At 55.6% G+C, this 124,025-nt stretch overlaps 5 protein-coding genes and 1 long non-coding RNA gene across 36 annotated transcripts in view; 2 read left to right on the top strand and 4 right to left on the bottom strand.

Annotated features, from left to right (window-relative positions):
• The first annotated feature begins 4,600 nt into the window (after window positions 1-4,600).
• Window positions 4,601-28,021, top strand: TOP1MT (DNA topoisomerase I mitochondrial). Its single transcript, XM_031669805.1, is given in 15 exon segments — window positions 4,601-4,752; window positions 8,459-8,574; window positions 10,317-10,438; window positions 13,677-13,799; window positions 14,488-14,675; window positions 15,392-15,533; window positions 15,876-16,043; window positions 16,045-16,130; window positions 16,595-16,694; window positions 20,220-20,288; window positions 20,487-20,601; window positions 22,001-22,128; window positions 22,307-22,401; window positions 27,153-27,302; window positions 27,828-28,021. Coding segments are annotated over 15 exon segments (1,827 nt in total). The 5' UTR covers window positions 4,601-4,630; the 3' UTR covers window positions 27,931-28,021.
• Window positions 28,022-45,044: 17,023 nt separating this feature from the next.
• ZNF696 (zinc finger protein 696) lies at window positions 45,045-58,192 on the bottom strand. Of its 19 annotated transcripts, none has more exons than XR_002524060.2 (4): window positions 52,408-53,001; window positions 50,206-50,302; window positions 45,844-47,255; window positions 45,045-45,732 (listed from the first exon to the last, which is right to left on the bottom strand). XR_002524060.2 is itself a non-coding variant. In XM_009213724.4 (4 exons), exons 2-4 carry the CDS (start codon window positions 52,423-52,425, stop codon window positions 46,195-46,197), a joined length of 1,176 nt encoding a protein of 391 aa, XP_009211988.1. In that variant the 5' UTR covers window positions 52,426-52,606; window positions 57,407-58,192; the 3' UTR covers window positions 45,045-46,194. The 19 variants fall into 19 exon arrangements, 14 of the variants coding, with proteins under 14 accessions (XP_009211988.1, XP_009211985.1, XP_009211986.1 ...); XM_009213724.4 differs by adding an exon at window positions 57,407-58,192 and having other exon boundaries at window positions 45,045-47,255; window positions 52,408-52,606; XM_009213721.4 differs by adding an exon at window positions 53,589-54,065 and having other exon boundaries at window positions 45,045-47,255; window positions 52,408-52,606.
• A 707-nt stretch (window positions 58,193-58,899) lies between these two features.
• On the top strand, window positions 58,900-61,904 carry LOC108587408. Its single transcript, XR_001905991.2, has 2 exons — window positions 58,900-58,950; window positions 60,338-61,904. It is a non-coding gene; the product is annotated as an uncharacterized LOC108587408 (long non-coding RNA).
• A 649-nt stretch (window positions 61,905-62,553) lies between these two features.
• GLI4 (GLI family zinc finger 4) lies at window positions 62,554-87,074 on the bottom strand. Of its 3 annotated transcripts, none has more exons than XM_009213719.4 (4): window positions 74,190-74,776; window positions 72,790-72,950; window positions 67,512-67,610; window positions 62,554-66,432 (listed from the first exon to the last, which is right to left on the bottom strand). In XM_009213719.4, exons 2-4 carry the CDS (start codon window positions 72,911-72,913, stop codon window positions 65,525-65,527), a joined length of 1,131 nt encoding a protein of 376 aa, XP_009211983.1. In that variant the 5' UTR covers window positions 72,914-72,950; window positions 74,190-74,776; the 3' UTR covers window positions 62,554-65,524. The 3 variants fall into 3 exon arrangements, with proteins under 3 accessions (XP_009211983.1, XP_017817897.1, XP_003903286.1); XM_017962408.3 differs by lacking the exon at window positions 74,190-74,776 and adding an exon at window positions 86,962-87,074 and having other exon boundaries at window positions 62,712-66,432; XM_003903237.5 differs by lacking the exon at window positions 74,190-74,776 and adding an exon at window positions 74,815-76,089 and having other exon boundaries at window positions 62,712-66,432.
• On the bottom strand, window positions 79,949-96,000 carry ZFP41 (ZFP41 zinc finger protein). Of its 7 annotated transcripts, XM_021942717.2 has the most exons (5): window positions 95,208-95,422; window positions 94,606-94,747; window positions 91,096-92,708; window positions 86,962-87,090; window positions 79,949-82,295 (listed from the first exon to the last, which is right to left on the bottom strand). In XM_021942717.2, the coding sequence occupies exon 3, from the start codon at window positions 92,549-92,551 to the stop codon at window positions 91,955-91,957; it is 597 nt and encodes a 198-aa protein (XP_021798409.1). In that variant the 5' UTR covers window positions 92,552-92,708; window positions 94,606-94,747; window positions 95,208-95,422; the 3' UTR covers window positions 79,949-82,295; window positions 86,962-87,090; window positions 91,096-91,954. The 7 variants fall into 7 exon arrangements, with proteins under 7 accessions (XP_021798409.1, XP_021798410.1, XP_021798407.1 ...); XM_021942718.2 differs by lacking the exons at window positions 94,606-94,747; window positions 95,208-95,422 and adding an exon at window positions 95,981-96,000; XM_021942715.2 differs by lacking the exon at window positions 94,606-94,747 and having other exon boundaries at window positions 95,208-95,438.
• A 27,773-nt stretch (window positions 96,001-123,773) lies between these two features.
• Window positions 123,774-124,025, bottom strand: part of GPIHBP1 (glycosylphosphatidylinositol anchored high density lipoprotein binding protein 1) — a 6,442-nt gene continuing 6,190 nt past the window's right edge. For all 5 annotated transcript variants that reach the window (XR_001905990.3, XM_017962406.3, XM_021942713.2 and 2 more), the window contains one exon: window positions 123,774-124,025. This exon is cut by the window's right edge. Coding sequence is in view for 1 of the 5 variants with exons in the window: in XM_021942713.2 (XP_021798405.1) it covers window positions 124,013-124,025 (13 nt within the window). In the remaining 4 variants the exon portion in view is untranslated.

Raw genomic sequence — 124,025 nt, 5'->3', positions numbered from 1 at the left:
GATAATCTACAGAATTCCACAGATTCTAGATACTATGGACCTATTCCATATGGACTAATAAGAGGACGAATCTTCTTTAAGATTTGGCCTCTGAGTGATTTTGGATTTTTACGTGCCAGCCCTAATGGCCACAGATTTTCTGATGATTAGTAAGCATTTATTCTTTTGACTTGATTATTGTCTCCTTTATATGTGAATTTATTACTCCCGTTGAAACCATATACTAATAAACTATTTGCTATTCAAAAAAAAAAAAAAAGGTTAAGTAACCGGCCCAAGGTCACACAGCCACAAGTGGGCCACACTGCGTTGTAGCCGTCACCCCTGCTCTGTCCTGTACGCAGCCACGAGCCGGGCAGCTCTCCCAGTGGAGACGTGCTGGGGATGTGACACACACACCTGCTATGAGAAGAGCGATGCGTACTCTCTCATTAGCATATTATGTTGACAGTATTTTGGGTGAAATAGTTGGAATTAAGTATATCATTAAGGTCAAAGTCACTTTCTTTTGCAGTGTGGCTTCGGGATGGGGTAAACCCCGCTGCTGCTTGCAGCTGTGTCTGCTGGGCGGCGCTGCCTCCCACCTGGGCAGTCCCTGCATAGCCTTGGAGCTCCGGCTTCGGGCTTCCAGGTGGGAAAGGTCTTTGTGGGTATCCGGCTCCTGCATTTAGCACCTGTTCGATTCTGGGAAAATTCTTTAAATTTTCTAAGCCTAGTTTCTCTCATGCAAAACAGGGGTCCTCCTACTTGCTGTGAGGAAGAGTGGTGAAGCCCCGCCTCTGCTCCCTTGGGCAGCCCCTGAGTGGCTTGGGGAGGAAGAGGGCACAAGGGGAGGGGGCCACCAACCCCAGGAATATTGGCAGACAGTTCATAGAAACCCTTCCTGGTCTGCAGGCCTAGACTCCCCAACTGTGTCTCTGGCCTTGTGCAGTGGGTGCCACTTTTCCACGCCCTCCCCAGCGTGTTGACTGCAGCCACCCAGGTGTGAGGTGACCTCATTGTGGATTGGATTTTCATTTCTCCCATGGCTGATGATTTTGAGCATCTTTTTACAGGATTGTTGGCCTTTTGTATCTCATCTTTGGAGAAATGTTTATTTAGATTATCCCCCTTTTAAAAAATAATATATATATTACATATTATTTTTTATATATATATATAGAGAGAGAGACGGAGTCTCACTCTGTTGCCCAGGCTGGAGTGCAATGGTGCGATCTCAGCTCACCACAACTTCCGCCTCCCGGGTTCAAGTGATTCTCCTGCTTCAGCCTCCCAAGTAGCTGGGATTACAGGCATGTGCCACCATGCCTGGCTAATTTTGAATTTTTAGTAGAGACAGGGTTTCTCCATGTTGGTCAGGCTGGTCCTGAACTCCAGACCTCAGGTGATCCGCCCGCCTTGGCCTCCCAAAGTGCTGAGATTACAGGCATGAGCCACCAAGCCCGGCCAAAAAACATTTGTTTTAAGAGATGGTTCAGGCTGGAGTGCAGTAGCCTGATCATAGCTCACGGCAGTCTTGAACGCTTGGGTCCAAGCAGTCTTCTCGCTCAGCCCCCCGAGTAGCTGGGACTACTATAGCAGGACAGGTCGCAGACAAAACCTCTCGGACACCAGTTTTAGGAAGGAAGAAGCTTTAATCAGCTGGGAACATCGGTAGAATCGTGTCCCAAGATCCGAGCTCCCCAAAGTCAAGATTCCTGTGCCTTTTAGGGACTTACAACTGTAAGGTGTCCACATGAAAGGGCCGTGATACGTTGTGCGCGCAGGGGCTGCGTGACTGGGGCTGCATGCACTGGTGATCAAAACAGAACCAAACAGGGAGTTACACAATGCTTCCTCATACAGTGTCTGGAATCGATAGAAAACTTAAGTGATTAGGTCAGGGGTCGATCTTTAACTACCAGGCCTGGGGTGTGGCGCTGGGCTGACTATTGAATTTCACTTCTGCCTTTTCTTTAACTCCTACTTTTTCTTTTCTTTGAGGCAAAAATTAGGCAGAAGACAATATGAGAGATGGTCTCCTCCCTTTCTACAGGCACACACCATCATGCCTGGCTAATTTAACAATCTTTAGTACAGATGGGGTCTTGCTGTGTTGCCCAGGCCAGTTTTGAAGTTTTGAGATCAGCAACTTTGTTATTCTTTTTCAAATATTGTTTTGGCTATTCTGGGTCCCTTGTATTTCCCTGTGAATTTTAGGATCAGGTTGTCCATTTCTGCAAAAACGCCAGCTGGAATTTTGATGGGGATTACATTGAGTTTTCAGGAATTTTGATGGGGATTGTATTGAGTTTTTGGATCTGTTTGGCGAGTATTGCTGTCTTAACCTTATGAAATCATCTGGTCCATGAACACGGGATGGCTGCTTATTTATTTAGGCTGTCTTTAATTTCTTTGGCCAATGTTTTACAGTTTTCAGAGTATAAGCTTGATACTTCCTTTGTTAAATTTATTGTGCAATATTTTATTTTTTGATGCTATTGTAAATTATTTTCTTAATTTCATTTTCGGTTTGCGCATGGCTCCTGGTTAGAAATACAACTGATGTTTGCATATTGATCTTGTACCCTACAATTGTGCTGAATTTGTCTATTAGCTCTAATAGTTTTTGTGGATTCTTTTTTAAAATTTTATTTTCTATAGAGATAGGGTCTCACTATGTTGCCCAGGCTGGTCTTGAACTCCTGGACTCAAGTGATCCACGTGCTTTGACCTCCCAAAGTGCTTGGATTACAGGCATGAGCTACGGTGCTCAGCCAATTTTTGTGGATTCTGTGGGATTTTCTATATACAAGATTATGACACCTGCAAAAAGAGATGATTTACTTCTCTCTTTCTGATCTGGGTGTCTTATTTCATCTGCTTGCCTGTTTGCTCGGTGAGAGCCTCTGGTACCGTGTTGAGTGGCAGTGGTGAGAGTGGACATCCTCGTCTTATTCTTGATTTCAGGGGGAGCGTCCAGTCTTTCTTCTTGCATATGAGGTTAGCTGCGGGGTTTTGTAGATGCCGCTTTTCAGGTTAGGTTTCCTTCTGTTCTGTTATTGAGTGGGTTTTCCATTCTGTTTATCATGAAATGGTGCTGGATTTGTCTGGTGCTTTTTCTGCATCTATTGAGAAATCTTAGGGTTTTTGTCCTGCCACACTCCCTCTTACAAAACCTGAGGAATCAACTGGGCATGGTGGCTCACACCTGAAATCCCAGCGCTTTGGGAGGCCAAGGTACTTGAGCCCAAGAGTTCAAGACCAGCCGGGGCAACATAGGGAGACCCCATCTCCACAAAAAGTAAAAAACAATAAACCAAAAACCCTTAGAAACCTGAATTGGAAAACACATTGACTTCAGGATTTTGTTGAAGGAATAGTGGGCCTGGGCTAAGGCCCTGTTCTGGGTTGTAGAAAGGGTTGTCTGAAAAAATAATGCGTCGCTGTTCCGCAGCCCCTGGGAGGAGGTGGCCCGCCCGGAGAGTCAGCTGCTGTGTCCTGGTGTGTGTGTACCTTCAGCTGCCGAGCTGCTCATTCTGAAATGATGGGACACCTACCAGGTCTGCCTGGGCCCTGAGAGCCAGCGAGTGCAGCCCTCGGCCTCTGCCCGTGGTTTCCAGCAGCTAGATGACATGGACACTGAGTCAGCTGGTGGCAGGGGAGGGTCGCTGAGGGCGTGCGGTGGCAGCCCAGGCTCCCTTCCTGCCTGTGTCCACTGCATTCCCAACGGTCACAGCGAAAGTGCGGGATGCATGTGAATTCATCTGCTTCCCACGGTCCTGGTGTCTGGGTTTTACGGGGAAGAACAAGGCTGTAGTGCTGCCGGAGGTGAGCGGTGTGGCCTGTTGTGGCTCAGGGCCCACTACCAAGTGCTGGTCTAGAGGTTTTGCCCTTGGCCATGCTCCCCAGTGAAGACACTGGGGTTAAACCCTGGCCAGGGTCAGGGGTCATGCTGAGGACTGAGTGCAGGAGGGAGGCTCCAGCTGTGCCCGGTCTCTGGTCTCCTTGGGAGTGAGAGGCTGGTTGGCAGTGATGATTTCGCAGGACTTGCAATGACCTTTGTCCAGAGGCACCACCTCTGAGGGGCTGCTGTGGGCTGGATAGCAGGCGCTTCTGCCGGTTTCTGCATCCTGGAAGTGCTGCTGTTTGTAGGGGATGAGGTAGGGGCCATCTGAGCCTGTGAGGTCCCTTCTCCCCAGCAGCGGAGCATGTGCTTAGGAAGGACCTGCCAGGTGCCCCTGCCCTCGGAGGCTCTGGGAGAGAGCTGTGTGCCAGCCCTGGGCAGGAGCTCACTGGCCTGTGTGACCTGTGGGGCACCCTGACAGCCAGCCCTGTGCTGCAGAGGTCAGTGGGACTGGGTTTGGATCTAGGGCCCCGCCCCAGCGTGAAAGGGCGCTGGACCACGAAGGCAGGGAGACCAGGGGGAGGCCGGCAGGACAGTCGGTGGCCCCGCTGCCGCAGCCCGGTGCAGGCTTAGACCGCACAGCCTCGGAATGAGCGCCGCTGGGGGCGGAGGCTGCGCCCGGAGGCGGGGCGGGGCGGGGCTGGCCGCTGGGGGCGGGGCGGGGCGGGGCTGGCCGCTGGGGGCGGAGCGGGGCGGGCCGCTGGGGCGGGGCCCAGCTTGTCGCCCTTTCCCGGAGGCCGGCAGATGCGCGTGGTGCGGCTGCTGCGGCTCCGGGCGGCTCTGACGCTGCTCGGGGAGGTCCCCCGCCGCCCGGCCTCCCGGGGCGTCCCGGGCTCGCGCAGGACGCAGAAGGGCAGTGGAACCAGGTAAGGCGGCCCATTGAGCAGGCGGCGAGGGCCCTGAGCACCGGGCTGGGTTAGGTCCAGAAAGGGGAGTGACGGGCCTCGTGGGACGGCCTTGCCCTGCTTCCGGTTTTCCCAAAAGTCGGGCCGGGAGAGCATGCCTGCCGCGGTGTGAGCGGCCCGCCTCCTGCCCGGGGTGTGCAGGCCCCCCGTGACGTCACCCCTCCTTCCCCAGGCACCAGCCCACCAACCCTGTTTGGGGAAATCTCCCCCTTTTTTTGGCTTGCGGTTTCATCATTTGTGTAGCTGTGCCTGGGCCTCAGCACTGTAGGGTTTGGTCAGGTACTTTATAAAAACCTTCTGTTGCTGTGCCTGGTCTTTTGAGACCCGCCCTTTCCTGGAGTCGGTTCCCGGGTTGTCTCCAGGACGATTCTGCATGACCGCGGACACTCACTGTCGTATCTACATCACCAGGCACACGCCGCATGGATCCAGTGGCCCTGGTGGCCGTTCGTGGTCCCAGGCGCTTTCCTGGGGGACATGTGAGAAGCCCTGCCGGCGCATACTGGGCCTGGGGTAGCCGCATGGGGTTGGGTCACTGCGCACGAAATGCTGGAGGTTTCGGAAGAGCTGGAGAGTTGACAGCCTCACTGGTGCGTGGAGATCCTGCAGGAGTTTCCGCCAGTGGGTTCACCGTCATTCACTTGGTGCTTCCAGCGTGGTGTGTCTCTGTGGCCTGGTGGTGCGCTGTCACCATAGCCGTTCACAGCTGAGGGCCTGCACAGCTGCCCAAGGCCATGCCGCAGAAATGTCCTGTCTGCCTCCAGGATCTTGGGACCCAAGAGAGCCCAGATGGGGGAGGGCGTCTTGGGAGGAGGGAGTTCTGGCCTGCCCTGGAGCTGGGCTGGCTGTGGGCCCTGCACTGAGGCGCATCTCTCCGAGGGTGCACAGGCAGGTAGGTGCTTTCCAAAAAGTGCTGCTGGGCTGCAGTCACCCAGGTGGAAAGGTGGGTTTGGAGCAAGGTCTCCCTTTGAAAGCCAGCTTGCGTCTGATGGTGGTGCTGGGTACGCGGGTCTCTGCAGGGGTGAAAGAATGTCACTACAACGTGCACAACGTGCGACGCTCAGTTGGGCTTGAGCACACCCGGCACTGCAGCCCTGCCTGGCTGCTGGCCTGCAAGTTGTTTCAACTCAGTGTCTTCATCTGTGAAATGAGACTGATGGTGTGATTACCCTAGAGGCTTTGTGTTACTGTCAGTCAGTTCTTTATTTTTATTTTTTATTTTATTTTATTTTATTTTTTTTTGAGACGGAGTCTCGCTCTGTCGCCCGGGCTGGAGTGCAGTGGCCGGATCTCAGCTCACTGCAAGCTCCGCCTCCCGGGTTTACGCCATTCTCCTGCCTCAGCCTCCCAAGTAACTGGGACTACAGGCGCCCGCCATCTCGCCCGGCTAGTTTTTTGTATTTTTTAGTAGAGACGGGGTTTCACCGTGTTTGCCAGGATGGTCTCGATCTTCTGACCTCGTGATCCACCCGTCTCGGCCTCCCAAAGTGCTGGGATTACAGGCTTGAGCCACCGCGCCCGGCCCTATTTTTTTTATTATTATTATTTCCTGAGACTTGCCCTGTCACCCAGGCTGGAGTGCAGTGGTGCAATTTCAGCTCACTGCAACCTCTACCTCCTGGGTTCAAGTGATTCTCCTGCCTCAGCCTCCTGAGTAGCTAGGATTACAGGCGCCAGCCACCACACCTAGCTAATTTTTGTATTTTTAGTAGAGATGGGGTTTCGCCATGTTAGCCATGCAGATCTCGAACTCCTAGCCTCAAGTGATCCACCGACCTCAACCTCCCAAAGTGCTGGGATCACAGGCTTGAGCCACCACGCCTGGCTCCTATCAGTCAGTTCTGAGATACCTGTGGTTTCACATTTTCTCACACCCTGATTCTCTAAGAAGGCGTTGTCTAGGTTAAGAGGGCGAGGTCTAGGTTTCATTCTTCAGGGTACTTAGCGATGCCGCCTCCTATCAGCCCCACCCTAGACATGCTGTATTAGGGCTGCTGGGCTCTCTTGAACTCCTAAAACCTGTAAGAAGGGTGAGGCTGGTCTCACCTGACATGGAAAAGCTCTGCAGAGTCAGCAGAACCCCCCTTCCCCCGACTCTTCCCCCAGACTCCAGCTGCCTGCAGTATCTGCCAGCTAGCTTTTTGTACTTTCACCATGTTGGCCAGGCTGGCCTTGAGCTCCTGAGCCTGCCTCAGCCTCCCAAAGTGCTGGGATTACAGGCGTGAGCTACCGTGCTGGGCTCCACCCTGGAAGGTTCTTGAGCCGGTTAACTTCTCCCTACTTTATCACCTCTGCCTCTGGCTCTTCTAACCCTGCCCATTCCCTCCTCTGCAGAGACAGCCAGAAAGGCCCTTTCAGAAATGTCAGTGGCACATGCTTTCCTCTCTCAGACCCTTCAGAGACTTCCTGTTGCTCTGAGGACACTCATCCCAGCCGAACAGGCCCACCAGGCCCCTGACAGCACCACCTGGCTGGGGTCACGTGCGGGTCTCCTGGCTCTGGCAGGTGGGGGTGTGATCTGGAACCTTCTGTCCTTGTGCGTCTGGGGGAGGCTCAGAAGGTGTGTCCATCTCACTCTCCCCCATCCTGATGGCGCTCCCACCCTCCCACCAAAGCCTCTCCCACTGAGGCCTTTGCACTGGCCATCCTAGATGCTGGGCTTGCTCTTTCCTCAGCCCTGCTGACTGAGCCTGCCCACTGCCTGCCAGCCATGCCCCGTCTCGCTCCTCTCCTCCCAGGCCCCTCTCAGTGTCTGGGTTCAGTTGAGCCCTTTCTACGAGGCAGTGCTGGCTCAGGGCTGGCTCAGGGCGGGCTTGGGCTTGGGCTTGGCTGGAGCCTCAATGGATAGACAATGACTGGCCTGGAGAGTTAGGATGGGCTGTAGCCACCATGCTGGCTGTGTCCCCGTCCTCCGCCCCCAACCTCCAGAGCTGAGCTTGCCAGGCCGGGATGCCCTGGGAAGGGGGACCTTGGCAGGGAGCCCTGTGGAGCCTCATTGTGTTAGTGCATTGCAAGCCCTCCCCCACGCCCAACAGGAACCCTTCCCTGAAAACCCCTGAGGCTTCTGGCTTCAGGGCCTCCCCTCCCTGCCCGGCCTCCTCCACCCTGCCCGATCCTCTGTGGGTGGCGGTCCTGCGCCCTGCTGTGGTGCCTCTCCACTGGCTGCACTGCTGGCCCCCTCCATCCAGCTCCTGGGAGGCAGGGCTGTCTCATAAGCAGCCAGGTCCTTTATTTAGCTAATGAAACGGTCCCATGGAGAGGTTCCGGAGGATTCTAGAGCGGCTCTGAAGGGACCCATCTGGGGAGAGGCCCTAGAGCCTGGGAGAGGCACGTTGCCTTGCCCTTCCCCGCTTAGCCGGGCTTGGTGGGATCCGTGACTCAGCAGCGCACGAGCCGCTATGGGTGGGGCACGGGCGGGTGCACAGGCAGGGGGCTGAGGTCAGCAGCCCACGGGCCACTGTGGGTGGGGCACGGGCGGGTGCACAGGCACGGGGCTCAGGTCAGGGGGGGTTGCCTCCCTCTGCAGGCCTTGTTTTCCTCCCCCCGTGAGGTGGAGGCCGCACGGCCCCCCTGCTGGGAGCCACAGGGAGGAGCCACCATGGGAGGGGGGAAGAGGCTCACACTGGGCCTGGCCCAGGAGAGTGACACGTGCTGTCTCCATCTTTAGGTGGGAGGAGGAGAAGCGCGAAGACAGGGTGAAGTGGAGACAGCTGGAGCACAAGGGCCCGTACTTCGCACCCCCATACGAGCCCCTTCCCAATGGAGTGTGTTTCTTCTATGACGGTGAGGACGCAGGGAGCGGCTCCTCCCCGGCCTGTGCTTGGCTCCCTGGGCGTGGGCTCCCAGTGGGCATCTGGCTTACTCCCTCAGCCCCGCTGCAGGCTTCTGGCTATGAGCGCTCCGTGCCCTCTTCTTGCAAGTGATGCGTGGGGGCTGCTGACCAAGACTGACCCGTGCTTGGAGGGCAGCAGCTCAGGGGCTCCTGTCCCTGCCTTTCCTGCTGAGCCTGCACTGGCTGTGCCTGTTGTGTCCAGGACCCGCTGGGCAAGGCCCACCCTCCCTCCCTCCCCTGCACCACTGTGTTCCCTGTGTGTTCTGAGTATACACAGTATGTGCACTGCGTGTACGCCTGTGGATCACAGAATGGTCACTTGATCCCAGCTTGTGATTCTCAGCAAGAAGCGGAGCTCGTGATCCACATGAGCGCTGAGCCACCCTCAGAGGCGGGACCCCGGGGGCTCTGGGTCAGCAGGGCCCAGTGCAGGACCCACCCCTCCTGCCCTTGAGCCCTGCTGTCTGCCCCAGGGCCGAGGAGCTTCGGCTTGGCTCTTGTGCTGCTGATTTTAGCTGCTTCAGCCCATTTTCTTCATCTCTGCTAGAAGGCATCCTTCTAAGAAAAGCAAACCTCTTCTCCCCCAGGGCGGGCCCCCACGCCGTGCTGTGCCCCTCCCGCCAGCCCTCCTGTGGGCCCCCTGCCGGGTCACAGGCACACCTAAGTTCGCTGAGCTGCTTTGATGCCATTTTTTGTTCATAGCCTGTTTCTCCGAAGCTGAACTGGAGATTCCACAGGGACAGAGGTTCTAGCTGTGTCTGTGGGGGCTGCCCACAGGAGGCCACGGGGCCTTACTGAGCGTCTCACGCTGTGCCCCTGGCCCAGTGTAGCGGCCGCCTTGCCCGCCCCAGAGCGGCCCTGCAGGACCTCCCTGGCCAGGAGGGATGTGGCGGGCGAGGACTACCCGTGCAGGACCATGGCAGGCAGTCCGGGGAGCAGTGGTGTCACGTGGGGCCCAGTGGGGCCGAGCCTCCACAGAGGGGCAGCGGGAACTGAGCCCCTCGGGCCTGTGCTGCTGGCCTCTGGGCCTCTCGTCCTCTGTCCTGAGAGGCTAGTTATCAGGAATACCTTCTTCCTTGTTACCAAATGATTATGCCTTTATTTCTCTAAAATTTTCTTATGAAAACTTTTCAGACACGCAATTGGAAGAATTCCTGGTGAACACCCTCATTCCTACCAGGAGCCTCTCGCTCTGCTCACCTGGCCCCAGCTCACCCCCTGCATCTCTAAACCATACCGATCTTAGAAGAAAACGCAGGGACTGGTGGGACAGAGGCTGGCAGAGTTTTACAAGGTTACACTTACAGTTATTCCGTTTTCTGCTTTGAAGCATTAACTTTTATTTTGCTTCCGTAATTTTGTAGAGATTGGTGTGTTTTAAAATTGTACATGTTCCATTTTCATGTAATATAAATGTAGTAGCAAAGTAAAGTGCTAAAGGAGAAGAAATCAGTAGCACCTGAAATCTGCAGCGTTTTCACCACCCACTCCAAGATCACTGTGGTGGTCACCTCCACGCAGGGTGATTGTCGTTTGTCATGTAGAACATGCTGCTGAACTTACGGAATAAGGCCTAGCTTCTTGCTCTTGGCATAGTACGCACGAAAGCGTAGTTTAAAGCAATGAAGTCATGTCAGCTGGAGGCCAAGCCTGTGGCCGCTCTCTCATGTGATGTGTCTTTTGATGCCTACAGGAAAGCCCATGAGATTGAGCGTGAAAGCGGAGGAGGTGGCCACTTTTTATGGGAGGATGTTGGATCATGAATACACAACAAAGGAGGTTTTCCGGAAGAACTTCTTTAATGACTGGCGAAAGGTAGGTACCCTGGGCGGCCGCCACAGCTGTCCTGGACCTGGCTGGCCAGGCCCCTGAGGTTCTGCAGTGCCGCCTCTGGACGCCCCTTGCAAGTTCCCGGTGCCGCTGCGTGGCCACTCGCTTCGAGCTCCTGGGCTCAAGCCATCCTCCTGTCTCGGCCTCCTGAGTAGCTGGGACCATAGGCGGTGCCAGCGTGCCCGACCTAGTGCACCTCAGACCTTTCCCTTCTCAGGCAGGCCGTGGGTGTGGAGCCGGATTGGTGGTAGCCTGACTCCATGGACCGCTGAAAGGACAGGGGTCTGGCATGTAAGAGGGAGAGTGGAGGAGGCCACTGCCATTTCCCAGCCCCCGGGAAGACAGGTTTGGTGAGAAGCTCTTTGGAGGGGAGGGTGCTCCCTCAAGGTTTTTTCCTTGCTCATTTTCAAGGTGACTGCCCTTCGCCCGTGGCCCGACTGGTTTCATGTGTGTGCCGTGGGCTTTGTGCCCTGCGGGGTTTCTGTCGGCACCACACCTGCAAGACTCGCCCCGACTTGCTGTCCCACGGCTTCTGCCTGGCTCTGGCTAGGTCCCGTTTCCTGCGTCGTGTGACTCGTGCTAGTCCATTTCCCTGTTCGTGGGTGTTTGATTAATTCCTGTTTTTGGCCTTTGCGTGTGTAAAGCTGCCACGAACATTCCCACAGGACTTAGGGGTGAAGTTGTTGGGTCACGGGCTACATGTGTGTCCAGCTTACTGGAAACGCCAGGCTGAACTGTCCACAGCCTGCCACGGGTGTGAGGCGCCTCTCTAGTGGGCACGAGGTGACACCTCACCGTGGGTATGGTTTGCGTTTCCCTAATGAGAAGTGATATTTAAGCATCTTTTGGTGTACCCATGTGTCATTTCAGTATTTTCGTTTGTGAACTTCTGTCTGTTTAAAAAATTGAGTTGCTTGCATATTCCTCGCTAATTTATCGGAGTTCTGAAAATGCATTCTGGATACAGCTTCTTTGCCAGTTGCACGTGCTGTGATATCATCTCCCAGACTTTGCCTTTTCGTTTCTCAGTGAGGTCTCCAAGCAGAAAATGTTAACTTAGTTATTGAGTTTATCAGCCTCTTTTATGGTGAGTACTTTTGTGTCCTGTTTTAAGTCCATTATCAGAAATAGGATTTGTAAAACTTTTTTTTTTTTTTTTTTTTTGAGACGGAGTCTCGCTGTGTCGCCCAGGCTGGAGTGCAGTGGCGCGATCTCGGCTCACTGCAAGCTCCGCCTCCCGGGTTCACGCCATTCTCCCGCCTCAGCCTCCGAGTAGCTGGGACTACAGGCGCCCGCCACCACGCCCGGCTAGTTTTTTGTATTTTTAGTAGAGACGGGGTTTCACCATGTTAGCCAGGATGGTCTCGATCTCCTGACCTCGTGATCCACCCGTCTCGGCCTCCCAAAGTGCTGGGATTACAGGCTTGAGCCACCGCGCCCGGCCTGTAAAACTTTTTCATGGTGTTTGTAGTTTATATTTGCATTCTCTTAACAATGTCTTTGGAAGGTCAGGAGTTTGGAATACTGACTAGGTCCCGTGTATCATGTTTTGTCACAGGTTGTGCTTTTGTTGTTTTGTCTAAGAAATATGCTTAATTCAGCAGCACAAAGATTTCCTCCTATGTTTTTCCCAGAAGTCTTGGTTTTAGGTTTCCATTGAGGTGGGCTTAGTTTAGGTGGAACTCTGAGTTAATTTTGGTTACTGTGTGGGGTAGAGGCCGAGGCTCGTGCTTTGCATGTGGGTGTCTGACTGCCCTGAGCCAGCTGCTGGAGCCTGTGCTTCCTTGTGCCCTGTGTGGGCCCTGCTTGTGGACCCTCTTCCTCTGTCCTGATGCCACCCCTCTGCCTGTCACCACAGCTTGGTCGATCCGAGTGGTGCCAGCTGACACACGGACTGTCCTCAGCTCCGCGCTCCCGGTCAGCACTTCTAGTCACTAGCAGAGCTAGGAAGGGAGGCAGCGTCGCAAGGCAGCAGAACTGGAATGGGCGGTAGATGGCCGAGCAGGGCTCCGTCCGGCACAGATGGTCGATCCGAGGGCCCCGGGAGACACAGGGACAGACCTGAGCCCGCGGTTGTGGCCGAGCAGGGCTCTGTCCGGCACAGATGGTGTCGCACCTGAGCTCCTCGGCAGAGGCGGGTCGTCCCCATCCCACAGTGAGACACGGTTTAGCAGCAGCTCCTGAGGTCTCCCACGCCTGAGTGGCCGAGCCTGGACTGGGACCGTGAGCTGGTGCCCGCAAGCCTGGGCTTTTGGCCATGGGCTGTACAGAGTTTTTGTTGTGTAGGAAATGAGAGGAGAAACACTTGCCTGTGACCTGCGGCTCTCCCTCAGGTCAGCGTCTCCTGTTCCCGTGTCCTGGCTTCTCCTGGGCACTAGTTTTCGTGTGAGTGTGATCAGTGTGCATGTAATGTTTTCCCCACTCGGTATTTTATCCTGTTTAGTCTCCACACGGGTAGATCATCATCAAACTGTTTTCTTCTGTGGTTTCCAAAATTCACCTTGAAACTGAATCCCCAGCGCCACAGGACAGAGGTAGGGCCTTCAGGAGCTGATTGGGCTGTGAGGACACTGCCTTGCTGCAGCCCTTAGGATTAATTTAGGGCCTTAGGGCAGGGCTGGGTGGAATTAGCTGGGCCCCTTCTGTCCTTCTGTCCCCGCTCCACTGCGTGAGGACAGCCTTCAGGGCACCCTCTCAGAAGCAGGGACTGGGTCCTCCACAGACATCAAATGCCGGGGCCCTGATCCCAGCCTTCCAGCCCCCAGAGCTGTGACTGTGGTTTATCACTGACCCGTCCCCGGGATTTCGTTGCAGCAGCACGTATGGACTGAGACTTTGGCCTCCTGAATCCCATCACGTTCACCAAATGAGCTCCCCATCGTTTATCCCGCTCTGTCCGGTCATGGCGTTTCTGCTGTTGCCCTTAGTGCCATCGTCATGCTCGTTTTCATACTGGAGAGTTTACTTAGGATGGATCTCAAAGTGGAATTACTGAGTCAAAGGTTTTAGCCAGTTTTACTCCTGACTTGTTGTGAAGTTGCTTTTGGAGAACTGTGCCCTCGGCTGCTCCACCCCACTCCACCCCTGCAACAACAGACCCAGCTCTAACTGTGGGGTCTGCGGGGAGAGGCCCTGTTCACGGGACCGCAGGCCTGCACAGGTTCTGCCCGTCGCACGCACGCCTCCGTCAGACATGGTGAGTGCGTGTCTGTGGTTTGTGCAGGAAATGACAGTGGAAGAGAGAGAAGTCATCAAGAGCCTGGACAAGTGTGACTTCACGGAGATCCACAGATACTTTGTGGACAAGGCCGCAGCCCGGAAAGTGCTGACCAGGGAGGAGAAGCAGGTTGGGCTGACTCGAGCGTTGTGTGACCCAAAGTGGCCCCTGGGAATGAGAGGCCAGCCTGGCCCAAAGGCTGAGAAAGGCCTGTGGCCTTAGAGAAGCCCCTTCTCACAAAGCTGCTCTTGGCTTGGCAGCCTTAGTGCCCCTGCGTGTGCTGAAGTGTCGTTCCGCTTCCCCAGAGCACATTTGAGAGTAAAGCCAGTTTGAAATGGATGAGTGATTTACCATCATTGATAAAGGGTGGGTTCCCAGACGGGTTGTGGGCTGAGGGCGGGGCTTGTGCAGGCCAGTCGGCTTCTCGCTGTTCTGTGCCATGCGTCTCCCTACATCTAACAGGAACCTGCCGTGCTGTGATCTCCATGTGGCCTTCTCAGGGATTCCCTTAGCCCTCCTCCTCCATGGCGGGCAGCCACGCTCCCTCCCCCTGGCTTTGCTGCTCAGGCCTAAAACAGCCGAAGCCTGCGCAGGGGCCGGGGAGTCCAGACCATGGGGTGGTTGGGCCGTGGCTCCTGGTGCCCCCTGTGTGCCCACCTGCACTGTCCCTTGCCCCTGCGACCTCCATGGATTGTGAAGGGCTTTGAGGGCCCAGCTGAGTTAGCCAGAGCAGGGTGGTCCCAGGTGAGCAACAAGGGACTGAGGCCTGTCCTCTTCTCTTCACTGGTAACATCTACTGACTGTTTTATTAACTCAGAAGCTAAAAGAAGAGGCCGAAAAACTTCAGCAAGAGTTCGGCTACTGTATTTTAGATGGTCACCGAGAAAAAATAGGCAATTTCAAGACTGAGCCGCCCGGCTTGTTCCGTGGCCGTGGCAACCATCCCAAGATGGGGATGTTGAAGAGGAGGGTCATGCCGGAGGATGTGGTCATCAACTGCAGCAGGTACGTGGCCGGGCGGGCAGCAGGCAGGTGCTGGATCCCTGCCACCTGGGTGAGTCTGGCTTTTCTTCACCTCCTGGGAGAGGGAGGCACACTGAGAAACGTGTGGCTGGTGACCCCCACACCATTCCTGTGGAGCTCAGCCTGCGGGTGTGGCCGGGTAAGGGCGGCCCTCCCAGGGTGCTTACCACGGGGTCAGAAGTCCTCGCCTTGCTGTGGCTGAGACTTTCTCCTGCCAAGGACACCCCCGTGTGGTTTTCATATCCCACACCATCTGGATGGCCCAGTAGCATTAGGTGTTTTGAACTTGTTGGAGGGACATTCCAAGTGGTGGAGAGGGGACTGCTGGGCCGCCTGTTGTACCGTGTGACCACAGTGTGGAGTAGGGACCCTGCCTGCAGGACCTCCAGTGGCCAGGCTGTGTGGAGCAGGGCACTCTTCATCCCAGTTGGTGCTGAGAGGTTTGAACAGAGCGATCCCTTGCTTGGGTGGCCGCCCAGCCTCCTGGTGCACCGTGGCCTTCCTGTGTGTGCAGAGCACAGATTGAGCGGCTGCTTTTGTCTGAGCTGCCAGGCAGGCCACCTCTGATGCCAGACTCGGTCAGGAGCCATGCCACTACCATGGCCACCAAGTGGGATGGTTGAGCAGAGCAGCTCCTTTTGCTTGCATTCCAGAGAATAAGGTCTCCAAGTTACGTTTGTGTCATTGTTCTGCTGCAGGGACTCGATCCCCAAGCCACCGGCGGGGCACCAGTGGAAGGAGGTGCGCTCTGATAACACTGTCATGTGGCTGGCAGCGTGGACCGAGAGCATTCAGAACTCCATCAAGTACGTCATGCTGAACCCTTGCTCGAAGCTGAAGGTGAGCGCGGGGCTCAGCAGGGCGTTTCCTCCCCGGGAGGTCTCCCTGAGGACGCTGGCAGGGAGGTATGTAAGCCGGGCACCGGCAGAGGCTTCTGAGATGGGCTGGGAGTCGGCCAGCCCGCGCTGAGGTCATGCTGTGCCAGCAGCCACAAGCCCCAAAGCCAGGAGTGGACGTGGGTGCTCACTGCCAGCATCACCCAGCTGGATTTGCTGCCCCAGCCCCTGACCACTCCACCATCGAGTGGAGAAGCAGGAGGTTTGGGGCAGGGAGAGTTGACAGCCTCCTCCATTATTTAACAGGAATACGAATGTTTTCTTTCCTGTTATTTTTTTCATTTAGGGGGAGAAAGCTTGGCAGAAGTTTGAAACAGCTCGACGCCTGCGGGGATTTGTGGACGAGATCCGCTCCCAGTACCGGGCTGATTGGAAGTCTCAGGAAATGAAGACGAGACAGCGGGCGGTGGCCCTGTATTTCATCGATAAGGTACGCGGCCTTCTCGCCTCCTGGGGCTCCTCATCCTGGCTCTCCTGGCGAGGACACCCAGTTGGATGGCACAGTGTGGCGATGTGGGCCTGTGTGTGGGGTGGAACTGCAGTCTGATGGGGGTGTGTGTGCGTGTGCACGTGTGTGGGTGTGAATGTGTGTAGGGTGTGCATGTGCATTGTGTGGTGTATGTGCATGTGTGTGTGGCGTGTCTGTGTGTGTGGTGTGCATGTGTGTGGTGTGCATGCGTATGGCGTGCCTGTGTGTGGCGTGCACGCGTGTGGCATGCATGCGTGTGGCGTGCACGCGTGTGGCGTGCACGTGTGTGGCGTGCCTGTGTGGCGTGCATGCGTGTGGCGTGCCTGTGTGTGGCGTGCCTGTGTGTGGCGTGCATGTGTGTGGCGTGCATGTGTGTGGCGTGCATGTGTGTGGCGTGCATGTGCATGTGGCGTGCACTGTGTGTGGCGTGCATGTAGTAGCTGGCGCTGCATGTGTGGCGTGCATGTGTGTGGCGTGAATGTGTGTGGCGTGCCTGCGTGTGGCGTGAATGTGTGTGGCGTGAATGCGTGTGGCAGCTGAATGCGTGTGGCCGACGGCTGCCAGCACGTGGTGGAATTTGACTTCCTGGGGAAGGACTCCATCCGCTACAACAACAGAGTCCCGGTGGAGAAGCCTGTAAGTGCCCTCGCGGCCGGCTGCTCCTCCCTACGTGACACGTGTTTGCTCTGGATGTTTTTGGGGTCGTGCCAGAGCTGCTGTGGGGTCTGTGGCCCATTTGCCACGTCCTGTCTGCTGGGTGAGGCCCGCTGTGCTGGGGCTGATGAGGGTGAGGGTGAAGGAGAGGCTATGCCCCATGGTAGACCCAAGGGGTCACAAGGGAGCTGGTCGGGGGCTGAGCAGGGTGCCTCTGTCACACCAGCTTTGGCTCCTGCCCCCCGGCTGGAGCATCTCCCAGGGCTGCTGGAGGAAGACAGTGCAGACCCAGTGGTTTAACAACAGACATTTATTGTCGCTCAGTCCTGGGGGCCAGAGTCCGAGTCAAGGTGCTGGCAGAGCCGCACTCTACCCACACTCGGGGAGGATCCTCCTGCCTTCCCAGCATCCGGTGGGACCGCGGATCCTGGGTGTCCTTGGTCTGAGGCTGCCTCTCGCTGCGTCTCTGCCTCTGTGTCTTCTCACAAGGACGCTGTCGTATTGGAGTTAGGGCCCACCCCACTCTTTCTATGTGTTCGTCGTAACAGTCTCTAAAGACTCTATTTTTAAATAAGGTCACGTTCTGGCCTGGCATGGTGGTGCACTCCTGTAATTCCAGTGCTGTGGGAGGCTGAGGGGGGAGGATCACTTGAGCCCAGGAGTTTGAGACCACCTGGGCAACATAATGAGACCCTGTCTCTAAAATAATAATTAAAAAAACAGCCGGGCACGGTGGCTCATGCTGGTAATCCCAGCACTTTGGGAGGCCGAGGTGGGCGGATCACAAGGTCAGGAGATCGAGACCCTCCTGGTCAACATGGTGAAACCCTGTCTCTACTAAAAATACAATAAATTAGCTGGGCGTGGTGTCAGGAGCCTGTAGTCCCAACTGCTCGGGAGGCTGAGGCAGGAGAATAGCGTGAACCCGGGAGGCAGAGCTTGCAGTGAACTGAGATCGTGCCATTGCACTCCAGCCTGGGCGACAGCAAGACTCTGTCTCAAAATAAATAAATAAAAATTAGCTGCACGTGATGGTGCATGCTTGTGGTCCCAGTTACTCCAGAGGCTGAGGTGGGGGAGGATTGCTTGAGCCTGGGAGGTTGAGGCTGTGGTGAGCCTTGATCACTCCACTGCACTCCTGCCTGGGTGACAAAATGAGACCCTTTTTTTTTTTTTTTTTTTTTTTTTTGAGACAGAGTCTCGTGCTGTTGCCCAGGCTAGAGTGCAGTGGTGTGATCTCAGCTCACTGCAACCTCCACCTCCTGGGTTAAAGCGATTCTCCTGCCCGAGTAGCTGGGACTACAGGCGCCGCCACCATGCTCGGCTAATTTTTGTATTCTTAGTAGAGACAGGATTTCACCATGTTGGCCAGGCTGGTGTTGAACTCTTGACCTTGTGATCCACCCGCCTTAACCTCCCAAAGTGCTGGGATTACAGGCGTGAGCCACTGTGGCTGGCCGAGACTCTGTCTTAAAAAAATAAAAAAAGGTACATTCTGAGGTTCTGGTGAGGACACGAATTTGGGGGACACTTTCACGCCAGTGCACCTGGGAGGGGCTGCCACCATGCCCGCTTTCCTCTGCTGCAGGGGCTATGGGCGGGACTTAAGCCTGTGGCTGCCCACCACCCCCACAGCCCCTCGCTCCACTAGCATCGATGCCCAGAGGTATGAGTGCGGTCGGGAAGGGCTGGGTAAATCTCTGGTCTCCAGACTGGCTTGAAGCAAGATTGGAATTTGGGGAGCATCCTCACCTTTGAATGGCTGTCCTGAAGAGTGATGGTATCCCCTCTCTGGGTGGGCACCACATCGCAGTGACGTTGGACAGATCCACGCACGACCTCCCTGCACCTCAAAAGCACAAATGTGACTCAGGCCGGGCGCAAGGCCCATGCCTGTAGTCCAGACACCTTGGGAGGGCTAGGTGAGAGGATTGCTGGAGCCCAGGAGTTGGAGACTGCAGTGAGCTATGATCGTGCCACTGCACGCCAGCCCAGGTGACAGAGCCAGACCTAGTCTCCAAAAATTAAACAACAAAAAAGTAATGTGACCCCACTATGGGATGGGGTGGAGCCGTTCAAAAACAGAAATGGCAGCAGAGAAACAGGAGTCCCTGGCAGGGCCAGGCCTCAGGCAGTCTGGTCGGGAAGTCAGTCCTAAGGGATGAGTTAATTGGAGGTAGGAGACAAAAGCCAACACACAAAAGGAAGAGGCGAGGGGGCGCTCACTGCAGTGCCCCTGCCACGGTGAAGCGTCGGCCGCGGTGCAGGCCGGGACGGGGAGTCGCACTCTGTCCAGACAGGACTAGCCAGCCATTTACAGTGCTGTTGAGGGGAGCACTCGGTAATGGAATGCGTGTGGCCTAAAGAAAAGGCAGGGCCGGGCGCGGTGGCTCAAGCCTGTAATCCCAGCACTTTGGGAGGCCGAGACGGGCGGATCACGAGGTCAGGAGATCGAGACCATCCTGGCTAACAGGGTGAAACCCTGTCTCTATTAAGAAATACAAAAAACTAGCCGGGCGAGGTGGCGGGCGCCTGTAGTCCCAGCTACTCGGGAGGCTGAGGCAGGAGAATGGCGTGAACCCGGGAGGCGGAGCTTGCAGTGAGCTGAGATCCGGCCACTGCACTCCAGCCTGGGCGACAGAGCGAGACTCCGTCTCAAAAAAAAAAAAAAAAAAAAAAAGAAAAGGCGGGACGTAAAGCCTCGTCAGGATCAGCGGTATGAAACCAAACGTGTGGAGGAGGATGAGGGAAGAAGCCGGAGGTCGGGAGCTGTGGGCCGGGGCTTCCCGCCGTGTCCCGGTGCCTGTGGGTTTGTCGAATGGGGTTCATCAGCTGTGGTACAAGGATGGTAAGGGGGTCGGCTGGGGGTGTGAGGCCTCCTGCCTGTGTCTGGTGAGGGAGGGCTGCCATGCCGGTGCTGGAGAGAGCAGTGCACACGCCACAGCAACCTCCGCGCTGGAGCCGATGCCCAGCGCTCAGGGAGGACCAGCAGGTGAAACCAAGGGGAGGGCAGGCAGGTGCAGGCGCAGGCTGGTGTTTCCTCGGAGCAGAGTTGGTCTCGTCAGAAAGGATTGAGTGTCCTCTCCCCAAAGGGACTGGTGGAGGGAGGTTGGACACGGGCACCCCAAAGGTCCTGAGGTCCTGTGATGTCAGATGAGTGTCCCACATTACAAGGGTGTGGGGTCACCTGGTGGAAATCCGGCATGGATGGAAGAAGGAGCTGGGGACTCCGGGCCACCTGCCGCGGTCACCCAGGGGAACTAACTGCAGGGCAGGAGTTGCACCCACCTCCTGAGCACGCCGCCCGTACGTGTGTTAGCGGTGACGGCCGCATTGGAGGGCAGGGGCCGTGTCGGGGGAGGGTGCCGACAGGTGACAGCGATGCTGCTCGGGCCACCTTCCTCAGGGAAGCCTCCCGTGGGCTTCCAGGCTCTGCATAGATGCCCTTCATGCCCTCCCTTGATTCGGGTTTCTTCTGTCCTCTGAAATTCCTTCTTTCTCCTTCAGGTGTACAAGAACTTAGAGCTCTTTATGAAGAACAAGGACCCCCAGGACGACCTCTTCGACAGGCTCACCGTAAGCCGGCTCGTGTTTCCTCAGCAGTGGGCGGCGGCAGGACCCGGCGAGAGGGTGTGGCTGCTGAGTCTGGCTCCATCTCTCATAGCAAGGCCCAGGGTTTGGCCTGACCCGACGGCTGAAATGCCCTTTCCTTTCCGTGGGAGGCTGGGACGGCCCCACAAAACCACGTAATTATAGAGACCATTTCCTCCCCAGACGACCAGCCTGAACAAACACCTCCACGAGCTGATGGACGGGCTGACGGCCAAGGTGTTCCGGACCTACAACGCCTCCGTCACTCTGCAGGAGCAGCTGCGGGCCCTGACACGTGGTGAGCAGGCCCCACACCCACACTCACGCCGGGGAGCGTGGCCCCTGCCCCAGGCAGGGCTCCCCTGCTGGCCCTTGTTGAGTGAGCCTCGGGGTGGGGCCGCTTCTTTGGGAAATGGGCTGAGGCTGTGGGCTGGCTGCTTGGCGGCCTGGGTGGCCGGAGTCCTGGGGAGGAGGAGGGAAGTGCTGGCCCTCGGGACCCCAGGCATCCCAGCCATGTGCTCCCTGCGGGGAGCCCCTGTTGCTGAGGCGGTTGTTCCTCAGCTCCTCCTCAGGGTTCTTTCTTGAAGGCCCAGGAGGCCTCTGCACTTTCCGGTGGTTCTGCCCCTCCTGCCCTCAGCTGTCTGAGCACCCTGACCTCTGGGCCTCTGTCCGCAGCCCCTGCCTCAGCTTCTGCTCTTAGAGCTTAGAGCTTCTGCTCTTAGTCCCCTGCCATCAACCTGGGGAGGCCGTCCAAGCTCGGCGAGGGCCTCTCCTCCCTCTGCCCTTGGTGCTGCCCCTGCTCCGTGATGTCCGGGCTGCTCCGTGGTGATGTCCGGGCTGCTCCGTGATGTCCGGGCAGATCAGACGCACAGACTCGTCCAGAGGGTGCCTCCCACCCCGGTGCCCTCCGCATTCCCCAAGCAGGGCTTCCTGGAGGAGGCACCGAGTCCGGGCACTCGGGCACTGACGCTCGGCCTGTGTTTTGTGTGCACCCATGGGCCTCAGAGGCTGGTGCTGTGCTGCCCTGGGGACACCCTTGCGAGCTGGGGCAGCGTTGGGCTGTGGGATGTGAAGGAGCTAGCTGGCATCCAGGTGAGAGCCCCAGCAGAGATGCTCCCTCCACCGAGGGAGGCAGGAGATTCTGGGTGAGGACATAGGGGTCGAGGCTGGGCCTGGGAGAGGAAACGAAGGTGCTGGGCCCCCTGCGGACGCACTTCCAGAGCTGGGTGGGCTGTGCAGGAGGGGCGTGAAGGAGTGGCCGCTCCAGCAGGTGTCTGGGGCCAGTGCTTACGTTCTCTGAATCTCGTTCCTGACTGGAAAATGGAGACAACATGGTACCTTGAGGGGGTGTTGCCAGGGAAACCAGGTGCTGGGGACTTGTGACAGGCAGGGCCCCGCAGACTCACCTGTCCAGGTGGCTGGGCCTCCTTCTTGCTACAGGGCTTTGGAAGGCCTGGGTGGTGCTACCTGTGCTGTGGCCACACCCGAGGCCTTGCTGTGGTTAAAGACGCTGGGCCCTGCTCTCGGGGCCACCTCGGAGGGTCACTGACCCTCGGCCCTCGCTCTCCCCATCCCAGCGGGTGCCTGTGTGAGTGGAAGGGGCTGTGCTGTGTGGCGCGTTGAGTAAGTCCGACTCAGGGCAGACAGGGAGGGCGGCTGCCCCATGGGTGCTGCTTCTGACAGCCCGTGCCTCTCAGCCGAGGACAGCATAGCAGCCAAGATCTTATCCTACAACCGAGCCAACCGAGCCGTGGCCATTCTCTGCAACCATCAGCGAGCGACCTCCAGCACGTTTGAGAAGTCGATGCAGAATCTCCAGACCAAGGTAGCAGCTCCCAGGAGAGCCCCCAGCCCAGCCCTCAAGGGACCCCTCCCCACTTCCCAGAGCCTCGGCACAGGCCGGGGAGCCAGCCGCGGTGGGCATGGAGGGTGTGGGAGGGTGTGGGCGCAGCGGCTGGTGTGGGACAGGGAGGGGCAGCCCTGTCTGGACCCTTTCCCTGCAGATCCAGGTGAAGAAGGAGCAGGTGGCTGAGGCCAGGGCACAGCTGAGGAAGGCCAGGGCCGAGCACAAAGCCCAAGGGGATGACAAGTCCAGGAGGTGAGTACCCGTGACCTCAGACGCCTTCTCCCGGGGCCCTGTCCCAACCGAGATGTGGCAGCTTTGGACCTGCCTTCCCAAGGCCAGTTTTGTTTTCCTCTTCAATTGTTATTTTGTGATTTTTTATTTTTATAAAAACCTCCCAGGTTCAAGCGACTCCTACCTCAGCCTCCCAAGTAGCTGGGATTACAGGCATGCACCACCATGCCCGGTTAATTCATTTATTTAGTAGAAACGGGTTTTCTCCATGTTGGCCAGGCTGGTCAAACTCCTGGCCTCAAGTGATCTTCCTGACTCGGCATCTCAAATGCTGGGATTACAGGCCTGAGCCACCGCACCTGGCCAACTTTGTGATTTTTCAAAATACAAACTCTATGCCTTGTGGACAAGAGTGGGACATACGGAGCCATGGGAGGAGGAGACCCTGGCTGCTGAGGTTTGTGATTGTCTTTGTGGGGTCAGGAAATGAGAAGAAGGTGCCAGACTCTTCTCCAGGGCGGCGGCACCATCCCCTCCTCACCAGCAGCACGTGAGGGCCCCGACTCCTCTGTCCCGGCGCCACTGTAGGGTCAGTTTTCCGTGTGTCGGAAAGAGCCCAGTGGGTGTGAAGTGGGTCGGATCGTGGGTGCTCTTGGCAGGTGCTTGTTGCCCATTTCTGTATTGTCTCTGGAGAATGACTGCTCAGATCCTCTGTCCATGTTTTGGTCGGGTGGTCACTTTATTACTGACCTGGCAGAGCACGTCGATGTTTCTCCCACTCTTGGGTTGTCTTTGTTCTTTCTTTCTTTTTTTTCTTTTCCTTTGGAGACACAGTGTTGCTCTGTCGCCCAGGCTGGAGTGCAATGGTGTGATCTCGGCTCGCTGCAATCTCTGCCTCCCGGGTTCAAGCAATTCTCCTGCCTCAGGCTCCTGAGTAGCTGGGATTATAGGCGCCACTACCATGCCCAGCTAATTATTTGTATTTTAGTAGAGACGGGCTTTCACCGTGTTGCCCAGGCTGGTCTTGAACTCCTGAGCTCAGGCAGTCTGCCCACCTCAGCCTCCCAAAGTGCAAAGTGCTGGGATTACAGGCGTGAGTCACCATGCCCAGCACCCCCCCCCCCCGGTTTTTTTTTTGAGATGGAGTCTTGCTCTGTCGCCGAGGCTAGAGTGCAGTGGCGCGATCTTGCCTCACTGCAACCTCTGCCTCCTGGGTTCAAGCAATTCTCCTGCCTCAGCCTCCTGAGTAGCTGGGACTACAGACACACACCACTACACCTGGCTAATGTTTGTAATTCAGTAGAGATGGGGTTTCACCATATCGGTCAGGCTGGTCTTGAACTCCTGACCTCAGGTGATCCACCCACCTCGACCTCCCAAAGTGCTGGGATTACAGGCATGAGCCACCATGCCCGGCAATGTCTTTGTTCTTTCTTGTTGGTGTCCTGTGACACATTTTAAGATTTGAATGAGTCCAGTTCATCTGTTTTTTTTCTTTTGTAGCTTATTTTTGTGTCACGTCCGAGAAGGCTTTACCTAACCCAAGGCCATGAAGATAGATTTCTCTGTTTTCTCCTAAGAGGTTTATAGGTTTACTCTTACATTTGGGTCATTGGTTCTGAGTTAATTTTTGTGTGTGATCTGAGGGAAGGGCCCAGGGTCATCCTCTTGTATGTGGACAGCCAAATGTCTCAGCCTCCTGAATAGCTGGGACCACAGGTGTGAACCGCCACACCTGGCTAACTTTTACACTAAGAAAATTTTTGTATGTTGCCCAAGCTACTCTTGAACTCCTGGCTTTAAGCAATCCTGCCTTGGCCTCCCAGAGCTCTGAGATTACAAGTATGAGCCACCGTGCCTGGCCCTTAGGACTGTATCTATAAAGGCCATATTGTATGCAAACAGAGATAGTTTTACTTCTTTTCCAATCATATGCCTTTTATTTCATATTTTTGCATTATGGACCTAGCAGGAATCTCCAGTACACTGGACATGAGTGGGACATCCTTGCCTTGTTCCTGATACTGGGGACAAAATTCTCATGCTTTTATCACGGAATATGATGTTAACTGTAGGTTTTTCACAGAAGCTGTTTGTCAGGTTAACAAAATTTACTTCTATTCCTAGTTTGTTGAGGTCTTTTTTAATCATGAAGAGCATTGGATTTTGTCAAATGGTTTTTCTGCACCTGTTGAGATCTTGTTTTTGTCCCTTCCTTATATTGATAGGATGTATTATACTAATTGATGATCAGATGTGAAACCATCCTTGCATTCCTGGGATAAATCCTACTTGATCCTATTGTGTAATCATTTTTGTCCATTGCTGGATTCAGTTTGCTGATATTTTGTTGAGGTTTTTGCTTCTGTATTCATGAGCATGTTAGTCTATAGTTTTCTTATGATGTCATTGATTTTGGTATCAGGTAATGCTGGTAATGAGTTGAATAATATTTAATATAATATCTAATATTTCATGAAAGTTTATGAAAAATTGGTACCTTTTTAAAGAGAGAGAGTCTTGCTGTGTTGCTCAGGCTGGTCTTGAACTCCTGGGCTCAAGCAATCCTTCCACCTCAGCTTCCCAAATAGCTGAGACTATAGGCTTGCACTGCTGTGTGTGGCTAGGGTCAGTTTGTTAAATGAATTCACTGGTGAAACCATCTAGGCCTGGGCTTTTCTTTGAGAGAAGTTTAAAGTTACTGATACAATCACTTGTTCTAGTTCTACTCATATTTTCTATACTTCGTGAGTCAGTTCTGGTAGTTTGTATCTTTCTGGGAATTTGTTTAGTCTAGGGTGTCTAACTGGCTGGTGCCCAGTTATTCACAGTATTCCCATATTATCTTTTTTCTTTCTTTGTGATGTTCCCTCTTTCATTCATTCCTCATTATTGTGGCTGTGGTTCTTTTTTTTGAGATGGAGTCTCGCTCTGTTACCCAGGCTGGAGTGCAATGGTGCCATCTCGGCTCACCACAACCTCCGCCTCCTGGGTTCAAGCAATTCTTCTGCCTCAGCCTCCTGAGTAGCTGGGATTATAGGTGCACGCCACCACGCCTGGCTAATTTTTGTATTTTTAGTAGGGACAGAGTTTCACCATGTTAGCCAGGATGGTCTCAATCTCCTGACCTCGTGATCCGCCCGCCTCGACCTCCCAAAGTGCTGGGATTACAGGTGTGAGCCACTGCTCCTGGCATGGCTGTGGTTCTTAAAGGGTAAAACTTTTCAGGACGAGCATCGTGAGATGCAGGGGTCTGTTTTTAATAGTGGCATGTGTGAAGGAAATGTCCATTGGACTAAAGGGTATTCAGTGAAAAATAAGGCTGTGACCCACCCCTGACCTGTCCCCAGAGGCAGCTGCTGTGAAATTTTTTTTTTTTTTTTGAGACGGAGTCTCGCTCTGTCGCCCAGGCTGGAGTGCAGTGGCCGGATCTCAGCTCACTGCAAGCTCCGCCTCCCAGGTTTACGCCATTCTCCTGCCTCAGCCTCCTGAGTAGCTGGGACTACAGGCACCCGCCACCTCGGCCGGCTAGTTTTTTGTATTTTTTTTAGTAGAGAGGGGGTTTCACCGTGTTAGCCAGGATGGTCTTGATCTCCTGACCTCGTGATCCGCCCGTCTCAGCCTCCCAAAGTGCTGGGATTACAGGCTTGAGCCACCGCGCCCGGCCGTGAAATTTCTTTAGCATTTCCTGGCCAGGCACGGTGGCTCACGCCTGTAATCCCAACACTCTGGGAGGCCGAGGCAGGCAGATCACTTGAGGTTGGGAGTTTGAGACCATCATGGCCAACATGGTGAAACCCCCTCTCTACTAAAAATACAAAAACAAAACAAAACAAAACAAAAACTTAGCCGGGCGTGGTGGCACATGCCTGTAGTCCCAGCTACTCAGGAGGCAGGAGAATCACTTGAACCTGGGAGACAGACGTTCCAGTGAGCCGAGATTGTGCCACTGCACTCCGGCCTGGGTGACAAAGTGAGACTCTGTCTCAAGAAAAAAAAAAAAAAGACAAAAGAAATTTCTTAAGCATTTCCAGAAGGACTGTGTGTGCATGCTGGCTCTCCCTCTGTTTTCCCTCCTTTTTTCCACATAAACAGCAGCCCCTCATGTGCCCCTCTGCCCTTGGGGATGTGGCTCATGCTGGGAAGGCACTTCCCAGGGCCTATGCTTCCGGCTCGGCGGGCTGCCCCCTTCTCGGCCGTATTTCTGCAGGTGCAAGTGTCTTTCCGCGCATGTTTGAGTGTGTTTGTGGCCAAAATTCCTAGAAGAGTTGGGGTCAAAGGTTGCGTGCATGGGTGATGTTGTGGCATTGGAGGGTACGAGTAATGTGGAAGGGGCGTCTCTGTTGAAATGTGCTTTCCCTAAGGGGTTGGGAAGGAGGGCTGAGCGGCTTCCCGGAAGTGAAAGGGCATTTGTGTTTGCTTTCTCGGGCCTAGTCCCGCTGCCCTCATCCTGTTTGGGCCGGCCTCGGTCTGTTGTGTCGAGCATCTCACCCTCCTTTGAGTCAGGTGCTGACGGGCTGCTCACCCTCCCGTGAGTCAGGTCCTGATGAGCTGCTCACCCTCTGCCCAGGGTGCTCCTCCGTATCTGACTTGGCAGCTGGGGTGGGGCTGGGCTTCAGCCTTTGATCCTGGCTGGTCTTTTGCTGTGATGACTGACGACAGTGCTAAGGACGGGGCTGCACCGGGAGGGAAGGCGGCAGGGCTGGAGAAGTGCAGGTCTCCTCAGGTGGCACTAGTCCAGCGCGGGGCCTCGCAGCCTCTTCTCTTGCCAGTGTCCTGGAGAAGAAGAGGCGGCTCCTGGAGAAGCTGCAGGAGCAGCTGGCGTGGCTGAGTGTGCAGGCCACGGACAAGGAGGAGAACAAGCAGGTGGCTCTCAGCACGTCCAAGCTCAACTACCTGGACCCCAGGATCAGCATTGCCTGGTACGTGTGCCTGGGGTCTCAGTTCCCACCTGTGGCCTCCGGGGGGCCTGGGTTTTCCAGAGGCCTCTGTTCAGTCCCAGCATTGCTCCTGTCCCCTGTGTCCCCTGGGGTCAGCGCAGGCCCTCCCTGTGACAGGGACCCCTGATGCTGCGTCCTGTGTCATCAGTTCTCCCTGCCCTGAACGTTGGGATGGACAGGGTGAGGTGGGGGTGCTGACAGTGGCCTGGGACTCGGCGTCATCAGCAGGGCCTGTGGAGCTCAGCCTGCCCACTGGGAGTGGAAGGTGGCTGGGCGCCCTGCTCAGTGGACACCTGGGCCACAGCAGGTTGTCTTTGACACCTCGCTGATGCTCCAGCGTGGTGGCATGCGTGGGGTGGAGCAGGCCTAGAGGAGCAGGCCCCAGCTACCCCAGCCGGCTCTGGTGTCCCTGCCGCACGGAGGACGCTCGCCCTTCCCCAGTGCCCTGACCTGGCCTTCAAGGTGGGTGAATTGCCCGCTTGCCCGGGCTGACACTGCCTCCCACAGGTGCAAGCGATTCAGGGTGCCAGTGGAGAAGATCTACAGCAAAACACAGCGGGAGAGGTTCGCCTGGGCTCTCGCCATGGCAGGAGAAGACTTTGAATTCTAATGACGAGCTGTGTCTGTGTTGAAACTTCTTTTGTGGTTTTTTTTTTTTTTTTCACTATTAAAGCAGTATTGGGGAATTTTGTACAATAAAATGTTGTGTGAGGTGTTTGTGTGTCACTACAGAAAAAGTCCCCAGGCCATGTTGTGTGAAGTGTTTGTGTGTCACTACAGAAAAAGTCCCCAGGCCAGGCACAGTGGCTCACACCTGGGATCTTGGCATTTTAGAGGCCTGAGGCCGAAGGATCACTTGAGCGGAGGCTGAGGCTGCAGTGAGCTGTGATTGTGCCCCTGCACTCCAGCCTGGGCAACAGAGCAAGACCCCATCTCAAAGAGAAAGAAAAGTCCCTGACGCCTGCCCTGTCCTTTGAAGCACTGCCTCCACCCCCGAGCACGGAGTCCGCTGGGCTGTCACATCCAATCAGCGTCCGAGCCTGGACCCCGGGTTCCTGCTCGATGGGGGAAGAGAGACACCTTCGTGTGCTCTGAGGCTGAGCACCTTCGGCAAGGATCCCACGTTTGCACACGCGCCACCCTCTCAGCAGGGGCCTGGACTCTTCACCAAGTTCTTCGGTGCCTGGAACTCAGGAAGGGCACAGTTACTGCCTGGTCACAGAGCCCAATGGCCCCTGTTTAGTTTTCATCACATCCACACTCTTTGTACGTAGCTCTTATGATGGCCTCCTGCCTCAGTTTCCTAACCCTGTATCCTCCCAGAGCTGCCTGTTGGCTGCCCTCTCCTCTGCCACGCAGGACCCTCTGTGGCCCCCTCCTCTGCCACGTGGGACCTTTTGCGGCCCCCTCCTCTGCCACGTGGGACCTTTTGCGGCCCCCTCCTCTGCCACGCAGCACCCTCTGCCACCCTCTCCTCTGCCACGCGGGAGCCTCTACCGCTCTCTCCTCTGCCAGGCGGGAGCCTCTGCCGCTCTCTCCTCTGCCAGGCGGTGTAGGGACCAGCCCTACAAGGTCTGTGTGTTTTTCTCCCTGTGTGCAGAGACAAGAGATCGTAGAAATAAATACACAAGACAAAGAGATACAAGACAGCTGGGCCCGGGGGACCACTCCCACCAAGACGCGGAGACCGGTAGTGGCCCCGAATGCCTGGCTGCGCTGTGATTTATTGGATACAAGGCAAAAGGGCAGTGTCAGGAGTGTGAGTCGTCTCCAGTGATAGGTAAGGTCATGCAAGTCACGTGTCCACCAGACAGGGGGCCCTTCCCTACCTGGCAGCTGAGGCAGAGAGGACAGCTTATGCCATTATTTCTTCTATGCGTTTCAAAGATTTTTAGTACGTTCACTAATTCTGCTACTGCTATCTAGAAGGCAGACCAGGTGTACAGGGCGGAACATGAAAGCGAAACAGGAGCGTGACCGCTGAAGCACAGCATCACAGGGAGACGGTTAGGCCTCCGGAGGCTGCGGCTTCCACAAGAGGTGGAGGAGTAGAGTCTTCTCTAACTCCCCCGGGAAAGGGAGACTCCCTTTCTCGGTCTGCTAAGTAACGGGCGCCTTCCCAGGCACTGGTGCTGCCGCTAGACCATGGTCTGCTAAGTAACGGGCGCCTTCCCAGGCACTGGCATTACCGCTAGACCAAGGAGCCCTCTAGTGGCCATGTCCGGGCATGACAGAGGCTCACACTTCTGGTCACTGCTCACTGTGCCCCTTCAGCTCCTATCTCTGTATGGCCTGGTTTTTCCTAGGTTATAATTGTAGAGCAAGGATTATTATTATATTGGAATAAAGAGTAATGCTACAAATTGATGATTAATAATATTCATATATCTATATTTCTAGCATAACTTCTTATTCAATTTTTTTTTTTTTTTTTTTTTTTTTTTTGAGACGGAGTCTCGCTCTGTCGCCCAGGCTAGAGTGCAGTGGCCGGATCTCAGCTCACTGCAAGCTCCGCCTCCTGGGTTCATGCCATTCTCCGGCCTCAGCCTCCCGAGTAGCTGGGACTACAGGCGCCCGCCACCTCGCCCGGCTACTTTTTTGTATTTCTTAGTAGAGACGGGGTTTCACCGTGTTAGCCAGGATGGTCTTATTCTATTTTTTAAATTTTTTAAAATTATACTTTAAGTTCTAGGGTACATGTGCACAACGTGCAGGTTTGTTACATATGTATACATGTGCCATGTTGGTGTGCTGCACCCATTAACTCGTCATTTACATTAGGTATATCTTCTAATGCTATCCCTCCCCCATTCCCCAACCCCATGACAGACCCCGGTGTGTGATGTTCCCCTTCCTGTGTCCAAGTGTTCTCATTGTTCCCACCCATGAGTGAGAACATGTGGTGTTTGGTTTTTTGTCCTTGCCATAGTTTGCTGAGAATGATGGTTTCCAGCTTCATCCATGTCCCTACAAAGGACATGAACTCATCCTTTTTTATGGCTGCATAGTATTCCATGGTGTATATGTGCCACATTTTCTTAATCCAGTCTATCATTGACGGACATTTGGGTTGGTTCCAAGTCTTTGCTATCGTGAAGAGTGCCACAATAAACATACATGTGCATGTGTCTTTATAGCAGCATGATTTATAATACTTTGGGTATATACCCAGTAATGGGATGGCTGGGTCAAATGGTATTTCTAGTTCTAGATCCTTGAGGAATCGCCACACTGTCTTCCACAATGGTTGAACTAGTTTACAGTCCCACCAACAATGTAAAGTGTTCCTGTTTCTCCACATCCCCTCCAGCACCTGTTGTTTCCTGACTTTTTAATGATCGCCATTCTAACTGGTGTGAGATGGTATCTCATTGTGGTTTTCATTTGCATTTCTCTGATAGCCAGTGATGATGAACATGTTTTCATGTGTCTGTTGGCTGCATAAATGTCTTCTTCTGAGAAGTGTCTGTTCATATTCTTCGCCCACTTTTTGATAGGGTTTTTTTTTCTTGTAAATTTGTTTGAGTTCTTTGTAGATTCTGGATATTAGCCCTTTGTCAGATGAATAGATTGCAAAAATGTTCTCCCATTCTGTAGGTTGCCTGTTCACTCTGATGGTAGTTTCTTTTGCTGTGCAGAAGCTCGTTAGTTTAATTAGATCCCATTTGTCAATTTTGGCTTTTGTTGCCTTTGCTTTTGGTGTTTTAGACATGAGGTCCTTGCCTATGCCTATGTCCTGAATGGTATTGCCTAGGTTTTCTTCTAGGGTTTTCATGGTTTTAGGTCTAACATTTAAGTCTTTAATCCATCTTGAATTAATTTTTGTATAAGGTGTACGGAAGGGATCCAGTTTCAATTTCCTACATATGGCTAGCCAGTTTTCCCAGCACCACTTATTACATAGAGAATCCTTTCCCCATTTCTTGTTTTTGTCAGGTTTGTCAAAGATTAGATGGTTGTAGATGTGTGGTATTATTTCTGAGGGCTCTGTTCTGTTCCATTGGTCTGTATCTCTGTTTTGGTACCAGTACCATGTTTTTTGGTTACTGTAGCCTTGTAGTATAGTTTGAAGTCAGGTAGCGTGATGCCTCCAGCTTCGTTCTTTTGGCTTATGATGGACTTGGCAATGCGGGCTCTTTTTTGGTTCCATATAAACTTTAGTGTTTTTCCAATTCTGTGAAGAAAGTCATTGGTAGCTTGATGGGGATGGCACTGAATCTATAAATTACCTTGGGCAGTATGGCCATTTTCACAATATTGATTCTTCCTATCTGTGAGCACGGAATGTTTTTCCATTTGTTTGTGCCCTCTTTTATTTCATTGAGCAGTAGTTTGTAGTTCTCCTTGAAGAGGTCCTTTACATCCCTTTAAGTTGGATTCCTAGGTATTTTATTCTCTTTGAAGCAATTGTGAATGGGAGTTCACTCATGATTTGGCTCTCTGTTTGTCTGTTATCTGTGTATAAGAATGCTTGTGATTTTTGCGCATTGATTTTTGTATCCTGAGACTTTGCTGAAGTTGTTTATCAGCTTAAGGAGATTTTGGGCTGAGACAATGTAGATATACATGATTGTATATCTAGAAAGATATACAATCATGTCATCTGTAAACAGGGAAAATTTGACTTCCTCTTTTCCAAATTGAATACCCTTTATTTCTTTCTCTTGCCTGATTGCCCTAGCCAGAACTTCCAATACTATGTTGAATAGGAGTGGTGAGAGAGGGCATCCCTGTCTTGTGCCAGTTTTCAAAGGTAATGCTTCCAGTTTTTGTCCATTCAGTATGATATTGGCTGTGGGTTTGTCATAATAGCTCTTATTTTGAGATACGTCACATCAATACCTAACATATTGAGAGTTTTTAGCATGAAGGGCTGTTGAATTTTGTCAAAGGCCTTTTCTGCATCTATTGAGATAATCATGTGGTTTTTGTCTTTGGTTCTGTTTATATGAGGGATTATGTTTATTGATTTGCGTATGTTGAACCAGCCTTGCATCCCAGGAATGAAGCCCACTTGATCATGGTGGATAAGCTTTTTGATGTGCTGCTGGATTCGGTTTGCCAGTATTTTATTGAGGATTTTTGCATCAATGCTCCTCAGGGATATTGGTCTAAAATTCTTTTTTTGTTGTGTCTCTGCCAGGCTTTGTTATCAGGATGATGCTGGCCTCACAAAATGACCTAGGGAGGATTCCCTCTTTTTCTATTGATTGGAATAGTTTCAGAAGGAATGGTACCAGCTCCTCCTTGTACCTCTGGTAGAATTCGGCTGTGAATCCGTCTGGTCCTGGATTTTTTTTGGTTGGTAAGCTATTAATTATTGCCTCAGTTTCAGAGCCTGTTATTGGTCTATTCAGAGATTCAACTTCTTCCTGGTTTAGTCTTGGGAGGGTGTATATGTGTCCAGGAATTTATCCATTTCTTCTAGATTTTCTAGTTTATTTGCATAGAGGTGTTTATAGTATTCTCTGATGGTAGTTTGTATTTCTGTGGGATTGGTGGTGATATCCCCTTTATCATTTTTTATTGCGTCCATTTGATTCTTCTCTCTTCTCTTCTTTATTAGTCTTGCTAGTGGTCTGTCAATTTTGTTGATCTTTTCAAAAAACCAGCACCTGGATTCACTGATTTTTTTGAAGGTTTTTTTTTGTGTCTCTATCTCCTTCAGTTCTGCTCTGATCTTAGTTATTTCTTGCCTTCTGCTAGCTCTTGCTTCTCTAGTTCTTTTAATTGTGATGTTAGGGTGTCAATTTTAGATCATTCCTGCTTTCTCTTGTGGGCATTTAGTGCTATAAATTTCCCTCTACACACTGCTTTAAATGTGTCCCAGAGATTCTGGTATGTTGTGTCTTGGTTCTCACTGCTTTCAAAGAACATCTTTATTTCTGCCTTCATTTCGTTATGTACCCAGTAGTCATTCAGGAGCAGGTTGTTCAGTTTCCATGTAGTTGAGCGGTTCTGATTGAGTTTCTTAGTCCTGAGTTCTAGTTTGATTGCACTGTGGTCTGAGAGACAGTTTGTTGTGATTTCTGTTCTTGTACATTTGCTGAGGAGTGCTTTACTTCCAACTATGTGGTCAATTTTGGAGTAAGTGCGATGTGGTGCTGAGAAGAATGTATATTCTGTTGATTTGGGGTGGAGAGTTCTGTAGATGACTATTAGGTCTGCTTGGTGCAGAGCTGAGTTCAATTCCTGGATATCCTTGTTAACTTTCTGTCTTGTTGATCTGTCTAATGTTGACAGTGGGGTGTTAAAGTCTCCCATTATTATTGTGTGGGAGTCTGAGTCTCTTTGTAAGTCTCTAAGGACTTGCTTTATGAATCTGGGTGCTCCTGTATTGGGTGCATATATATTTAGGATAGTTAGCTCTTCCTGTTGAATTGATCCCTTTACCATTATGTAGTGGCCTTCATTGTCTCTCTTGATCTTTGATGGTTTAAAGTCTGTTTTGTCAGAGACTAGGATTGCAACCCCTGCTTTTTTTTTGTTTTCCATTTGCTTGGTTGATCTTCCTCCATCCCTTTACTTTGAGCCTACGTATGTCTCTGCACGTGAGATGGGTCTCCTGAATACAGCACACTGATGGGTCTTGACTCTTTATCTAATTTGCCAGTCTGTGTCTTTTAATTGGAGCATTTAGCCCACTTAACATTTAAGGTTAATATTGTTATGTGTGAATTTGATCCTGTCATTATGATGTTAGCTGGTTATTTTGCTCGTTAGTTGATTCAGTTTCTTCCTAGCATTGATGGTCTTTACAATTTGGCATGATTTTGCAGTCGCTGGTACCAGTTGTTCCTTTCCATGTTTAGTGCTTCCTTCAGGAGCTCTTGTAGGGCAGGCCTGGTGGTGACAAAATCTCTCAGCATTTGCTTGTCTGTAAAGGATTTTATTTCTCCTTCACTTATGAAGCTTAGTTTGGCTGGATATGAAATTCTGGGTTGAAAATTCTTTTAAGAATGTTGAATATTGGCCCCCACTCTGTTCTGGCTTGTAGATTTTCTGCCGAGAGATCCGCTATTAGTCTGATGGGCTTCCCTTTGTGGGTAACCCGACCTTTCTCTCTGGCTGCCCTTAACATTTTTTCCTTCATTTCAACTTTGGTGAATCTGATAATTATGTGTCTTGGAGTTGCTATTCTCGAGAAGTATCTTTGTGGCCTTCTCTGTATTTCCTGAATTTGAATGTTGACCTGCCTTGCTAGGTTGGGGAGGTTCTCCTGGATAATATCCTGCAGAGTGTCCTCCAACTTGGTTCCATTCTCCTCATCACTTTCAGGTACACCAGTCAGACGTAGATTTGATCTTTTCACATGGTCCCATATTTCTTGGAGGCTTTGTTCATTTCTTTTCACTCTTTTTTTCTCTAAACTTCTCGCTTCATTTCATTCATCTGATCTTCAATCACTGATGCCCTTTCTTCCAGTTGATCAAATCGGCTACTGAAGCTTGTGCATTCGTCACATAGTTCTTGTGCCATGGTTTTCAGCTCCATCAGGTCATATAAGGACTTCTCTACACTGGTTATTCTAGTTAGACATTCGTCTAATCTTTTTTCAAGGATTTTAGCTTCTTTGCAATGGGTTCGAACTTCCTCCTTTAGCTCGGAGAAGTTTGATCATCTGAAGTCTTCTCTCAACTTGTCAAAGTCATTCTCTGTCCAGCTTTGTTCCGTTGCTGGCGAGGAGCTGCATTCCTTTGGAGGGGGAGAGGCACTCTGATTTTTAGAATTTTCAGCTTTTCTGCTCTGTTTTTTCCCCATTTTTGTGGTTTTATTTACCTTTGATCTTTGATGATGGGGATGTACAGATGGGGTTTTGGTGTGGATATCCTTTCTGTTTGTTAGTTTTCCTTCTAACAGTCAGGACCCTCAGCTGCAGGTCTGTTGGAGTTTGCTGGAGGTCCACTCCAGACCCTGTTGGCCTGGGTATCAGCAGTGGAGGCTGCAGAACAGCAAATATTGCTGAACAGCAAATGCTGCTGCCTGATCGTTCCTCTCGACGTTTCATCTCAGAGGGGTACCCGGCCGTGTGAGGTGTCAGTCTGCCCCTACTGGGGGGGCCTCCAGGGGGTCAGGGACCCACTTGAGGAGGCAGTCTGTCCGTTCTCAGATCTCAAACTCTGTGCTGGGAGAACCACTGCTCTCTTCAAAGCTGTCGGACAGGGACATTTAAGTCTGCAGAAGTTTCTGCTGCCTTTTGTTTGGCTATGCTCTGTCCCCAGAGGTGGAGTCTACAGAGGCAGGCAGCCCTCCTTGAGCTGCGGTGGGCTCTGCCCACCTCGAGCTTCCCTATATTTTCTTTATTATACTGGAACAGCTTGTGCCCTCGGTCTCTTGCCTCAGCACCTGGGCAGCTTGCCACCCACAACGCGGGACCCTCTGCTGCCCTCTCCTCTGCCAAGCGGGACCCTCTGCCATCTGCTCCACGCTTTGCTTTCAGGGCTGCCTCTGCAGCTGTCTCCCTCACACCGGGGCTCCCACCCACCCCATGAGGCAGCTGGCAGCCAACTGTGTGAGGCCCCTAGTCAGCCGAGAGGACCCCAACGCCCTGGAGGCTGCACCCCCACCCCTCCTGCTGTGGGGCCCTCGGTGCTCCAGGCCCGAGCCTCTTGTGCTGCGGCTTACTGGCTGGGAGGCTGCTGCCCCAAGGGGCTCAGGCAGCCGGTCCAGCTCCTCCCGGGACCTATGACAGAACAACTCCAGGGGCCCTGAGGCTCTCATGTCCCCAGCTGTGCTCCCAGAGAGGCGCTTCTGTGCCTGGACATTGAACAGCTCCACAGAAAATAAGGCCACTGGCCGTGGAGGCCCAGACTCCAGAAAGGAAGCCACGGAAGGTGCAGGCCCGACCCACGTCACCTCAGAGTCTGTCCTCGCAGGAGACGGTGGAGATGGGCCCTCCCCTCACTGTACAGATGAGGACACACGAGGAGCTGACTTCATGCCTGGACGTTAAGCCCAGCAATTCCGAGCCCAGAGCTGGCTCTCCAGGTTGCGGGGTCTGGTCCCGTCCAGAAACATCTCCCAACCCACAGCTCAGGGCAGAGCAGGGTGAGGGGCGAGGGGGCGATTGGGAACTCCAGGGAGATGCCCCTAAGGCGGTCCCCGTCGTTAGAACTTGCAGGCCAGTGGCCTCTAAAGGTACTCATTAGAGGGCTGTGGACCTCACTTGCCCAAAACCCTGGGCCTGCTCAGCGCATCCTTCTGAGACGTGAGACTGCGACCACCCACTGCCTCACTGTCCCCTTCTCACCCTGAACAACCTGCCTTTAACCCAGCTCTCTTCAGACTGACACGATCTCTGCAGACTGTCAGAGCCTCATTTGGATAGTCACAGACTACCTGGATAAAAGATAAAACATGGCCAGGTGTGGTGGCTCACGCCTGTAATTCCAGCACTCTGGGAGGCTGAGGCAAGTGGATCACTTAAGGTCAGGGGTTCAAGACCAGCCTGGCCAACGTGGTGAATTCCTGTCTCTACTCAAAATACAGAAATAAGCCAGGCGTGGTGGCGTGTGCCTGTAATCCCAGCTGCTCAGGAGGCTGAGGCAGGGGAGTAATTTGAACCCGGGAGGCGGAGGTTGCAGTGAGCTGAGATTATGGCATTATCCTCCAGCCTGGGCAATGAGTGAAACTCCATCTCAAGGAAAAGAAAAGACGAAACATGCAGAGTAGAAACCCCAGGTGGACAGATACCACCCTCAGGCAGAGAAAAGCTGGGTGGTGCCATCGACGGGCAATAGTATTGGGAAAGCCAGCTGTGTGTGCTGGTGCAAGACGCGTTTCTGTGACGGAGGATGCCGCACACTCAGCCTCTCCTGTTACCCTGTGGCCTGGTGAGCCCGCTCTGAAGTGCACCAAGAGCAGGGAGGGACTTAGAGCAACTTCATTCACTGCTGCCCAGACGGAAAAGGGCGCACAGGCCCTGCAGCCGGAGCTGGCTAACGGGCCGGGTGGAGACTCACACTGTGGATGCCACTCAGCCATGATCACAAGAACAGAGTGGCTGCTGCTTGGGCCTCGCGGGCGACTGACAGTAACCAGGAGCCCCAACGCCTTCCCGATACCCCCTGGTCCATTCATGGATGGGCACACCCGCCACTGTTTGAGTTTTTACATGTCTGCGAGTAACGCTCCATCTCACCAGCCTGGGCAACATAGTGAGACCCTGTCTCTACCAAAACAAGGAAGAAAAAAAAAAAAAAACAGCCGGGCATGGTGGTGCACACCGGTAGTCCCCCAGGGGCTAAGGCTGCAGGATGAGCCCGGTAGGCTGAGGCTGCAGTGAGCTGTGATTGTACCACTAACCTCCAGCAGGGGTGACCCTGGCTTAGAAAAATTTGTAATAATAACATCCCATCTCTAAGTTTACATGTAGAAATCTTACACATCTTTCCTAAATATCACCTAAGTGAGCACCTCAGGTGCAGTCCCAGGTATGTTATGTCCTTTGAGTCTATTCTAAATGGTTTCTTTTGGATTTTTTTTCCTTTTCTGTCAGATGCTTCAGGTACTGATTTTCTCCTCTCTGCCTGCATCACAAGGGCTTCCTTCTGCAACCGTGACCTCAGAAGGGCTCTCCTGGGGGATGCAGGACTGCAGCAGCCCCGAGCAACCGAGCACAGCTAAGGAACAGGTCCCAGGGAGGCCAGGACTCGGGCCCTCGCACCTGCAGCCACAGGAGCACCGTGTCCCTGCGGTTCTGAGCCACCAGGTGTTTGGGTGGGCCATTACCCAGCAAGTTCTAATAGAGACACTGGGTCCCAAAGTGGGGGCTGCTATGGACTGAATATTTGCCCCCCACCTCCAGTTCACATGTGAAAGTCCTAACCCCCAGTAAGACGGTGTTGGAGGTGGGGCCTTTGGGAGGGGAGCAGGTTAGAGAAGATCCTGGGGGATCGTCACGATGAGATGAGCATCCTCATGGGAGGAGACACCGGAGCCTCCTCTCCACGAGCAGGCATGGGGACGGCCACGTCTGTAAGCCAGGGGTGGTCCCTCCCCAGGAACTGGGTCTGTGGCACCTGGAGGCTGGACTCCCAGCCTGCAGAGCTGGGAGAAATAAATGTCTGCTATGAAGCCAGTTGGTCTGTGGAATTTTGACACAGCAGCCTCATCTAAGACAGGTGCTGGCAGAACCAACACCTAAGACGCAGTGCGCTGATAGTGCAGTCTGGGGCTGGAGGCCGGAAACACAGGAGGAGACTGTTAGCAGAGCCTGGGGGAAACCATGATTAGGTAGTAGTGAAAAAATTGGGTGAAAAAAAACTGCCTTTGGGCGGGCACTGTGGCCCGTGCCTCTAATCCCAGCACTTTGAAAGGCCAAGGTGGGTGGTTCACCTGAGGTCAGGAGTTCAAGACCAGTCTGGCCAACACGGCAAAACCCTGTCTCTACTAAAAATACAAAAATTAGCTGGGCATGGTGGTGCACGCCTGTAATCTCAGCTGCTTAGGAGGCTGAGGCAGGAGAATCACTTGAACCCGGGAGGTGGAGGCTGCAGTGAGCCGAGATCGCACCACTGCACTCCAGCCTGGGAAACAGAACCAGACTCTGTCTCAAAAAAAAAAAAAAAAAAAAGCCGGTGGTGAAACAAGCCTGTAATCCCAACTTTGGGAGGCCGAGGCGGGTGGATCCCTGAGGTCAGGAGATCGAGACCATCCCTGTGGCTAAGATGGTAAAACTCCATCTCTACTAAAAAGAAACAAAAGCCTTGTAGGCGTGGCCTGTAGTCCCAGCTACTGGGAGGCTGAGGCAGGAGATGAGTGAACCGGGAGACTTGCAGTGGCTTGAGATAATACACTCCAGCCTGGGCAACAGAGTGAGACTTTGTCTCGAAAAAAAAAAAAAAAATTGCCTTCAGTAACTTGGAAATTAGAAAACGGATCCGGCTAAGCAGAGCTCCAGATAGAGTGGCAAAAATTTCAGCGAATGCTCCTCGTGGCACTGGTGAGGCCTATGAGGGTGAAATGAGCGAAAGGAGGGATCGTCTAGTCTGCAGGTGGAATCTGGAGGAAACAGAGCCGGGACCTGACCTGGTTTGGGAAACAAAACCATCTCACGTGTTGTCTCTGCAGTCAGCAAAGCATTGTCTTTTAAAAATTGTTTTAAATTTGCTTTTTGTTTTTTAGAGACAAGGTTCTCCCTACATTGCTCAAGGGATCCTCCTGCCTCAGCATCCTGACCAGCTGGGACTACAGGGTGCATCACCACTGCCCAAAAATATTCAAGTCATAAGTGGCCTCAGGATAAAGATAAAATCAAGGTTGTGGCCATATCCATTGTTAAGGCCCCAGAAAGGTTTACTATCTTGGGGCTGGGTGTGGTGGCTCACACCTGTCATCCCTGCCCTTTGGGAGGCCGAGGTGGGAGGCCAGGAGTTCAAGGCTGCTGTGAACTGGCTGCACCACTGCACTCTAGCCTAAGTAACAGAGCAAGACCTTGTCTCTTAAAAAAATAATAATAAAAAGATAGAAGATAGTATATACTACAAACCCTCTCAGCTAGACAAAAGCGTTTCTAAGATGCTAAAGGATGTTTTCCCACAACATACTAACACATCATACAAAACAGATAAAACACTGACAGATGTTTAAGTCAATTTTTTGTCTAGTGGAGAACATAATCTAAGACTCCCACAAGATTTATTTTTTTTTTTTGAGATGGAATCTCGCTCTTTCGCCACGCTAGAGGGCAATGGCACAATCTTGGCTCACTGCAGACTCTGCCTCCTGGGTTCAAGCAATTCTCCTGCCTCAGCCTCCTGAGTAGCTGGGACTACAGGTGCCCACCACCACACCCAGCTAAATTTTGTAATTTTAATAGAGACGGGGTTTCACCATGTTGGCCAGGATGGTCTCAATCTCTTGACCTCGTGATCCGCCCGCCTCGGCCTCACAAAGTGCTGGGATACGGGCGTGAGCCACCGTGCCTGGCCAGAAACCCACAAGATTTTTAAGGGCACTGTATCAGTTTAAATGAAAAGAGACGGAGACAGTTGAAAATGAAGCCTTTGGGTTCCCTCCTTCTACAGGCAGTGAGCAACTGAGACAGCTGTTTAGCCTCAAATACAGGCTGTCGGACACCTCAAAACACAGAGGAGAGACACCAAGGGCAGAGCCAAAATCTGAGGGGGAAAAAATGGGTAATAATGTCACTCCCAGGGAAAATGGGGCCCTAAAAGAGACACAGACTCTGCCCCCTAAACGAGGTCCCTTGGCAACATGCCGTTGACTGAGTCACAGAAGTGCTACAGACTGGGGTCTGCAATAAATGAGCCCCCACTCTCTTTCAAACGGGAGCATTACTGTGCTTATCCTGGCCCTGTCTCAAAATCCTATGCTGGGGTAGAGGCAGGTGATGTTTTTCTTTAGTTTACAGCCTCAAGAGGCATCTCATATATCCGGACCAGAGGAGAATCATGAGCTGACAGCCTCTGAGCTGAGACAGCAGCAGGAACAGACCTCTGGGTGGCTTGACTTGGGGGGTGGCGAGCATATTTTACTGGTGGAAGGAAAGTAAGTCACTGTGGCTCCAGAGTGGACCGTGGGAAATTTCAGACGGTCCCAGGACACGCGGCTTTCTCTGCCCAGCCCTGGGGCTCCGCTGTCACGTGGGGATGCCTCACCACTAACCCCGTTTACAAGATTCCACTTCTTCCTTTTTTTTTTTTTTTTTTTTCCCAGACGGATTCTTGCTGTTGCCAGGCTGGAGTGCAGTGGTGCAATCTTGGCTCACTGCAACTTCCACCTCCCAGGTTCCAGCGATTCTCCTGCCTCAGCCTCCTGAGTAGCTGGGACTACAGGCACGCACCATCACGCCCAACTAATTTTTGTATTTTTAGTAGAGACAGGGTTTCACCATATTGGCCAGGCTGGTCTTGAACTCCTGATCTAGTGATCCGCCCGCCTCAGCCTCCCAAAGTGCTAGGATTACAGCACAGTGGTCGGCCCCACTTCTTCCTCTTTCTTGGTTTACTCCCTTGATTTGGAGCTCCTCCTTTAGTAGGCTCCTGAAAACATGTATTATGAAAATGAATTTTTTTTTTTTTTTTTTTTTTTTTGAGACGGAGTCTTGCTCTGTCGGCCAGGCTGGAGTGCAGTGGCGCAATCTCGGCTCACTGCAAGCTCCGCCTCCCGGGTTCACGCCATTCTCCTGCCTCAGCCTCCCGAGTAGCTGGGACTACAGGCGCCCGCCGCTGCGCCCGGCTAATTTTTTCTATTTTTAGTAGAGACGGAGTTTCACCATGGTCTCGATCTCCTGACCTTGTGATCCGCCCGCCTCGGCCTCCCAAAGTGCTGGGATTACAGGCGTGAGCCACCGCGCCCGGCATTGAAAATGAATTTTTAAAACTTAGAGTTTGCATATCTGAAAATGCTGTCATACCGTCACACTTGACTGACCACTTGCGTAGGTATAAAATCCTAGGTTGCAAATTATTTTCACTCGTAATTTTCGAAGCATTGTTTCGATGTTTTCTAACTTCCAATTTGCCCTTGGGAAGGGATTTCTCAGCCTCTGTGTGATCTGCGCTCTCGGATCGTCTGTATGTCCCGGACTGTCCGATGTTTCACGTCATGCCTGGATATAGGTAATTTCTTCCATCTTTGTGCGGGATATCGGTAAGTGCTTTTACTCTGGAGATTCATGTTTCTCGGTTCTGGGGGGAAATTATTTCTCTAAACTTCATTCCCACCATCTTCTGTTTTTGCTTTCCCCCCCCTTGGAATTCCTGTTAGTCTTAATTTATCCTGTCACCCACCTTATCTTTTCATTCTTTCAAACAGATTTTCTCCACTTTCCACCTTCTTGCTAATTTAATTTTGCCTATCACATTTCCATTCTAAGATACCATTTTAATTTTTTTTAAATTTTTTTTGAGGTGGAGTCTCACTGAGTCTGAGTGATACCCAGGCTGGAGTCAGTGGCGGGATCTCGGCTCACTGCAGCCTCCGCCTCCCAGGTTCAAGCGATTCTTGTGCCTCAACCTCCCAAGTAGTTGGGATTACAGGTGCACACCACCACACTTGCCCAATTTTTGTATTATTAACAGAGATGGAGTTTTGTCATGTTAGCCAGGCTGGTCTCGAATTCCTGATTTCAAGTGATAGCCCGCCTGGGCCTCCCAAAGTGTTGGGATTACAGGCGTGAGCCACTGCACCTGGCCCATCGTTATTTTTGAGTTTCCTTTTTAAAACAATGTTCTGGGCTTCACATGGCACATGACTGCCTCTCACCTCTGAGGCACCTGAGCTTGCCTTTCCTCCCCTTGGTTGACTCACGCCTCCCTCCTGTGTGTCTTCATGTGTGTGACTCTGGGTCATGGATTTTCCTCCTAGCCTTTACCTGTGTCTGTGAGACAGAGTCTCACTCTGTCACCCAGGCTGGAGTGCAGTGGCGCGATCTTGGCTCACTGCAACCTCCGCCTCCCAGGTTCAAGCCATTCTCCTGTCTCAGCCTCCCGAGTAGCTGGGATTATAGACATGCACCACCACAACTGGCTAATTTTTGTATTTTTAGTAGAGATGGGGTTTCACTATGTTGGCCAGGCTGGTCTCGAACCTCTGACCTCAGGTGTTCCACCCACCTCAGCCTCCCAAAGTGCTGGAATCACAGGCATGAGCCACTGCGCCCGGCCCTAACCTTTACCTGTTAACCGGCAATTCCATACAGCTTACTGTGGTTAGGGACATATTTAGTTTTGTTTCCATCATCTTAATTTGCCCAGTTTGTTTCTGATTATTATTATTTTTTTTTTTTGAGAGAGGGTCTCACTCTGTTGCCCAGGCTGGAGTGTAGTGGCGTGACTACGACTCACTGCAGTCTTGAGCTCCCAGGCTCAGGTGATCCTCCCACCTCAGCCTCCTGGGTGGTTGGAACTACAGGCATACATCACCATGCCCAGCTTACTTTTTGTATTTTTTTGTAGAGACAGGTTCTCCCTATGTTGCCCAGGCTGGTTTCGAACTCCTAGGCTTAAGCAATCCACCCACCTCGGCCTCCAAAGTGCTGGGATTACAGGTGTGAGCCACAGCGCTCAGGCCCAGCCTGATTTTTCTTATTTTTTAATTGACAGAAGTTTGTGTTCGTTTCATTTATTTATTTTATGGGATCTCACTGTGTTGTCCAGTCTGGAGTACAGCAGCACAATCATAGCTCACTGCTGCCTCAAACTCCTGGTCTGAGGATCCAAACTGAGATCCTCCTGCCTCAGTCTCCCAAGCAGCTGGGACTACATTTTAAATTACATTTTAAATTATTCTTTTTATTGGATTAGAGATGTACAGACTGGTTACACTCTTTTAGTAATTAACATTAAATTACACTATGCACATTTAACTTATCAAAGTCAAATTAAACACTGTCTTACACCCGCTTCCCAACAACAGGAGGGTCTTAGAACATTTCTATCCCTTCCAATTTACATGCTATTGTTGTCCAGAATTTTAGTTGACATTATTCTTTTATACAAACATATATATTCATAATTTTGCTTGCCATTCCATCTTATATTTAAGACCATCACTCAGATCATTTTCCTTTTTTTTTTTTTTAAAGATGGAGTTTTGCTCTTTTTACCCAGGCTGGGGTGCAATGGCGTGATCTCGGCTCACTGCAGCCTCTGCCTCCCAGGTTCAAGGGATTCTCCTGCCTTAGCCTCCTGAGTAGCTGGGATTACAGGTATGGGCCACCAGGCCCAGCTAATTTTGTACTTTTAGTAGAAATGGGGTTTTGCCATGTTGGCTAGGATAGTCTCAAACTCCTGACCTCAGGTGATCCACTGCCTCAGCCTGCCAAAGTGCTGGGCTTACAGGCGTGAGCCACCGTGCCCAGCACTACGTTGCCTAGGCTGGTCTTGAACTCCTGGGCTCAAGTGATCCTCCCTCCTAGGCCGCCCAAAGTGTTGGGATATAGGCATGAGCCACTGCGTCTAGCCTATTTTTCATTTCCAAAAGTTCTTTAAGAAGTCCTGCCTATTCACAGGTGACAATATGTATCCTACAGTTTTCTCATCACCGTCACTGCGCCTCACACGTAACTGTCCTCTCACCTGTATGATGACAGTTTCAGGATCTGCCTTTCTTTGTGGCTGACAGCAGCTGCCTGCTGTTTCTGTTGGCCCTCAGTCAGCTGACTCTCCTTGTGTGCTTGGGGATCTTTGACTGCAAGCTGATGGCTGACTTACGAGCAGGGATGAGGCTAAGCTGGGTAAACTTCCTTCAGAGAGCAGGTGCTTTGACCTCTACTGGTACCTGGAAGGTCACCTTCAGCTGGCCTGAGGGTCTTGGCTCAGCACGGGAGACACAGGCTCATCTTCCCACCTCACCACTGGCCCAGGAGTCAGGAGCTTAATGAACTGTGGGGCCACCAAATCCATTCTGAGAGCACCCCTGCCCCTACAGGCTGCACAACCCTAAGCTCATGCATTTTAACGAAATGGGTGCCAACAAGAGCCCTCAAAGCGACTGTCTTGGAAGTGGCAGCCAGCTCAGGACCCAGAATTATTCCCAATCAGTCCTTACCTGGGGCAGAGAACTGCAGGAGGTGGTCCCAAGCCACAGCCAGACCAGGATGGGTGAATCCTGCAACCACGCCCCAGGGCTCACGGCCAGCGGGCGGCTCACATTTCCCTCAGTCATCCCAAGAAACTCAAAGCCCACCTGGCTTAATTCATGGTGACAGAGCTTTACTATACGCACCCAAAACGTTCCCCAAAGAGACACCTCCACTTTTCTATCTCGGAAATAACATTTTAAAAAATGAAAATATTTTACAGGAAATAACATTTGTACATACTCATAACAGTCTCAAAGACAAAACGATTCCTCTACCCACAGAATGCTTCTGACATCACGTGGCTGTGAGCCTTTCCCTCCATACCAACCAGCTCTCCAACTCTCAGACACCAACGAGATGTCCTTCGATTTAACTCGATTCTGACACCAACTGCCTGGAGTTAGTGCAGAACCCACAGGGTAAGGGGTCAGTCCCACAAGACCACCCCCACTTCAGATGCCAAGTGCAGACAGTGGGTCCTAGGGTCCCCACGACCCCCTTCTCAGGTTCCATAATTTTTTGTTTGTTTTTTGAGATGGAGTCTCGCTCTGTTGCCCAGGCTGGAGTGCAGTGGCGAAATCTCAGCTCACTGCAGCATCCGCCACCCGGGTTCAAGCGATTCTTCTGCCCCAGGCTCCCGAGCAGCTGGGATTACAGGCGCGCGCCACCACGCCCGGCTAATTTTTGTATTTTTAGTAGAGACAGGGTTTCACCATGTTGGTCAGGATGGTCTCGATCTCTTGACTGCGTGATCCGCCTGCCTCGGCCTCCCGAAGTGCTGGGATTACAAGCAGGAGCCACCGCGCCCGGCCAAGTTCCATAATTTTCTAAGCACACAGAACTCGGGACCATAGCAACCAGCTGTGAAAAGGCGTTGAAAGACATGGATGAACTGCTCGCCGGCAAGGTACGGGGGGAGGGCGTGAGGCCCCCTTCCTAACTGCACCCCCGCCCCACCCCGCCTTGACCAACCTGGCTGCGTAGGAATGACCCATTCAATCACCGGCCACTACACCCCAGCAGATGAGACCTTCGCTGCAGCTGACCGTGGGAGGGGGGGCGTCTCAGCAGCGGGCGGCCGGCCTGAGACCTCCCCGCCTCTGGGAATCGCCTCCCATGGGCAGCGCTCACCTTCGCCGAGCCCTGTCTCTCCTGACTGCTCCCGAGCCAAGGCAGATGCAGGCTGGGCGAGGTTTCTGCAGCCCGAGAACCAGGCGAGCAGCCGGTTGTTACTTCCTCACCGTGCATGGTGCGGACAGGACTCACCCGGCCTCGGCCTTACGCCCACCAGGCCGCTGGCATCTCTTCAGCGGCAGCCCCGGCTCACTCGGCGCCGTGCACCCGCTGGTGCTGGATGAGGTGGAAGCTCAGGCGAAAGGCGCGGCCGCACTCGGTGCAGCGGAACGGCTTCTCGCCCGTGTGGAGCCGCTGGTGCCGGAAGAAGCCCGACAGCGCCCGGAACGCGCGCCCGCAGTGGCCGCACTCGTGGGGCTTCTCCCCGGTGTGGATGCGGCGGTGCTCGCGGAGGAAGGAGCTGCGGCTGAAGGCGCGGCCGCAGTCCTGGCAGGCGAAGGGCCGCTCCCCCGTGTGCACGCGCTGGTGCTGGAGGAGGTTGGAGCTCTGGCTGAAGGCCTGGCCGCACTCCCGGCACTCGTACGGGTTCTCCCCGTGGTGGGTCCGCCGGTGCCGGACCACGTTCGAGCTGTGCAGGAAGCGCTTCCCGCACTCGCCGCACGCGTAGAGCCTCTCCCCGGTGTGGGTGCGGCGGTGCTTGGCGGCGTCCGACCTCTGGCCGAAAGCCTTGCCACAGTCGGCGCACGCGTAGGGCTTCTCGCCCGTGTGCACGCGCTGGTGCCGGAGGAGGTTGAAGCTCTGGCTGAAGGCCTTGCCGCACTCGGCGCACGCATAGGGCCTCTCCCCGCTGTGCGCCCGCTGGTGTCGGACCACGTGCGAGCTGTGGATGAAGGCCTTCCCGCAGTCGCTGCACTCGTACGGCTTCTCCCCGGAGTGGATGCTCCGGTGCTTCGCGGCGTCCGAGGAGCACTTGAAGCTGCGGCCACAGGCGCTGCACGGGAAAGGCCGCCCCTTCCAGCCGCCCCTGCCCTCTGCTCCCGGGCCTACGTTCGGAGGGACGTCTGACTCGCGGCCACTCTGTCCTCCAGTTTTCTCAGAAATGACCGGACCTCGAGGGGAACCTCTGGGCCTCTCTCTGGCTTCCTCGTTTTCACAAAGGCCAAGAGACCCCAGCGCCCGGGGAGGCCCCCCTCTGTGGCCCTCTCCCTCGGGAGCGCCTGGCTCTGGTGCAGGCTCCGTACTCCGAGCTGCCTGCACCTCAGCTGATCGGCTGCCACTTGGGGCCTGCGCCAGGAAAGCAGCCTTCACAACTGAAAAAGAGGCCGGACAGCAACGATTTTAGATGCAAGAGAATGTGAGTCGAGGGTGGCTCTGGCAATCGTGGTGACGACAGGACAATGACGGTGATGGTGACATCAGTGTTCCAAAGACACCTTTGATTTTGCCCGCCTAGTTTTTTCTCCTCCCCACCTTCTTAACCCCTGTGGTTATGAGGTGGATGAGAGTCCTGCACTGCCACTCTAGAAACCGGGCTGTGGGGCTGGGCGTGGTGACTCACACCTGTAATCCCTGCACTTTGGGAGGCTGAGGCAGGAGGACCACTTGAGACTTGGAATTTGAGACCAGTCTGGCCAACACAGTGAGATCCTGTCTCTTAAAAAAAATAGAATTTTAAAAATATACAAACAGAAGCCCGGGTGCAGTGGCTCACGCCTGTCATCCCAGCACTTTGGGAGGCCAAGGCAGGCAGATCACAAGGTCAGGAGATCGAGATCATCCTGGCTAACACGGTGAAACCCCGTCTCTACTAAACACATAAAAAAATTGCTGGGCATGGTGGCGGGTGCCTGTAGTCCCAGCTACTCACTCATGAGGCTGACGCAGGAGAATGGCGTGAACCCGGGAGGCGGAGCTTGCAGTGAGCTGAGATCGCGCCACTGCACTCCAGCCTGGGCGACAGAGCGAGACTCCATCTCTAAATAAATAAATAAATAAATACACACACATACAGAAACGAGGCTAAATGGGGCTAGAAGTGGGGCTAAACCTCCAGTCTCAGCCCACCCAGTCCTGGGGACAGAAACGCAGGCTCTGGGCACTGCCTTACTCTGCAGGGCAGCTGGGAAAGCAAAAGAGGCTGGAGACTGCTGGCAGCAAGCCAGGACAGGAGCGAGGCAGACGCCGCAGGAGGCGTGGGGATGGTGGCATCCAACAGAGCCCACGGCCCAGCTCTGCCTTCTGTCTGTCCCTCCTCCCTTTTTTGTGAGCCAGGGTCTTGCTCTATCACCCAGGCTGGAGAGCAGTGGTGCCATCGTGGCTCACTGCAGCCTCACGGCTCACGTGATCTTCCCTCTGCCTCCCAAGTAGGTGGGACTCCAGGTGAGCACCACCACACCAGGCTAGTTTTAAAATTTTTTGTAGAGACAGTGTGTCAATGTGTTGCCCAGGCTGCTCTTGAACTCCTGGGTTCAACCCTCCTCCCACCTCGGTCTCCTGAAGTGCTGGGATTACAGGTGTGAGCCACCACACCCAGCCATGGCCCCAGCTCATTCCTTTCACCTTGGACTCCCTGAGACAACGTGGCCTCCTTAACAACTCCCCCCAAACACCAAACTCTAGGAGCTTCTGTTACGTGCAAACAGGAGTGTCCTCACTCAGAATCCGGACCAAGAGGCCGGTCATGGTGGCTCATGCCTGTCATCCCAGCACTTTGGGAGGCCAAGGCGGGCAGATCACGACATCAAGAGATGAAGACCATCCTGGCTAACATGGTGAAACCCCGTCTCTACTAAAAATACAAAAATTATCCGGGCGTGGTGGCACACACCTGTAGTCCCAGCTACTTGAGAGGCTGAGGCAGAAGAATCGCTTGAACCCAGGAGGTGGAGGCTGCAGTGAGCTTGTGTCACTGCACTCCAGCCTGGTGACAGAGCAAGACTTTGTCTAAAAAAAAAAAAAGGAATCCGGACTAAGAGCTGGAAGCAGCAACCCATGTGGCTGGGCAGTGGCGCTGACCAGGCTGAGCAGCCCCGACCAGGCTGCATTATCAGTGGTCCTTGTCTCACAGTGAAGCCACTGGTTAGATTTGGTTCCTCCGGCTCACAGGGACAGACCATGTAGCCATTTAGAAAAAAGGCTTAAGGGGTAGGGATGAAACCCTGGGACGTGAGAAAGCTGGCTACTGACCTCGGCCTGCATAGGAGGCAGGAGGGCTCAGCCAGGAGTGGCAGTGGGAGGATGGGAGCCCCCGAGGCCAGCGCAGCAACTGAGCGGGACTTCTCTGCCTGCAGGCAGTCTGCTGTGGCAACGGAAGAGAAGCGGCTGAGTCCCGGCTGCACCTTTCAAGAATGTGGAGGGTGCAGATGTGATGGAAACTCCTGTGGAGGTGGGGGTGGGGCAGGGATGTTCCAGGGCAGATGAGAGCAGGCTGCTGTCAACAGTCCCCACCTCTCTCTGCCCTTGCAGACCCATGACACTGAACAGCCAGAGCGTGGGAGAGGCTCAGGGTGGTGCGCAGAACAGAAGCCCCTTGGCAGAGGCCAGCCCTGGTCTTGTGTGGTTTGCAGACTTGGAAGTTCAAGAACTGACTCAAAGGTATTGCTTATGAGGAAAAAGAACCAAAACTACAATGAGAAGGGGCCACATACACGGTGGAGCTCTACTGGATCCAGCTTGCAGGCCCTGAGGATGCCTTTCCAATGGAGGCAATGCCAGACCCCATAGCAGGGCCTGCACTACCCACCCCACCTCCCGCCCGTCGCTGTGACACACTCTCAGGGTGGCCCCAAAACATAAAACAGTGTTCTCTTGTGGGTGATTCTGTCCCAAGGGCACATTTGACAACGTGTGGAGATGTTTATGGTTGTCACAACTGGGAGGGGGCGCTACTGACAGCAAGTGGGCAGAGGCGAGGGTGCTGCTGAACCTCCCACAATGCACATGATGGCCCCTCAACAAAGACTCATCCATTCCAAAACAACCACAGTGCCAAGGCTGAGAAGCACTGAGCCAGACCTTCCCAGAGGCAGAGCCTGGGGCTGCCAGACTTTCTAACCAAAAGCTCTCAGTTCACTGGCAAAGACAGTCACCAAACAGATGCCCAGGAGATCTGATGGGCCTGCGTTTACCTCCCTCCCTCATCCTGCGCCCGAGGACACAGTATATGCTCTGCGCCAGTGACCGAGACATGGTGTTTTTCCTGTATTCCTGTTCAATTCCTGTCCTGGAACTCTGGGCCCGACTGTAGACGTGTCCCCTCACCTGCAAGGGCCTCCATCAGGGTACTGCTCTCCTTGGCACCTGGGGGCTCTCCTCCTGGCTCCACCTTGCAGAACGCCAGCAGTTCGAACAATTTCTGCTGAGGTAAAAGAAAAGGAAAATAAATCGCAGCCAGGGCTAGGTACAGGGGCCGGGGCAGTGAGGTCAGAATGCCTTCAGAGGAGACGGTCAGAATAGGCCCTGCGGGAGCTGCAACACCCAGGTGGGCCCACCCCTGTCACTGGCAATCAAGGTCCTGGCTCAACAGTCACTCCCAGAAGCGGTGTTCTGCGGGATGCCGGGGAACTCTGGTCCAGGCTCTGTCGGTTCCCCTCGACCCAGGGCTGACACAGAGCACAGGTGGGCATGGCCACAGCTTCCTAGCTCCATGCTGAGCAAGCTCACGCCCTCCAGCAGTCTTCAAATAGCTAGAGAAATTCCCATGGATTTTAAAATTTTCTTGGTAGTTGTAAGGATTTGAATACAAAAATGTTAAACCAGAAAAAAAGAACAAATCATTTGAATGATAAAGTTTTGGACTGAGGAATGATTTTTCTAAGCCTGACATCAGATGTCTGACAAATTTAACTACATAAAAAAATTTAATGTAAAAAAACAAAAAAGGGGAAATACGTGCAATGCAAAGATTCATCCCTATCTGATAAAGACCTCTATATATTAATAAGAAACGAAGGAGAATTGGCAAAGATCATGAATATGTAATTCACCAAGAAGAAAAACCAGTAAGCAATACATTTTTTGGGGGGGTCTCACCTCAAGTGCAATTAAGAAGTGTAATTTGGCTGGGTGCTGTGGCTCACACTTGCAATCCTAGCACTTCAAGAGGCTCGGGATGGAGGACTGAGTACAGGAGTTCCTGACCAGCCTGGGCAACATAGTGAGACCCCGTCTCTACAAAAAATTAAAAAATTAGCCAGGTGTGATGGTAGGCGTCTGTAGTCCCAGCTACTAGGGAGGCTGAGGTGGGAGGACTGCCTGAGCCCAGGTCTAGGCTGGGGTGAACTGAGATTTCGCCACTGCACTCCAGGTGGGCGATAGAAGGAGACCCTGTCTTAAAAAAATAAGTAAATAAAAAGTAATTAATTAGTAAATTTAATTTAAGCCGCCTGTAATCCCGCCTGCCAGAGAGGCTGAGCGGGAGGATCGCTTGAGCCCAGGAGTAGGCGGCCAGCCTGGGAAACAAAGCGAGACCCCGCCTATTTTGCAAAAAGGTATTTAAAGTGCAATTTTTTAGTCTGGAAGCAGATTTTTGAAAGTACCTTACCGGCAAGAATTAGGTAACAGGCTCTCCTGTTCACAGCTGGGAGGAGGCTCGATTAGCTGGGCCGGTGGGAAATTTGACAACTTACAAAGGCCTGAAAACGCGCGGGGGGAACTCAGCTCACAGGAAGCCCTGCATGCGTCGGCACCCCGGGAATGCACCTGCAGGGCCGCCTCCTCCACGCCGCGCCGGAGAGCGGCTGGGGCCTGCGCTGCAAGGGGAGTGCAGGACGCGCCGGCCAGGACGGCGGTGCCAGCCCCGTTCCCTCCGCCGCTCCTTGACCCTCCCGAATCGACGCCAGAGCAAGAATAGCCGTCGCCGCGGCACCCAGGACAGCTGGACTGCACCCGCTACGGTCCCTGCCCCGCCGCGCGCCGGAAGCGCCGCAGTCCCCACTTCTGGCCCGCCCCCCAGGCACTTCCGGTGACGCTCTGGGCCGCGGGAGGACAGTGCGCTCGGCGGCCCCGGAGAGCGGGACGGCCCAGCCGCGGCGCCTTCAGCTCTACGGTTGCCCGCAGGCGCCAGCCGAGTCCTTCCTGCCGGGCAGGAAGCCCCGCCTCGTGGCGGGCAAGGTCGAGCCGTTGGCGCGCCGGGATTCGGCTCGAACCAACTGAGGACCGGACCCGGGCGCCCGCAGTACGTGTCAGGAGGCGTCGAAGGCCCGCGGTGGGAAGACCACGCGCGTTCCCTTCCGTTCCCCGCAGCGCCCCGCGCTTGTCCCGGGTCCTCCGCTCGGCGCACGGGCCCCTCCAGGCCCCCGGGGCTGTGGCAGCACGCGGGTCCCGAGCGTGGGCTTCCTTGGGGTCGAGAGCTTGGAGCGCCCCAGGCGCTGCCCCCGCCTCCCTGCAGGTCGCCGCCCTCGCGTCTCCGCTGCAGAGAAGCCTTTGCTGCCCGCCTCTCGCATGCTCTGGGCTCTTTCTCACCAGGGACCGAGCTCTCATTCGTTCAGCCTTCCCCGGGCAAGATGCACCTCCTGTCCAAGCCTCTCGCCCTGCCGCCCGCCGCAGACTGAAGGTCACGCATCTCCAGCTGGAATGCTGCAAAAGTGACGCTTTTCATCATGTGTGCAAAAGTGTACTGCTGCGGTGTGGACTCTTCCCTCTTACAACAAGTAGACCCTCTCTGGGGAGAAAAGAAAGAATTAAGAACCGACCCCCATGAAAGAACCCTAATAAGACAGCAACAAAGGGCCAGACGCGCCCCTGGAACTGGACCTGGGGCGGGGGGGGGGGGGCACAGCCCTGGGAGCCCAGGTCCCCGCCTGCTCCTCCGACAGTCCCCTGCGCGCCTGCGCGCGCTGCCGCCACGGGGCTTCTGCCTCTGGGCCTCCACATCTCGCGCCTGGAACCGCGTTCCCTGCGCGCTGCACCCGTAAACACCTGAACACTCCCACCACATGCTGCACATTTATTTGTAACAAATTAGAAGCTGTTGTAAAACATAAAAAGTAAAACACTTGACCCGGCGCGGTGGCTCACTCCTGTAATCCCAGCACTTTGGGAGGCCGAGGCGGGCAGATCACGAGGTCAGGAGATCGAGACCATCCTGGCTAACACGGTGAAACCCCGTCTGTACTAAAAATACAAAAAAAAATTAGCCGGGCGTGGTGGCGGGTGCCTGTAGTCTCAGCTACTCGGGAGGCTGAGGCAGGAGAATGGCGTGAACCCGGGAGGCGGAGCTTGCAGTGAGCTGAGATTGCGCCACTGCACTCCCGCCTGGGCGACAGAACAAGATTCTGTCTCAAAAAAATAAATAAATATAAATAAATAAATAAAACACTTAGACCGGGTGGGCGCAGTGGCTCATGAATGTAATCCCAGCACTTTGGGAGGCCGAGGCGGCAGGATGGTTTGAGTCCAGGAGTTTCAGACCAGCCTGAGCAACACAGACCGCTGTGTCGACTAAAAAAAAATTTTTTTTTAATTAGCCGGGCGTGGTGGCAGGCGCCTGTGGTCCCAGGTACTCGGGAGGCTGAGGCGGGGGGATCACTTGAGCCCAGGAGGCAGAGGCTGCAGTGAGCCGAGATCAGCACTGCACTCCAGCCTGGGTGACAGAGATTCTGTCGCAAAACAACAACAACACACACCCCCCCCCCCCCACATACACCCCCAAAAGAGATGATGTAGAAGTACAAATAACCGTTCCCCTCCGCATCCCGGTGGAACGTCGTGGGTCTTCTGAAGACCCTCTCTTGCTCTGCAGTCTCCGGTACTCCAAGCACGCGAGCCTGGGCGGGAGGCGCTTGGCTTTCCGGAGCCTCCACTGCCTCCTAGACAGTCCCGGCTCCTTACGCCGGGCGGAGGCTCTTCGCGACGGGGCCCGACTGCCTCTCCAGGCCCACTGCCGCCGTGCCGGAGGCCACTGTCCTCTCCTCGCCCCTTTCCAAATGCGCCCTGCCCCGGGCCCGTGTCATGCTATTTCCTGTGCCGCTTTTGTCCTTCCCCTCACTCCCCATCCACCAGAACCGGGAAGGCGGTGCCCCCTTTCCAGGCCCAACTTCGGGCTCGCGCACTGAGCCTCTAGGAGTCGTCAGCTTCCTCCGCCGGGAGCCCGGCTCAGACCTCAGAGCCGGCAGCCCCGCCCATCCAGAAGCCCCGCCCATCAGACAGACCCCCCCCCCCCGCCCCTCCTTCCCCGCCCCCCACCTCGGCCCCGCCCTCGCCTCGGCCCCGCCTCCTCGCTGGCAGCTGCCCGGCACAGTCAGGGTCCTGGGACCCAGGCGGAGCCTCCAGCAGGTGCCTTAGCGAAGATGCTGGACTGTGTCACAGCCCAGGGTGGCCGTCCCGTGGCCCGGCCTTGGAGCTTCCCACGGACACCTGGGGCTCTGCCTCCTCCGGAATCGCCCCTCACCGCTTCCCTCCTGCTCTCCCACAGAGAAGCCCCACGCTAGGGCCTCTGACAAACAGAATCGAAAACACAAGGCAGCACTCAGGCAGGGACACGAGGGTGGGGGAGTGAACCCAAGCAACTCAGGACGCCGGCGAATAGCTCAGATCCCGCGAAGAGCCAGCACCCTGGAATTCTGTTTGGTAAGGGGGTCCTCACAGTGTGGGGCGAGACAGAGAACCCCTGGGAAGTTGCAGGTGGTGAATGTCCATGGTAAAGAGCAAGTTCACAGTCTAGAAACTTCTGGATTTCTTGATCCAAAAGTAGCCGAGTCTAGGCTGGCGAGGGAGCTTACGCGTGTAATCACAGAACTCCGGGAGGTCGAGGCAAGAGGATCACTCCAGGTCAGGAGTTCGAGACCAGCCTGGCAAACATAGTGAAACCCAGTCTCCGCAAAAAAAAAAAAAAAAAAAAAAAAAAAAAAATTAGCCAGGCGTAGTGGTGATTGCGTTAGTCCCAGCTACACGGGAGGCTGGGGCAGGAGAATCGGTTGAACCCAGGAGGTGGAGGATGCAGTAAGATTTCACCACTGCACTCCAGAGCGAGACTCCGTCTCAAAAAAATAAATAAATAAAATAAAGTAGCCGCGTCTTAGAATATCAGGCCTTCAAGGACTGTCTCCATGAGCCTATCCACTGAGTCCCTTACCTGCTACCCTGAAAAAAAAAGTATGATGAAGAAATTACCAAGGCACCCCTTAAAAACAAAGAGAGCTGGGCCAGGCACAGTGGCTCACGCCTGTAATCCCAGCACTTTGGGAGGCCGAGGCAGGTGGATCACTTGAGGTCAGGGGTTTGAGACCAGCCTGGCCAACATGGTGAAATCCCGTCTCTACTAAAAATACAAAAATTAGCCGGGTGTGGTGGTGTCCACCTGTAATCCCAGGTACTTGGGAGGCTGAGGCAGGAGAATCACTTGACCCCGGGAGGTGGAGATTGCGGTGAGCCGAGATCACGCCATTGCACTCCAGCTTAGGTGACAGAGTGAGACCCTGTCTCAAAACAAACCAACCAAACCAAACCAAACAAAATAAAAAGAACTCAGAGAAAGAGAACCATTGTTCAGAGAAGAGGCCGTGGGTCAACTGAAGCAAGTGGACACGGAGCCAGGACACAGGTGACACGGAAAGGAAGGACTCCCAGTCTCCTGACAGAAGCAGCAGGAGAGGCACAGGCCTCTGAGTTACCCCTGGAGGCTGAGGGCCTGACCCCCACAGCCGCAGGATGGAAATCCCTCCACAGCCTGAATGGTCGGGGACGGACCTCAAGCTCCACAGGAGATTGGAGCCCAGGACAGCTGAATGGCAGCCCCAGGAGACCCTGGCAGAGACCTCAGCCAAGCTGTGCACGGCTCCTGCATGGCAGGATCTGTGAAGTAACAGATGGGCTGTTGGTGAGAAGGTTCCAGGTGAGACACACCAGTGGCCCTAAGAGAAGAAAATGCAAGGGTGGCAGGAAGCGGCGGGCACAACAAGACCCAGCGGCCGGCCTGACCAGTGCTGACTGGCACCTCCATGCTCTGCAGTCAGGCAGAACTGGCCCAGGACATTCACTCCTGCTGTGCTGGGCACCAGGGACACCCCCAAAGATGGACAGAGCGCCACAGGGGCTGCCCTGGGAGTTCATGAAAGGGGAGAAACACAGAGGCACAGCGGGCACTGCCTGCCAGGTGCTGGAAAGCAGCACATGCAGGCCTCATTAGAAGCAGAGACCAGGGAGCAGTGACTCGAACAGCACTGCCAGTGGGTCCTGACGTGTAAGCAGGAGTTTGGGAAGGGCGCTGAGGTGGGGAGGCCGCTTGGCTCTTAGGGAACCCAACCTTGCCACACCAATGCTGGGCTTCCTACTCTGGGGCTCTTGTAGCCACAAGGGTGTTCTCACTCAGAAAAGACACCACAGGTTTGGGATGGGAAAACGGCATGAGAAGTACACAACCCCAACAATAAAAATGGGGTCAAAGCAAACACTCAGAATCGGAAACCACACACCGGCCCGGAAGGGGCCAACGGACATTTGGAACCACATGGGGTGACCACTAGCACATCGCGCGGAATCCACCCCTGAGAGGCCCGATGGCAGACGGGGCCCTCCAGAAGCTAGCATACCCATCAGCTTGGGGAGGGGAAAGGAAGGGTAAGAGAAGCTCTGGAAAGTTCCATGCTGTGACCTGGGTGGATTAGCAAGAGTGTAAACATGTAAACAGTCAAGCCGTGTGCTTAAGAGTTGGGCATTTTAGCTATGCAAATTATACCCTAATTCAAAAAAATCAAGAGCACCATATCCCAGGAAAAATTAATATAAAATATTGACACTAGCATGGATCTTGGTGAAGCTATTCAAGGTTATGGATGAGGAAAGAATGACCAAGCCATTCAGGCAGAAGAGGCACGTTTCAGAGAAAGGGCAGAGGCCAAGAGCTTCCCAATGCTGCAGGTTCGGCACAGTCCTGCAAGGAAAAACCCAAAATCCAACCACATGCCCCAAGCCCTTGCTATTCACCACGCCCTCCGTCAAGTGTAATGGCGACAGACGGCATTCTAGAGCTTTCCGGAGCTCATTATGCAGCCCCTCCTGCCTGCCACCGCGGAGCCCTCGCCCCAGATGGGAGCTGGGCTCAGGGTCCTGCTGGACGGGCACATGGACCGAGGTCCGCGGAAGCCGCCTGCCTCCACTTGCATCCTGCCTGTTACTCTCGTCACCCAGACGCTGTTCACCCAGGCTCTGCAGCAGGCGCTGGGCTGAATACTCTGCCGTGTGAACGAGGGGGTTTCGCATCCCAGGGGCTGCTTGAGGGGCAACAGCCTCACAGAAGGGCCACACACAGAGTGCCGGGAGGCAGGACGGGAAGGCCCTGCCTGGAGTCAGGCACACGAGGGCCACAGTGGCGGCATGATTTTGCCCACCTGAGACTCAAGGACTGGGAGTTGCCGGCCCATGTACACACACGTCTGGACACCTGTCCCCCCTCCTCCACCCACGCTCCGGGGAACTGCACGGCTCCATCGGGCAGGGACCGTAGCTTTCCGCCTCGACATACCTGGGGCCTGGCATGCTGCCTTGAATTTTGGAGTGGATGAGGAGTGAGGGTGTGACAGGGCGGCTGGAGCTATCCAACTGCTGAAACTGCTGCAGGTGCCACAGCAGCCGGCTCCCGGAAAGCGTCCTCCTGCTTCTGAGACCGTAGCGCAGGACGGTGCGAGTGCACCTCCGCAAGGCCTGACGCCGCTAATCCACTTCCTCTCTTCCTCTCCCCACGATGGGGACACCCTTGGCGACAGTTCCAACTGGGGTAAGAGAGCCACCAAAAGGTCGCTGGCATGGGCACTCCAGGGACACCAAAGGGGAGTCTGGGATACCCTGCAAACACCTCGGCTTGTGCGGGGAGCATTCCTCCTCGAAATGCTCATCCACTTCTGGTTACAGCAATCTTTGAGGGCAGGGAAGGTGGCCAGCAGAAGGCACTGTGGAGCAAGTACGTGGGCCTCGGAATCCAAGCCTGGGTTCAAATCCGGGCTGTGGGACGTCCTCACCAAGTCTCGAATTCCTCCTGTAAATGAGGGATGCTGGCGCCTCTCTCGCGTGGGGAAATAGGGCTTCCAGCACTGCTCCCAGCAGATCTCAGACCTCAGGACGTGAAGGTTATTTTAGGGACAAGTTAACCATGGAGTCTATTTAGTGTAACAGCAACAGCTGCTAAAAACGTGCACAGACGTTCCTTGTTCAGCCTGAGTATCCCTTATCCCAAATGCCTGGGACCAGAAGTGTTTTGGTGGCCGGGCGCGGGGGCTCACGCCTGTAATCCCAGCACTTTGGGAGGCCGAGACGGGAGGATCACGAGGTTAGGAGATCGAGACCATCCTGGATAACACGGTGAAACCCCGTCTCCACTAAAAATACAAAAAATTAGCCGGGCGTGGTGGCGGCGCCTATAGTCCCAGCTACTCGGGAGGCTGAGGCAGGAGAACGGCGTGAACCCGGGAGGCGGACGTTGCAGTGAGCCGAGATAGAGCCACTGCACTCCAGCCTGGGCCACAGAGCGAGACTCGGTCTCAAAAAAAAAAAAAAAGGGGGGGGCGGGCTTTGGCCTTTTTTTGGATTTGGGAATATTTGTACCGTAGTTAGCAGCTGAGCCTCCCAAATTCCCACATCCGAAGTCCGAGGTGTTCCAATGACTATTTCCTGTGCGCGGCACGTCGGCTGCTCCAAAGCCTTGAGTTTAAGGTGTTTGGATTTGGGATCCCCAGCCCGTAGTGCTGAGGAGAAAATTTCTGTCTCTTCTATTTTTCTTGCACTTCCCAAATTTCTTCAAAGAGTATGAATAAATGCTATTGGGAAAAAGAAACCTGTTGAACACTGTGATCTTTAAAGGCTTGACCGGCGGCTCCCGCGCTGGGGGCACTGCCTAGACCCAGCCCGCCGAGCGCAGCGCGAATCGGAAGCGCGGCCCCGCCCCCCGCAAGCCCCGCCCCGCAAGCACCGCCCCCGCAAGCCCCGCCCCGTGCCGAGGGCATTTCCGGGCGCTCTAGGCAGCTCGGAGGACCCGTTCAGAGGACCGACGGGGGACCCGGCGCGAACCCAAGGGTAGCGGGTCGGGGGCGGGCGCGTGCCTGGCGTTGCTCGCGCGGCTGGGGGCCGGAGGGGTCTTGAGGCTGTGATCCAGCATGGGGCCGCGCTGTGGAGCGAGAGAGGGGGCGTCACGGAGGCAGGGGGCGCCTGGCGGAGCGCGTCTGCCAGAGGCCCAGAGGGCCCAGACGCCGAGCTGGGGCCTGCAGGTCGGAGGTGCAGGACCCAATTCTGGCCCAAGCAGGGGCGTCCCACGGCTCAAACTGCCCGTCCAGGTGGTGTCTGAGGAGGGCCTGGACCGCGGCCTGTGCAGAGGGCCGGCCAGCAGCTTCTGCTTTGAGGGCTTGGAGGAGAACAGATTCCCGAATCTGGCCCATGATCAATGCATTTGGGTATCTGAACTAAATCCAGATTCCCTGACTTCCCCTGAGGCCTGCTGAATCCCTTGGGGTGGGGCCTGGGAATCCGCGTTTTCCAGCGGGCTTCTCAGGTAGTTGGGTGGTCCCTGAGAGGGTTCCCATGACCCCATGAAACAAGACCCTAGAAAACGCAAGGCAAAGCGGCCTGGTGAGTGGCCGGTGGTCCTCAGGAACTGGATGTGATCAGAGCGAGACCTCCATCAACCAGGCAGGCGAGGCGTGGAGCCATTCTGAGGAAGATACCCAGCCGGAACCCAGGGAGGAGTGGGCTGTGAAAACTGGGCAGAAACGTGCGGCGACTCCAAAGACACTGCCAGGAAACCCTCCCCGGGTGGGGAGGCCCCTGATGGGGCCTGTAGCAGCCGCAGGGGTCGGTTCTCACCCTCTGGTCCCAGCCAGGTTCTCCTGGACTCAGCTAATGGGCAAGGCCTTATCCCTTTTAGGATCTGAGGATGGGAGGGGCTGCGTTTCCCCAGCGGATCTGCACATGTGCAGGCTGAGTGTTGAGATCCCTTGATTGGTGTCAACTGGCACTGCCTGCCGGTGACGCATAGAAGCTGCTGTAAGAAACAGGGTCCACGTCTCCAGGGAGAAGGCCCCCGTTCTGAGGCCACAACCCCGAGGGGAGGCTCCGCCTGCAGAATCCTCCCTCTCGCACCTCATTCACCTCGTGGTGAATCCCTTGGCTATGGTTTGGTGTGAGACAAGAGACGGGTGTTTCACTCCCTGCTGCATCCCTGGTGACGGCCCTGACATTTCGGGGCTTGAGATCTTTGCTTAAAGGTTTTGCTGTGGTCACCGCACAGGGGGTGGGGGTGGGGCCCCTTGGTGCAATTTATCGGATTCTGGTGCGTGGATGACATCCACAGGGTTCCTCTTCAGTGGGGATTATCTGAGACCTCTCCACATGCCCGCATCCACAGTCCGCTACCTCACGGCAGCATGAACTCAGGAGGTGGGCGTTCCCACAGTCATTACATTTGCAGGGCCTCTCCATGTCCATTTTGATGCCTGAGGACCAGTGCTTCCACGAAGGTGTGGCCACGTCCGTTGCCGCTCATTGGCTTCTCTCCTGTGAGAATGTTCTGATCCCCAGCGGAGCCTGAGCATGTGCAAAGCCCTTCCCACGTTCACAAGGTGCTTCTCCAGGGTTCCATTACATCTCACCTATGCACACTACGTGCATACGGTTTCCACCAGCTGTGCGTGTCCCCGGAAGTCATATTCACGGCGTTTCTCTCTGGGAGGAATTCTCCCGTGCATGGCTGCTCTGAGCTCTGGGACAGTTTGCACCTGCGGCCACGCGTGGGCTCCTGGAGACTTACAAACCAGGCTGGACTCCTGAAGCCCTGGCTGCACTTGACCACTGCCAGGTTTTTCTACAAAATCTCATCTCAGCCATCTGAGCCCTTTAGCATTTATCTTATGAATCCGCTCGAACGTACAAGGCCTCTCTGCCCTCCTGCTCCAGGCAGGAGGTTTTGACCCTCAGCTCCACCTCTGTGGCTGGCCTGGTCTCCGCAAACCTTTTTCTGCTTGGCCAGCTGGAGCCATGCTAGGCTTTCCCACTAGGGGCGCCAGAGAAAGCGCTCGAGGCTGGGGAGGAGGGAGGGGCACACTCCTTCCCGTTTGCTTCCGGTTTTTCCTCAGACTTCCGGTCTGTTTGCTTCCCTGGTTGCTTGTCTTGCGAACTCTGTTGCTTCGCCCTGGCGGGAGCACTTCCCTCCGCGGCTGCTAAAACCGGGGAGCGGGTTCCCAACTTCGCAGAAGCAGCTTCATCACCCCCCTGCTGGAGGACCTCAGACCGCAGCCAGCGACGCCCCGTCTCGGGGGTCTGGCCCCACTCTCGGGGCCAGATCAGGGACCAGAGACCTGCGAAGCCCTCTCCTTAGGGGTTTAGTTCCCAGGCTTTCTGATCCCAATAATTCCACACTCTTCTCTTTGTGTCCACAACCCTAGTGTAGCAGCTGCTCTCTGCAGTTTTTGCTTCTGAGATACTTAAGAGATCTCTTTTCAGCTCCTTTGGTAGCCACTTCGTACATAGTAATTCATGATGCGAAATCCTCTCTGTTGAAATGACTGGCGAGGCCTCTGTCTTCTGACTGAACCCTGACTTCCATGCTCTTTCCACCCTCACCCGAGTACGTGCCCAGTCCCCAATCTGTGGTGCTCCAGGCGTTGCCTCTGTGGCGCTGTGTCCCCTCCTTTGAACTCTGATCCTTCTGCTCAGGCCCTTTCTCCCAGTCTGAAATAAGGAGCGAATAAATGTGAGTTGCTCTAGACATCTGGAAAAGAGAACCCTGAGGCAGTAACAAGTCGTTAATTGGGTGCACATTTGTCCACAGCTCACCATGAGTCAGACTCTGTGCTGGGTGCTGGGATGAAGCAGTGACTGACACAGGTCTGGACCTGTCCTTGTGAAGAGTGCGTCTGTGACACACACTGTGCCATGTGGCAAAGTAAGCACGTGGGACAGCAGAGCCTTGTTTGCGATTAAAGTAATATCACAAGTCTGTTAAGCTTGGAAAATCAAGTGAACATGCTGAAAAGTTACGGGGAAGGTAGTCTCTTAGCTGGGGGCACTGGGAGCCTTGTCAGTTGGTTCCCCCAGTCTGGAGAGCAATCTGAGAGCAAGTAGTGGCACTGTGTGTGCTGAGTGTGTCTGTGGGGGTGTTTTTGGATAAAATTAACATTTGAATTTGTGAACTGAGTGACGCAGAGTGCCCTTCATAATGTGGGTGGGCCTCATTCAATGAGTTCAAGGCCCGCATGGGAATCTCCTCCTGCCTGACTGAACCGGGACCTAGGTCTTTTCCTGCCTTCAGACTTGAATGGAAACATCAGCTCTTGGTGCGTCTCAAGCCTGCTGGCTTTCAGACGGGGACTCACACCATCAGCTCCTCTGCTTGACAGCTGCAGGTCTTGGGACTGCCCAGACCCCATAACCCTGTGAGTGCATTCCCGATAATAACCCTCTTTCTCTTGCCCTCCCCTACCCCACACCATTGGTTCTGTTTCTCTGGAGAACCCTAACGCATCATTTACTAATCAGGAAACAGATTCAGAGATTAATAACTCATCCAACCTCACAGTTAACTGTAGAATTGGGCTTGAAATTCCAAGGTCGACTTCCTTACAATACACCATGCTACATATATGTATGTAAAAATAAAAAGCCTTGTGAACTGAAAAGGGTCCAAACTTAAGCTCATTTTGGTCCTTTATTTGCTAATCCATGGGCATGCACACCTGCCCCCAAGGCCACGATTAGGTCAGCACTTGGCTCTCCGCTTGTCTGGGGCCGCAGGAGCTGCCTCAGAAGACCTGTCCCTGCTTTAGGGTCCAGTGCTTTAGGGTTCAGAGCCTCTCCAGGACCTTTAGTTCCTTCTGGGCTCAAAAACAGATACTGTGCCAGATACAGATGATCATTTCCTGGGTTCCAAAACTCACATGCACCCCTTTTCCTGGTCCCTCACATTTGCTGTGACCAACCCAGGCCTCAGGTGGTCCTCTGCTAAGACTATCCACTCACACTGTCGACAGAGCCCTTCCAGGAGCTCTTTTTATGGGGATCTGCTGCGTGCCTGGCACTGTGCAGAGAACCCCACCCATGCCGTCCTTCCAACCACCATGTGCGGTGCCGACCCGGCTGCGCTTCCTCCATTGTCAGAGGCAGAAACGAGCTCCGTGAGGAAGGGTAAGTGTGGGGTATGGAATCAGGGCTGGCGGATCCCAAACCTGGGCTCCCAGATACCATCGGGTCTTTAGGAAGATCCCCGGTCACTTCGGGGAGGAGGGAGAGGGCGAAGGCTGAGAATCGAGGTCCTGGGTCGCAGGAGGGAGAGGAGTGGTGGTGTGGGTTTGGAGGTGGTGTGGGTTGGAGATTGGCCGTTGAGCTGGAGATGCTCCCGGTGGTCTGCGTCCAGGTTCCTCTCAGGGGCAGAGCTGGTAGGGGTGGGACAGGGCTCCGAACCAGCCCCGGGGGCGGCCGCCCGGACAAGCGGCTCGAGTGATGCAAATCGAAGGAGGATGGGGAGGGCCGTGACCAAGAGGCCGAGCACAGCTCAGGGTCGCAGGCGTCCCAGGAGGGCTCAGGAATATTATGTCCTGTTCAACTACACGCTGATACACCCGGCAGCCACCACAAGGTAGAAAAATGCCCTTAAAAGTCCTGCCGGGCCGCTCTGGGGTTCCCGGGAAATGTCGAGTGGATCAGATGGCACGTTCGAGAATCAGCCCCGTGCCCGCGGGCTTGGAGAAGGAGCTGAGGACACTGGGAAAGACGCAAATGCCATTTCAGCCCATCTCGCGGGCCCTGCCCAACGAGGGGGTACACAGAGACCTTGCAGAGGGTTTACGACCCGGCGCGGAGGAGCAGCCCTGCCGGACTCGCCGCGCCGCACTCCCTTCCCCCGGGAGGCCTCCCGTGAGCTGGCGCTGCTCGAGTCTCGTGCGGGCTGCGGAGAGTGCGCCCGGCCCCGCCCCCTCCCCGCCCCTCCCGGCGCCGCGGCCACTTCCGGGACTGTCTAGGACGGCGTGGAGGACCGCCGGGCTCTCTCCGGTCGCAGCGAGCGGGAGTCCAGCGGGGGAGTCGGGGGCGCGCGGGGCGGTCCCTGCAGAGCCAGCCCCTCGGCCTGGCTGCCCACGCGTGTTACTGAACAAGCAGAATGCAGGCGTTCTCACCCTTACCTTTCAGGCCGACAGTCTGAACCCAAGGGCCACCGCACACCAGCACGGACGCCTCAAGTAGGCGCCTGCCTCCCAGCTGACTTCGGACAGACACACTGACCTCCAGCCCGCACCCCTAAACTCGTTCTCACCCGGCGGAGTGGGGCGTCCACAGGGCCCCCAGGGCATGGCCTGGAGAGGGAGGCGGGGGCTGGCGGAGCCTGGGGCCGCCTTCCCCAAGGGGTGGCACAGGGCCCTGTGCTGCGGGCTCCCAGTCCGGGCAGCCGCGTTCCCCGGGCTTCCGAGTTGGAAACGAGGTCCCGCTGTCTCAGCAGGGGTCTGGGTGGATGGCTGGTCAGGGAGCTCGGATTCATCTGGTGCCGTCACTGATCGTGTGACCTCGAGCAAGCCACGGGTCACCTCGGAGCCTCCGGGTTCTTCTCCGGAAAAATGGCTTGCTGGGGCTGACATCAGATGCGCACAGCGCAGGCCTCCGCAGGCACCGCCAAAAAGCGGGGACGGTAGCCTTCGTCTTCGACAGGACAGTGACCTCACAGGCCCGCCACAGACACATGTGGGGACGAGCCCCAGGGTTCTGGACGAGTCACAGCAGGAGGGGAGGTGAGACCTGGAGAGGGGCAGCCTCGTAGGAGCCAGGCTGGACTCCGGGGTCTGCCAGCTGTACCGGAGGGCACAGACAGGGCAGGGAGAAGGCGCTGGCAGAATCACTGGCACTCAGCACTTGAGGCCACCCCCACCTGAGCTCTCTCAGAACTTCGTGGCCCAGACTCCCCTGCCCAGAAGCAGTGTCCCGGCAGCTCTGAAAAGGGCCTGGCAGGCCCAGCTGTACCAGCCCACACCTGTCAAGACCTGAACACCCTGGGCCCCCACATCCCAGGGCAAGGGGCTGATGCAGAGGAGGCCCGGGCCACTGCTGCCCAGCAGGCTCCCCGCTGAATGGAGGCAGGGGGAGGAGGCAGCAGAGCTGAGAGGGCACGTGGGGAAGAGTCTGCTGCATTGGACAGAAGCAGAGGCTTCCCAAATACATAAGGGAACCGAATTCCTGGACACCCCTCGCCCAGGTGGCAGGCAGCCTGGCCAGGCCTGTGGGCACTTCTAGAGCGGCCCTGTCCTCACCTCCTGCTCTGGGCGCGCCCCCCGCGTTGATGGTGGGGTATCAGCGTCAGAAAGGCCTGACTACTTCCAGGCTCTGGGCAAGTCAGGACAACTCCAGGCCTCAGATCCTCCCCTAGGACACTCGGGCCGCCCGCCAGGCTCCAGGGACCCCGTGGCCCTGCGTGGCAGGTCTTGGTGAAGCAGCCCCGTCAACCCCATCCTGCAGCGGGTCCTCGGGGATGGGAAGCTGCCCCAAGGCCTCACCCAGGCAGGTGCCGGCTCCCACTTCCAACAATCAAAAAGAATTTATTCCGGACACATGGCATGCGGTGCTGGGCAATGCCCACCGTGGGGGCAGGCAGGAGGCTTCGCCCCGAGCCCCCGCCGGGCTACTCGCGGTAGTGCACCCGCTGGTGCTGGATGAGCTGGGAGCTCTGGCCGAAGGCCTTGCCGCAGGCGCCGCACGCGAAGGGCTTCTCGCCCGTGTGGGTCCGCAGGTGCCGAAAGAAGTGCGAGCGGCCGCGGAAGGCCTTGCCGCAGTCGGCGCACTCGTAGGGCTTCTCGCCAGTGTGGATGCGCTGGTGCTCGATGAGCACGGAGCTCCAGATAAAGGCCTTGCCGCACTGGCTGCAGGCGTAGGGCTTCTCGCCCGTGTGCAGCCGCTGGTGGCGCACCAGGTTGGAGCTCTGGCTGAAGGCCTGGCCGCACTCGCCGCACTTGTAGGGCTTCTCGCCGTTGTGGATGCGCAGGTGCTGCGTGAAGTGCGAGCTGTGGCTGAAGGCGCGGCCGCACTGGCCGCACTCGTAGGGCTTCTCGCCCGTGTGGATGCGGTGGTGCTGGATGAAGCCCGACCAGCCGCGGAAGCGCTTGCCGCACTCGTGGCAGGCGTAGGGCTTCTCGCCCGTGTGGATGCGCTGGTGCTTCAGCAGCAGCGAGTTGTACTTGAAGCTCTTGCCGCAGGACTCGCACCTGTGCGGCTTGGCCCCCCGCGCGCTGCCCTGCCGGCTCCGACCGAAGTTGACTCCCAGCTCGGCGGCTCGCTCGGGCGCGCCCTCGGGCCCGGCCGCTGCTTGCGGCACGAGCGTCACGCGCCAGGCGCCCCGCGGCTGAGCGCAGGGGACGGCCCCAGGCGGCTGGCCCGCCGGCCGCTCCGCGCTGGACTCGGGCCCGAAGCCAGCGCCGCACCGGGCCCTGCGGGGAAGGCTCCTCAGGAGGCTGCGCAGCGCCCCGCCCGCCCCCTCGTCAGGGGTCTGAGAGCCGGGAGAGCGTGGAGCCTGCTCCGGCTCGGGCTCGGAGTCTGAAATGAGAAACGGCAGAGGCGGATAGTACCCGCGTGCCCCCACCGTGACACGGAGGGACGGGGAGGGGATAAGAGCACAGCTGGACAGGGGTGCTCAGAGGGGACGAGGAGGGGCCAGGCACCCAGTGGATGGGAGACAAGCGGACAGGGGCTCCAGGTGCCGTGCCCGGAAGGGCTGTCATAGACACAGGGGTGGGGGGCGTTGCAGGGTGACCCAGAGCTGCTGGGACCATTACAGTCACCACAGCAGCTGTGCCAGGGCACGGAGCCACGGTGGCAAGACAGACCGTAGCCAGGAGAAAGCACTCAGTGCTGGTGAGGACCCAGAACCTGGGGGACTCCAAAGCTCCAGACAGCGCTCTCCAGCCCCGGCCGAGGACGAGGTCTGTATGGGCACAGCTCCTCATGGGGCTGCATCAGGCCTCGGTGGCAAGTGCCCTGCCGCCCAGCTCCCATGCCCACCCCAGGAGCTTCCCACGCAAATCTCTGGCCCAGGGTCTCCTCCCAGGGACCTGACCTCAGACACCTGCTCCCCACCCCAGGGCCACCCAGGTGTGGGCGAGGGCTCAGCACTGTTAAATCCAGCCTATCACTAACGTCGCCTGGAAGGAACCCAGGCGGCTTCTCAAGGGGGAGGTGCAGGGGACCTGGATTGACACAGCTCCAGTCAGGCTGAGGGGAGGCCATCTAGGGGATGCAGTAGGAGGGGACCCAGGATAACTGGTGGATCTGGGGGGACAGTGGTGCTCTGAGCCAGAGGCCCCAGCCTGAGGCAGGTGGAGGGGAGGGAGGAGTTCCTGCTTCACTACGTCCGGCTGGGGCTGGCAGGAGTCCACGTGGTGCCACTGGGGCAGGTGGCAATGGGCTGCAGTCACCGCCTCGGGAAGCATCAGTGACTGGACTGGCATTAGAATGGGGGAGGGGCCACAGGGCAGAGCTGAGCTGGTGCCAAGGAAGAGAAGGGGCCCCAAGAAGGGGGTGGTGCCAGCATTGGGGGAGCCACAGCAGTGGGCATTGTGAGGAGCCTGGCACACACAGAGCTCTGGTCACCTAGTAACCCAGTTCTGCTCACTCACCGGGCCAGAAGGTGTCTCTGCCAATCTCCACCTCCTCTATGTCCTGGAGATCCAGGTCAGACGGCTGGGACAACACCTCAGGGCTGGAGCTCGGGGAGCCTGGGGGGCAGGGAGGCTGGGGCTCACCTCCACCCTCCGGACCGCTGCCCCTGCTCCTCTCTGACTGCCACGCGCTCCTGGGCTGTGGCCCTGACACAGGATACCTCCTGGCCCTCCCAATCCCAGTAGCAGGCCTGCTGCTCGGGCTTCTCTAGCCACGAACGCCCTTTACCTTCCTTCCCAGCTGGGTTCAAGAGCCTCCTCCTCCAGGGACCAGCATTGGGAGCTCATCCCCTTCAGCCCAGTAAGCAGAGCCAAAACCTGGGGTAGCTTCGAAGTGGTCCTCCTGCTGCTGAAGGCGGCTTTGTCACCTTGGCTGGCTGTGGCCAGCCCTCCTCCCTGCCCCGCTGTCCTGCAGTGCTGCTCTGGAGTGGCCTCTCAAAGTGCTGGCCCTGCAGGCTCCCACACAGGTACCTAACAAAGCCTCCCTCCCTCGGCCCCAGGCCTTTCTGTCCCTCCAGGGCTCTCCGATGTACCTGATGAGCACTCAGAAACAGCAGAGGTAGCTGTTCCCAGCAGGCCCAGTGTACTGGCCCCCTGCTTCCTCAGGCAGAGACTGAGGAATGGGCTGGAGCACCTTCCTCATGAGCCCCTCGCCCCTGGGCACACCAGGCTTGGGCACCCAGGACCAAGACCCCCTCCTTCTACCCAAGACTTGGTGGGGGCAGGGTGGGGGGATGGCCTTAACACTCAAGGAGCAGATGCAAGAGGGAGGGGCGCGGGCTCTGCTGCCCAAGGCCAGTAGTCAGCTCTCCTCACACTGGCAGGGGCACCAGGCCCCTTTGGGGGTCTCACCTACCCTCTGCCCATGGCAGGTAGGGTGGCTGGGGGCTGTACTCAAGGACAGGGGTGTCTCTTTGCCCCACGAGGCCGAGTCTGGGTGCCCCCAGCGATGACAATGCAGCGATGGGCACAGAAAGACGCAGGGCTGGGGTGGGCAGAGGCTCCTGTCCACACCATGTTAATAACACAGTGCCTGGCTGTGAGCCTTTCATGGGACTTTCCAGCCTCAGGCAGGCTTGCCCCGGCTGCAGTGGGGTGACCAGCTTGGCCCACCACGGAGGGCGGACCCTCCCAGCCTGGCCAGCCACTCAATCACCCGACACCCCCACCCACCCTCAGGTCAGCCCCTGGGAGACCTTCCGAGCCCAGGCTGAGGAGTGAGGGCAGACCTGACATGAAGGGCTGGGAAGTTCAGCAGGTGGGGGCGGCTGTGCGACGTCCCTTCCTCGGGAGCTGAGGGTCCAACTGCTTGGCTGCCCCGAAGCAGGATGGGGGGGGGGTCCCAAACCACCTCTAGGCCTTTCAGATACGCTCCCCAACGTGGGGACAGGCCTGGGGGCACTGGCCTCTCTGGGCTGTGACCCTCACCCCCAGCTCGTGGCCACCATGTCACCCTCCCCTGGCAGCCAGGGGAGCTGGCTTGCCCTAAAATGCAGGGCAGGCTCCAGCGCCGTGCTCCCGCGGAGGGGGCGGTGAGGGCATCACCTCTCTTGAGACAGCCTTGCCACCTTTGCCCTGCACTGGGATGCCACTGGAGGGGACCTGGCAGCACTTTGAGAAAGAAAGTGACCCCGATTCCAGCTTTGTTCCTGGGGCCACGCCCCGGCACTGACAGGCGGGATGTTCCCCGGGCTGTCACTTTAAGAGGACCAGTGACATTACCAAGATAGGAGGCACGCCAAAGCTGCCGCCAGCTGTACGGGTGCCCAGCGACACCCTCAGTGTCAAACGATGCCAGGTGGTGTGCACTGTCTCCACCCTGCTGCGGAACAAGCGGGCTCAGGATGGGCCCCAGCGCCCTGGGAACCCGCCCCATTCATGTAGCAAAGCACTTCCTAGGACCTTCTCTAGAGGAGGATGGGGGTGGCCTAGGGTCAGGGGCGGGCCGCATACAGTATGGGTCACTGTCACTCCACTGCCTAACCCTGGCTCCTGACACTTGCCCACATTCGGGCCATTTCTGCAAAGCTCAGTCACCTGCCACCTGCTGGCTGTGCCCGGGCCGTGCCAGGTCTCTGCAGGGTGGACACCCAGACCCTGCTCCCGACCCCACTGGTTCTGTGCAGAAGTACCCCCGCCTCAGTTTCCCTGACCCCTCCCCCAGCCAGTGCCCCCCCACTGCTATGCCGGGACAGGGACAGGGTGGCCCGAAGTGCAGAAACACCAGGGCTGCCACCTGCTGGGGCTGGTCTTCCAGGTGGAGGCGAGGTGGCCGTGCGCGGCTGGGGACAGGCGGAGGTGGGTGCTTTCCTGGCCGGAGGGGCCTTTCTTTGTGTATAAAATGGCACAGCAAGTGCTGTGTGCCTGGGCCCGGACCAGGTGAGTTAGGCGCTGGGGGTTGGTCGGTGGACACCTAGAGTCCAGATCTCAGGTGCCAGGGCCAGGCACTCCATGTGGAAAGACGCTGTGCCTGTCGCCGGGTGCCGCTGCCCTGCCCATGGGGTCCTCCCCACCAGCCTGGGCACTCAGTAACCCCCACAGGACTGCAAGCCCCCGAGGGTCCCGGGCCTCCCCTCCCTCACTTCCTCCTGCCCACAGACTTCCCCTCCACCTGCAGGACCCCTGGGCAAACCTTCCAGAACCGGTGCAGGCAGTGCTGGCTCTGGTGGGCGTGCCCTTGGGGCACAACACAATCCCTCAGGAGCTGTGTGAGGACTCTCAGTCCCCCAAGCCCAGCCCAGCTCCTGATCTGCGTGTCCGTGGGGACCACGGAGGTCCTCGGAAATGAGGAACTGTGTCCTGTTCCCACCTGCCTGGTCTCCCTGCTCTGCAAGGCCTGGGCTAGGCCATGGCCCCAAGCCGTTTGCTGTGGGACCCCAGCTTCATGTCTGCAGGAACCACTGCAGAGAACCTTCCCCGGCCGCTCCCCATGCCCCTCACTACCCTCCCCACTGATAAACAGCTCCTCCTCGGGATCTCCTCTGCTCCCCAACACCTCACAGCCCAGGGCTCAGCATGCCCAGCCAGGCACCCACCAGAGGTTCCTGAGGTGACCACGTGTGCCTGGGGTGGGCCCCGGGAACCTTGGTCTGGCCCAGTGCAGTCTGGGAGTTGGGAGGCTGCGGCTCCAAGTCCTGGCTTGGCCCCTAACTGGCAGGACAGCCCTGGACAATTTCCGGAAACCCCGAGGCCTCCTCTGCCCAGGGATCTGTGGCCCCAGGGCGTTCCCAAGGAGAGAGGACGCTGGAAACGCCCGGAAGCAGCCCCTGCCTTCACCCAGCGCTTGGAAGTTGTGACAGAGGCCGCCCGTTGCTGCAGCCTGGCCCCGCTCGCTCTACACTGGGCCTATCAGCATGAAGAGGGGATGAAGGCCACCCCCTTATCTGGCTCTGGCTACCTGCCCCCAGGCCCCACTGTGCCTCAGCCACAATCTCCTCCTGCCACAATCTCTTGCTGGGGGGAAGCAGCCACACCTGCCGTTCTCAGGGCCGAGCTGGTCTGTCCTCCCTGGATGCCGTTTCTGGTACAGCAGGGAGAGCGCAGAAGCTGCTGGTGCAGCCCCCACTCCCTCCCATGGGGCAAAACCTCTGGGGATTTCAGGGCACTTGGACATGGCTTCAGTGCCCAGGAGGCTTCCAGGCCTGTGGGGCTGGGGACTCATGCCTGGTTTTCTGGGCCTGACTGCCCACGGCTGGTGGAGACAGGGCCGGGGGTAGTGCAACTCTGCAGGCTCAGAGGGCCCAGCCTGAGGCCCCTCCATGCTCCCCAGGCCCACCCTCTGCCTGGACATCAGCTTCGTATCCTGCAGAACCTGGCCTGCAGCCCCCTCAGCCTGTGTCCTGTGCTAAGATGATCTGCTGGGCTGTGCCCTCCCCAAGAAGACTATCCCCCTGGAGAAGTCACACCTCACCAGGCCTGGGGCGGGGGGCGGGAGTGCCGGGGCATGCCCTGAGGCTGCTGGCCTCCTGGCCTTGTCTCTGGGCTTCCGTGTCCCCACTGGTAACAGGACAGGAGGACGTCCCTCAGTCGTTGTACAGGTGACATGAGAGGGCAAGGGCGGGCCCTGAGATTTTGACTGAATAAGGGGTGAGGAGCACCGCCCTCAGGGGCATTGGCTGCAGGCCCAGCCACAGTGTGTGCTGCGGGTTGGGATCCTTCCAGGTAGCCCCTGGCCAGGCCCACCAGGACAGGCAGCCCAGGCAGCCCACGGGCGCCCCTTCCCAGCCTCCTCACAGTCCCTGGGGAGTTGCTTGGGACACAGCAGTGGAGATGGCAGGGCTGCAGGCTCCTGCTCCTCGGAGGAGTGGATGCCAAGCCACCTGGCTCCCTGCTCCTCTAACCCACCCTGGTCCTGGCTCGTTGGGGAAGCCCCTGACCTCTCTGTCCCCATCTGAGTGCCCACCTGAGGGCCCCATGCAGTGCAGCTGCTCTCCACAAGCCTCAGTGGTCCCTTCAGCCACCAGGATGCTGACTCCCCAAGAGGGAGAACCCTGTGCCAGGTCGCCCCATTCCTGGGCCAGACACAGGCTCTCCAGGCTTGATCTATGTGGGGCCTTGCCCCTGCTGTCAGCAGCTCATGTGCTGGGTTGGGCCACGAGGGCCGTGAGGCCAGGCCTCCTGTGGAACATCCAGCAGAGATGGAGCCTCAGGATCCCTGACCTCTGAGAGGGAGCAGAGCCTGGGGCACCATGGGGCTGGGACTCCCCCACACCTCAACTCCCAGGGCCTGCCATGTGACCACGAGGCCATACCATCAGAGGTGGAGCAAGGCCGGCCCTCTGTCCCTGCGGGTCCGGGGAACCACACCCAAACCAGCTTGGCAAGGACTCTGGCTGCTGCACTTCCTGAATGACAACACTCAGAGGGGCGATGCCTTGCTCCTGGTCTTCCTGAATGACAACAAACAGAGGGGCCACGCCTTGCTCCTGGTCACGCTGGACGCAGATTTTGAGGCCACTTTCCCTCCTATACCGCAACTCAGGAAAGAAAGAATGCGGGGAACCATCCCTAGGGAGCCAGAGCTCAGGCTGGCCCCAGCCTCAGCCACTGCTCTCCCAACCCAACCCACGCCCAGCCCCTGGCCTGAGGGTGCGGGAACCCCAGCTGCTGAAGGCGCTGCATATAGGTGTCTGGAGGTGCCTCAGTCACCCAGGGTGGCAGGTCAGGAGGAGACGGGGCAGGGGACATGAGGGCAGGGGATGCTGGGTGGAGGGTACACAGCGGGCTGGGTGAGTACCATGTTGATGCCCATGGAGGTGAAGCTGAGGCTCGTGGTGCTGGGCTCCAGGTGTCCCCGGTGATGAGAGACTGACAGGGGACGGGACAGAAGGGGACTTCTGAACGTCCCCTAGGGCTGCCATCTTCCCTGAGACCTGCTGAAGGTGTCACACCTGGGACCTGGGGAAAATGAAAACCATGGCAGATGAGGGGATTGAGAGGAATGTGGGGGGATGGTGCAGGAGGAGGCAACATGCCAGCTCCCCAAGGGGAGATGGAGATTTATCCACTCCAGGAGGAGCAAGGATGGTGGGCGAACCCACAGGGACACATAACGCCTGAGGTGAAGTGGTCAGGGGACCTAGCACGTTTATTCAGTAAGGATTAACGCTTTGAGTGGCTGGGCGTGGTAGCTCACGCCTGTCATCCCAGCACTTTGGGAGGCCGAGGCGGGTAGATCACCAGGTCAGGAGTTTGAGACCAGCCTGGCCAATATGGCAAAACCCCGTCTCTACTAAAAATACAAAAATTAGCTGGGTGCAGTGGTGGGCACCTGTAATCCCAGCTACTTGGGAGGCTGAGGCAGGAGAATCACTTGAACCCGGGAGGCGGAGTGAGCTGAGGTCAGCCACTGTACTCCAGCCTGGGCAAGAGAGCAAGACTGTCTCAAACAACAACAAAAGGAGTAATGCTTTGGAAGGAGCGCTTAGGAAGTAGCCACCACCTGGGCAGCACAGCAGACACCTGTGGGGGCTGAAGCAAAGCTCCTGTCCCAGCGGAGGCTCTGGCATTTCCTTCCAACCCGTGGCATCATCCCTCCCCCAGAGAAAGGCATAGAGAGTCTTCCAGAAAAACCTCAGCTGCTGGCCCTGTGGGAAGGCTGAAAACCGAACCATGCTTGCTGGTGCACGAGTGTTTTGGAGGAAATCTTAACAAGGCTTTTCCTGAACAGCAAAAGAGAAGCATTCCAGAGAGGGGAACCCTCTTCCTCAGACCCTACAGAGCTGTCAGAGGCTGCAGGCTGGAATCTCCTAGTCCAGCCCTGCCGCAGCGCTGGGAGACTCACTCAGGGCTCCAAGATACTTCTTAGTTTGCTTTGCAAAAATGGTATGAGTCCAATGTGAGAAGTGACTTTTCTTTCATACTGTGATAGAGTAGGAACTCCTAATCTGGGGCAGGGAGTGAAAAAAGGAACGGGAAAAATAGACAAAAGTTAACGGAGACTCAGATATAAGGACAGCAGTGCCTACTTCGAGGAAGTAGGAGAGGCAGCTCCCACACGGCCGCCACCCCAGTGCCCGGCCTTCTGGGCCAGCCTCCATCCACTAATGATGGGAAGGGTCGGGTCGCCAGGTAGGTGGCCACTGGGTGCAGGTCCTCCACCTTAAAGTCACATCTCAAGTTACTTAGTCAACTTACTGGGGACATCTGGTAAAAGGGCCTACTCGTTCACCCCGACCCTGGCGTAGCCCCCAGGATTGAGCGGAGGCGGCCGTCACAGGGTGGGACGCCCCTTCACCCTCAGGGACGCACAAACTCTTGAGCGCCAGGCTGAAGGGGGAGGGGCACTCCTGCCAGTGGCTCGGGGGAAGCATCCTCTGCCCCTCTGTTACCAGCCCCGTGGGAGCGGACCCGATCGCCGGGAGCTCGGCACAGAGAGCATCTGCCCGGCGGTGCGGCGCTGGGGTCCGACGGCTCCACGCTCCCGAGCGGCGGGACCTCCGGGCCTCAGTTTCCCATCTGCAAAGTGGGGATGACGACAGCGGCCGTCACCGGATGCTTGGGAAAGGCGCCCTGCGAACGGACACCCGCGATCGCCAGGGCCACTGGGCGGGGCGGTCCGCTGCTGCCCCGCGACTCCCAGGAGCCCACCCTGCTCCCGGGGCCTGGCCCGAGGCCAAGGTCACGGCGAGCGGCGGCTGCAGGGGCCGCACGGCCCGGCTGGGCAGGGCTGCACCGCGGAGGACGGCGCACGAGGTCGGACTGGGCTGGTCCCAGGCGCCAGGAGCCGCCGCCACCACCGCCGCCGCCCGCACCCACTCACCTTCCGAGCGGGAGGAGGCCGCCGCGCGCCGGACGGAAGTGCCCAGCCCCGCCCCACTCCGCCCAGTCGGCGCGCACTTCCGGGACGCTCTGGGCCTCGGGAGGACTGCACACCTCGGTGGCCAAGCGGGGGCGGGGCCGGGATGCAAAAGCAGGCCTTTCCCCGCCCCGCTCCTCCCCTCCTGGGCTGCGCCCGCGCGTGGCTTTCGCGTTCTCGCTGGGCGGGGTCCCGCCCGCGCCTGCAGAGCGCCCGGACCCTGGGAGCGGCGCTGCGTGGGGCGCAGAAGCCGGCGCCTCGGAGCCTCCTTCCCGACGGGGGCCAGGCCTTCGCCCGCGCGCCCACGGCCGGGCTTCGGGAGCTGACGGCGCCGTCCCCACGCTCCCCCCCGCCTCCGTGCACTCCAGGCCCCGGGGTTCTCGGCTGGAGTCGCTTCCACGTTCAGCTTGCGAGTCCACCCCGCCGCCCTCTTGGGTTCCCTCCTCGGGACGTGTCCGCAGCGATGGCCGCCGGGAACCGCTGCAAGACGCGCGACCTCCCGCTCCCCTCGGGGGGGTCCCAGCGCTCTCGTTCTGCCTGATTTCCAGGGGCCTCCCCGGAGCCCGAGGAGGATAATACAGGTTCCCAAAAGCCCCTTCATGGATTCCTTCCTCATTTTCCTCTTGTTCAGCCAGTTTCTCCCTCAGTTCTGTGTTTACGACCCGAAAAGATAAAACTGTCACTCTCCGGGATAAACAAACGGCCGGGGGAGGGTTCTTTGACCCTTTTGAGCAGGGGTGCAGAGAGCCGAGGCGAGGGGACCCCCGAGCTGGAGGGGCGCGCGGAACAGAGGGCGGGGAGCCAGATGGGCAGCAGCTGCCTGGTGCCAGAGTGGACGTTCAGGGTTGTGTGGGTGGAGATATACAAAAATCTCTAAACTCCACCGTAAGAAAACAAACATTCCAGTTAGAAAATTGGCAAGAGCCGCAACAGACATTTGACCGAAGAGGGCACAGGGATGGCAATAGGCTCGGAAAGGGATGGCTGTCAAGGAAGGGCTGGCCAGCATCGCGGTGGGTGCCACTGCACACTTGCCAGGTGGCTCAGGTAAAAACTACTAACAAGTGCCAAGTATCACTGAGGCCGCGGAGCAGCTTGGGACATCGCCAGTGGTAAGGCAAAGTGGCGCTGCCATTCTGGAAATTGGCTTGGCAGTTTTTTAAAAAGTTGTAAGTAGGGCTGGGCGCGGTGGCTCATGCCTGTAATGCCAGCACTTTGGGAGACTGAGGCGCGCGGATCACCAGAGGTCGGGACCAGCCTGACCAACAGGGAGAAACCCTGTCTCTCCCCCATCTCTGGCTAATACAAAATTAGCCAGGTGTGGTGGCGGGCGCCTGTAATCCCAGCTACTCGGGAGACTGAGGCAAGAGAATCGCTTGAACCTGGGAGGTGGAGGTTGCAGTGAACCAAGATCACGCCATTGCACTCCAGCCTGGGCAACAAGAGCAAAAACTCTATCTCGGAAAAAAAAAAAAAGTTATAAGTAAATCTGCCATGTGACTGAGCGTGTCACTCTTGGGTGAAAACTAATGTTCATGCAAAAATCTGTGCCCCAACCTGGACCATCCTATAGAACTAGTACTACATCTGGCTGGGTGCGGTGGCTCACACCTGTAATCCCAGCACTTTGGGAGGCTGAGGTGGGTGGATCACTCGAGGTCAGGAGTTGAAAACCAGCCTGATCAACATGGTAAAACCGCATCTCTACTAAAAATACAAAAAACTACCCGGACACGGTGGCAGGCACCTGTAATCCCAGCTACTTGGCAGGCTGAGGCAGGAGAATTGCTTGAACCCAGGAAGTGGAGGTTGCAGTGAGCTGAGACCGCACTCCAGCCTGGGCGACAGAGCAAGACTGTCTCAAGAAAAAAGAAAAAAGAAAAGAAAAAAAGAACTAGTACTGTATCTGATGCTATTTGGAGGTGAGCCCCCTGCACATCTCGTGGAAATGTGGCCCAACGATGGCGGTGGGACCTGGTGGGAGGTGTCTGGGTCATGCGGGGGATTACTCATGAGTGGCTTGGTGCCCTCCCCTAGGTGATGAGTCAGTTCTCAGTCCATTAGTTCACATGAGAGCTGGCTGTTAAAAAGAGCCTGGCGCCTCCGCCCCTCTCTTGCTCTGGCTCTTACCATGTGACAGATGCGCCGGCTCCCACTTTGCCTTCTGCTATGAGTAAAAGCTTCCTATGCTCTCCCCAGAAGCCTCTTCTTATACAGTATGACCAGGGACAGCAGCACCCTCCGAACCCTGATCTGAACTGTGAGTCAAGCAAACCTCTTTTCTTTCTTATTTACTTTTGAGATGGAGTTTCCGCTCTTGTCGCCCAGGCTGGAGGGCAATTGGCGCAATCTCGGCTCATCGCAATCTCTGCCTCCCAGGTTTAAGGGATTCTCCTGCCTCAGCCTCCCAAGTAGCTGGGATCACAGGCGTGCACCCCACACCCGGCTAATTTTGTATTTTTAGTAGAGATGGGGTTTTGCCATGTTGGCCAGGCTGGTCTTGAACTCCTGACCTTAGGTGATCCACCCGCCTCAGCTTCCCAAAGTGTTGGGATTACAGGCATGAGTCACTGCGCCCAGCACCTCTTTTCTTTCTTTCTTTTTTTTTTTTTTTGAGATGGAGTCTCACTCTATTGCCCAGGCTGGATTGCAGTGGTGCGATCTCAGCTCACTGCAAGCTCCACCTCCCGGATTCATGCCATTCTCCTGCCTCAGCCTCCCAAGTAGCTGCAACTACAGGCGCCTGCCAACTTACCCAGCCTCAGGTATTCCTTCATAGCAGTGCAAAATGGACAAACACAGAACCTACATCAGGAGAGCGGCAGATGACAATGCAATTGACTCGATGACAGGCTGCAGCCGCATTGCACCGGGCTGTGCAGACTCATTTTGGGGGACAGCTGTGTCTTTGTATGTAGTTCTTGACATTGTCACACACACAGGCTGTTGTCACCAGCTCCCCATGCATCCAACGCATCACGGGCAGCTGAGTCACCGAAGCTACCGTCCGTGCCGGCTGACCTTTGGGAAGCCGTGGAGTGTCTTACTTCCCAGGCCCTTTGGACCGGTCCTCAGCCTGGCCAGCTCACAGGAGTGAAGGGAGAAGGCAACGGGTGTAATCAGAGTGGAAGAATCCCCTTCCCCCACCAGGGCTTTGGAGGGAGTGCAAGGGTTGCTGATTTAATGAGCTGGGAGCCAGCAGCCAGCCTGGTCTGTTGGAGCAGCAGGTGGGGGCGGGGGGGCTCCTTACCTGAGCAGGGTTTTGCTGGGTATTCACTGTGAACAATGAGCTGGTGTTCATTATGCTGGGAGGCGGGGTTCGGGGTTCGGGGTTCCAGCCCCAACAGCCCCAGAGCCCCTGGTCCTAAGGCGTGGGAGTCGGCCCACAGCCCCCCAGGCCTGTTGTCTTGGGCTGTGGATTAGAAAAGGCCTCCATGGGCTTCTTTTGTTGAGATCACGGAATTCAGTGCCTGTTCAGATACCCACACGGGCCTGGCCTGCTCCAGCCAGTGCTGCTGGGGCTGGGGTTGCCATCTGGACAGGCAGTGCCCTTGTCTCTAGGGGTCCCTGTGGGAAAGTTCAAAGCTTCCTGGGCAGGAGGGCTGGTCAGAGCCCCCGAGCCACTGGAGTAGAGGGGCTGAGAGCACTTCTTAGACCACACCTGGAGACGAGGGGCTCAGAGGAGTGACCAGGCTAAAGGTCCAAGAGGCTTCTCTAAGGGGCAGCATCAGGGAGAGATAGGGGTGGGAGCAGGAAGGAGGGAGGGGAGGCAGCAGAAGGGAGGGGCCAGCCCATCACAGAGAGGTGGGAGGGGTGCAGGGGCAGAGGTCTGATGCTTGAAGGAGTCGCCTGGGGTTCAAGTTTGGAAGACCAGGCAGGGGAGTGTGGTGAGCATGGGGAGGACAGAACAGGATGGGGAGGGACAGACCGAACAGCCTTGACATCTCCACTGGGGGCTTGGACGTCATTCTCAGGGCACTGGGGGGCACAGGCGTCTGTAGGGAGGGAGGCAGGACACACACTGAAGGTGTCCCTGGGGCTGTGGGGCAGAGCAGAGCAGCACAGAAGGGAGAGGGGGTCAGTGGCTGCAGTCCCTGCACGCAGCACAGCTGGCAGAAGGCTGCCTGAGTCCCAGGCTGGGATGCGGACGATGAGGAAGCTTTAGGCCTGGGCTGGTGGGACAGAGACGGGGCCACTCTGGGTGCTGTCCTCAAGAGTGGAGAAAGGCAGTCGAGTACACTTGCCTCTCGCCAGCAGCAGCCACCGTGTCGCCTTGCTGGCTTGTTTGCGGGGGAGGGACAGCTGGGAGGGTTCTGGTCAAGTGTGTGAAGACGTGACCAGTTCCCACATCTCCAGCCACCACAGACACTTGTTCCTGCAGGAGGGACCGCGCCACGCCTTTCTAGCTTCTGGAACCCCACGCATCTCTGGGCTGTTCCCTGGGGCCTTGAGAGCCACCTTTCCCGTCCTTTCCTTCGTCGTCACGGGGTCTAAATCTGTATCTCTCACCTGCAGCATCTGGGCAGGACCCCCACACATCCCGGCCTCTGCACACTAGATTCCGGTGGTACCCCCACCCAGCTGTGACTGCCAACACCGTCCCAGACATTGCTGAGTGGTCCCCAGGGGCAAAAGTGCCCCTGGTTGAGAGCAACTGCCCTACCGAAGGAGGTGCAAGCCAGCGAACAGAGGACCGGGCAAAAGCGGGTGCTGTTTGGAACTCAGAGGGCCTGGAGAAGGTGTTCAGGACTCCCGGGGCCTCCGCTGGGGCATCCTGAGTGCAGGCACTAGGCCACCGAATGAACCCTCAGCTTCCCAGTTATCCGGGGCCTGAAAGGTGTGAGGACATTTCCGCACTGCAAAGGGTTGCTCCCATCATGAGTGAGTGAACAACTTTCTCATTTATGTGTCAGTCTCCTGTTGAGTCTGGCTAACGGGGAGTGGTCTCAGGGAGACCCATCAGAGGCAGCGACCAGCCAGGGTCCTGCGGTCCTGGGAAGCGGCACCTGCACTGTTCCCTGGGAGGCAGCTGGTAGCCTTCGTGGGGGGCACTGACTGCATCCCGAGTGCAGAGAGATCAATGAAGACAGCACTCGAGTCAGAAATCAATGTTTACTGCAGAGAACACAGAAGCCAGCAAGCAGCAGGGAAGGGAGGTGTCGCAGCGAGCATGTCGGGCAGGCTGGGAACCAGCGCAGCGGCCCACGCGGACCGAGGAGGACACGCAGAGCAAGTCACAGGAAGCGCAGCTGAAAACAGATGCTTATCCCAAATGCACAGGACACTTACCAAGGACTGATGGTCTCAGTCATGCTCAACAGCTTTGGCTGGCAGGACACTTAAAGTTTTGGACAACAGAAAGTAACAGTGGAAAAGGGGACATCTGCCCCAACATGAGAGGCCAAGACCACAGCTGTTACAGGAGGGGTCAGCGCCGTAGTACACGGGTGGCGGCGGCTGCACATGCGTGCCTGGGGAATGAGAGTGTTCGGACATGCCAGGTGTCCAGCCTCAACAGGAAACAGGCACACGGGGACAGAGGTGCAAACACTGAAAACTCTCGCTGAATCCACTCGCCTGAGCGGTGGCCACGGGAGCACGGTGCTGTACTCCCCACAAACCTGAACCTGGGCCCCAGGGCAAGAGGCATGGAAGGTGCAGGGGTGCAGGGGTGTGGGTAGGGGCTGCCAGCTCAGAGGCATGTCCAGGAACCCCCATCAGGCCAGAGCCCTGCCCTGAGCCGCCTGCAGGGGTGACTGCGGGACAGCAGCGTTAGACCCAGTCTTGGCTGTGAGGTCGCTCCCACTGCCACGCACGACCCTGGGATTCTGTCAAGGTGGGGGCCGTCTGCTCGGCCCGGGCTCCCTGACCATGTGGCTGGGTTTGCAGAGGAAACCAGGAGAGTGCCAACACCAGGCTCTGTAAGCACGAAGCTCCCTGCCGGCCCCATCCCAGAGTGCACCCCATCCTTCCCGCATCCCTGGGCTCAGCTGTTCCTCACTGACCTCAGAGACACCCTGCCCTGCCCCAGCTCCACAGGAGCCCTGCCCACCACCACCTCAGCTCTGAGTCTCCCTTGGGGACACGGCTTTTCTCCTGGTGCAGAGGCGCAGGACGCTGTCCCTAAGGCCTATCTTCCTCTGCAGCATGTTTTGATGTCAGCTCATTCACAGGAAAGAAACGGTCACATCTCAGTGCCCCAAATGGGGACCAATAGGAGAGGTCACTGGGAATGAAGTCTGGGTACAGTCCGGGGTCCATGGGCTCTCCAGAAACGCAGGTGGACCCCACCAGAGCCAACGAGCCTCAGTCGCTGATCGGCCCCTCCCTGCTTCCCCGTGTCGAAGAGGAAACAGAGGCCCAGATGAGGAGGGCTGGCTGGCTGCATCCCCAGACCTCTGGTCCCAGGGCTGGCTGGCAGCGCCCCTCCCCCTGCTCACTTCCTGCTCTCCTGAGAAATGGCTCAGGGATGCAGCCTGTGGGGACAGATGCTGGCATAGCTCACAAAATGCTCGCACAAGGGACACTCCATGGCACGTCCCTGCAGCCGAGCAAAGTCACAACATTTGAGGTACTCTGCACTCTGAGGCCCATAGAGCTCGGCTGGCCAAGTGAAGCTGGGAGGATGGTGCCTGCTGGTCACGGCAGGTGAGTGGGGTTGGGAGGATGGTGCCTGCTGGTCAGGGCCACTCTCTGGTCTGGGTGGCCGAGCAAGTCTGAAAGGATGGTGCCTGCTGGTCAGGGTGGCTGCGTGAGGCTGGGAGGGTGGTGCCCGCTGGTCAGGGTGGCCAAGAGAGGCTGGGAGGATGATGTCTGCTGGTCAGGGTGGCCCAGGAGGTGCTGTCCAGGTGGAGCCCGGGGCTGGTGTGGGTGCGCCATGCTCCTGAGAAGTTTCTGGGTTGCGGCTTTGATGTTCTCCTGCAATGAGAACGCTGACACTTGGCTGAAGGGTCCTCACGTCTCCCCCAGTACACTTCTGAGATGCCAGGAAGGTTCTGAACATTAGGCTGATTCCTGGGACTCCCTCCAGGGTGGCCTCACTGGAGTCAGGAGCCCGTGCCCTGCGCCCACTGGCCCACTAGGATGGCTCTGCAGTGGGCTGAGGACAGGGAACACTGGGGTCACTGGTGGAAAGTTGCCCACTGTGATGGTTTTGACCTCTGAAGATGTTTGGGAGCCAAGTGAACGCCTGAGAGCTATTTCTAGGCATTTCAGAGGCTGCTTCCCTGCACGTGCCTGCCGCACACCGCCCTCCCCGGGCCAGGCGCCTGCTGCCCAGAAGGAGGTTCCTTTCTTCTCTTCCGAGCGCTTTTCTTCTCCTTTTCTCAATCTCTGCTCCTCCTCTGAACTGAGGAGTGTGCGAATCTTTTTGTTAGTTTTGAGGTTGCTTCTTATGCATATCTGATCTGGAACTTCCTGCTTTGGGGGTGATCTGCTCTACCAGCCTGAAAAGGACGAGAAATACCTTCTGAGTACATAGGAAGTGCGGTTATTACCTGGTTCCTCTGTTGGTAAAGACCACACTATGAAAGCAAGAGAACGGCTTGGGTTGAGTGGAAACAGGCACCTGCGGGCGATGGAGACCAGGGTTGGGGGCGGGGGGCCTTGAGATCAGTGGGGGGTGTGGAAGTGGGTGTTAACCCGTGCACCCCAGGGCTGGATGGCACCAGGTTCATGAGGAAGTGCTTCCTGTTTTCTAAAAACATTAAGAAAGGTGGGAGGGTGTCAGATGTGTAAGCTGAGTGTACATGACATGATCCTTTAAACCGTGCTAGAGCAAATGCCCACTCACCCTCCATCTGGTTTCAGAGCGAGATGCCACCCAGGGGCCCATGCCCTGTGCCTGCCCCTCCCTCCTGAGTTCCCTGTGAACCATGCTTTTGCTTTTCTTTGCAGTTCGACCATGTGTCCCCAGACAACACACTGTTTAGTTTTGCTTGGTTTTGAACTTCGCGGTAGTTAAAACTTCTTCTGTGCCTTATATTCTCTGCTCAGCGTTGTGTCTGACACGCACAGGTGCTGACATGGTCCCGGCTGGCTGTGCAGTCACTGCGCCAACAGCTTCCCTTGACCAACAGACCATGATTTACCCGCTTCGCTACCGACAGGCATTGGGTTCTTTCCGGCTTTCCTGACAGTGCACGCCGTGAATGTTGTCTCTGGCTGCGCGCACACACGTTTCTCACGGGGAAATAAACAGTGGCTCCTGGGGCAGCAGAAACGCACATCTTCGCCTTTGCCAGAAAAAGCCAGGCTGCTCTCCAGACTGTGCTGCCGCCCAGTGCAGATGACGACTCCCGCCCGTTCCGTGCAAGGATCAGAATCAGACCTGGCCGTCTTGACCACGCTGTGGGGCACAAACTTGCATCTCTTTGTCGTTTTAACTTGTGTGCCCTGATTTTTAATGAGATTGAGCATGTTTTCAGATATTTATGAGCCATGGATGTTTTTTTCTTCTGTGACTTTTGCCCACTTTTCTTTTTTCTAGAGATGGAGTCTCACTGCATTATTCAGGCTGGTCTTAAGCTCCTGTTTTAGGCCATTTTTCTACTTAGATATTTGTCTTTAAAAATCCTGGTTCCTATGACTGCTACACATATTCTGAATGCTTGTCATTTGTTGCTACAGTGGTCAGGGTAAGTAACGGTGGCTGGGATAATGAAGAACCTCCGAATCTCGGCGTCTCACTCGGGAGGCCTCCCCTTCTTGCTCACATCACAACAGGGTCTTGAGGCTCCCCCGAGGGCGACTCCGGGACATGGCTCCTTCCCTTGGTGTGTGGCTCTGCCATCTCTGAGTCCTTCTCTTTCAGTCACAGGAAGGGAGGACAGTGGATGGTCACAGGGAAGATTTCAGGAGGCCAGGCCTGGAAGAGGCGCCCATCGCTCCTGCTCACATCTGCAGAACAGAATGCAGTGGTGCAATCACAGTTCACTGAGGCGTCAACCTCCCAGGCTCAACTGATCCTCCTGCCTCAGCCTCCCGAGCATATGGGACCACAGGCGCATGCCACCACATTTAATTTTTAATTTTTATTAGAAATGAAATCTCACTATGTCGCCCAGGCTCTCTCAAACTCCTGAGCTCCATCGATCCTCCCACCTTGGCCTCCCAGTGTGCTGGGATGACAGGTATGAGCCACCGCGCCTGGCCTGCGAGTGCTTAGTACCTTTTTTCATGTATATGTGTATGAGTGACACTGAACTGTAATTTTGATATCCAGATTATACTCGCTTCAGAAAATAACACAGGGTGTGTTTCCTGTCTGTCTCCGAGTCTGGGTAAAACTGGAGCTGTTTCTTGAAGTCACGTGCAAAGCACCTGGACTTGGCGTTCTTTGGCAAGACTGAGAATCATCCACACAATCTCTGTCACGGCCACGGACGCTGTGTGCGTGTCTCCTCGAGCTGGGCTGCCGCGTGACTTTCCTCCTGACGGTCGCGCCGTTTCGGTGGAGTTTTTTGTCAGCACGGACTTTTCTCACTTTTTCAGCGTCAGATGTGGCTGCACTGCCTTCCCTTCTCATTCCGAATGGTTGGTTTGCTCCTTTTTTCTTAGTCATTTTGCCAGAGAATGTCAATTTTAATAGTCCTTTCAAAGAACCAACTCTTAGCTCTTTTGTCCTCTCAGTGGTGCCTCTTTCCATTAGTTGTATTAATAAGTGGCTTTACTTATTTATTTTTTTGAGACAGAGTTTCGCTCTTGTTGCCCAAGCTGGAGTGCAATGGCGCCCTCTTGGCTCACTGCGACCTCCGCCTCCCGGGTTCAAGCAATTCTCCTGCCTCAGCCTCCCAAGTAGCTATGAATACAGGCGCGCCACCACACCTGGCTAATTTTTTTTTGTATTTTCAGTAGAAACGGGGTTTCACCATGTTACCCATGGCTTGTCTTGAACTCCTGTCCTCAGGTGATCCGCCTGCCTTGGCCTCCCAAAGTGCTGGGATTACAGGCATGAGCCACTGCACACGGCCTGGGCCTTTGTTTTTCTAACTGTCACACTGGGTGCTTCCCTCCTGACTTCCAGCTCCTCTCCTAACAGCAACAGAGGCACACAGGGTTGGACACTGCCCTTGGATTCTGCTGCCCCCAGGTGCTCTGTTAAGTTGTATTGATCATTGAGTTTTAAGTGTCTTTTAACTTTCATTATGTTTTTCTTTGACCTGGGTCATGTAGGTTTTCTCTTCTTGGAATATGAGCTTCATTTACACAAGACACCAAAGCAGAGGTCAGCCTAGACAGCCTCTGGCTTCAGTTCTTGGTCTTGCGGTGACGTCATGAGTTCATCTGTCTGTGCCAAATGATGGGGGCAAAAAAGATGGCAGATTGGTTTTGGTTTGGTTGTGCGATTTTTCTCATAACAATAAACGTTAAAAAAAGTTTCCAAGTGGATTTAAAAGATGTATCTTTTATTTCTGAGACAGGGTCTTGCTCTGTCACCCAAGCAGGTCTTGAACTCCTGGCCTCAAGTGATCCTTCTGCCTCGGCCTCCCAAAGCACTGGGATTACAGGTGTGAGTCACCGCATCGGGCCCAAAAAATGTATCTTTTCTTGTTGTTTTCCATGCTGATTTTGTTGACGCCAGCTCTCTCATCTTTTCCTTGGAGAGGTATCCAAGGCCATCAGCTTGCACGGCCCCCATTATGTGTGTGAACCAATATCTGATCTCGCTAAGAAAACCAGCATGTGGGGCAAGCCCTGATCCCACTAACACCAGCACGGCAAGTCCTCATCTCACTAACACCAGCACGCGGGGCGAGCTCTGATCCCACTTAACACCCAGCATCGCGGAAGAAGCTCTGATCCCACTAACACCAGCACGCGGGGCGAGCTCTGATCCCACTAACACCAGCACGCGGGGCGAGCTCTGATCCCACTAACACCAGATGTGGGGCGAGTCCTCATCTCACTAACACCAGCACGCGGGGCAAGTCCTCATCTCACTAACACCAGCACGCCACAGCTCTGATCCCACCAGCACGGGCTTAGCTCTGATCCCACTAACACCCTCAGCATCAGCTGGGCGCAGCTCTGATCCCACTCACACCAGCACGCCACAGCTCTGATCCCACTCACCACCAGCACGCAAGCAGCTCTGATCCCACTACCATCCAGTGCTGTGGGCTTGTGCCTGATCCCACTAACACCAGATGTGGGGCGAGTCCTCATCTCACTAACACCAGCACGCGGGGCAAGTCCTCATCTCACTAACACCAGCACGCGGGGCGAAATGGATCTCACTAACACCAGCACGCCAAGTGTCCTCATCTCACTAACACTGTGCACAAAGTGGGCTTAGCCCCGATCCCACCAATTCAGCACGCGGGCAGCCCCCCGCATCCCACTAACACGTGCACGCGGGCGCAGCCCCTCCATCCCACTAACACCAGCACGCGGGGCGAGCCCCGATCCCACTAACACCAGCACGCGGGGCGGGCCCCGATCCCACTAACACCAGCACGCTGGGCACCCCTAATCCCACTAACACTAGCATCGCCAAGGGCCCCCGCATCCCACTAACATCAGCACGCGGGGCGAGTCCTCATCTCACTAACACCAGCATGCGGGGCGAGCTCTGATCCCACTAACACCAGATGTGGGGCGAGTCCTCATCTCACTAACACCAGCACGTGGGGCGAGCTCTGATCTCACTAACACCAAACGCGGGGCGAGCCCTGATCTCACTGATCTCACTAAGAATAGCAGCACGCGGGGCGAGCCCTCATCTCACTAACACCAGACGTGGAGCTAGCTCTGATCCTACTAACACCAGCATGCAGGGCAAGCCGTGATCCCACTAACACCAGCACGTGGGGCGAGCTCTGATCCCACTAACACCAAACATGGGGCGAGCTGACATGGCCACACAGTAGGATCCAGCACTGTGCTTACAACGTCACGTATTAAGGCTCTGGTTCTTGGCAACCCTGTGGGGTAAGCACTGTCAGCATTGCCATTTCACACCTGGGAAAACTGAGGCAGAGGTCCCAGAGTTCCAGAGTGAGAGGTCAAGTCCACAGCCCCTGACTTGAGAGCTATGCTCTTGACCACCTACCTCCATGCTAGAAATCAAAGATGTTGGATTAAAGTGTGAGTTTAGGATCAGGAACCCACCTGCCCGCTCCTACAGAGGCCGAGGTGGTCCTGCCATCTGTGCACTGCTGCAGGTGTCTCTGTAGGCATGACCCGGGGCCGGCATTTGTTGAGACGTCATTCCACATCTGGGGGTCCGTCTTATTGGCCCTAAATATGGAAAAGATATTTATTGTGGCATTATTCATAATAACCTAGTTTGGAAACAGCCCACATACCCATGTTGGGAAGTGCATAAGTCACCTGTGCCTTTTCGATTCAACTGGTCATTGTGCAGGCATTAAAAGTAACGCTTCCTTTCTGGCCAACATGGTGAAACCCCGTCCCAACTAAAAATACAAAAATTCGCCGGGCGTGGTGGCGCATGCCTGTAGTTCCAGCTACTCAGGACGCTGAAGCAGGGGAATCGCTTGACCGCGGGAGGTGGAGGCGGCAGTGAGCTGAGATCACGCCACTGCACTCCAGCCTGACGACAGAATGAGACTCTGTCAAAAAAAAAAAAAAAAAAAAAAAAAAGGTAATGCCTCCCACTGTCAGTAACAGGGAAAAGCAATGATCATATTATCGTAAGTAAAATCAAACCTAATGCAGACACCACCAGGGCATGCGTGCCAGTCTCCCAGGCCGTCCTAGACAGCTGTGTCCACACTCACCACCCTCCCTGGCACATCCTGACAGACAGCAGAGGATGCCTGCCCTGAGCAGCTCCCTGCCCCGCCCCCTGGTTTCTTTCTTGTGTCCGAGTTCCTGACTTCTGACGCCATCTCTTCCCTGCCAATAGCTAATTCTGAAGAACGCTAAGACACAGAGAAACTGTGCCAGGATTAGGAGTTGTGTTAGTTCATTTTGTGTTACTGTAAAAGAATACCCAAGGCTGGGTAAGTTTTTATAAAGGGGTTGACTTGCCTCGCGGTTCTGCGGGCTGTGTAGCTATCTGCTTGGCTTCTGGTGAGGCTGCAGGGAGGGATCAAGAGAGACAGGAGAAGGCGCCAGGCTCTTTAATCCAGGAGTCCCCAACCTCAAGATGGGTCCATGGCCTGTTAGAAATGGACCACACAGCAGGAGGTGGGCGGCAGGCGAGCGAGCATTACCGTCTGAGCTCCGCCTCCTGTGAGATCAGCGGTGGCATGAGATTCTCACTGGACTGCGAATCCCACTGTGAACTGCGTGCGAGGGATCTAGGTTGTGTGCTCCTCATGAGAATCAAATGCCTGATGATCTGAGGTGGGACAGTTTCATCCTGAAACCATCCACACCACTCCCTGTCCATGGAAAAACTGGTCCCAGGTGCCAGGAAGGTTGCGGACCACTGCTTTAAACAACTAGCTCTCCCGTGAACCTACGAAGTGAGAACTCACTCATTACTGTGAGGAGGGCACCAAGCCATTCCCGAGGGATCTGCCCCCATGACCCTAGTACCTCCCGCCAGGCCTCCTTCCAGCACTGGGGATCACATTTCCACATAAGATCTGGAGGGGACAGACGTCCAAACTATACCAGGAGCTCTAATGCACCCTTCACCTAGGACAGGATTAGCAAGCAATGGCCCACAGGCACATCCAGCCCACCTCCTATGTTGGTAAATAAAGTGTTTTTTTTTTTTTTGAGACGGAGTCTCGCTCTGTCGCCCAGGCTGGAGTGCAGTGGTGTGATCTTGGCTCACTGCCAGCTTCGCCTCCCGGGTTCACACCATTCTCCTGCCTCAGCCTCCCAAGTAGCTGGGACTACAGGCGCCCACCACCGTACCCGACTAATTGTTTGTATTTTTAGTAGAGACAGGGTTTCACCGTGTTAGCCAGGATGGTCTCGATCTTCTGACCTCATGATCCGCCCGCCTCAGCCTCCCAAAGTGGTGGGATTACAGGCGTGAGCCACCGCGCCCAGCCTGTAAATAAAGTTTTCTTGGCACAGCCGTGCTCGTTCATTCGTATGCCACTGACAGCTGCTATTGCCCTACACAGCAGGGTGGGGACCTGCTCTTCATGGGAGAGCTAGTTGTTTCAAGCAGTGGTCCCCAACCTTCTGTGGTCCCCTGTGGGTGCTAAGGCATAGGCCGTACGGCTGCAGTGCCAAGAATACTTCCTGTCTGACCCTTCATCGGAAAAGTTTGCCAACCTGTGTTCTAGATTCCCCATGACTGACATTGAGCCAGTCTCCTGTCACTCTCCAGTGACGCGCACACACCATTGGCGTGAACTGCAGGCGTCACGCTCTGCGGCCGAGAGCCTCGGTGTGCGTCTGCAGTAGGAGGGCATCAGTGAGGACTACCCTGTCCCTGCTGCGCTGGTGACGTCATGCTCTGCGGCCGAGAGCCTCGGTGTGCGTCTGCAGTAGGAGGGCATCAGTGAGGACTGCCCTGTCCCTGCGGCGCTGGTGCCGGCTGTGCCTACAGTTGACTGTGCCTGGAGTCTACACTCCAGGTCAGCCAAACATCCCAGCAAGTCCTTCAAAGCAACTCTTCCGATCCAGGACCACACGTCGCATGTGCTCTGATGGCTACTTCTGAACAATTTCACCTCCTGAGATGTCCATTTCTGGGAGTGCAAGTCTTCCTCTCCTGGTGACAGCTTGGCTGAGGCCATCCAGCCTCAGGGACATACCGGGAACGGCTGCATAAGGAGATCCGGGGCAGGGGGCCCACCAAGATGTTCTGCCCTGTGGGGGTCAACACTGGCCGTGGTCTGCCGGCGGCATCCAGGGGCAGTCTATCTAGGTGAGGCCGAGGCTGCCCGCCCCTCGCTCCCTCACCCCCTCACCCCCTCACCCCCTCACCCCCTTGCTGACAGCAGTGGGCTGACCACAGCCCCAGGGAGCCCCACGGGAAGACTGGCCTCCCCAGCACACACCCAACAGTGTGAGACAGTCATCACCGAGGCAGCTACACAGCACCACGGGACTTGCCACCTACCTACCCCCACTGGGACCATGGGCCACTGAGAAGCCACGAAGGCCATGCTTCCAGCAGCGACTGCGGTGGCAGGACCATCAGGAGGCCACAGGTGCCACGGCTCCTCTCTGGTGAGTCACCTGCTCACCTGTGCTCAGGGAGACCCCTCCAGTGCGGTCCCGAGAGCAGACCCCCCCCCAGGCAACACGTCTGATGAGGCCAACACAGCCCCAACCCAAACAAGGCAGGGCCCGCAGGCGAGCACAGCCACACCAGCAATGCCATGGGGGCGTGGTGGTGGTGGGGCCTTCTGGGTAGACCAGCCTGGGTCCACAGCCAGCTCACGCACTGAGTGTCACCCGACCTCAGAGAGCCCTGCAGCCATCTGGGAGATGCTGCCCTGCAGGTCAGGACCCAGTGCGAGCAGGTGACGGGCTGGGCTCTCAGACCTGCTATATAGAACGTTAACCAGGCCAGAGGCAAAACTAGTGTGGGTGACTGTGTGGTTAGTTCTAGGCTATTTCTATTTCTGTGGGAAGTGAGGAGATGCATCTGTCAGTGCGGCCCACGGGCAGTGGGCATGAGAGAGGCCGGGAGCCGGGCAACCTCCTCACGATACTACAAGTGGCGGCACTCAGGACTCCCTGCCATGGAACAGGCTCCTCTGGCCAGGCCAGCAGCGGAAGCAGCTGGGAGAAGAGACCCACTTTGATGTGGAATGTGCTTCCAACACGTCTGAGTGCAGGGATCGAAGCATCCTTCTAGTGGGAGGGGAGGCCTGCCAAGAGGCTCTCTTTCCAAGTGACCCCACGGTGGCCAAGCTGGTATGGCAGGAATATTACAGCCCTCAGAAAGACTGCGGCAGGAAAAACGTGTTAACCCAGTAAACGTTTCCACCCAGACATGACTGCTCTCCATTATCCAGGCAGTGTCCCCCACTCCGTTTCTGAGACTGCTCAATGGACAAGGCCAAGGCTGTCTCCAGCTCGAATCGGGACCCTCCTTCCAGGACAGAATCCCCAAAGACTAGGGCCATGATTAGTGTTTCATGTCTAAACAGCTGACAACAGAGGCGCCAACATTTCCCAATAAAAAACCATATTACCTCCTGGTTGACAAAGTCACTTTCTACCCTCTTATAAACCAGTCCCTAGAGAGCACAGGGTCCTGTCCACAGTGCTCCTGGATGGACACAAAGGTGGCACAGGCCTGTGGACCTGCCATGGGGTGGGACAGGACTGGTACGGGCATGAAGAAATGGAACTAACCTGAATACTGGGCTGCTCCGTGGGGCTGGGGCCCACCAACGTCGGAAGGCCAAGGGGCAGATGCAGGCTGGACTGAAGCTGCTGAGGGCACCCCAGGGGCCCCACCACGTGGCTGGGGCAGGAAGCTCAGCAGGTGGTGGTGTCTAAGGTCCTGAGGAACCTTTGTCCCGAGTCCATCCAGGTAAGTCAGGCCGCCTCTCTGGGAGCAAGGCTGGGCCGAGGGCGCGGGGTGTGGCCCAGTTCCAGGGACGGGGTCTGAGCTCAGGGACTGGCGCTCCAGCAGGAGGAGAGAAGCCAGAGAACCAAGCACAGTTCGCGCACAGAGGCCGGGAAGGGACGAGTGGTCCTGGGGCTCGCTGCAGAGCTCGGGGACCCAGAGAGCAGAGTGTCCAGACTGGGGCGTTCAGCGGCAGATGAAAGGCTTAAGCACAGAGGACATCACAGGCAGGTGGCAGCGGGAAGTGCTCGGCCGCCCGCCACACCAGGAGCCTCTGCCGCTGGGTGCTCTGAGGTGACCCAAACCCGTCCCACGGATGGCAGTGAACACACCCTGCTCTCTGGTGCTGAGCCCCGTGAGCCATCAAAGAACTTGGAAAATGGTCTGTGGCTGCAAGGAGCCTCTGGTGGCTTCTACATTACTGCAGTGTCTTGATCCAAAGAGATTCTCCGCAGTGGAAAGGTCGCTCGCTCGTTTGTACGTTCCCACATCTGACCAGGCTGATTTTCCGGGGGTCCCCAGGGCACGGAACACAGTGCACATGGCCCTGTTACCCCACCAGACGCTGAACACGAGGGAGCCATGGAGCAGGCGGCCGGCGAGGCTCGCACTGTAGGGCCTGAGTCCACAGACGGCCCCAGCTCAGGGCTTCTTCCGAGGGTGGCGTTTCCGATGGCGGATGAGACAGGAGCTGTAGGCAAAGGCTTTCCCACAGTCCGTGCATTCGTAGGGCTTCTCCCCGGTGTGCGTCTTCTGATGTTTCAGGAGATTGGAGCCACAGTTAAAGGCTTTCCCGCACTCCCCGCATTTGAAGGGCTTCTCTCCTGTGTGAGTCCTCTGGTGTTTGGTGACGTCGGAGCTGTGCCGGAAGGCTTTCCCGCACTGCACACACTGGAAGGGCTTCTCTCCCGTGTGGACCCTCTGATGGCGAATGTGGTCTGTCTTGTGCTTAAACATCCGCCCACACTCACTGCACTCATAGGGTTTCTTCCTCTGAAAAGGAATGAACACGGGAACCCCCTCAAAGTCATCTTTAAATGAAGCGTCGAAGGCATCAAAGATGTGCTCTTCGTCTTCAGGACTCAGGCGGGGCTCTGTGCGGGGTTTCCTGGGCACAGTGAGCCTCTCGGGTGGCTTTCTGTCCCCGGACGCCTTCTCCTCTCTGAGTATGCCCTTCTGCACATCTGCTTCCTCCCTCGGGGTCGGCGTCTTCTTTTTTCTGCCTGCAGGCTTCTCCATCGTTCTGTTCCTTGGAAGCGTGAGGGCTAAGGGGCTGCTGACTTCTCTGTGGGCCCCACTTCCTCAAGAACGGCTTGCTTCCCACACATCTCTCCACACTCCCAGCGCGGGACTGATGCTCTGCACCAGGAGGCCAAGGGCCACCATCCTCTTGGTGCTGGGGAGAAGAACATGAACCTCAGATTAAAGGTTCGCCTTTCAGGGGCTGTGGGGTTTGGGTGCGGCCCCTCCCTTCCTATGTGTTCTCCCACAAGTGTCTCAAACGGAATTGCTGATCTCCCCGGAGCTCCACCTGACTCACTCTCCCAGCCTTTCCTTGTCTTGGTGAAGGGATCAATTGCTCACCAAAGAATCCTTGCTCCTCTGCCAGGGTTCGGGGTCTGCACACCATGTCCGCAGGATCTGATGTGCCCATCAACTGCCCTGCGGCTTCCCTCCTCCACCCCTGAATCCCCCTGGTTCCTGCCCTAATCTCCGTCTCCACCACACTGGGCTTGGGACCAGTCACCGTGCTTTGGAGCTACAGGCTGCAGGGCCCACACATGCCCAGTGGAGGATGCTTCCAACCCCCAGGGCTGGGTTCTGAGCTCATGAAACCAGGGCTGCCCCCCTGCCATGGACCACAGCAGCCAGCAGACCCCCTCATGTCACATCCTTCCCACCTCAGCTTCCTGAGTAGCTGGGACTACAGGTGTGCGCCACCATGCCCAGTCATATTCTAAGAAATAATATTCCGTACCCTTTGTATTAGTTCTTGGGCCAGGGTTGCGCCTAGGTAGAAAGTGGAGCTGAGATGCATGTCGTAAGTGACATATCTCAACACATAAATACCTCGAATTCTCTTTGTTAAGTCAAGAGGAGGTTCGTGGTCTTCCCTCCGCTCCCCTACGAGTGCAGGTAACACATAAACTGACTACAGATTTCCTATCTCAACAAGGACAGGATCTGGTCTTTTCTACAGAAAAATGTTTATATGACTCAGTTTCAGGCCAACATCACTTTCTAGGGCTCTATCTAGAGGTGGCGTGTGGGACGAGGCAGATTAGGTGGGCGCCAGAACTGAAGATGAAGGCCACGTGTGCTGAGGGAGGATGCAGGCATAAAGCAGCATCTCTGCTGGGGTGGGCAGGGGGAGCCCTGGTGCCCAGGACAGAGGATCACAGCCTAAGCTGGCTGGAGTTTGAGGCCAGGATCCAGCTCTGGTAGGAAACAAAGGTGAGAACCAAGAACCAACACTAAAAATCAGTCGACCAGCTGTTTGCCTCATGGGCAGGGCAGAGCTGGAGAAGCAACAGCTCTCCAGGGCACAGTTAGAAACCTATCTGGCTCTCTGCACACTCCACTCCATGGCGGGGATGGGTGTTTGTGAACCTGCTGAGCCTGACACCTGCTGCCCAGGGCCTGTGTGGGGATCCTCCGTGCTGTATAGCACTGTTCCCTCTACCAGACACTTGTCGCTGCACATGTGGCTGGTCACTGACATGTTAGGCAGCAGAGGCTCCTGAAGGTGAGGATCATGTCTTTTTTATCTTCAGATCCTGGTCACATACTGTGCTCAAGGAACATTCTCCATAATGGTCCTGTCGACTCAACCCAGGCTGGCAGGTGCTAACCGGCAGAGACTGGAATGACTCACTTCTCTACATGCTGCCCACCCTGAGAAATAAAATACTTGTTAAGAACAGAGTGGACTGGCCGGGCTCAGTGGCTCACGCCTGTAATTCCAGCACTTTGGGAGGCCGAGGCGGCCGGATCACAGGTCAGGAGATAGAGACCATCCTGGCCAACATGGTGAAACTCCGTCCCTACTAAAATACAAAAAATGAGCTGGGCGTGGTAGCACGTGCCTGTAGTCCCAGCTACTGGGGAGGCTGAGGGAGGTGAATTGCTTGAACCCAGGAGACAGAAGTTGCAGTGAGCAAAGATCGCGCCAGTGCACTCCCGCCTGGCGACAGAGCAAGACTCCGTCTCAAAACAAACAAAACCCAACCCCCACCCCACGCACACACACAAAACAAAAACGGAGTGGACCGCAGCGATTGTCTTGGCCTCACCTCACAGGCCTGTAGACAGCAGTGATTAGCTAGTTACAGATGGCACAACCCACGCTTGCCACAGCCCTAAAGGCTGCGGTTCTGGTTCTGTCGTGCAACTCCAGCAGAGCCCCGTCGCCTCTCTGGGCGGAGGAACGTTCACCTAAAATATGAAGCTCTGGGTATCCGCAGGCGGTAGGGGCTACCTAGGAAACCTCACTCACCCTGGCGCCTCCCTCCACTACTTTCAGGGATCTGGGTCTCACGGAGAGACTGGAACATTAGTGGGCTTGAGATTCAAGGGCTATCTGCACTAAAACAGCCTGCTGAGTCCACGGCCTGCCAGGGGCCAGGTAGCTGTGCCAAGGCCTGAGATGCCAGGCATCTGAGCCAGGCGGAGGGACCCGCCAGGGTCCTCTAACCTAGTTAGAGGTTCCCCTTTCAACGCCACAGCCCCGCGGCCCGCGTGCGGAGCTAGGTCGGCCTCGGGGCCGGCGCCCGGGAAGCGCTCAGAGCCAGGTCTCGCCACATCCCTGGAGCGCTGGGGTGCGGGGAGGCGGCGGGGCCCATACCAACTCTGCGCGTCCTGGGCCGGAGGCGGCGGGCAGGCGCCCAGTGAGTACCTGGCTGGAGACGAGGGGCGACGAGGACCTCCCGCTGCAGAATGCGGACTCGCCCGGGCCCTACTAGGACTGCTGGAAGGCGGGGAGAGGCGCGCGCCCCTCACGGGGTCCGGAGGCAGGAAAGGGAAGGCCTAGATGCGGCACCTCCATGCCGCTCACGCCCCTGCCCGCGTCCAGGTCCCCTTCCGGACCCTGTCTGCCCTAGGCACCCGCAGGAAATGCCCGCCCGCTGACCCGCCCCTTCCGGCGGCCGCGCTAGGAGCCGGGGCTGGACTCGGTGGTGGTGAGCGGTGGAGGGCTCGGCCCGAACGGATCCACCCCCAGCCGACTCCGCCCCGAAGACCCCGCCCCGATCATGCCCCGCCCACTCAGGCTCCACCCCTAACCGCCGTCTCGTCCGCAGGTTCCTCCCCCAACTGACCCCGCCCCTTCACAGTCCTTTATGGCAGGCACCCTCCCGAAGGCTCCGCCCTGATCAGGTCCCGCCCCGAGCAGGCCCCGCCTCCGGAAGCTCCTTCTCGAGCTGGCTTCCCCTCATGCCCCGCCCCCTCATGCTCCGCCCTCATGTCCCGTCCCCGAAAGGCCCACCCCCGAAAGCTCCTCCCGGAGCCGGCTCCCCTCATGCCCCGCCCCAGGCTCCGCCCCATGTCCCGCCCCTGAAAGCCCCGCCCTGAACCATCACCCTCATGCCCCGCCCCCACCGACCCCGCCCCGCGAGGCCCCGCCCCCATAGCGCGTCCCCGAGCCGACCCAGTCACTTAGGCTGCGCCCACCAGGCTTTCCGGATCCGACGCGCGTGGGCCTCTGGCTCCCGGCCCCCAGCGGGGAGATCGCAGCCGGGCGCCGGGAGGCTTGTCCCTGAGGCCGCTCCCTGCCCACCCCCAGCCTCAGCCTCCGTGGCGTCCACCGCGTGCCTCCACAGGAAGTCGCTACCTGCGCCTTCAGCGCGGAAGGAGAACCGACGCGTCCCCTAGCTGGGCGGGCACCGCCTCCACCACGGCCGCCGCCGCGTGCACGCCCGGGCCAGCCGTCTCCCACCCCGCGGCCCTTGCGGCTCCTCCCGCCGTAGGCAGCGCTCCGGGATATGCTCCCAGCGCTGGCTGCGCTCACTCCACTTCCTGCCCGTCCAGATCACACTGCGCCGCCAGGCCCGCCACGTACCTCAAACTGGGTGTCCTAAAACGACATCCGCCTGTTATCTCAAGGCTTCTGTGGGCCAGAAGGCCAGGCTTAGCTGGGTCCTCAGCTCAGGTCAGCCGCTGTGTTCTCATCTGGAGGCTGGACTGGGGAAGGATTGCTTTCCACCTCATGCGATTGCTGGCAGAAGTCATGTCCTGGTGCTTGTAGGACCCAGGGCCAGCAGGAACTGTTCTCAGCTCCCGGTGGCTGCCTACTGGCCCCTGCTGTGTGGCCATCTGCGAGGGTGTGCAGTTCACAGGGTGGTCACTTCCCCAGGGTCCGAGGGAGAGCCCCACCCCCAGATGGAGTCCTATGGAACAGAACCTAATTGTGGGTGACATGCCACCCCCTCCGCCCAGTTCTACTCAGATTCAAGTCACAGGTGCCACCTGTAGCCAAGGGAACTATGGGCATGGGGCTGGCGCTGGGGAATCTCCTTAGGATATCCGCAGCATTCTGCACCCCCCACCCACAACCCTTCCCATTTCCACTTTCTATATGATTTCCTTATTATATTTATTATTAATTATCCCACACTCCCACACTCCCATGCAAATCAGCTCTTTGAAGGCTGCCACCTGTGCTTGTTCTGGGTGCCTGGTGTGTGCTGGGCCTCGTGTTTTGTGGACTGAGTGAACGTGGGTGGAGATCTTAGGTGCTGCTGGTGCTGTGGCACCCTGGGAACTGCCTGCCCCCACCCAGCCCTCTCTCCAGCTGCCTCCTGGACTTAGCAAGGTGTTGAAAACCAGGCAGTTCCGCTCCCTCCTCATCCCACTCCCCTCTCCCATCCTGTTGCTTTTACTTCCCAATGTTTTTATTTTTGAGCAGCAGCAAGATTTATTGTAAAGAGCGAAAGAACAAAGCTTCCACAGTGTGGAAGGGGAGCCGAGCAGGTCGCCCTACCTACCATGTTTTCAACCAACCCCTCTTGCACAGCCTGCTTCCTCTGTCCCGGCTGGAGCCCCATCTCCTCTCACCAGTACTACTTCTGTGCCCTGCCCTGGGGTCTCCCTGCCTTCATTTGGGCTCCCCTGTCCACCTCTCCTATAGCAGCTGGAGGGGCTGACTTACAGGGCAAACCCGCAGTAGCCCTCCCAGCTTCATGCCCGTCCTGCAGGATGAGGTCTGGGTCCCTTAGCAGCTGCAAAGGGGCCTGCATATACTTGCAAGCTGCCCCTCTCACCACCCTTTCACCTCCCAGGAGACTCAGCAGCAAGCGCTTGCCCTGCCACACACCATCAGCTGCATGCCTCAGCCCTGGGCCTTGAACACCCCTGCTCCACCTCCGCTGGAAGGACTCTTTCCTGTTTTTTAAGATTCCACCTGTTTAAGCTCCTCTGTGCCAGCCCCAGCCTCACCCCTGCCATCCTCAGGCCAAGGCTGTCTGGGTAGCTGTCCACACAGGTTACATGCCATACATGACCCTCAGTCAGGGCTTGTCTTTTTTATCTTTGTATTACCAGGGGCCAACACTTAGCCCATAGCAGGTGCCTAATCCATATTTATTGAGCAATTGATGACTGATGGGGCTGAGAGAATAAGACTGACAATAAGAATGGCAGGCTGGGCGCGGTGGCTCATGCCTGTAACCCCTGCACTTCGGGAGGCCAAGGTGGGTGGATTGCTTGAGGTCAGGAGTTCGAGACCAGCCTGGCCAACACGGTGAAAACCCGTCTCTACTAAAAATACAAAAATTAGCTGGGTGTGGTGGTATGTGCCTATAGTTCCAGCTACCTGGGAGGCTGAGGCAGAAAGAATTGCTTAAACCTGGGAGGCAGAGGTTGCAGTGACGCTGAGATCATGCCACCACACTCCAGCTGGGTGACAAAGCGAGACTCCGTCTCAAAAAAAAAAAAAAAAAAAAAAAAGCAGAGGAAGGAGAAAGGTGTCCTCAAAAGAGACAGTCCCTTGCCTTCTAAATGAGCCTGGTGGCCCCTCCAGTCCCTTTAGGGGCATGGTGGTGGCTGGGCAAGCCCACCAGGGACTCCATGTGGTGCCAACAGCATTGGTATATGATATGTGGGCAGAGGCCATTTCCCTGACCCGGAATCTCCCACTGTCACCAGACCTCCCTCTCCAGCTGCCCTGTAAATATGGAAAGAAGCTCCAAGGGCTGAGGACCCCTTTCCTGCAGAGGTTCCCACAGAGGTAGCCTCTCTGAGGAGGGGCTGGGGGCCCCAGGCTTTGCCGTGTCTGTGCTCCTCATTTCTTTTACACATCCCTGTTTTGTGCCCTGCCTGCGTGCTGCAAAGGCTGGAGCTGCCTGGAAGCCCGGGCCTCTTGTTCTGGGTGGCGGGCTGCCTCCCACGGCTGCCTGGGCACCTCTGGGTCACCATCCTGTGTTCTGATGTGGGAGTCCTATTGCTAGTGGGTGGGGGCCCCAGTCTGCTCTGCAGGGACAGCCACTAGGGAAGAGAACTGAGGACAGGAGACAGGCACTTCAGTCTCTTAGCTTAGAGAGGGACAGAGAACTGCTTTCCTCCTGAGTGGCTTACTGTCTGGCTTGTTGGATTGAATGGTGCCCTTTCACTTTTCCCTATTGCCTGTACAGCTTTTCTCTTTTCCTTCTCCTCCTCCTCCTCCTCCTCCTCCTCCTCCTCCTCCTCCTCCTCCTCTGCCTCCCCCTCCATCTTCTCTTCCTCCTCCTCCTCTTCCTCCTCCCCCTCCTCCTCTGCCTCCTCCCCCTCCTCCCGTTGTTTTGAAGTCATGCTATTTCAACTTTGTCAGAGCACACACAGCACATATGGTTCTTCCCCTCTCGCCTGCACTTCTCTTTCCATGGTGGGTCTGCCATTCAATGTATCACCCCTGTGGGTCTTATGGCTGAGGTTCTCCCAGCAGCTTGTGGTTGGAGGAAGCCCATTTAGGAGGTTCCTCCTGATGGGCCTATAGTTGCAGGACCCCTGAGCTCTGGCAAGTTTAAAACTGCTCTCCTGGCACTGTAATTCCTTGAAGGAAATCTTGAACGGCTGCATAGTTCATGGCTTTCTTCCTTCTCTTGAGACTTTTGAAAATGCTGCTTGGTTGTTGCCCTCAGCGTTCCCTCCTGCATGACGTTCACGTGTCCTCAGCGTTCCCTCCTGCACGATGTTCAGTGCCCTCAGTGTCCCCTCCCGCACGACGTTCACGTGTCCTCGGCATCCCCTCCCGCATGATGTTCACGTGTGCTCGGCGTCCCCTCCCGCACGACGTTCACGTGTCCTCGGCGTCCCCTCCCGCACGATGTTCATGTGTCCTCGGCGTCCCCTCCCACTCGATGTTCAGTGCCCTCAGCGTTCCCTCCTGCATGATGGTCAGTGCCCTCATCATTCCCTCCTGCATGATGGGGTAGGAACTGGATCTCATGGGATCTTTATTGAAGACCAAAGGGTGTGAAGATGGAGGTTGCCCAGGATGGTGTGGGGCATGGCAGGGCCTAGGGAGTGCCCAGGTCTTCTCTGCCTGGCAGGAGAGCTGCTACCTTGGTTTTCACACCCTTTATGGCACTGATTCCTAAACCTACTCATAATCAGAATTAGTTTGGAATCCTTTTAAGAAAAAAAAAAAAAAGAGATTTCCAGACATCATCCAAGAGCTGGTCACACAGAATGCCATTGGGGTTAAGCCTCATAACCTCTAATTTTAGAAGCATCCCAGTGACTCTGATGACCGGGCCAGCCCTGGGGAGCAGGCACGTGGCCTGGCCTAGAGAGGGGCAGCAGATGGCACAAGCTCCCTGGTGCAGCAGGGCACAGCTCGGGCTGCTCATTTTTTTTTTTTAATGAGACGGAGTCGCCCAGGCTGGAGTGCAGTGGCCGGATCTCAGCTCACTGCAAGCTCCGCCTCCCGGGTTCACGCCATTCTCCTGCCTCAGCCTCCCGAGTAGCTGGGACTACGGGCGCCCGCCACCTCGCCCGGCTAGTTGTTTTGTATTTTTTAGTAGAGACGGGGTTTCACCGTGTTAGCCAGGATGGTCTCGATCTCCTGACCTCGTGATCCGCCCGTCTCGGCCTCCCAAAGTGCTGGGATTACAGGCGTGAGCCACCGCGCCCGGCCTCCGGCTGCTCATCTGAAACTCCTAAGAGCTTGGAGAAATGCTGACCAGGCCCTCACCTCTAAGAGATTCCACCGCTGCTGGCGTAGGGGCAGAGGGGCCGGCATCTAACATCAGTGTTTTGAAAAATCGCTCCCAGATGGTTCTTGTGTGCGGCCGGGGTCCGGAACCTCTGTTTTGGAGCACAGGCGAGGCCACTGCGTGAACCAGTGAACCAGTGAGGCTTTTGGATGCAGAACAAGCAAGAGACACAAAAGTGTCAGGCCGCTAAGCAGAATCATTCTTCCAAGAACCCTCCGCTCCTTACCTGTGGGCACCTTCCTTAATTCTATGTCACACCCATTTAACTGGAAGAACTGACACCTGCCCCTCGGGCTTATAATCTGTGACAAGACATTGGTGGTAAATCCATTTATTCTCCAATTACATAATCTTTCCCGTGTTCACCCACTAACGGACTCACTCGGAGGTGACTGATCCGGTGTGGTACAGGCTGGGCAGTAGAAGAAGCTCCCTTCCAGCATAAACCCACTCTGTGCAGCGAGGCTGTAGTTCGTCCAGCTCATCCAAGCTACATTTAAAAGTCCATTCTCAGGATCATTGCAAGGCTTCTTTTTTCTTTCTCTTTTTGAGACAGGGTCTTGCTCTGTCGCCTAGGGTGGAGTGCAGTGGCTCCATCTCTGCTCGCTGCAGCTTCAACCTCCCTGGCTCAAGCGATCCTCCTGCCCCAGACTCCTGAGTCGCTGGGACCACAGGTGTGCACCACCATACCTGGCTAATTTTTTCAGTTTTTTTTTTTTTTTTTTTGTAGAGATAGGGCCTTGCTATGTTGCCCAGGCTGATCTTGAACCCCTGGACTCAAGCCATTTGCCTGTCTCGGCCTCCCAAAGCATGGAATTACAGGCATGAGCCACATACCCGGCCAGGGCTTCTTCCTATGCAAATTCTCTGTATGGATTCTCTGGTGTTGGTAACAGGTTACCTAGACCTAAAGGTTTCTCTGAGTTCATTGCACTCACAGGGTGAATGTTCTCCCCTTGGGATTTCACGGGGTGTCTCTGCAGGATGAATCTCCTTGCGTGGACTGGGGTCTGAGCCCCTCCCAGGGCATTGCCCACCCACCACATCAGGGCTCTTTCCAGGGTGAAGTTTATGATGTTAGGTAAGGCAGGGCAGGCAAGAGAAGCACGCCCCAGGCAGGGCATGAGGCCCCCGCCGGCCTCGGGCTAGCCCTGGGAAGCAGGCTGGCTTGGAGAGCCCCCACTTCTCACTGCCCATTCAGTTGAGCTCCTAGAAGGGGAGGCTGAGGAGCTGGAGCCGGGATGGGCAGAGTCCTCTCGCCCCACTGCTGGTCCACCTAGAGCTGGGGGGCCAAGGAGGCCTCTATCAAGCTGGTCTCCTGGGAAGCCAGAGAGGAGGAGGTGAGGGCTCTGGAGCCTGTGGGTCTTGACTAGGAGTGAGAATTCTACTTTAGGGTCATCAGAAGCCAGTTCTGAGGGTCACATGAAAATGAAAATGGAAAGACACCATTTACAACATCAAAGGCATAAAGTAACTTGGAATCAATCCAACGAAACGTGTGGAGGATCTTCATGGGGAAAATTACACAGTGTTTTTGGGAGACATTAAACAAGAGCCAAATAAATGGTGATGAAGCCCGAGCTCATGAGCTGCCTGACTTAGTATTTTTAAAATGTCAGCTCTCAATTGCACCTCACAGATGCAATGCAATTCCTGTCAAAATCCTAGCAAGACTTTTGTAAACTTGAAAAGCTAGGCCAGGCGTGGTGGCTCACGTCTGTAATCACAACACTTCGGGAGGCCAAGGCAGGAGGATTGAACCCAGAATTTTGAGAATAACCTGGGAACACAATGAGATCCTGTCTCAAAAAAAAAAAAAAAAAAAAAAAAAATTCGCTGGGCATGGTGGCACGTGCTGTAGTCCCAGCTCCTCGGGAGGCTGAGGCAGGAGGATCGCTTGGGCCTGGGAGGCTGAGGCTGCAGTGACCCATGATTGTGCTGGTGCACTCCAGCCTGGAAGACAGAGTGAGACCTTGTCTTTAAAAAACAAACAAAAAAAAAGAAACTTAAAGAAAAAGGAAAGCTAATTCTAGAACTTACATGGAAATACCAATGGTAAGACACAGCTGAGGAACCAACGGAGAACACTGGAAGAGAGTTTGCTCAAGCAGACACAGCCCTTTGGAAGCAACAGTAACTGGGACAGCATGGTCTCAGCACAGGAGCAGCCCAGCAGCCCAGAGGAAGAGTGGGCTGCACGCCTGGGCAGACACCTGACGTACGGCGGTGGGGAGGTGGGGAAGAGCAGGTTTCTCCATTCGAGGTGCTGGAACAAAGGACGTGTGTTCACGCTTCACTTCACACCAGCAGCAGCCTCCCTCATTTGCGGTTTTGCTTCCTGCAACCCTCGAGCACCACGGCATGGCCTCAGGGAAGCCTCCTCAGAGACTGAAAGAGGGATGGTGGGCGTGCCATGCCATGCTGTCTGCAGCAGAGGGACTGTCCTAGCAGAGGGACAGACAGCAAGTACCACGGCCCATGGCCATGTTCTCGTGCATACAGATATGGCCATGGAGCATCTGTCTGTGGGGACACAGAGTCAGGAATGTATTTTGGGAGCGTGTTTCTTTACAACCTTCTGTTTCCCAACTCTCTGTCATCTGGCAGCAGCCAGGACCTGGGACACAGAGGCAATTTTTCTTACAGAGCTGTAACGAACAGCGAATGGAAGTGGTCAATGAAAATGAAATGGTTCTATTTTAAAACCTGAGGTAAAACTCTTGGCCACTCCTCCTATCCAGAGATAGAACCTCACTCGCCTCCTTGAGTATGGCCTGGGCTGAGTGACTCACTTCCACAGACGGAATAAATAAACAGAGGTCCCGACAGAGTGACTTCAGACACACGTCCCGAGGGGCTCCATGGCGTCCGACTGCCCTCACCCTCTGGTCACTTGCTGTGGGAGAAGCCGGCCGCCATGTTGTGAGGAAACTCAGAGCCTATGGAGACGCTCGTGTCGTGAGAAACAGCCGCCTGGGGAGCCAGCCCCAGATGACACAGCTCCAGCCGACAGCACGGCTGCAACCCCACGAGGGACCCTGAGCCCGAGGCACCTGCTGAGCTGCTCCTGTGAGCCGGACCCACAGAAGCTTGAGAGAAGAGTTTGCTGTTCCAGCCAGTACATGTTGGGGGAATGGGTTATGTAGCAACAGATAACAAGTGCAAGCTCTGTGGCTGTTTTGCAGTCACACTGGCTTTGGTGAATTGGCCATTTGCATAACTGCCAGGATTATGTTAGTCCTGCACCACGTGCCTCATAGGCGGGTGCTGTGTGTGTAATCCTCCCAGCTCAATGTGGTAGGAACCATGGACGTCATCATTTTATAGATGAAGAACCACGGCTCAGAGAGGGCAGGGGACCGGGCTGATTTGCACAGCAAGTAAGCTGTGGAGCCAGCACTTGGCGTCAGCGCACCTGGCCCTGGAGAGCAGTGCTGCTTCATGATTCTCCAAGGCAGAGACCGTCCTGTGTATGGTGCACGGCCAAGGCCTTGTCCACACCTGTTCTGTGAAGCTGGCAGAGGTTGGAAGGCCGCTGTGCATGACAAAGCACAGGTCGTCCCACCATGTTAGAGGGCTGTGGGTAGGGATGAGTGTGTGGACCCAGGAGCCAGGCTGCCTATGCTCAGATCCCAGCACTGCCTCAGAATTGCCGTCTGGTCCTGGGCAAGGCACTTAGCCTTCCCGTGCCTCAGTTTCCTCATCTGTAGGATGGGAGTGATGAAGGTCACAGTCATCTCCTCCCAGGGCTCTGAAGAGGTCTGTTCTAAGATTATTTTTGTCATAGCTATTATGCTCCTTGGAATCCTCAGCGGGGGTGAGCTGTGGTCTTAAGCCAACCAAGCTGAACGGCCCTGGGTCCAGGGAGCTGGCGGGGAAGATCCAAGAGTCCTGTGTCTGTGGGGAAAGCAGACACCTGGCCTCATAGTGCTGAGGCCGCCCACATCACAGTCCAGGGGAGACGGGATCCTGGGTAGAAGAGACCTGGGCCCAGGAAGAGATAGGCCTGTACCATGGTGCCTGGGGGAGGGTGATATGAGTCCACCAGAGATATAAGCAGTGGGGTGCATCACTGTGGAGTGTGGGCAACGGGCAGGGGGTGGCTGGACCAGGGCCCCCAGCACCTGAGGGAGATCTGTGTGATCCTGGGGTTTGTGTGTGGCCTTGGGACTGATTTACAGGACAACCCAGCACGTGATTAAGACAGAGCTGCTGTGACCCCGGTGGTCGTGCAGCACTGGCTGGGGGTCCCTCAGGAGTGTGTGACGGTGGACCTCATGGATGCCTGACCTTCACTGCACACTCGTGTGCACCCAGAGCCCTCAGTTGTAACTGCTGTCACGGCACAGAGGGAGAACTGGAGCAACGTGCCCGCCTAAAGTGCACGCCAGGAACGTGGCAGATGGAAGCCCAGTCTGGCCTCGTGGCCCCAGGGTGCGAGGGCAGAGCGTGAAGGTGGGTGGCCACTGGGAGGAGAACCCAGCAGCCGGCGCATGAGATCCACACTGGCTGGGGTCAGTCTCAGCCTTTCATCCGTCCTCCTTGTGTCCACAGCTGGCCCTCCCATGGTAGTACCAGGCACACCCTATCCGCTGGGTGCTCATGAAGCTGATGGCCTGGGCGCCTTTAGGGAAACACAGGAGAGGGTACCCAGGTTTTCCCACGCCAGTTGAAACCAGTCAGTTTTCTGTTTTCTGCAGGGTTTGACCAAGGGCTGTGCCAAAACACAATAAAACCAAACCAAACCTAAACTATGGCAACGTGGCTGGGCACCGTGTTTCACGCCTGTGATGCCAGCACTTTAGGAGGCCGAGGCGGGAGGATCACTTGTGCTCAGGAGTTTGAGACTATTCTGGGCAACACAGCGAGACTCTGTCTCTACAAAAAACACCAAAAAAGTAGCCAGGTGTATTGGTGCGTGCCTGTGGTCCTAGCGACTTGGGAGGCTGAGGTGGGAGGATGGCTTGAGCCTGAGAGGTCGAGGCGGCAGTGAGTCGAGATCACGCCACTGCACTCCCACCTGGGTGGGAAGATGAGTCCCTGTCTCTGGAAAAAAAAAAAAAAAGCAAAACAGCACACAACCATATTTGTTTGCACGGAGCTCAATCACCTTGACTTTTCTTCCAAGCCGACTCAGCCTTGAGCTCTCAGTCCCTTGCATTCTGCCTACCCCTGGGTCTCCTGGGCCTAAATCCTGACATGTGAGCAGGGGCCTCCTTCCTTTTTTTTTTTTTTTTTTTTGAGATGGAATCTCGCTCTGTCGCCCAGGCGGGAGTGCAGTGGGAGTGCAGCCACCACGCCTGGCTAGTTTTTTTTTTTCTTTTTTGTATTTTTAGTAGAGATGGGGGTTTCACCACGTTGGCCAGGCTGGTCTCGAACTCCTACCCTCAGGTGATCCGCTGGCCTTGGCTTCCCAAAGTGCTGGGATTATAGGCGTGAGCCACTGCACCCGGCCCGAGGCTACCATTTTGCATAACTGTGGTGCAATATTGCACCCTCCTCCGTGGGGAGGCGCATCTGGGAGCCCCTGCGGCCGCTCATCGGTTCTCTCCGTTTCCAGAACTGTCTTCAGAGAGCTGTGCGGAGGAAGTCGTCCTGGAGGCCACCTGTTGAGAGGCCGCTTTCACTCCGCAGAGTCTCTGTGGCTCCCCCTGGTGGCTGTGCCGTTCAGCGGCGCCTCCTTCCTGTGGCTGGGCTGTCTGCCCTGGTGCCCACGGACCCAGCTGAACCCTTTGCCATCGAAGGGCGTCTGGGCTGCTTCCCAGGTTTTGGCTAAAACAAGTAAAGCTGCTATGAGCACTCATGAGCAGGTTTTTGTATGAACGTGACTTTCATTTCTCTGGGGCGCATCGTGGGGTCGTGGGAGCTGGACGTCTAGTTTGATAAGAAACCACCCAGCTGTCTCTCAGAGCGGCTGCTCCATCGTCCACGCCCAGCAGCAGCATGTAGGTGGCCCAGCTTCTCCGCTCGCCATCAGCATGTGGGGCGGTCATGGTTAATTAATTTATTTATTTGATTTATTTTTATTTTTTCAGATGGAGTCTCACTCTGTCGCTCAGGCTGGAGTGCAATGGTGGGATCTCGGCTCACTGCAGCCTCCACCTTCTGGGTTCAAGCGATTCTCCTGCTTCGGCCTCCTGAGTAGCTGGGATTACACGCATGCACCACCACACCTGGCTGATTTTTGTATTTTTAGTGGAAACGGGATTTCGCCATGCTGGCCAGGCTGGTCTCAAACTCCTGACCTCAAGTGATCCTCCTGCTTTGACCTCCCAAAGTACTGGGATTACAGGCGTGAGCCGCCGCAGCCAGCAATGGTTTATTTTTTATTTTAGCCATTCTAATAGGTGTATAATGAGATCTCACTGTGAATTTTTTGTTTGTTAGTTTGTTTGTTGTTTGTTTAGAAACGGGGTTTGCTTCATGAAAAAAAAATTTCAATAAAAGAGGATACTTCTAGTATCCTTTTTAAAAATTTAATTTGGAAGCAAATAGTGTTTCATCCCAGCATGTTAAAATTGCAAAGGTCATCTACCCCAGCTTACCATTTGCTAAACACCCATGAGTCACTAGTGGAACACACATTTCCAGTGTAAAGGTCTTGATTGTTTGGTGAAAACCACTTTGCAACACTAGTGTTGGAAATTACTTCCTTATATTAAGCTGAAATCTACCTCACCGGAACCTCTGCTCCTAGCTCCTGAGTCTCCTATATTTCAGACCTTGTCTCTTCTGCCCCATCTGGCTACTTATCTCCAGTTTTCTCTGCCAGTGTTCCGGTGGCATAGCCCCAAACCCTTTCATTTCATAGTTTGTCACAGCTCTTTTTAGGAGGACTGGGGTGCTCAGAACTTATTGACTAACCCTAGCATTGAGGAACTCTCCTTTTGGCCTGGTCACTATATTTGAAAACTGCTACCTGAAATCATGAGAGCTTTTTTGTTTTAACAGCCATTTTCTATTGTTGATTCATTTTCATTTTGGTTACAACTGAAATATCTGTCTTTCATTCACATGAAATATAACTTCTCATTTGCCTGTATTCACAAAGTCTGTTCTAACTACACATTTCATTGGCTTCAAGCTCACGCTTGATGCGGAAGTGAGGGGAGTGCAATACAAATTTGAACAATTGCTTGGATTTTTGCAATAATAGATTGTCAGTTGGGGTCATATGACTCTCATGTGTTAGAAAATTCTCTGGCTTTCAGAATGTAACCCTGGGCACACTGAATGCAACTGTATAAAAATGAACGTGAATTTTTAAAGGTAGTATAATTAAAGTTTGTACATTAAAAAAAAAAAGAAAAGAAAAAAGAAACAGGGTTTGCTATGTTGCCCAGTCTGATTTTGAACTTTGAGGCTCAAGTGACCCACCCCCCTCGGCCTCCCAAAGTCCTGGAATTACCTGCGTGGGCCTCGCCGTGGTTTAGTGTCAGAACGCTGAGGGTGCATGGTGTTGGACACCTGTTCCTGTGCGCGTTTGCCTTCTGCCTGTCCTCCTCAGGGAAATAGCTCTTTATGTCGTTTGTCCATATTGTAAGTGGGTTGTTTTTGTGCTGTTGAATTTTGAGATACATTGTGAATAGATTGTAGATTCCAGTCCATTGTCTGCTATGCAATTTGCAAACATTTTCTCCCAATCTGTGGTTTGTTTTTCCTTCCTCTTCCCTGGGTCTTTTGTGGAGCAATTTTTATGTCAAGGAGGTCGTCCTCTGCTGGGTTCCTATCCTCCTCCCGTTCATGGGACAGGCTTCCTGCACCACCGCAGCAGCAGTGAAAGGCTCACCCCTGCCTGGTGAGGTCTCTGCTGCTGGAATTCTGAGTGTCAGGCAGTGCTCCCACCTCCTAACATCTGGAAGCCCCCTGCACTCCATGGTATCCAGCGTGGCATCAGCTGAACCCCCTTCCCCTCCCATCTGTGGACCCTAGAGGGCAGGAGGCCTTGGCCGTGCACTGGTCTGAGGCCAGCCTGAAGGTGCATGACCTGCTTCCATGACAGGAGCTGGGGACGCCTCCCTCCTCAGGAGAGGTCCCGACACAGGCATCTCCTGTCAGGGACCTGGGTGCAGGAGCCATGGCCTCTCCCTGCTTCCTGCAGAGCTGACCCATCCCAGTGACCGTCAGCTTCTGCAGACCTCAGTGGTTTCAGGAAGGTGTCCCTAGGGTCTGTCTGGAGCCAAAGACAGAGGTTCCTTCCTCAGGAACTTCCTGCTTTGGGGACACTGCCTCCTTCTTAGGCGAGTTCCCACAGACTAGAACAAGGAGCCGGACCTCCAGCTATGGATGCCCACGTCCTGTGCTGGGGGAGAGGAAATCCCCAGGAAGACATCAGATTAAATCAGATCCCCATGTTTCGTCACCTTCCTCTGGGTGAGTGGAGAAGGAGCAGGTGACCTGGGGGATGGTGCGTGGGCACAGGACGTACTTGGTCTGAGCAGTTGACCTGGGAAATGGTGCATGGGCACGGGACACACTCAGTCTGGGCAGGCGACCTGGGGAGGACGGGGCGTGGGCACGGGACACACTCGGTCTGGGCAGGCGACCCAGGGGGACAGGGCGTGGGCATGGGACACACTCAGTCTGGGCAGGTGACCCAGGGGGACGGGGCGTGGGCACGGGACACACTCGGTCTGGGCAGGCTGCCATGCTGGAGAGGAGGAGCCCTCAGGGTCTGTGTGGAGGAGGGAGGCAGGCCTTCCCAGATCTGGGCAGGCAGACTCGGGGAGGGACAGCGGGCGTGGGCACGGGACGACTACTCTACGTCTGGAGCCAGGCCCAAGTGCCCCTCACTCCAGCTGCAGGTCATGGCTGCCATGGGCTAGGAGGAAACAGGCTCGGTCTGGGCAGCGCTTGACCCAGGGGGACGGGGCGTGGGGCATGGGACACACTCAGTCTGGATGGTGGCCCCAGGGCTGGGTTCTGGGTGGGTAGTGAGCCAGCTGCAGGTAGGGCTTGGTCCCTGGGTGTTTGCTGGCCCCTCCCTATTAAGGGTGCGTGGGTGTGGCAGGGGTGTGTGAGGAGCCCGGCCTCGGGCAGACTCCTGTGGGCAAAAGATTACGCAGGTGCCAAGGCGAGAGACTGAAGGCACAAACTGTTTCAGTATAATAAAGAAAATAGTTAGAATAAGAATAGTCATAATACAAATTAGATATAGAGATGATCGTGAGCAATTATCAATCATTATTATAAACATTATTAATCATTAGTTTTAATATTACTCTTCGTTGCATTACTAACATAACCTAGGAATAACCGACGGGTATAGGGTCAGGTGCTGAAGGGACACTGTGAGAAGTGACCTAGAAGGCAAGAGGTGAACCTTCTGTCACGCCCGCATAAGGGCCGCTTGAGGGCTTCTTGGTCAAGCGGTAACACCAGTGTCTGGGAAGGCCCCCGTTACTTAGCAGACCGTGAAAGGGAGTCTCCTTTCCTTGGAGGAGTCGGGGAACACTCTGCCCCACCAGCTTCTTGTGGGAGGCTGGATATCATCCAGGCCTGCTCGCATTCACCCAGAGGCCTAAACCCCTCCCTGTGGTGCTGTGCTTCAGTGGTCACGCTTCTGGTCCACTTTCATGCTCCTCCCGTACTCCTGGTTCCTCTCTGAAGTTCTTAGAAGATAGCAGTAGAAGACATAGTGAAAATCTCAAAGCCTTTGATCTTATAAGTGCATAGAAGAAAATGCTGACGTATGCTACCTTCTCTCTCTGCTTCGGCTACCTAAGAGGGAAGGGCCCCCTATCCTGTAATCATGTGACCTGCTTCACCTTGTCAATCACTTAGAAGATCCACCCTCCTTACGCTGCCCCCTTGTCTTGTATGTGATAAATATCAGCGCGCCCAGCCGCTCGGGGCCACTAATGGTCTCCGCGTCTTGATGGCAGTGTTCCTTCCCTCGGCCCGGCTGCTTTCTCTTTATCTCTTTGTCTTGTGTCTTTATTTATTAGAATTTCTAGTCTCCGCACATGGGGAGAACACCCACCAAGCCTGGTAGGGCTGGACCCTACAGACCCCATGCTGGAGGAGGGTCAGAAACACCGGGGGTAGGGACGAGCAAGGAACCAGAACCCTGCTTGGGAAACAGGCTGCAGTGAGGCAGGGCAGGGGTCGCCACCAAATACCCAGGACACGCCAGGGTGTGGCGGCCGAAGGTCAGAAAGTCTCCACACCAGTCCTGTGAGATGGGCTTGGTTTTTCCCAGTGTCGTGGATGAGAGACCGGAGCACAGAGCGGCTAAATGGCCAGCCCGAGACAGCACAGCGGGCAGGCAGCAGGTCCACACTGCAGTTCCAGTGGGATCTCATTCCAGGCCACACGGGTCGCTTTCTCACCTCGGGACCCACAGAGGCCTTGCCCCAGGCTCCAGGCCCCGGAAGTTTCCAGAGAGGGGTGCTCTCTGGGCAGGCCCAAGCCCCTGCAGGTGTCAGGGCTGAGAGACGTGGCCTGGAAGGTCACCAAGGCCTGACCGCCAGGCTGCCAAGTCAGGTCAGCAGCAGAGCCCAGTGAGAGCCCGGCTCACCAGGGACTGTGCCTGGACAGCGCTCAGAGCCACGGGGAACAGGAGGCATGGGGGCTTGGGAGGAAGCCAGGAGCAGGGTCGGACGGCAGGAGGGGTGCGCGTCCACTGAGCACCAGCTCCGGGCTCCGAATGCCTCCGAGGGCTCCCTCCGTGATCCCACCCAGGGCCCGCTGGGAAAGGAATCACCCTCTTCATCTACCTGTGCAGGGTCCCACGGCCACCAGGACAGAAAGGGAAGCGGCGCGACCTGAACTCGCCCTCACCCCCACCTCCCTCTCCCACCGGCACCAACGCTGGGCACAGGCTGCCACGCTCCAGAGGGGCAGGGAACACACCACAGCCCCTGGGGCCCTGAGTGCTCCATGTGGAAGGGGAGGCAGGTTATGATGGAGTAGGAGTAGAGAGAGGAGCCCAGCCCATAGGGACCCAGGTGGTCATGTAGCAGGACGAGCTGCAGACAAAACTCCTCAGACACTGGATTAAAGAAGGAAGAGGTTTTTTATTGGGCCAGGAGTGTGGGCAGACTCGCGTCTTAAGAGCCGAGCTCCCCGAAAAAGAAATTCTTGGCCTTTTTAAAGGCTTACAACTTTAAGGGGTCCATGTGAAAGGGTCGTGATAAATCGAGCAAGTGTGGGAAACGTGACTGGGGCCTACATGCATCAGCTAACAGAAGAAAAAGTTTTACAATGCTTTTTTCATACAGTGTCTGGGATTTACAGATAACACAAGTAGTTTAGGTCAGGGGTTGATGTTATTATTGTTACTTTTTTTAACTCCTAGGGCCGGTTGGTGGTGCCAAGGCTGTCTGGCTGTTTATCTTACTTTTGTTTCATTCTGACATTTTGCTTTCTCTCTTTTGTCTTGTGAACTAGGCAAGGTGCGGGGAGGAGGGCAGCAGGAGTAGTAGTGGTCTCCTTCCTTAGTCGGGCCTGCAGAACAAGGTGATATTTGGATTTAAACGACAAAGGAGGCCGGGTGTGGTGGCTCACACCTGTAATCCCAGCTACTTAGGAGGCTGAGGTGGGAGGATCTTTTGAGCACGGGAGTTGCTGATGAGCCTGGGAAACATAGTGAGACCCCATATCTACCAAAAATAAATAAATTAGCCAGGCATGGTGGCACATGCCTGTGGGCCCAGCTACTCAGGAGGCTGAGGTGGGAGGATCACTTGAGCCCAGGAGGTTGAGGCTGCAGTGAGCTGTGATCACTCCACAGCACTCCAGCTGGGGTGACAGAGTGAGACCCTGTTTCATAAATAAATAAATAAATAAATGGGAGTTTGCTGGGAAGGCAGCCTGGAAGGAAACAGCAAGTGCTGGGAAAACAGCAGTGCATGGCAGGGGCGGGGCCCAGGTGTTCCGGTGCCACTGGGCCAGGTCCTGTGGGTCTGGCAGGGGATGGAGCCCGAGGTCAGACCTGGGTGCTGGTGGTCCTGCTGCTGGCCAGGTCGCAGTGAGAGCGGAGTCTGGAGGAGGCAGAGGCACCATAGGGAATTAACTAGAAGCGCAGGTCAGTGGCGTGGCAGCGCTCGCCGGCACTGTCCGTGGTTCTGAAGGAGACTGAGTGGGCAGGTGTGTCTTGCCTGGGGTGCAGAGGGTCCTGGAGTCTTGTGGGGCTCACAGACACAAAGGTGAGAGCCCAGGTGCCAGCAGGCAGCCTCTGGCCTGGCAGTTAGGAGGCCTGGGGCTGACCCCACACGCATTCCTGTCACATTGCTCGTCTTCACGCCCTCCCAGGCATGACGGCGCTTCTCTCACCACACTGGCCTCTCTGTGCCAGCACTGTCACCTCCATAAATTAAAATCCTGTGGGTGCAAAGTCACGCACAGCCCCTTCCTATTCGCAGATTCTCTTTCACTGCAGTCTCTGTGTCTCTTTCTTTTATTCTTTTTTTTTTTGAGAGGGTCTCAGTCTGTTGCCCAGGCTGGAGTGCGTGGTGCGATCCTCACTCACTGTAGCTTCGACCTCCTGGGCTCAAGTGATCCTCCCACTTCAGCCTCCTGAGTAGCTGGAACTACAGGCCTGCACCACCATGCCCAGCTAATATTTTTTTGTGTGTGTGTAGAAATGGTGTCTCACTATGTTGCCCAGACTGGTCTGGAACTCCCAGGCTCGAGTGGTCTTCTTGCCTTGGCCTCTCAAAGTGCTGGGAGTACAGGCATGAGTCACCGGGCCTGGCCACTGCAGTCTTAACCACAACTTCAGTACCTTCTTCCGAGAGCTGTCCCTGCACCGGCCTGCCCTTCAGGAGCTTCCCACCAACTGGGGCACTGGGCAGGACCCCAGGCGGCAACAACATAAAACTCGAGCTGGTGGGTGCAGGACAGAAGGAGCCTGGGGTCAGAGAAGGATGCAGAGGGCAGGGCAGTCAGGGTGCTCACTGGAGGACAGAGGAAGCAGGCAGAGCCCAGAACGTGGAAAACTCCAGGAGAGGTGGCCCTGTGCTCTGGGGCCGAGAAAGCGCCTTGAATCCTGGCTCCGTCAGGTCTCCTCACAGCCTCCGCGTTTTGCAGAATGGGGCGCGACAGCAACCTCACAAGCTGTGTGGGATTGCAGGAGACCTTCACGAAGGCCCAGCCTGGGCCTGGGCTGTGGGGAGCCAAGGTGGGGGGTGCTAAGACCATGCAACGACCGGGGGCAGGAGCGCGCTGCGGGGCAGGGCACGGGCGTGCGAGTCGGGGCCCACATCGTGCTGTGAGGAAAGCTGCATCACTTACAGCCTTTGTCAGAACAAGAAGCTGAGTCCTTTCCTCTGCCGGGGCCTCAGTTTCCTCGTTCGGAACAGGAGGGGCTTTTGGGTCAGGAAGGTCTAACGCGTGGGGCTTGTGCTGGGGAGAGACATCCAGGGCAGAGGTGGGGCTGGAGTGTGGAAAGGCACTCAGGGCACTTCACACATATTCCCAGAGCACCCGGAAGGACTTCACAGGGACAAGCTGCCTGCGAGGAGGGGCAGGATGCAGGGTCCAGGCAGCTGGGTGCCCCCTCCTCCAGGCAGGCCTCCCTGTACTCCATGTCCCCGAGAAATCTACCTCTGACTCCACACAGATTCCCCACACCACATGGCTGTCTCCACTTGTGCCCGTGTTCACCAGCCTGGGCTCTGTGGGGTCTGGGATGTTCTCACTCAGATGTGTGTCTCCCCTAGCCCCAGCCTCACTTCCCACATAGCGCCTGGCACAGAGTTCTGGGAAGGTTTGCGGAATGAACCCAGGAATGACTCACAGGCACCCGCAGGGAGGGGAAGCTGGGGGCAAGGGGAGGCTCCCTGAGGGCCATGCTCTCTCCCACCACCACCTCCTTGTTCCTGTGGCCGACATCCCAGATCCCTGACCTGGGTCTCCACTCACCTTGGTCCAGCACGGAGCACCCTGCCCAGCACCCCAAGGCCTGCTGGGCTGCTGGGGACTCCCAGTCTCTCCCCGAAGCCCCACCCCTGCCCAGTTGCTCCTGGGTTGCCTTCCCGCCCTTCTTTCCCTGACTTCAGTGCTCAGTGGAGCATCACCTCCCTGGAGGCCTCCTGCAAACCCCAGACAGGAGAGCAGGGGCCTAGTTGCCGTGGGGATTCAGCCACATACAGCTTTTCTTTTATTGACATTGACTTTTCATTACAAAATTAGCATGCCTACCGAGAAGATCCAAATGAAAGAGCAGTTTCTCAAGTAAGAAGCAGCACCCTCCCCACTGCTGTCTCTGAAAGCAGCTCCCAGGAGTTTGTTCCCGCTTCCAGACGGTTTTCTCTGCCTATGCAAGAGCACACATTGAAAACAACAATTTGTTAAAAAAGAAAAAAAAAAGGCTGAGCCTGGTCGCTTGTGCCTGTAATCCCAGCACTTTGGGAAGCTGAGGCAGAAGGATCACCCGAGGTCAGGAGTTCGAGACCAGCCTGGCCAACAGAGTGAAACCCCAACTCTACCAAAAAATAAAAAAATACGAAAATTAGCCAGGTGTGTTGGTACATGCCTGTAGTCCCAGCTACTTGGGAGGCTGAGGCAGAATTGTCTGAACCCAGAAGGTGGAGGTTGCACTCAGCCTGGGTAATAGGGAGAGACTCTGTCTCAAAAAAAAGAAAAGAAAAAAACAAAATACTAACTTGTAACCAGCAGGGTTGCTGTGTGAGTTTCTTCCCCTCTGAGAGGCTGTTCTTGGTTTCAGTGAACCAGTGTGGCCAGGAGGGTGACAAGAAGCAGTGTGCACCTTGCTGTCAGCTGGGCTCAGAGATTCTGGACGGCTCAGAGATTCTGCGCCAGGGCTGGTGGGAAATGATACTGAGGCAGCAAGAAGTGGTCCTTAAGATCTGCTAAAATCTCTGCAGGACATCACTGTCCCCTGTACAGCCGGGAGGCTGAGGCCTGGAGCTAGGAACCACCTCCCTTCTCAGGGGGCTTACCACAAAGGCTCAGGGGGCTTCCTCATGTCACTCCACCAATGCAAGGACATGAAAGCCAGGCTCCTTCTACAGAGCAGAAATGAGGACTGTCACTAGTGATAAGTGCCGGAGCCACTGCGTTTTGAAAGGACCCTAGCTGGTTTCCGTCACAGACCATCCAAGCTGCTGAGACGCGCACTGCGCCAGGTGGCCACGACCTGATCCCAGCAAAAACGCAGGAGACAAAGCTGTGCACAGAGTTTGTCCGGAATGAAACAGTCATTAGATAAACTAGATAAAAGGCTCCAAAACATGGACAAGGAAAAAAACCTGGCCTACATCAGTTGGTTGGTGGTGTGTAGGTCACTCTCATTACTTTCTAAGTTTTCTACAAGATTTACCTGAAGGCTTCATCTACATGATAGTGTAATCGGCAGTAGGGTCTGGCGCTCACCGCTTGTAAAAAGAAGCCAAAATAGTAATGAGGTGTGATAGAGAATGAGGCTTTATTATCCGTGCCAGCAGAAAGCAATTCCACTCTTCTATTTGTGGAGGGAACGCAGGGGGATTTTCTTCTCTTTTCTTCTTTTTCTTTTTTTTTTTTTGAGACAGGCTTTTGCTTTTGTCACCCAGGCTGGAGTGCAGTGATGAAATCTCAGCTCACTGCAACCTCCACCTCCCAGGTTCAAGCGATTCTCCCGCCTCAGCCTCCCAAGTAGCTGGGATTACAGGCGTGCGCCACCACGCCCAGCTAAATTTTGTATTTTTAGTAGAGACAGGGTTTCACCATGTTGGTCAGGCTGATCTTGAACTCCTGACCTCAGATGATCTGCCTGCCTTGGGTTCCCAAAGTGCTGGGATTATAGGCATGAGCCACCGTACCCTGCCACACAGGGGATTTTAAACAGAGGGTTTGCAGAAAAGGCTGGGGGGTGAGGAGGTGCCAGGCGCGTGACCCACTCCCGCGGCTCGTCTCGAATTATTGTTCCATCTGGTGCAGGGGCCAGCACCAGCGTGGCTTCTGCCAGGTTATAAACGAATTGTTGTCAATCTTGTTATCAGTCTCTAGCCAGGAGTGGGTTCCTGCCTCGAAGTAACCTTTTGCTGGAGAGAGAATTCCAGAGGTGTCTGGTCTGTAACAGGATCTAACCTTTGAAGGTTTTAAGGAAATAGATGACCAGATTGGTGAGCAGGGTGTATGCCTAACAACCTTCCAGGTAAAAAAGTGTGCATAAGGCCTGGAGCAGAGAACGGGAAAAGAGAGCGGAGGTCACAGCACGTTCTGAGGCTGTAAAGTTTATCTCGGAGCTATGGCTTGAAAGTGGGGAGAAAGGAGAAAAGGGGAAAGAAAAAGAAGTTTTAAAACGTGGTTTGAGGTGAAGCTGCTAAGTGACTTGGTTACAAGAACCTTGGCTTCCACACCCTCCTGCACCCTCTTAGCTTGACTTTAGCTGATTTCAACTCTTCAGGCAGAGCTTGACCCCTCCAGCCAATGGCCAATCAGGGAAGCTTTTCACCTGTGGCTTGGAAGCCGCTGCTTCCAAATGTCCTGTCTTTCTGGGCCAAACCAGGGTATACATTACATGTACTGATTTCTGGCCTTGCCTGTAACTTCCGTCTCCTTAAAATGTATAAAATCAGGCTGTACCCCAACCACCTTGAGCACATGCTCTCAGGATATCCTAAAGCTGTGTCACGGGTCACAATCCTTAACCTTAGCAAAATAAACCTCTAAATTGATTGAGACCCATCTCAGACACTTTGTGGCTTACAAGAGGCAGCTCCAGCTCAGGGTAGGGGATTTCCGGTCACAGTCTAGTTACTGGCACAAATATGGGGCAGGTTTCAGGGAAAGCCGACTCCGTGGATCCTGAAGGAGTGAGGATGCTGGCACCTGCCCTGAGGGGCACCCCCAGAGCCTCAAGGAAAAGGAAGGGCTTGACCACTGGGGCTCCTGGGTCCCCGGGTTCCCAGGTTCTAGGCTGGTTTGCCAGTTACCTTAGTTACCAAAAAGGGGTCCCAGTCTAGACCCTAAGGGAGGGTTCTTGGATCTTGTGCAAGAAAGAATTCAGGTCGAATTCACGGAAAGCAAGTTTATTAAGAAAGTAAAGGAATAAAACAATGGCTACTCTGTAGACAGAGAGGGCGCTCCTGAAAGCAAGAGGAGGAAGGTGCCCACCTCAGGTATAGTGAGAGTTTATATATGAGACGAGAAACCCAAAAAACCACGGGGGAGATTGCTCCGCTGCCAGGGCTCCTGACAAAGGATTGTTTATCTTTGTGTAACTCCTGTCTAGCAAGAATCTATATTATTATCTTCAAAGTGAAACTCATTCTTAAACTAAGAATTCTTCTGTTCCAAAGATATTGGACATCAGGACATTATTTCCTGGGTCTTGTTGGTAAACATTATTCATTTGCTCCCTTAACTGTAATATCTGGTGACCGAACACCTAAGGTCCCAAAACCCAGCTGGTCTCAGCCTCATTTCACCCAGCCCCTACTCAAGACGGAGTCGCTCTGGTTGGAAGGGCTGTGACACCTTCATGTGGCCAGGAACACCAGAGACTTGCTGAATAGATGGTGACGCGCACACAGAGCACGGCGGAGAGCTGCAGGGCCTTCTCACGCAGGACCTGGAAGGCGTGGCTGCCACTGGGAGCTGCCAAAGTGCTCAGGCAATGGCCGCTGGGGAACCCCCATGGATGCTGCACAGAGAACACGACGGAGGCCCCATGGGGACCCAGGCCAGGGGCAGGGGACAGAGGCTGAAGGGGGGCACAGAGGCCCAGGGTTGTGGGGAAGAGGTCCAGGGTGGAGGTCGGGGCTGGGGACGGGGGAAACAGAGGCCCAGGAGAGGGGCTTGGAGCAGAGGGCAGAGCCCAGGGTTGGGGAGAGGCGGGAGCAGGGGACAGAGGCTGGGTGCAGAGGTCGGCAGCTCCTTGGGTCGCCCTAGGCTCAGGAGGACTGGCTCTTGGTGGCCCTTGGTGGCTCGAGGCCAGGGCAGGGCTGGTGGAGGGGGCGGGGCGCTAGCTGTGGCCTGCGGTGTGTGGTCTGATTGCAGAGACCCCCGGGCCCCTTTGCCAGAAGCAGACCCTGGTTGATGGTGCAATTCTAGGGCTACCACGGGTGAACATGAAGGGCAGTGCTCCCGGACTCCCTGCGGGTTAAGCAGGGTCTCCCTGACAGGCACAACCAGGCCCCGCTCACTCATCCCTGGCTGGTTCGGGGTGCCCGCAGCCACCCGCTTCCACAGTTCTCTTTATGGGAGCAAACAAGCTGCAGTGACATGGTTTTCAGTTCCTGTTCTCGCTACCGAAAGCACCGGAACCGGATCCAGACCTCGCGCTGGCCGGCTGGGGTGCAGAGAGGCTTCCCCTCCCACGCGGAGTGCTGGTGGCCCCTGCAGGCCCCGGAGCCCCAGGAAGGGCTGAGGGCCCGGGAGGGAGGACGCCACCTCGCCTTTGGTAGGATGATATCCAGCCGAGGTTTCGCCCCCTTCGCCTTCATCTTGTTTCTCAGTTGCTGGGTTTCTTCACGTGGAGGTGGAGTTTGTGTTTCCTGGAGCAGTGGTCTGGAGCCAAGGCCCCGGGAGTGAGAAGCTGTGAGAGCTTTCCGGGAGGGGCGTGGCGGGGTGGCAGGGCTCCCTTTCCCTGGGTTCCTGGGCTCCCTAGCCTGAGGCAGGGGGCAGGAGCCTGAGGCGCTGCAGGGTCAAGGCAGGGCAGTGGCTGCAACTCAGGGCTGCAGGGGAGGCTGGCCCGGCCTTCAGAGCCCAGAGGGGAGAGAAGGGGAAGGGGGAGCTGGCTTTTGCCCAGGGTGTGGTGTGACTTGCAGTGCATTTCAGAGCCTGCTGGGGACACCACTGAACCACCGGATCCTGGGCTCAGAGGATCGCCAGGAGCAGAGGCAGGGCTGAGGGAGGGTTGGCCTCCGAGGTGAGCTTCTCCAGCCGCCTCCTCACCTGCTCCTCCCCTGCATAGATGCCACTATTAAGTCCAATGAATTAAGAGACAAAAAGCTGAGCGTGTTAGGAATGAACTCCACTCCTAGATGCCCGTTTCCAAGGCAACGCTGGCTCCATCCCTCAAAGAGTGGGTGCTGGAGCAGTGCCTGCAAGCCCCAGTCCCTAAGGAGGAGGAAAGGGATGGATCTGGTGGGTTCTGGGGAGGATCCCCAGGGTGCTAGGCAGAGTCCTGCTCTCACGGTCTCTCCTGCACTCCCTCAGCTCTGCCGCACCCGGGTCTCCCCTACCCACGTAGCTGAGTCCACCTGTCCCCGAATGGCTGGCAGAGATTGGGGGCCCAGTACCGGGGTGTCAGACGCCCCTTGTATCCTTGCGTGTCCTTATGTGGGAGTGGCCAGAGCTCCCGGGAGAGGGAGGCGTGGTTAGGGTTTGTCCCATGAGTTGAGTCAGGCACTGCACCCTGGTCTTGGTCAGTTTTGATGGCGAGGAGACCTGGATGTGGGCAGACCCAAGGGGTGCGGGAGAGAGAGTGGGAACAAGCCTCTGCCTGGCTTCTCATGATGAGCACGGGCAAAGGGTCCTGAATTCTTCTGTGGTACGGACTTCTGGACTGTGGCTAAGGAAGGAGACCACTACTAGTCCTGCTGCCCTCCTCCCCCCACCTTGCCTAGTTCACAAGACAGGAGGAAAGAGAGAAAGCAAAAACAAAGAAACAAAAGTAAAATAAATAGCCAGACAACCTTGGCACCACCACCCGGCCCTAGGAGTTGAACAAAGTAATAATAATAACATCAACCCCTGACCAAAACTACTTGTGTTATCTATAAATGCCAGACACTGTATGAAAAAAGCATTGTAAAACTTTTTGTTCTGTTAGCTGATGCATGTAGCCCCCAGTCACGTTTCCCACGCTTGCTCGATTTGTCACGACTCTTTTACGTGGACCCCTTAAAGTTGTAAGCCTTTAAAAAGGCCAAGAATTTCTTTTTCAGGGAGCTCAGCTCTTAAGACGCGAGTCTGCCAATGCTCCCGGCCGAATAAAAAACCTCTTCCTTCTTTAATCCAGTGTCTGAGTAGTTTTGTCTGCGGCTCGTCCTGCTACATGGTCACCAGGGTCCTGGCAAGGCCCCCTTCCTGGGACTGTGGCCCCGTCGAGCCAGGGAGCCTGGCTTTCTCCTCCCCAGGACCATGGCTTCCAGAGCACAGCCAGTCTCGGGGCAGATGTCCAGGGAGGGGCTGATGTGGGCTCAGGAAAGATCCCTGACACACCCACATTCAAATCCTCAAGCCTGTGAATGTGTCTTCTATGGCAAAAGGGACTTTGCAGCCATGAGGAAGCAGAGGATCTGAGATGGGAGATGGCTCCGGATTCTCCAGGCGAGTCCTAACTGTGGTCACAGGATCCCTGTAGGAAGGAGGCCGAGGAAGAGCTGACTTGAGAAGGGAGCAGTGTTTGGAGAGGCTTCAAAGGTGGAGAAAGGGCCATGAGCCAAGGAGAGCAGGCGGCCTCTTGAAGCTGCGAGGGTTGGGGGTGGGTTCTCTCCAGAGAAAACACAGCCCAGCCAGAGCCCTGACTTGAACTTCTGACCTCCAGAGCCGCAGCATGAACTTGTGTTAAGTCACTAGGTTTGTGGTGATTTGTTACGGCAGCCTCTTGGGAAACTGGCACAGAGGGACATAGGTTCTTGGGTCAGGGCCCTGCCCCCTCCCTGCCCAGCGCCCCCAGCCCCCAGTCTCCCTGCTGCCGGGGCTGGATGAGAAAGGGAGGTCCCTCTATGTTCACTCTTGGGACTGACAGCATGCGTTGGGCTCTGAGATGGGGCCCAGGATGTCTTGGCTGTGGCCATCCGCCCGTTGGCACTGCTGACCCGCCTGGCTCAGACTCGACTTGGCCTGGGAATCTGGCTGGCTCTTGGCTGGCATCCAGCTCCTCCCCAGCTCAGGCGTCCTGGAGCCTGGGACACCCCTGGGAAGCTGGGTGAGGTTCAACCAGAATGGGGACTTCTCTCACCTCTCAGTTCAATCTACTCATGTCGCTCGCGCAGGCAAGAGCGAGACTATAATCTGAGACCCCGCAGAGCTCGAAACCTCATATTCCCTACCTCAGCAGGCTGTGAAGCAGACCCACCTAGACAGCTAAGCACAGTACCCTCTGCTCCTGCTCACGCAGAGCCGGAGTAGGCGCCAGGAAAGAAAGCCTCTGTGGGCTGCTGGGGGTGGTGTGGGGAAATTAGTGTTAGAGGGGGAGTGAGTGGTGTAGAGGAGTGATGTGGGGGTAGTGTGGGGGCTGAGTGTTTGGTTGGTGTTTGGGGTGGTGTTGGGGTAATTATTTTGGTGAGTATTTGGGTGGTGTGGGGTGGTGTTGGGGTGGTGTTTGGGTAGTGTTAGGAGGGAGTGGTAATTATTTGAGGGGGTGAATTGGTATTGGGGTAGTATTTAGGGGTAGTGTGGGTAATTGTTGGGGTAGTGTTGGGTGGTGTTCCAGTTTGGTGTTTGGGAGTAGTGTAGGTAGCATTAAGGTGTTAGATGAAGTAATAGAAGGAGAGTAGTATTAGAAATTAGATATTTATTTAAGTAGATGTTAATTGAGTAGTATTAGAGGAGGTAGATATGAGGGAGTAGTATTAGAATGAGTATTTAAAAGAGTAGGTATTTAGGGTAATTATTTAGGTAGTAATAGAAATTGGTATTATTAGGGAGGTAGTGTTAGGAGTAGTATTAGGAGGAGTGAAGTATTAGAGAAATTGAGTATTTTAGGTAGTGTTAGAGGAGTATTTTAGGTAGGTATGCGTGAGTATTTAGAGTAGTATTTGAAATTAGTATTGTAGAGGTAAAATTATTTGAATTTGAGTATTTAGGAGTAAAATTAACAAGCGTAGATATTAGGAATTAGTGTTAGAGTGAGTATAAAGAGAGTGATGTTAAGTAGTATTAGAAAGTAGTATTGCAAAGGTAAATTATTAGAGAGTAAAGATGTTAAAGTGAGTATGTAGGAGTGAGTATTTAGAGGGTAATTAGTGTGTAGAGTGGTATTTGGGAATTGGGTAATGAAATGCATTAATTATTTGGGAGTGAGTGTAGGGGGTGAATGTATGAGGTGGTATTTAGTTGATGTGTTTAGGGGAAATTGGGTATGGAAGGCATTAATTGTTAAATTGGTGTAGAAATTGGTGAATTATTAAGAAGTGAGTGTTTGGCAGATTTGAGTATTTTGGGGTATTAATGAAGGCGTATGTAGTGTTGAGGTAGTGTTAGGGTGGGTAGCAAGAGGTAGTGTTGGGGTGGTATTTACAGGAGTGAGTGTATGCGTGCATTAGTGTTGAGGTAGTGTAGAGGTAGTGTAGGGAGTAGTATTTGTAGTTTAGTATTTAGGGTAGTGTAGCCAAATGAAGTAGTATTTAGGAGTAGTGTTAGGGAGTGATTATAAAGAAATTAGTATTAAGAGTAGGTATTAGAAGCGTAGTATTACTAGGAAATGAGTGTAAAGCGTAGTATTTAGAGTGATGAAACTTTAGGTAGTAATAGGGAGTAGATATTTAGAAATTGAGTATTATTTAAATTAGTGTATTTAGGAGTAGTAATGAGAAGTGGTAGATATTTAGGGGTAAGTATTTAGTGAGTATTATTTAGAATTGTAGCAGGTATTTAGAGAGGAGTGAGTATGAAGTGAGTATTTAGGAATTAGTATTTAGGTGAGTGATATTGTAGCGAAAATGAATTAATTGCCAGAATTGAAAGGTATTTAGAGGAGTGTTAGTGTAAAAGTGAGTGTAGAGGAGTGAGTATTTAGAGTAGTAAACCTTGATGAATGTATTGGAAGGTAAGTGTAAAGGGGAGTGAGTAGAAGTGAGTATGAGAAATTAGTATTTAAGTAGTATTAGGAAAGGAGAGGTATTATTAAAGTGATTAGCTATTTAGAGTAGTGTTGGGGTGGTGTTTGGGTGGTATTGAATGTGGTGGTGGTGGAGGTGGTGTTGCAGGTGGTGCTGGGAGTGGTGTTAGGTCTTTGGATTATGAGGGTCTGGGGCTGGCTCAGGTGGGGCATGTACTATGTTCACACACACAGATGGCAAGTGAAGAGTGGGGTCATGAGAAGTGTCCTGATGACCACAACTCCCATTTACTGAGCACTTGCTCTCTCTGCCAGGCACGGGGCTGTAAGCCCTGACACATGGCATTCCAGCACTCTGGAGAATCCTCACTGTAGCCCACAAGGAGGGCTCTCCTAGGACTCCTGCTGAACAGAGCCAAGTGGGAGGTGAAGGGGTTGCCAGGGTCGTGGAGCTGGGGAAGGCTGGGCCTTAGATTGAAGCAGGCAGCCTGACCCCTGCACTGTGCTCCAGTGGGCTGTAGGCATGAGTGTTCGTGTGCACACGTGTGCATGTGTGAGTGTGAAAACGCAAGTAACAGACAGCCCAAATAACTAGCTTCAACACAGCAGACATTTATTTCCCTCCCAGGTAAGGGCACCCCGAGGTAGGCAGTGCCTTCTGTCAGCAGCAAGCCAGGCCCCTCTCATCACGCTGCCCTGCCGTGCTCAGTGCTGCCTCATGGTGCAAAGTGGTTGCTGAGCTCCAGTCACCACTTCAGCCAGCAGGAAGGAGGAAGGGGAAGGAGAAAGACGTGACCTCACCATCTAGGGCATTTACCTTCCGACCCCCAGCTAGGCATTGTGG

The sequence above is a fragment of the Papio anubis genome, chromosome 8, assembly GCF_008728515.1.
Source record: "Papio anubis isolate 15944 chromosome 8, Panubis1.0, whole genome shotgun sequence".
Lineage (NCBI taxonomy): Eukaryota > Metazoa > Chordata > Mammalia > Primates > Cercopithecidae > Papio > Papio anubis.
This window is presented reverse-complemented; position numbering and strand designations above follow the sequence as displayed.

Bases quoted from the DNA above. Each gene is read 5' to 3' on its own strand.
- GLI4 (XM_017962408.3), bottom strand. From the start codon at position 72,913: ATGGCAGCCCTAGGGGACGTTCAGAAGTCCCCTTCTGTCCCGTCCCCT. The intron at 67,611-72,789 runs GTACTCACCCAG...CCTGCCCCCCAG, and splicing joins CCTCCATGGGCATCAACATG to GCTCCCCGAGCTCCAGCCCT. The intron at 66,433-67,511 runs GTGAGTGAGCAG...TTCTCATTTCAG, and splicing joins CAGAGACACCTTCTGGCCCG to ACTCCGAGCCCGAGCCGGAG.
- ZNF696 (XM_009213724.4), bottom strand. The intron at 47,256-50,205 runs GTGAGGGGACAC...CCTCTTTTTCAG, and splicing joins CCTGATGGAGGCCCTTGCAG to TTGTGAAGGCTGCTTTCCTG.
- ZFP41 (XM_021942718.2), bottom strand. From the start codon at position 92,551: ATGGAGAAGCCTGCAGGCAGAAAAAAGAAGACGCCGACCCCGAGGGAG.